The sequence below is a fragment of the Ricinus communis genome, chromosome 2, assembly GCF_019578655.1.
Source record: "Ricinus communis isolate WT05 ecotype wild-type chromosome 2, ASM1957865v1, whole genome shotgun sequence".
In the NCBI taxonomy this organism is placed as follows: domain Eukaryota; kingdom Viridiplantae; phylum Streptophyta; class Magnoliopsida; order Malpighiales; family Euphorbiaceae; genus Ricinus; species Ricinus communis.
In genome coordinates, this window is record NC_063257.1 from 12,498,896 (window position 1) to 12,643,074 (window position 144,179).

A 144,179-nucleotide genomic window follows, 5' to 3' on the forward strand; every position below is an offset into this window, starting at 1 on the left:
CTAGTAATCTGCATAGTAACGCATATTCATGAATAAAATAAAAGAAGAAAAACTTGCCAAATAACAGGTGATAAAGAAGTTTAGTTATATGTACAATCAACAGAAGCTTCACATTATTGAAAAAACCCAATGTACAAAACATAAAAACAGTAGGAAATATAGAAATAGATGGCCAAAACCTATTCATAAATTATATTCAGTTCACTGAAAATGCTTCAGATACAATATAATGCAGTTTCTATATCAATGAAATGACACTGCAATTTAATAAACACTAACTAGCTATATCAATTATAGCTTGTACTATTAAGTTTATCTAAATTTAATCACAAGCTAAGACATTGATTTCAATTTTAACATTACTGTGAGTTTTGCACCTGAAAGTTGGTGACATGGCATTTTCTGGCAAAACTTTTTTTTAGAAAACAAAAGATGACTCAACAAATTATATTGTCAACTCACCCGCCATCGACACACTGACCTAACTACCACGCTGAAACAACATTGTTTATTTCCTAGTTACAAATATAATCGGTTTCCATTGAACAGCATGATCAAAGTTGATAGTGTCAAGAGCATAAAGAGCACAAAAAATAGCTTAAACGACTCAAGAACCAGTAAATCAACCAGCCCAACAATGAGAAACCATAAGCGCCTTTGAATTAGAAGCTCTCGAATTAGAAACAGATTAAGGGCAACAAAAACCAGAAAGTACAAGATATGAAAGACTACTTTATTATCAGATACTAAAAAATATCAAAAAGAAAAACTGGTAGAAAAAAAAAAATCAAAGAACATGTACAATACTGTAGAAAAGAAACAGAACGATGAAAAACAAGAAAATACGTATTATATGATCGAGAATTACTTTATCCTAACCTTAAATACGCACTGAGATGAAGAATAACGAACAAATGTGAAGCTTTGCGAACAGATGTGAAGATGAAGACCAGCAAACAATGAAGAACAGATGAAGAACAATATTTGAATTTAGTTAGCAGCAGCAGTTTCAATTTTCAAATTGATTCGTGATTTTGTGTTTTAGGGTTTTTTTCTTTTTGGTGGGATTTGGCAATTTAATTTGCTCGAGTCATTTCTTTTTTCTGTCGGAAAACCTCACGTCACAGACTCCCTCCCGCTTACAAAGCTCGCTGCTAAAGATTAAAATTGAAATCAACCAAAGATTAAATTGGAATTGGAAACCGTATACTTAAATCTGGTTACAAATTTAATTTCACTATTAGTCATTCATTGTTAGTAATTTAGAACGGCTTTGATTATAAAATTAAATTAATAAATATAATTTAATAAAATATTTAATATTTAATATTAATTTATAAAATTTTAAAAAATAATAGCAAACTAATTATTTTAAAATTTTTTAAAATTTTAAGATTTTATTAATATAATAATATAAATTCTATTTTAAATTTATTTAGTAATTAATATTAATATTATATAAATTAATATATCAATATAATTGATTGATAGATTTATATTATGTATATATAATTACGATATTTTAGTAGTTTATTGATATGATTTATATACATAATATGAAGAATATATATTTTTTACCTTATTTTAGTTTTTTTGTCTAATTTTAGGAAATATAAGCCAAAGAGGAAAATTCGAACAAAAAATGCATAAATATACTTTAAATGGATTGCAACAGTAAAAAATTCAGAAATAAGACACGTATGCTACTAATAGCGCAAGCCTAGCTAAATTTATCAAGACCCATGAAGAAAAAATTAATTAGTTATGATGTAATTAATAGTTAGTTATCTTTTAAGTTGTTTATTTTGTTTAGGACAGTAAAGAGATAACTATAGTAGTTATATGCTGAGAAAATGACCCTAAAAAAGAGAATTTCTATAAAAAGTAAATATTAATTAAACAAGAAGGCGACTACTATTCTCTCTGCAAGAATTCCTATCATCTTCTACATATAGTTTGTCTTTTTGCATTGTTCTTTAAAGAATTAAAGAAGGTTTTTAAAAACGTGGAGAGTAAGGATTAATTTTCTTCATTCTTTGAAGGGCCTTTGGATTTTAAGGAAGTTTTAATTTTTTGTTCTTTGTATTTTATAATGACCATTGGATTATATATGTCAGTCTAAGTTCCATAAGTATTTAGTTTGGCTTTTTATTTATGTATGAACCATATATATTATGAGTTTAATGGATGATTTTTTTATCTTCGTATATGTATTAGTTTCATCTATTATTATTTATTGACTATCATATCAATTTAATAGTAATATTTGTTATGAAACTCTTTAGGTTAAAAGTATTAGAGATATAATCTTTACTTTAACCTATGTTGGTATAAGAAATTAAAGTTGTATCATTAGCTTGAGTGACTTAGGGAAAAGCACATTACCATCTTATTCATTAGATTTGGACTTAAGGGAAATAAGAGTTTTACTAAGTATAAGCTATACTAAATATTATTTTGTAGTATAGTTTACATTAATCATTCTAGTTGCATATTTATTTTATAGTTATTTAATTTCTTTATAAACCTTTAAATCTTTCTTAAAATATTGGTTTACAATGTTTAGATTTACTTTTAGTATTTTATATGATAGTTGGTTTTTATAATATGTGCTCTAGAATTCATTGTGAGATCGACCTCATGGTAAACTTGTCCGTACTATCATTCGGTTCGTACACCTATGAATTCACATCATTGATATTACTATATTTTGTAGAATTAAAAATTTATTATATAATTAAAAAAAGTTAATTTACTATTACATATAATATTAAAATATAATTTAAAATATTATTTTGTAGAAAATTATTATTTAATTACAAAATTATTAGTTAATATAATATTAAAATATAATTAATATACTATTTTTTAAAATAAAATTAGTATTTATCCGATTAGAAAATTATTTATTAGTTAATATAATATCAAAACATGATTAGAATTAGCATTTAATTATAAATGTAACTTATGAATCAATAAATTAAATTTATTCGTCTCAAACATTTAACTTTCATATGATATTTTTTAACTTTAGAAGTATGATTTTACTTTCTAAATATCATTTTCAGTTAAATATAAAATAAAAGAAGTTCAATCTTCTTAAACCTTTATACTAAATTAGATTTCTCTCTTATCAAATTGTAAACCTAAATCCTACTTGATAAAGCAACTTTTCTTTACCAAAGTAAAGATTTGTTTGTTAGAATTACAAGAACAAAATCGAATCTTGTTGCTTATGAGTCAACATCGTTTATGTATTTAATATATATAAAATTAGGTAATGGTTTAGATTTTAATGCAACTAAACGTTAAAGAAATATATTTTTTTATGCAAGTGGACCTTTCAATGGCTTATTTTTGCAGTTTTTTTTTATAATATTTGAATTGTTTATTTCTTTTTTTCTTTTTTTAAAAGAAAAAAACTCTTTGGTAATTTCTACTGGTCAATTTTTATTTTATTTTATTTTATTAAATATATAATATGTGCATTGAGATATTTTTTGGTAGAGTGTTCTTTCTTGATAATGGTAGTCGGTAGTTGATGTACGTGGGTGGAATAAGACGACAATAGAAATTGATTTTCATAAAATCATAAAAGGTACTATCAGAAGTTTTAGGATTTTGCAATTTGGAATATCTACTCTAAGCTTGCCATATAATGACATTCTTTGAAGCATTTTTAACAAATTAAAATACCATAGTTTATAATATATTTTACATTAATAGCAACAATAAAATACTAAAAGTTACTTCTGAGTTTATTCATATGATAACAATTACATCCATTCTTGATTCATATGTTAACAATTACATCCATTGTTAGCACATAAAGTAACATTCTATCACCAATTTAAGAAAAGATAAAGATTAATGGCTAAGGCAAATGCTCTCTCTATATAAGTTTACCCATGCCTAGAATATAAGTTAGCCCTACAAACCAAAAACGCCTACATATAGTCACTATCAATGATATCATCCCCATTAAACCATCATTTTCCAGCAAGTATCCAAAGTCATTTATTCCTCCTCCATCTCATATGTGCCTTATAAATCCTCCTTAACAAGCCAAGAATTATATGTCTTGTCTTGTAGCACACAGGAGGATTGATCCACCTAAAAGAATTTGGCATCATCTTCCTTTCACATCACATGAACCTCCTCTTTGAATTTTTGCTTGTCTAGTAAGTTCTCACAACACATCACCTATCATAGAAGCATAAATCACCAATAGTTTCCATTCTTTTGATGATTGAGAGAAAAATTAGTTGTGTTTTATGAGAAGAGAGAGATATGTTTATTATTTTCAACTCATGTAGCCTTTAAATTGTGAAAATAAGATGAATAAAAGATTTTCTTTTTTATCTTTTTACTCCTTTTCAATCTAGCCGGATAAGATTCGATAGTCTCATTTTTCATATTAGCTACTAAACCGTAAACCATAAACCCTATTATTAATTTGCTAAAAACACTTCATTGTCAAATATTTATAGGTTCAACTTCGTAATCATAATAAGATAAAGTTTAGGGTAAAATTTTAAAAAAAATTATCATATCATTTGATGCTCTTACAATTAAAGGATATAGTATTTTTATATCAAAGGAGTAATATAGTTTTAATTTTTTAGTATTTTTTAGATATATATCATGTTTTTTCTCTCTTTTTTTATAGGCAAAATACATAGTTTCACCTCTAACTTCAAGAATTTAATTTTTGATACCTCTCAACTATTATTGATTCTATGGCACATTTCAACTTCTATTTTTTGATCATTTCAACTTCTGATGTTAACCTTTTTCATCTCTATAAATTTATTTTATATTTTTATTTACTTATATTGTGAAAAGTTACATAAAAGTGAAAGAAATATACAAATACATGTCGAAAGATAAAAATATCAAAAATAAAAGTTGAGAGGTGTCATAGGTTGAAAAAATAGTTAAACAACATTAGAGGTTAAATTGATAAAGTTTAAGAGAGATATTATGTATTGACCCTTTTATATTTTAAATATTATAAAAAATATCATGTTTTCTTATAAAATAAGTATTTTAAGATAATTTAGTATCTGACTAAAAATTTTATAATTATAAAAAATTATTACAACATATATTTTTTAATTTTAATCAAAATTAAAGGATTATTTTTAAATAAAATTTTAATATATTTATGAATTCCATAATGCATTATTAAATGTCATATTATTTATAAAATCATGATTTAGTGATAGTTTAAATTAAATAAATATAAAACTATATAAAAAAGGATAAAAAAACATAATATGTACCTAAAAATGCTAAAATAATAAAACATATGGTACTCATTTAATATAAAAGATATATCTGTTCCTTAAGAGTAAATGCATTAAACCACATGATAGTTCTTTAAATTTTACCCTAAAATTTATACACTTGATTATTAATTCTTAAAAAGTTCAAATATCATGGATATAATTATGCAACAAAGACAAATATTTTTAATCAAGGTTATGAATGGGTGTTTCATATTTCTTATTATATATTTTGGTACTAATACATTTCGACAAAAGTGAAAACGAGTCAAGTCGATTTTAAATATGTTATTAATCAAGCCGGTTCAATGAAATTATACTGTCGATTAGGATTTGTTTGAAGCAATTAAGTTAATATATTAATTTTGTTCAAAAAAATCTTATATATTAATTTTAAAGTTGAAAAATTGAGACTAGTAGATTGTTTATGTGTTAAAAAAATTTAAATCTTATTACTTTGATTTTATTAAATTATAATTTGTAAATCTTGATCACAATATATAAATTAATATCGATTATCTTATTAATGTATTATTTAAGTTTTTCAATTATTAAATTTTGATTAATTAATTAATTAAAAAATTCAATAAAAAGATTACGTTCAATATTTATTGGAATTTATATTTTTTAGTTTAAAAACTAAATAAAATAAGAATATATTATAAAAAGTATTTTGTTTAGGCATATTTTATTGTTATATTTTTATTGTATATCAATATTTATTACATATTTATAGAATACAATTTAGTATTGATTAAACTAGTTGAACTTTAAATCCCTAACCTTATGCTTTCATCAGTTACATGTCTGTTATGTAATAAATAAAAAGTAGTACTTTTTGGATCAATTTGATCCAGATTAAATGCAATTAAAATCCACTAACAAATGTTCAATTACAAGTATAACTAGCCTGATATCCGTCCTTTTTTTCGGAAGTCATTTTATATAAATAAAATGTCTATTTAAATTAAAATTAATATAAATATTTATAATATTATTAAAAATAAATTACTTAGATATAAATTTATATAAAAATATAAAATTGAACTTTTTTAATATATAAAACGGACCTGCTTTGCTGACAGGGAGGATATTAAATAGATAGTTGCGCTTGCCTTCACTTTTATCGAATAAGTAAATGATTATAAATTATTTTACAAATTGAAAATTTCATTATTAGAGAATTATAAACTTTGTAATACAATTTTATAAATAATATTTTTTTAAACTTCCTTACTTGTACTTTAATTATATTTGAAGATTAAAGTAGAATATATAAATAAAAAATAGTCATTAATAAATTGATTACAGTAATAAAATAGTCTAGTGCTTGTCTTTGGGCGAAAGTCATTTTGTACGAATAAAATACAGCTAAAATACATAAATAGATCCCTAAATTTGTTTTGTTTTTGTAATGGATCCCACCATCTTAACTTTAATTCAATTGGACTTATCAATTTTACGGGTTATTTGTTTTAAACCCACCAATCACAGACGTTATGCACGTATATTTTACGTCATCCAAAAATATATAAATCCTTTAATCACAGACATTAAGGACATGTGTTCAATGCTCTCTAGAAATACGTAAGTCCGAATAAAATAATAATATATTTAAAATATAAAATAAATAAATAAAATAAAAAGTAAAACAATTCTCAAATAAAACTTGTCATTTTTTGATATCTGTTAAATATTTTATTACTATGGTTATTGGCGTGGGCATGGCCTCTAAGAATAAAAAGAAGAACTTGATGACAGAAAAGTTGAAGGATTCCAACGGTTTATTTTAGTTATTTGAAAAATATATTTTTTATTTTATTTAATAAATTAATAAAATAATTTTAATGTATAATAAAAAATATATTAGCATATTGGAATGCACTTTTCACAAGAGCTTAATCTAAAGCGCTTAACTTCCGTCTCTGAAGAATTTAAATATAACAACTCATGAAATTCATATGCGCAATTAAATCAAAGTTGAATTTAGGGGCTAATTACGAAAATAAGACAAGTTGAACAGTTTATTTATGTATTTTGCTTATTATAAGTAACATCGTTGCAAGCATATTAATTCTTTTATTACTACCATCAATGGAGGGGTTAAAAATAATAACCCATAAAGTTGAGAAGTCCAATTGAATCAAAATTGAGTTCGAAGGGCCAATTGCAAAAATGGAACAAATTCAAGGATTTATTTATATATTTAGCCATAAAGTATTCGTGTAAATTAGATATTAACATAGATACAGTGGTTTATTAATTATAAGTTTTAGATACATATATAAATTTTTACATTAAAATATGAAATTAGGGTTTTTTTATGAAATCGAACAAAAGATATATAAAAATTAAATTAAAAAATATATTAAAAATCTTAGTAGAATACTTTAAAATAATTAAATAAATAAGAAACAAATTATACAAATTTCTACAAATATTAGATTAAATTTATAATTCTAAAAAGTAGATTAAATTTTTTAAAATAATTCTTATGATGATAGAGTGAGAAAAATAATTTAAAGCAATTAAATAGTTAATTAAAAAATTATAACACTTTTAAAACTAATTAATATATATATTTCTAGAATAGTTAATGCACTTCTTTAATACACATACAATTATTATCTTTTAGTAGTCTTTGTTCTCATATAAAGTTTTAAACTCACTACAATTTAAATAAATACCTTAAAAATCATAAAAAAAAAAAACTCTTATGAGAAGAGAGAAAACAACTTATAACTTTTCTTTCATATATATATATATCTTATAAAAAAAAAAAGCTTCATGAGTAAAAAAGAAGGGAACGTTGGAATAAATTTGGCTCTAAAACTTTTTTTCCTATTTCATTCAACATTATACTAAATGTGATTTTTTTAAAATTTCACAACCATTTTGAGTGAAATATAAATGTTTGGAAATAAAAAAATAAAATAAAAGTAGAGTTTAAGAATATTGTCGTATGATTATGCAACTTATATAAGATGGGAATCCAAAATTCTTCCACCCATTATTCACATTGCTATGAGTTTAATAAATTAAAGAAATTAGAGTTTCACAAGCATGTACATCTTAGTGCACTACTTGATGCATGGCTACAAAATGTTTTTTTTTTAATTAAATTGAATATTCTTACTTTGATCAATGAAAATAATAAATTAAATCTTAAATTGATCAATTCAACTATCCTTTTGCAAATCTCTTCAAATCAAGCCAAATATTCTTGGATTTGATAAATTAATTTATCATTTTGCAATTTTCTTTTCAAATCAAATTGAAAAATGAATTATCAAATTAACTCTTATTTTGATCAATTGAACTATCTCTTTTCATTTTATTTTTTAAATCAAACAAAATATTTTTATGTTTGATCAATTATCATTTTTCAAAGTAAATCAATATTCCTAATTTTGATTAAATAAAATATCAAATTAACTCTTACTTTGATCAATTAAGCTATTCTTATCATGGAAATATGAAATTTAGAGATACGTAAAGCCCAATAATGAGAAATTTTAATTGGCTAAAGAAAGGAAGAAAAAGAATGTTTTAATCCCTAAAATTTAGAACAATTGCTCAAAAAATGAAGAAGAAGTCAAAGAACCTCTTTTCCAAAGGTTAAGCTCGCGCGAGTGTATATTGACTATGCACGAGTCCACCTAGACTCCGCATGGCTAGAAACCAGTTGTGGGGGCATGGGTCGCTGCTCCTAGCCTCGAAGGCACCCAACTTGAGCTCACACGAGGACAAAGAGAGACACGCCCTAACCTTATACGTCTTCAGCTTGAGCAAAAGTCATCTCTTGATGACGTGTCGACTATTCATTAGAGGGTTTTGAACAGGAAAACTCCTCCCAAAACCTCACTTTTCAAGACACAAGAGTCTTCCTATAAATATTGCATTCTCTCCACCAAGTCAGGGGTTGGTGATTTTATTATTGCGTGAGAGGCAGAATTATGAGAGTAATTTATTAAGAAAAGTCCAAAAAAGGTCACCCCTCCGTACGCAAGGCCAGGGAGCCCTAAGCTTGAGGTGATATCATTTTTTTCTTAAAACAACACTATTTGGCAAGTTCTAAGCTCTAGACGTCTGAGCTTGCGCGAGGTCACCCTCTGCCATCGTGGGTCTAGAAGCCACATGAATCCAAACAATGAGTTTTAAATAAGGACGATATTATTTCATCTACTGCCTCTAATTAAAGGACTAATCTTGCACGAGTGGACCTTATATTCGCACATGTTCGATCTCGCTTCCCCATAATAGAAGGTTAGGTGTCCCAAACAACGCCGTCTACCTCCTGTGTCCTGAGGGAATTGTCCTCGCGCAAGTGGACCCTATACCCGTGCGAGATCACTCTTGTAATGAGATCATAAAATATTTTCTTTAACTTTGGTTAATTTTATATGTTTTATCTAATTGTATCTTATTTAAATTATAATTTTTATTTTTTCTTACATGTTGTTTTTTTTTAAATCACATTATCTATTTTAGTTATATATTTCTTTTGGATTATGTTAAATAGTAACCTTTGTGTTGACCTAAGGTGCAACGGGTCTCTATTTTTATTATAACAACCAAATTAATCATCACTAATACCATGACTGAGTGTCTATGTGACAGAGCATCAAAGGAACCAAGCTTATCCTAAACATTCTTTAGCTTTGAAGCAAGTCTTGTAAAAGGACTCCAAAAGCGTGAGGGCCTTCCAAAGCGTGATGGCGCTTTTTATATGACTAGAAGTTTACAAGACATTGAAAAGTCCACCTGACAGTCAATCAATGGCCTTATGACACTTGGCAGTGAAAATGTCAAAGCTCCAAGAAGCACGAGGGCGCTTCAGAAGCGCGAGGGTGTGTATCTTTAAGCCTTGAGACAAATATTGGCAGAAGATAACGCGAGCGCGCTATTGTGATGCGGGGACGATATTCGTAATTACTGCGATGTCAGTAACTGTTGAGACATCAACCACCCTATTAGTGCCACGTGGCTGGAGCAGTTGGAACCCCGACGTCTCTTTTCAGAAAGCGCGAACACACTTGGAAAGCGCGGGGGTGCTTTTTATGACTTTATGCAATTTTTACCAAGTCATCAAATCTTACAATTAAAGAGTTTTGACTTCATTATAATGTCTCCAAGGGGTTGGTATGTATATAAATATCCCTCTTAAAGTCTCTATAACTAATTGTGTGAATTAGATATACCATAACTCTTGAAAATTTATTTCTCAACTTTCTACACTCAATTTCTTTATTTGTAAAGTGTATTAAGTTGAAATTCTTTGTTCAACTAAAACTTAAAAGGGTTGTTGTATGAGCCTAGGTATTAAAAACATAAGGAATTAGTTGTTGAGTAACTATTAATACTCAAGGGTTAAAGGACTTGGTGAGAAATTGATACACTAAGGGAAAAGATTTAGTGTGACCCTTGAAAACACCAAGTTGTTGGGTGAACTTGTAAAATCCAAAGGTTGTAATCTTAGTGATTTTAGTGAAACACTCAAGTGTGATCTTAAGGAGCGGACGTACGGATGTTTGTTCCCGGACCACTGTAAATCCTTTATATCATCTTCTCTGACCATTACTCTCCTTATCTTTATCTTAATCTCTTGTACTTTTACCTAAAATCTTTAATTTCCGCAATTTGAGGTCACCAATTGAACCTTCTTATTAGTTCCAAGAGACAACACTTTGTAATGTATTAAGTATTTTTAGAGGCATCTCTTTAAAAGATTGAGCATGCTCCCCTAGGAAGAATTATTTTTGGCATATATTAATTTGTATTAAGGTCCTTAAGACCATTATTTATTTATGCCCTCGTTTTTATTCTCCTCACCTCCTTCTATGCATATTTACTTTATGCTTAAGAATTCACCTCACATGTAATAAAAGGGTAAAATTGGTCTTAGTAATTATAATGGTCACCCTACATGCCTATACATAAAAAGAAATTTAAAAGCTTACTAAAATAAGCACCCGCACTTCATTATGTGCTCACCCCAAATACTAGTGCTACAATGAACTTGACACTTAGAATAGGATTAATAAAATTGCAAAATGTTGTGAACACTTGGGCAATGATAAGATAAAACACAAGGCACTAAAGTGTCTCCCGGCTAGGACTAGTGAAGGCACCAATGTGCTCTAAGAAATAGCTAAGGTACTCAAGTGCCCCAATCTAGGTTACTCTTTTATTGGCTCACCTCACATGCTAATAAGATAAAAAAAGATTGATGAATAAAATAAATATACGGTAAAAAACGGCTAAGACAATATTATTAGGCTAGGCAAAAACTCATCCATTCTAATGGAGGCTAGGCGACACAGCTTAGGTGGATAAGAGTGCTTTCAAAAACCTTCCCTATTCATACCTTAATTTTCAAACCTAAAATCTTTAATTATAGGCAGGGAGAAACTTAGGATCTCCGTGAGGGATACAAAGTCGTCATCCTCAGTCTGAAACATGTCCCGATCTCATTGGGTAGCGACTCCTTTTTCGGATGGTCTTAATGCATTTTGTAATCCCTTAGGACCCTTAATCGAACGGCTCATTTCGTGATGGGTCTAGTACGAAGAACGATACCTAGACACAATGATAAGATCATTCATCACTTTGAGCAGGCCTTGAAAAGCCGCACTTACAACTATCCTTTTGCAATTTTTTTCAATCAAACTGAATATTCATATTTTGTTCAATTGAACAATCAAATTAGCTTTGAATTCAATGTATTGAACTATCCTTTTGTAATGTTTTTCAAACCAAACTGAATTTTTCTACTTTTGATCAATTAGACTATACTTTTACAATTTTATTTGTTTCGATCAAACTGAATATTCTTATTTTGTTCAATTGAACTATCAAATCAACTCTTATTTTGATCAAATGAGCTATCCTTTTGAGTTTTTCTTTCTCTAATCAAATTGAATATTCTAACTTTGATGAATTTAACTATTTTTAATTCTTATTTTCATTAATTGTACTATCTAATTATATGATACTTCATAATTTATATATGATTGATAATGGTGTCCCACATTATATTTAAATTAATAAATATAATACAAAATTAAAAGTTATATATAATATTGTGATAATCATTAAGAATCAAGTATATATTGATTATATAAAGTGAAATTAAATTGCAATTGAACTACTACTATATTTTAAGCTTTAATTTTTTATACATTTATATATCAATTAACCATTTGTTAAAGATGTTATATGGTAACTTAAAAGTCAATTTTGTATCATTATCTAATGAATATGGTTGTGGCATAAAGATATGTGTAATCCAATAAATATTGTATTCTCATTTAGAATTGACATAGGATCATGTCAATATCTAGTGAAAAATAAAGTTCAAGTTATTCTCTCTCAGATTTCCAAAGTACTTATTAAAATTGTTCAACTCAACAATCTAAAAATTATAATTTCAAAATCCAAGTTTCAATGAAGAAAAGATAGTCCAAATTTATTTGAATGAAGAAAGTCAAAGTTGTTTTAATAAAAAGATGTTGAAATTCATATTTTTAATCAAGGATATAAAAAAAATGTATAATTAAAACTAGAAAAATAAATAAAGTATCCATACATATCATTTATATCCTTACTGATCCGGATCAAATTGATCCATAGAGCGTTATCCGTAAATAAATTAATTTATATAAATACAATAACTACTAAACAATATTACATGTTACTAGACAATAAATTTTGTCTATAGTTAACATGGTAAATTGGATTTATATAAAATGGACAATGCTAAATGACTCAATTAGATCTGGATCAATAGAGAGTTTGCAGTCTTTTTAAGTCATTATATAAGAGCAATATATTATTTTTATTTTTTCTAATATATCCTTTGCTAGAAATATAAATTATATAATCCAAATTTCTTATATAAAACTTAAATTTTAATATCTTTCTTCATTAATTTGAAGACTTCTTAATTATGGATGCTAATTTATATTTTCAAGATTAAGTAGTGGTGTAAATTGTTCATGAAACTATCTTATAATCAAAGCTGTGAATTATTTATATTTATAAATGCATATAACATTTGTACCTACTATTACTTTAGTTTAGCTATTCTTGCTTGTACCTTAAAACAATATATAGCCTCAATGTAATTAGTTGAAGTTAATTAATGCAATCAGCTTAACTCTTCTACTATCTCTTTATTTTTCCTCTCTATATATCTGCTCTCTGTTTTTAGATCTATCTTCTTAATCCTTTGTTTGCACATGGTATAAGAGCTTGGGCAATGGAGATTTGATATAGTCTTTTTACTCTAATTGCATTATAAAATCCTTACTCTTATTGTTATCATACTGTTCTAATTTCTTGCTTCTGTGAGAATGGTGGAGATAGATGTTAATCATGAAGAATGTACTTCTCAATCAGTTTCTAGGATTTTAAAAACTTCTGTATTTGATTCAAATGATCCTTACACTCTAAAATCATCAGATCATCCAAGCTTGATGCTTGTGAGGGCTCTTATTAATGGCACAAATTATTTCTCATGGAGTCGTTCTATGTGCATAGCACTTGGTGCGAAAATGAAGTTATGGTTTATCAATGGAAAGTTACTTCCACCTGATGAGGAATCTAAAGGTTATGAAGCTTGGCTTAAGTATGATCTTATGGTTACATCTTGGATTGTGAATGCCATTTTGAAAGATTTCGTAAATGTATTTCTTTATACTACTACTGCAAAGGACTTGTGGGATGAAATTAATAAAAATTTTAGAGAGAGCAATGGACCACTACTCTATCAAATTCAAAGGGAAATTACCTCGATTTCATAAGGTAATTCTACTATTGCATTTTACTAAGTTGAAAAAATTTTAGGATAAGCTGAACTACTTTCCTACATTACTTGTTTGTAATTGTAGAGCTATGAAGATTTGTACTTGTAACTTAGCTAAGATTATTAGTGACATGACTAATTAGACATGATTTATGCAACTTCTCATGGGACTTGATGGTTCAAATGAATCAGTGAAGAACTAGATTTTGTTATTAGAACCATTACTTACTGTGAGTAAGGCTTATTCTTTGGTCCTAAGAATTGAAAAACATAAAGAAGTAATGAATGGTTATAGTATTGTCAGTGATGGAGTTGTTATGATAGTCAAATCGGGATATTTTACAAGAAGAGGTCAAAATAACACTATTTTTAAGATTGATTTGGTAACATAATTTTTAACAAGGATAGGAAGTCTGGAAAGCCAACTAATAGGTATTATGATTACTATAATAGAGATAACATACCAGAGATGAGTGTTTGAGGTTACATAGTTATCCTGATTGGCTTGATCAGGCTAAGAAGAAAAAATACTGGTAGAATGACAACTCAAGTTACTAGGCAAAGTCAACAATCTGACACACTGCTTGATGATGATGGTTTTAAAAATTATAATACTCATGGCTGGAATACAAAATTGGCTGCAATGGCTAATTCTCTATAGGATCTGATGAAAAATGTCAAGAGCAAAGGCTCTATTCAGCATGGAGGGATCTCTAACATGGCAACCACATCTCAGTTTCTTAGTACTACTTCTTTTGTAGGTAAAATTTCTTGTTTCTCTTTTTATTGTGCTAGTTTACATGAACATGGTTGGATTATAGACACAAGTGTGACTGACCACATGACCCGTGACTTACCTTACTAGTCCAACTTACCAAACTACCTAACCTAATATCCATTTATCTTCCTGATGGCATACTAAACATGTAACTTATACTGGTACTGTAAAGTTGTATTCTAAGTTGTTATTGAAAATGTTCTTTATTTGCCCTCTTTTCAATACAATTTGCTGTCAGTTCATAAACTTGCTAATTCTAAAAGAATAACACTTAAATTCTTTGCTACTCAATGCTTTTTCTAGGACCAGTTGAATGAAGAAGTAATTGCAGTGGCAAGAGCAACCAATAGTCTTTATCTTTTAAATTCATATAGCTTTCAATGTGTTCTTGACTCTAGTTCTTCTAATATTCATTCTTGTGTATCAATTAACAATGTTATGTCCTTTGTAATATCATTTACATGCAATAAAGATAATCGGTTTTCTATTTCTAATAGTTGTTCACTTTCTCATGAACATTTGCATTCATTGTGGCATGTAAGGTTAGGTCACATTTTACAATCCAAATTAACTCATATATTTATGTTTCATACAAAAACTTCTTCTTTCTTACCTTGTTCCTTCTGTCCTTTGGTTAAACAAACTTGAAACCCATTTACTAGAAGTCATATTCAGTCCACTAAATCCTTCCAACTTATTCATGCAGATTTATAGGGTCCTATAGGATAATTTTCATCACTAGGCATAAATGTTTTTTTACACTTGTTGATGACTATACCCGAACTACTTGGAAATATTTGTTAAAGTCTAAAGAGCAAACACATTTTTTCATAAAAAAATTCCTTGCCTTCATCAAAAATCAATTTGATTGTACTGTTCAAAGCTTCGAAACCGATAATGGTGTTGAATTTTTTAACCAAACTTATGCTTAGCTTTTTAGCTCTCTTAGCATCATACATCAAAAATTTTGTCTATATACTTCACAATAAAATGGAGTGGTTGAAAGAAAACACAAACATTTACATGAGGTTGTAAGAGCTCTTAAAATTCATTCTCATTTACCCTCAGCCTTTTGGAGTGAGTGTATATGCACAACCACTTACCTCATAAATAGACTTCCAATGCCCATACTTTCTTAGAAAACTCCTTATGAAGTTCTCTTTCACAAAGAACCTGATTATAAACACTTAAAGGTGATGAGTTGTCTCTGTTATGCCACTAGTTCATTACCAAATCAAGATAAATTTGCTTTTAGAGTAATTCCTTTTGTTTTTCTAGGCTACCCTTCACATCAAAAAGCTTATAGATTATACGACCTAGAAACTCATTAATTTTTTGTTAGCAGGGATGTCATTTTTCATGAAACTATTTTTCCCTTCTCAACAACTTCACCGGCTCTAAATCTTTTATTTTACCTACTACCATTAATGATAATTCTTCTATTTCTCATCCTGTTTATGAGTTTGTTTCTCCTTGTCATTCTAAACCTCCATCATTATCTTATAATTGTCTTCTTTCACATAGTCCCTTTACTGCTTTTTCACCTTGCATCTTCTTAATCTCCATCTCTCCCTACTATTTTTCCAATTGTTCTACTTAGAAGAACAACTAGAACACACATTATACCAGCATTTATGAATGACTTTGTTTGCTTTGCACCCGTTCATACAGCTACTTTTATTCTTACTGCACCTATGCCTCTTTTTGTCCAACCTTACCCTTTGTTAGCTTCATCTATTGCTGACTTTGTTTTTTCACCTTCATATACCCATTTTATTGTTACTATGTCTAAGGTTCATGAACCTAGTTCTTATAAACATACATGATCCCCATTGGATTGAGGCAATGAATCAAGAAATTTTGGCTTTGGAAAGGAACAATACTTAGATTCTAACTACTTTACCCCCAAGTAAAAAGGCCATAGTCTCTAAGTGGGTGTATAAGGTCAAGTTTAAATCTACTAGTGAGGTTAATAGGTTTAAAGCTCGCCCAGTTGCTAAGGTTACACTCAAGTGAAAGGAGAAGATTACGCTCATAGATTTTCGCCTATAGCTAAAATTGTAATTGTCAAAGTTTTTCTTGGTGTTGCTACTGTTAAGAAAGGGCATATTCATCAACTCGACATTAATAATGCTTTTCTCCATGGCTTTATTGATGAAGAGGTATATATGAGTCCTGTTGATGGTCATTCTATTGCTCCAAGACAAGTTTGTAAACTGTAGAAGTCTCTCTATAGGTTGAAGTAGGCTTTTTGCCAATGGAATAAAGAGTTTGCTATATATTTATTAGATATTGGCTTTGTTACTTCTGCCCATGATCATTGTTTGCTCATAAAGGCTACAGGTGATGAGTTTTTTGCCTTATTAGTCTATATGGATGATAACATGATTACTGGTTCTAATGAAGCTTTCATTGTTAAGGTTAAGTAATTGTTGGATTCTAAATTCACAATTAATGATCATGGTCACATAAAATATTCTCTAGGGTTGGAAGTCGCTAGGTCCTCTACTGGTACTTTGCATCATCAATAGAAATATCTTTCAGATATTCTTCGTGATGCAAGTTTGACAGGTTGCAAACCGACCTTGTTTCCTTTGCCTAAAGGACTCAAACTTAATGATTCTGATGGAGAGCTTCTTGATGATCCTAATGTGTATTAGAGATTACTTGGTAGATTGCTTTATTTGACTATTACTAGGCCTAATATGTGTTATGTAGTTCAGTCTCTTAGTCAGTTCATGTCTTGGCCTAGAACTCATCATTGGTAAGCATCTTTACATGTGTTGAGATATCTCAAAGGCACACCTGTAAAAGGGTTATTTTTCTCTCTCTATATGTTGTGATGCTGATTAGGGTACTTGGATATCAATTGTCACATTGTAAGAAACAAACTCAAGCAGGGCTTCATTTCCACCACCTTCATGCCTTCAAAGCAGCAATTGGCAGATGTATTTACAAAGCCTCTTGGTTCTATTCATCATTATTTTTTTTATCTAAGTTGGCCTTGTTTGATGTTAAATAAACCCTAACTTTGGGAAGTGTGGGCGCTGTGGAATCATTTATATTTATAAATGCATATAACAGTTGTACCTACTATTACTTTATTTTAGCTATTCTTGCTTGCACCTTAGAATAATATATAGTCTCAATGTAATTAGTTGAAGTTAATTAATGCAATTAGTTTAACTCTGCTATTATCTTTTTATTTTTTCTCTCTGCATATATGCCCTCTGTTTCTAGATCTATCTTCTTGATTCTTTGTTTGCACAATATCCAAACAACTAAGCACAAAGTAAGCCAAATAATAAACAATTTATCTTTTTTATTATTTTATTTTTAACATTTTTTTAAATTGTATGTTTAAGAATTGTAATGAGTAAATTTAATTTTATTCTTCATCATATTTCATGCTTCATATTAATATATAAGTTAAACTAATTGATTGATATAAACTTTTTTAAATAAAATTATATTTTACAAATTTTGTTGATTTATTGGAATGCAAGGGAAACCTTCGAGTCTTACATCAGGACTTTCATATTAATATATAAGTTAAACTAATTGATTGACATGAAGTTTTCTCCAAATGAAATTATATTTTACCCATTTGGTTGATTATTGTGAGAGAATTCTTCGAGTCTTGCATAAGGACTTACAAGTTTTTTAATCTTTTGGTATATTTGATTAATTAGATGCAAAAGAGTGCACCTTTTACACCATCTTTTATGTTTTCAAAAAAAATAAAGTTAATCAATTTGGATTGGAATTGGCAACAAAATAAGTCTTGATATAGACGACGTGATAAATAAGTTAATAACTTATAAGATTTAATTAAATAGTTGAAAATAAGTGTAATTAAGTTCTACTTAGTCTAAATTTATCAATTAATCGCAAAATAACTCCAAATTAGTGTGAACCATGTTGTAGCATTATGGAAATAAGTTCAATTTTAATCAAAATTTAATTAGTTAAAAAGTAATCAAAATTTACTTAGTCTAAGTTTATCAATTAACCGTATAAAAAGAGCTTTATTATAATAGTAATACTACACAATTTATCTTATTTATTATAATTTTTGTCCAATTGATATAGCATATGATACTTTTACATAGTTATATATATTAGCAAGAGTATATATATATATATATATATGAAATCTAAATTGTTTTTGACATACATGTTTATATCTTGGTATATATAATTTTTATTTTGACATGTGTACTTTTTATTTATTTATAATTTTTTAATTTATTAATTAATAAATTATATTTTAATTGATTATTTAATTTAAATTTTAAAAATAATATTTTAATATTATAGTAACTAATAAATCAATTTTATAATTATATAATAATTCTAATTATAACTTAAAAAAATATTAACTATACTTTAATATTATATTAACTAATAATTAATTTTCTAATTAGATCATAAGTTTAATTTTAAAAGATTACTATTTTAAAGTACATTATTATATTATATCCACTAATAAATTATTTTTTAGTTATATAGTAATTTTTATTTAGAAAGTAGTAATATCAATTGCATATAAATATTCTAAAATTAATTAATAAATATTTTAAAATTATTCATATTTATTATGTCAATAAAATTTTAAACAATTAAAAATATTTGAAATAAATAATTTGATATTATTTTTGAACTATTGTAAATAAACATTATATAAAAAATTTTGTTAAATTTTATTTATAAATTTAATTACGTATGAATAATATTTACTAATATGTAACACTTTTTTTGTTATAAATACAGAAGAGTAAAAAGCCCAGCCCATACGACATGTGTCAAGTTCATGACGCCGGAGCACTACTTACTGCACCAAGATCACGTGAGCGGTCGGTTAAAGTAAAGCCAATAAGGAGAGTGGGCGGTGTTTGGATTTAGAATCTGAGCTTCCTCAGTTACTCTGCTAATTATAATTAATTAATTAATCAAACTTAATTAATTAACAGACAGAGACAGAGAGAGCGTACTATGTGATGTTTATCCAAAACTCAAAAAGAGTAGACAACAGTGGATAAATAGTAAGTATACCAAGTAACACAGCACACAGCTAAAAGAAACCCAAAACCCATTATCATTATCATCATCATCATCATCATCATCATCATCATCATCATCATCACACCCTTCACTATCACTTTGTGTCTCTCAATTTCAACAACTAGCTCTAGGGTTCCTTCCTTCTTTCCTTGTTGTTCACTTGCTCTGCTTCTTCTTCTTCTTCTTGTAGGTCAGCTTTTTGTCTGTTGCTTCTCCAAATCAGGTATCTTTTCTTAGCTTGATTACTGCTTCTTTTACTTTTATGTTGATCATCAAGATATATGATGTCAGTTTTCAGAGTTTGTTGATCCATTTCTAGTGATAGGGACTAGATGATGATCAAGATTTAGTCTTTTTTTTTGCTTTTGTTTTGGCTCTGTTCTCTTCTTCTTGCTTGCTTTATTTTATCTTTTTGCTGCTTTTGCTTTTATAAGTTCTTTAGATCTTTACCTTTCTTTTCTTTTCTTTTCTTTTTCTTTAACTTTTCTTTTTCTCTTTTTATTGTGTTCTTTTTCTATTCTGGGTCCCGATTTATGTTCTTAATTGCTTAGTCTATCTAAATTTTGAAATTTTCAGAGACGGTTTGACTTGGGTATTGTCCTTTTTTCTTGTTCCAAATAGTATAACTGATTGATTTTTAGGATTTAATATTGTTTGTATTTATGTGGGTGTACACCAAGATTCATATTTTTTTGGGTCAGGATTCACATCCTTGGATGTGAAGCTGTTCTATAATTAATATACTTTTGTGGGTTGTGTTTGAGCTGTCCTTTTACAGCAGGGAACGATGAACAGGGCAGTTAATGCATTTTTGTCCCGTGGAAATTTGATCAAGAATGCGGTTTTGCAACATGCCCGTGTTGTTGCCAATCCAGGATTGAGGCCTATTGTTTTCTCACGTTTTGAATCTGTTTCGTCGGCTCGAATGGAAGAGCAAAGCTTTGAGAGCACCACGATTGCGGACGTCTTGAAAGGAAAAGGGAAAAGTGCTGATGGATCTTGGCTTTGGTGTACTACTGAAGACACTGTTTATGATGCTGTTAAGTCGGTATGAATCTTTGCTTTAACAATAGGTTTTCTTCCTATTTGTTGCTGCTTCCATTGATTGGAATGATTAGTTTGTCACAATCCACTCCATCTTTATAGCATTTGGCCTTATCAAAGTCATTTGCTTTTAGATGACCCATCACAATGTTGGAGCCTTGGTGGTTGTGAAACCTGGTGAGCAGAAGTCAATTGCAGGAATTATCACAGAGAGAGGTAATTGGACTGTGCCTTACTTGCATTAACAACCTTATGGATAAAGTTTTTGTGCATATAAGAGATCTAATTGGATTTAGATATTATAACATCTATATCTTACTTGCCATTTTCTTCTTGGAAGTTGGAGTTAAATTTTTATGCCATGAATTTAGTGTTAATCATTAATTTCTTGTAATTGGGCAAGAATAGTGCTACTATATTCTAGATTTCAATTATAGTTTGATGCTATGACTGCACTAGATTTGCAATCTAGGATTGGCTGTAGATTTATGTGAAGAAGTTTTGTTACTGGTACAATTTTCATGGATAGTGTTTTTTAATGCTGCATCGGAATGTTCCATTATTAGCACTTCATTATTTTTCACTTCCTTTTGTTTTCTTCTCTTTTTGCTTTTGTGCAAATCTGCCCACTTTAAATTTCCTTTGCTTAAAGAAAAGCGGATTTTATTTTTTCTATTTCCTCATTTTCCAACTAGTTTATCTTGTGTTAATATTCTATTTAGGAAGTCAACCATAAATGAAATAGTTCCTTGGGATGGCTCCAAGAAAGGCTTAAAAGGTCAACTTGCCCTCTGCACTTGTGGTTGATGGGCAATTAGCCCCAATTATTTTTTGGGCCAAATTAATCCATAACTTTTACTTACATAATGGAGGGAATTTGGTGGCCAAAAGGTATGTTTGGGGTTAATTACCAATCACCCCATGTTCACGGGGAATTGACATTTTAATCCCCCTAAAAACCACAAAATGGACATTGGGCGATGGGTTTTATTAAAAAAAGAGTCAGGAGCCGGTGCGATGCACGGAATAATTTATTATTGAAAATTATTATTTTTTTAAAATTAAGCCAAATAATTAAGATATAAATTATAAAACCAGTGCAAAATAAAAGGAAATAATAACCACTTTAGTAAGATATCACAAATAATACAAAATTAATAACTTTGAAATTTTATTTATGGTGATAAGAATATATTTGTGTTGTGTACTGTGGCCATAGGTAAAGAATGAGAGATGAAAAAAAATTAGGTATTTATACACATGCGAGAAACAATGCAAAATATCCGCAAAACTATAACTTCTATCTACAAAGTTTAAAAGATTATGCGTATATATAGTCATGCGAGAAAGTATTCAAAAAGTTAGCTAAACTTAGAATATAACTGCAAAATAAGTGAAAAGGTTGAAACAGGGAAAAAGAAAAGAAATTCAATTGAGAACATCAAAAGTTAGCAATTAAGATAAAAAGTAATCAAAGATGCAAAGAGTTGCAACTTACATAATAGTACTAAAGACTACATGCCAATGCTACTTGGCAAATTTTATTCCTTTAGATGCCATATATCAAGAATTGGCACATGGAAAAACTAAATTCCTTAGGTGTTATATTATTTATATAGATGATTCCAAATTTCTGCAACTGTTTTTTGATGTCAGCTGAATAACAAATCATGTCCGCCTACTAGAGGCACTACTTTTGGAAGAACTCCAATTATTCCATCTTTGAGTCGGTAACCTCTTCCATCTATGATACTTTCAGGATGGTAGTTTTTATACTTTGGCATCCAATTTTGTTCTTTCTCTTAGAAGCAGAATGGCTGGGCCCAGAGGTTGCCTTAGAAGATGCCTGAAAAGAATTTTGGGAAAAGAAAAAGTAGAAAGGCCAGTTGCCTTGATGTTATACTTCTCTCTGTTGCATAAGCAGAGAACTTATTTATTCAAGTCCTAGAATGGGAGTATGGATATAACTGGAATATGTTCCTTTTAAATAATTAAGTTTCTATAAGAATAAGAGAAGATTGCTTGGTCTTGTGCCATTTATTAATTTTTTTAATGCCTTTCTTTGCTGGGTGACGTTATTATACTGTCAACAATATATTTCAAGCTATTATAGTTTTGGTTGTTTATAAATTCTAGATTACTTGAGGAAGATCATAGTACAGGGAAGATCATCCAAGTCAACTAAGGTTGGGGATATTATGACTGAAGAGGTACCTGTATATGGCTCTGTGTTGACTTTATAAGAACATAATTAAGTTTGACTTCTATCTTCATATTAAATATGCAAATTGATCTATACATGTATATGCACATATTGCAGAATAAGCTTATCACAGTCACTCCTGATACTAAGGTTCTGCGAGCAATGCAACTGATGACAGGTATCATATGCCATCTATCTTGATATATTGATTCACTTGCTGGTTCATTGATTCTTGTTATAAGGTGGTCTAACCAGGATTTATATTATGGTTGGCAGATAACCGCATCAGGCACATTCCAGTCATCAATGATAAGGACATGGTTGGTATGTTGTCCATTGGAGATGTTGTACGTGCTGTGGTGGCTGAGCACCGGGAGGAGTTGGAACGCCTGAATGCTTACATACAAGGAGGTTATTAGATGATGACGATGACGACAATGAACAAGAGGAATTGCTGCTGGTGCTCCTTTTAGAAGACCATTAAGCCAAGAGCCTGTAAATGTAGTGTGTTGTATTTGCCTCCTGTTTTGTGGTTCTTACCTGCTTCCCGCATCAGAATCTCTGATGTCTAATAACAGCATCTGGACTAACAGCTTAAGAATAAGCACAATCATGTTGTTTGAGACTCTTTGTCTATACACCTTAGACAAATGCGGTCAATGCTGCCTCATCCATGGCTGCGAACTTATAAATTTCCAATGCCCTTTAGAAACATTTAGTTTTGAAGATCTTTCATGGCCTCCTTATGCCAATCTAAGGATAGCAAAGTGCATTTTCATGTTCATTATGGCATGTCTTTTGATGGTTTATATTCTTAGGTACTGCGTTTGAAAGGTTTAAAAAAAGTCTCCTGTTTCCTTCCTGGGAAGTAGCCATAAGGGGTCTGTTTTCATTCAATTTGCTTTTTCTTTGTTCTTTCTTCTTTTCTTCACCGGTCTAATTGCCAAATGAATTCTGCATTTTGGATTTGTTTTTAAATTTAGTAGGTCGTTTTAATTTTTCAAATTTTAACAATGTGTTTTGGCATTAGTTTTTATTTGTCTCTAATGAAATTATTAATTACTAATTAAAATTTATTAATGTGACTGCGATTTTAATATTAATAATAGTAATAATAATAATAATAAATAAATAAATAAATAAAAATAGATTGAGTTAGTATTAGTTGTTGACTCATCTTATAATAAAAGACTTGTATTATTTAAGTAAATAATAGATGGTTTAATAATAAGCACTTTTTAATATTTTACACATTTTATTAAGGTTTAGAAAAAAAATTCAATAATATAACTTTATATTCATTTTTTGCTCTTATTTTTTTTATTGCTCGTTGCATTGGTTGAAAGTATTTTTTTTAAAATTTTTAGATTTTCAAAGAGAAATAATAATAACAAATTTAAAACTTTTAGAGACGATTTAGCAACTTCAATATTGATTTAATTACTTTTTTAGTTAAAATCGTAGTGACATCAATAGATTTTAAATTTTGTTAAAAATGAAAATGAAAATTAATGTTAAATATCTAATATTAAAAATATAAAATTGAAATTAACGCTAAAAATATATTACTAGTATTAAAAAATAAAATTATATACTAAATTTAAAGATAAATATACTACAAGATTTATCAGCAATTAAATCTTTTATCTGCTAAAAATATATTACTAGTATTAAAAAATAAAAATTACTCTAGTAGTGTCTAAAAAGAACTCAGATTTTCGGGGAGCTGGGAAGGAAAGTCTTTCGAGTTGGAAATGACGCGCAAGAAAAGATAAGCCTAGGTTAGTTAAGGCGATGTGCCGCTTTTTTTAACTTTGGCGACTATATCTCATAATCTTTCTAAAGTGGACGACAAGCGTGTATTGGTAGAGGACCTTCCTGATTGAGATAAATCTCATTCTTTAAACAAAGGAGGGTTCTTGTTGACTCTGGCGGAGGCTACATTGCAGCTTGGCCATCAACTATGAGTCTTTTATATTGGAATGCTAGGAAGCTTGGAACCTTCGAGCATTCAATAATTTGATGCGTTTAGTTCGCTAAAAAGATCATGATATTTTATTTTTTTGCGAAACAAAGTTAAATAATATTGATTATTCCCGTTCCAAATTTTCTTTAGGTTTTTTGATGTTCTCAGTGATAGAGTGGTGTGGGTGCTAAAGGTGGTTTATTATTGCTTTGGAAAAATCCATTTGCTATCCCTATTAAATCTTACTCGATGGATCATATTGATTATCTCATTGATCACAGTGGTAAACTTTGGCATTTTGTAAGAATCTATGGACATAGTGTGCCAGCTTCTAAGGTCTCAAACTTGGTCGTTGATTAGGCAATTATATTCTATGTTTGAGTTTGCAGATCTTCCTTGGTGATTAAGCGGTGATTTTAATGAGGTTTTACTGGATAGTGAAAAGATTTGTAATGACCCGGAACCAAATTACATGAAATATTATCCGCTTTGGCCCCCCACTGACCTCACAATTTTGTCCCTTTGACGGATTCGAGAATTTTCCAAAAGGTCCCCCATCCTGGAATTTCTCGGAACCAAGAGCACGTTTAACTTTGGAGTTCCTACAACTCCACGGCCAAACAACCAAAAAGCGCCTCATGTGATTAGTTTCAACTCTCTACATATATATTATCAACCATTCCCCGCCCCATTTCAATGTGCAATTCGATTCATTCATGTACCCCCATACCTCAAAGTGCTGACATCCTAGAAGCCTGCCAGAAGCCGCTCCTTGTCTAGGCATCCTATCTTTTCTTTGCCTCGACAATCACTTCCCGCCCTCATTGGACCGCTCTCTAGGCCAGGTTGTCACATGCCCACCAGCTTCTGCCTGGTTCGTCCTCGAACCATACATCTACTAGAGGGGTCCTGCTCTTATACCATTTATAACGACCTGAAACCACATCACATGAGATATTGTCCGCTTTGGCCCCTACTGGCCTCATGGTTTTATCCCTTTGGCGGGTTCGAGAACTTCCCAGGAGGTCTCCCATCCTGGAATTTCTCTGAACTAAACACGTTTAATTTTGGAGTTCCTACAACTCCACGGCTAAACAGCCAAAAGGCGTCTTATATAATTAGTTCCAACTCTTTACATATATGTTATCAACCATTCCCCACCCCATTTCGATGTGCAATTCTATTCATTCATGTACCCTCGTACCTTAGAGTGTTGTCATCCTAGAAGCCTGCCAAAAGCTGCTCCTTGTCCAGGCATTCTATCTTTTATTTGCCTCGGCGATCACTTCCCACCCTCGTCGGACCGCTCTCTAGGCCAGGCTCTGATACCATTTGTAACGACTCAGAACCACATCACATGAGATATTGGCTGCTTAGCCCTCACTAGCCTCACGGTTTTGTCCCTTTGGCGGGTTCAAGAACTTCCCAAGAGGTCCCCCATCTTGGAATTTCTCTGAACCAAGCATGTTTAACTTTAGGGTTCCTACAATTCCACAGCCAAACAACTAAAAGGCATCTCAGGTGATTAGTCTCAACTCTTTACATATATGTTATCAACCATTCCCCACCCCATTTCGATGTGCAATTCGATTCATTCATGTACTCTCGTACCTTAGAGTGCTGTCATCCTGGAAGCTTGTCAGAAGCCGCTCCTTATCCAGGCATCCTATCTTTTCTTTGCCTCGACAATCACTTTCCGCCCTCGTCGAAACGCTCTCTAGGCCAGGCTATCACATGCCCACCAACTACCACCTGGTTCGTCCTCGAACCACACATCTACTAGAGGAGTCCTGCTCTGATACCATTTGCAACAATCCGAAACCAAATCACATGAGATATTGTTCGCTTTGGCCCCCACTAGCCTCACGATTTTGTCCCTTTGGCGGGTTCGAGAACTTCCCAAGAGGTCCTCCGTCCTGGAATTTCTCTGAACCAAGCACGTTTAACTTTGGAGTTCTTACAACTCCACGGCTAAACAACCAATAGGCGCCTCATGTGATTAGTTCAAACTCTTTACATATATGTTATCAACCATTCTCCGCCCCATTTCGACGTGCAATTCGATTCATTCATGTACCCCCTTACCTCAGAGTGTTGCTATCCTAGAAGCCTGCCAGAAGCCGCTTCTTATCCAGGCATCCTATCTTTTCTTTGCCTCGGCGATCACTTCCCGCCCTCGTCAGACCGCTCTCTAGGCCAGGCTGTCACAAGTGGTGGCAGACCTCGTGCTTTATCTTAGAAGACAGGGTTCGACAAAGTTATGGATAGCTGTGGGTTGATTAGTTTAGATGCTAAGGGACATCGTTGTACCTGGATGAATAAGCATGCTTCTGGTGATCTAATCCTATGTCGGTTGGACCGGTTCATTGCTTCTGCTTAATGGTTGGAGTGTTTCCCTATGGCTTCTACCTCAAATTTATCTTTTCATGGATCTAATCATCGGGTTATTGAAATGCTCTTACATGCCTCAGTGCCAAATCCTATTCATTCGGTTAATGGATAGAAAAAAAATCCTACTTCTATTTTGAATGATTTTGGGTGCAAGACGCTGAATGCCAAAATGTGATTGAGGAAGGTTGGATGTCTGCCTTGCACTGGCGATATGGATCGATTTCTCCAAAATTGACAAATGCACTTCTTTGTTGTCTAGTTGGAGTTGGGTCAAGTATAAGAAATTGCCATATGAAATCTCTACATTACAAGTTGATATTGAGAGCTTAAAAAATAATGGTTGTAGTGTCGGTGATCTTGAATGGTGCAAACACTTGGAAGCTCAATTAGAGAAAATGCTAGCCAGTGAGGAGATTTGCTGGAAACAACGAAGTCTTGTGGCTTAGATGTCTCATGGAGATAACAATTTGTTGTTCCATTAGGTGGCTTCTCACCGAACAAAAAATAATTTTATTCGAGGCTTTTTTAATGTTGATGGCATTTAGTGTTCTCAAAGAGGGGAAATTGGTGCCAATTATGCTAGAATATTTTTCAGACATCTTCGAGTCGGTATGTGCTTTGCAGGATTCTATTGAGGTTACTAATGCTATAAACAACTATCTTACTGCTCGTTTTTCTCTTAAAGAAGTGTAGAAAGGCGTTGTTTGATATGCGCCCTAATAAGGCACCTGGGTCTGATGGGATGCTAACCCTTTTTCTCCAGAAGTATTGGCAGACTTAGTGTGAACGTTACTAAGGACGATTTGGATGTTTTCAATGGTGGTAAGGAGCTAGGTGATTAGAATACTACTTTAGTGTCTCTTATCCCTAAGCTCAAGGACCCTAGTTCTATGCGGGATTACAAACTAAAAAGTTTGTGTAATGTCCGTTATAAAATTATTTCCAGAGTCATTACTAATCATTTCAGGGGTGTTTTGAATCAGGTGATCGATGAAGCCTATAACGACTCGGAACCAGATCACATGAGATATTTTTCACTTTGGCCCTCATGCTTTTGTCCTTTTGGCGGGTTCGAAAACTTCCCAAGAGGTCCCCCATCCTAAAATTTCTTTGAACCAAGCACGTTTAACTTTGGAGTTCCTACAACTCTACGATCAAACAACCAAAAGACACCTCATGTGATTAGTTCCAACTCTTTATATATATGTTATCAACCATTCCCGACCCTATTTCGATGTGCAATTCGATTCATTCATGTACCCCCATACCTCAGAGTGTTGCCATCCTAAAAGTCTGCCATAAGCCGCTTCTTGTCTAGGCATTCTATCTATTCCTTGCCCCGGCGTTCATTTCCCGCCCTCGTCGGACCACTCTCTAGGTCAGGCTGTCACATGCCCATCAGCATCCGCCTGGTTCGTCCTCGAACCACAAATCTACTAGAGGGGTCGTGCTCTGATACCATTTATAAAAACTCGGAACCAGATCATATGAGATATTGTCCGCTTTGGCCCCTCACTAGGCTCACAGTTTTGTCCATTTGGCGGGTTCGAGAACTTCCCAAGAGGTCCCCCATCTTGAAATTTCTCTGAACTAAGCACGTTTAACTTTGGAGTTCCTACAACTCCACAGCCAAACAACTAAAAAGGGCATCATGTGATTAGTTCCAATTCTTTACATATATGTTACAACCATTCCCCACCCTATTTCGATGTGCAATTCGATTCATTCATGTACCCCCGTACCTCAGAGTGCTGTCATCCTAGAAGCCTGCCAGAAGCCGCTCCTTGTGCAGGCATCCTATCTTTTCTTTGCCCCGGTGTTCATTTCCCGCCCTCGTCGGACCGCTCTCTAGGTCAGGCTGTCACAAAGCCCAAAGTGCTTTTGTTCCTGGTCGTCAAATAATAGACAGTGTTATCTTGGGTTTTGAGAACATTCAATGGCTTTAAAATCATAGGCAAGAGAAACATGACTTTTTATCTCTGATGCTGAATATGAGTAAAGCTTATGATAAAGTAGAATGGAATTTTCCATACCAAGTGATGCAAAAAATGGATTTTAATGATACCTGGATTAATATAATTTATAGATGCATTTCCTCTATTATATATTCTTTCCAAGTCAATGAAATTGCAGAAGGTAACTTGATCCCTTCTAGAGGGCTTTGTCAAGGTGATCCTTTATCACCATACTTATTTATGCTTTGTGGTTTAAGGACTTTCCTATCTTATTCATTCAGCAGTGAATTCCGGCCAATTACATGGTATTCGGGTAGCTAGGAATGCCCTTGTTATATCTTATTTATTTTTTGTTGATGACAGTTTAATATTTTGCAGAGCTTTTGTTTGGGAGTGTTCTTGCTTATAGAATGTTCTCTCCACTTATGAGGCTACTTCAAGTCAAGTTGTGAATTATGATAAATCTACTCTATCTTTTAGCCCGAGTATGAATGTTATGGTAATTGAGGCCATTCGCTCGCTTTTTGGAATTTAGTAGTGAGTGGTCATAGAGTCTATTTGGGCTTACCTACTTTCTCTCTTAGAAATAAAAGGGTTCAATTTGGGTATTTAGAGTTAAGGCCATGAAGCATATTCTAAGCTCGAATTTCAAATTATTATCTATGGGAGAGAAGGATTGTTTGATTAATTCAGTTATCCAATCTATTTCATCATATGCCATGTCTTATTTTAAGATACCTTCTTCTGTACTTAGAGAGATTGAAAAATCATGTGCAAATTTTTAATGGGGTATGGAGGATGTGCATAATAAATTGCAGTTGAAATCCTAGGAGGAGTTATGTAAACCGAAATATTTAGAGGGTACAAGCTTTAGAAATTTGAGGATTTTCAACCAATCTATGGTGGGGAAGCAATCTTGGTGCGTCCTGTCTAATACAGATTCTTTAGTGTCTCGGTTTCTCAAAGCCTGGTATTACCCTAATAGCTAATTTATATGTGCTTCCTTGGGATCTAATGCTTATTTTTGGAGAAGTATTTTATGGGGAAGGGCTCTTGTAGCTAGAGGAATTTGGTGGAGGGTTGGCAATTGGGAGTGATGTATATGTTTATGGTGATAATTGGATTGATAGACCTTTTACTTTTAAAGTTTTGCCTCCTCCTTTATTTTTACACTCTCAAGTTTCTTGTTTACTGCTGGCTAATGGCGATTGGAATGAGACATTAATTAGGAGTCAAAGTGGAAGATATTCTCAGTATGCCTTGACCTTGTTTAAGCAAGTTGACATAATTTTTTATCCTTTTGATTGTAAAGGTGATTATACGGTTAAAAGTGGTTATCACACTGGTCTTTCTTACTCTTTTACAAGTGCTTCCTCTCATTCCTCGGTAATGCCTAGATGGTGGAAATTTCTCTAGAGCATTACTCTTCCTCTAAAGGTAAAAATTTTCATGTAGAGATTATGTCGAGATCTTATCCCATGTGGTATTACTCTATTTCAGCATCATGTTCTTTGTGAAACTAAGTGTCTAAGATGTGGTTTTGGTTTTGAGACTTCTTTACATGTTATGTTTTATTGCCTCGACTCTAGTAAAATTTGGAAGCATAAAATTTTCTTCAATCTCATTCGTGAATTCAAATCTGATTCAATTTTAGAGCTCTATCTGGCCATTAAATTAAAGGTAGAGAAAGATGAGTTCACAATTTTCTATCTTTGTTGTTGGATGGCACGGTTTAGTAGGAATCAACGTGTGCATGGGGTGTTAGCTTCATTCTTAAAGTAGTGTTTGCTAAGTCTGTCTCATGGCATGAAGAGTTTACTTAGGCTCTTGACTGTATAACTGTCTCGGAAGCGGAGGTACCAAGGCTCTAGATGGTCTCACCAGCTTAGGATATTGAAAACTCAATGTTGATGGTGCGTATAAGACAAGATGGAGTTGTACAAGTATTAGTATCGTTTTGCGTGACTGTAAGGGACGGTGTGAGGCTGCTTTGGCATCCAATACTCAGTCTTGCTCTTCTCCAATAATTGTTGAGCTGTGTGCAGTTCGAGGAGGTTTATCTTTTGCAGTGGAGTGTGGTATTTCTAGAGTAGTTGTTGAGTCAGATTTTATGGAAGCAATTAACTTGAGATGAGGTTATGCTTTTTCTTCTGGTCTTGGTGGTTTTATTGAGGTTATTTGGTTTCTTGCTACCTTTTGTAGGGTTACTTCTTTTATTCCATTCCTAGAAAGGCTAATAAGGTTTTTGACTGTCTAGCAAAGTCAGGGTTATCAAATGGTTTTTTTTTTCAGGTGTGGATGAAGGATGAGGTCCCTGGTTGGCTTCATCACCTCTTATTTTCCAATTTGGTTTAATGTTGTTGCTTGGAATGAGCTCCATTTGTATCTAAGGTGCACTCTTTTTTTTTTTTCTTATGGAGTTTTTTTCCAATTGGGTTTTACTCTTTAAGGTTTTTAATGAGGCCCCTATTTTCTTAAGCAATAATACAACTTTCTTTCAAAAAAAGAAAACTAAATTAGGCAATGGATATTATGAGAAATCATAGTATTGAAATCAAACTCCACCATTTCAGCCTCAACCAATGTCATAATATGAAACAACTTAGTTGATGGATACTCTAGAGAAATTAGGTGTTGATATTCGGTCGTTATCTCTCCAGCTTATTCAAAACCGTACCCAAATTGGATTGATAAGCTCTTCTAACTCCCAAGGAATTACAAAATTTAAAAATTTACATTATTCTCTAGTAGGGAAGACATCGAATCTAGTATGGAGGATGTAGCAAAATTCTTTGTTTAATCTAGAAAAAGTAGAACTTATGTTTTCTTTAAGGCTAAGACTATTAAGAAGTTTATTAACCAAAGTTTCTTTTACCTGGTATACACATCTGTCACCTAATTCTATCATCAGTTAGAAGAAAATAGAGGAGAAATTGCACGAAGAATTTTTACATAGCACCTTGAGATGTTACCTTAGCCGATTTGGCAGGAATCGCCCTAGTAAACCGATCGAAAAATACATTGGAAATTTCAGAAAGTTGAGAACTAGATGAAAAATATATATTTCTAAAACAAACTCTATTCCTTTAGTTGTGAAATAATTTCAATTTGCTTTAATATTATGTTTGGTTGAAATCCATAAAAGAGTTCATTTCATTGGAGAAAAAGACATGAAAGAGAAAATAAAATAGAAATGATAAAGTTGAAAGATATATTCTAGTGCTATATAATGTATTGACTTACAATGTGAAATTCATTTGGAAACTCTATAATGTATTGACTTATAATGTGGAATTCATTTGGAAACTCTATCTTTTTTTTTAGAATTTAGTTTATAACTATAACCAATTCCACACAAGTTTAATTATATAGAATAGTAAATTAATATTCACTCCATTAAAGTATACAAATTCTAAATTCATAAATAAATTGTAAGATTTTATGAATTTTAACGAAAGACTAGTGTAAAATAACTTTCAAAAGACACAATAATAAATATAGTAACTGGATATGAAGGATTGTTGAAAGAGAAAGAGCATAAGAGCATACCATCAAGGGAGACATATTTACAAAGATAAAGCATATGTCTAAATAATGTTGTGCTTTTACCTTTTTCAATCTCCACTAAAACAACACTGTTTGGAGATGTGGTCAGTCTCTTGCTCTTAGTTATATAGTAATAATAATGCATAGAAATTAAACAAATTTATCATTATATTGTTGAAAACAATTATAAAGTTCATTCAGAGATGGAAGCTAGACAATAATTTTTGTAATACTCTTTTTTTTTTTAAATGAAATTTAACTAAAAACATTTAAATTATTTGTGAAATTATAAGAATAATTTTATATTTCTAATACATACCTACTTATAAAATGGTTGTAATATCATACTAAAAGAATAAATTCACTTAATAATTTATGATATTAATAAATTTTAAAAATATTTTTATCAACTATAAATTAAAAGACCAAAATCCTTCTCAGAACGAGGAACTTGCTGGTAGTTAGAGTATTGTAAAGCAACAAAATAAATACAGAATAATACAATAAAACTTATCTCTCTAATTAAATATATATATATTAGAGAGATAAGCTTTATTGTATTATTCTATATTTATTTTGTATATATATATTATTTGTAATCAATAAGTTAGATGAATAACAATTAAAATTATATATTATTTTATTCACAAAAGATTCTCAATTAAGCTAAGTTTGTTTGGGAGGCTAACTCATAATGCTTAATATAATTTAACAAGATAAATAGTATCACAATTAAAATTGAAATTTTAAAAAAGAATAATGAATACTAACAAATACATTATTGCAATGTTTGCATAAGGAATTTTATAACCACCAGCAGTATCAACGTATCCTCACATCCAACAAATATCCCAACTACTAGCCCTAAGCTACCAACAATACAATATATTTTTTTATTCATAAGAGGCCCAATGGACTGTAAGCTACACAATAAGAAATAGTTATTCATTTACACTCACCATAAAGACGAAATTTAACCTAGTAAAGAGGTGGGGATTTAAACTCAAGACCTCCACCTCCAAAAAGCAATCGCTCTTGCTAATTGAGCTAGGCTTCCAATGTTATACAACATTAAACCCAAAAGCATAAAAAAGATATCCGAGCAATTTTAGATGTATTAATCTTTTAATGACGTTATTATTTAATTATAAATATATAGTATTTTAAAATATCATTACATCGGTGGAATGATTTTAGACTAACAATAAATATTATAATAGATTAATTAGAATATCAAATTGAGTTGATAAATTTGAGATAAGATTCAATATTCTTTACTTGAGTAAATATTTAGTATAATCTCAATTAAAACACAAACTCAAAACCCTTAAGTTACTTTTTTTCCCTTCAAAATTATGGTATGTGGGATTATGAAAAATGAGAAATATAATAAATTCTTACTAGGTTAGAGTCTCTTATAAAATTCTTTTTATGTATTATATAGATTTACTGTAATAAAATTCTTTTATCATCGTCTTAATACTAAAAGTGTTTATAATACTAAATCTTAAATAAGTAATATTTGTGCAAAATAGAGGTGAGTAAAAGAACTAGTTTTATTTAAATAATAAAAAAAAAAAGAAGAGAAAGAGTCATTCTCCTTATATAAGTTGAAATTAGTTTCAATTCAAAATAGAGTGTCAAACTTATGATAAATAATTATAATATATCTATATAATTTTTAATATCCTCATCACTTTAATGAAATTCCAAGTAAGCCTTTATATATCTTTTACATTTATACTACCATAGTATGTATAAATATGATTTTTTTCTTGAGAAAATGAATAAATATGTTGTTTCATATTTTATTTGCGGGATCAATTTTCACTTTCTATTTTTGGAAGTATTTTTGTTGGTTGGAAGAAAATGGAATCTATCTTTTCAACAATATTAATTGCAATTTTACACTTACAATTTTAGCGAGAAGGAAAGTGCATACCTCAATTTGATTAAAATTTTAAATTCGAGTTATTTTCTTTTGATTTTTGTCACTAAAAAAAATCGAGGTGTCTATTTAGAATAATTTATAACGTGCATGCATGCTTATATTTATTTTGCTATTAATATCATATGAACATGTATTTATATTCAAAGATTTAATATGAACTTATAGATAATACTCTTGTTGAAAACTTTACATGAATATTTTTTTTTATTGTTTTATTATTTATTTCGCATTTTAGTTGCCATTTTCTCTTCTTCTGCCCGAATAAAATAATTTTTTTTTCTATTCTTTCTCCTTATTAACTAATTTTTATTGATAATTTCCTATTCCTTCCACATCATGTTGTACATATTTTTCTTATGGCTTTATTCCCTGGAATTGATTCCTGTAAAAGTATATTTATATTCATGCCATTTTATCTTCCCCTTTCTTTGAGAAGGCATATATATGCATATGATAACAATTTGATCTCCATGAGCCAAGACTTGCTTCAAATATACATTTTAATTTTGCACTAATAGTCTCTTACCGCGGGCCATGGACTATATAATATTAGGAATAGCAACTTGTAAAATATTTATTAAATATGAAATATCTGAATTTAAACCCGTTTAATATATGAGTATGTAAATTTATTTCAATTTATTTAAAAATTTGATTTTATTGTTCATTTTAATTTCAAATCCAATTATTATTCTGCATATTACTTAAACCTATCCAAGTCCAATATTATTTTAAATTTATAAATATATTTTATGATTATTAACTAAAGTAATGAGCATTATACTCGCTAACAATTTACTTATATAAACAAAAATTTAGATAACAAGATATCTAACTTAACAAACTCAAATACTGTATAAATATTATTGAAGTTAAAAATAACAATTAAATTAATAAAATAATTTATCACAATGGAATAAAAATGCTAATTAAACAAATAGAAAAATTAATAAAATATAGATCAATCATATACAAATTAAAAATACAAATAAAAAATGTAATACTAAATAAGTATCTACTATTTGCGAATATAAAATTTGAATTTTATTTGAATCTGTTATGAGTATCAAAAATTAAATCCGAATTTATTATAAATCCAATTATTAGGAGTGAACATTTGGTGGTTCGGTTCAAAAATTGAATCGAACCAACTCTACTGGATAAACTGAATCATTTTTGAAAATGAGACAAATTTAAATATAAATTGAATCGAACCGAATTTAGAAATATATTGAACCGACTCATTATGTAGATATAAACTGCACCAAACCAAATAGGAGAAGAATCACAATAACCAAACTAAATAAACTAAACCGAGTTTAAAATCACTTTAAAAAATTAAATTTTATAATAAAAATAATAATAGTAAAAAGTAAAAAAAAAAATTGAATATTTCGATTAATTCTGATTTTCTTCTATAAAATCGAACCTAATCGATATATTTTGATTTGTAAAAGACCTAATAAATAAATTAAATTTATAAAAAAAGAATTAACCGAACCGAAGACGGTTGTCAGACTTTTGCTCGCCCTTCAAATGTTACAAGTAATAATATTAATAACATTCAAACATTTGAAACATCACATTCCAATAATTGTTTTTACAACATTTTTGTTTGGCCTTGAAAATAGGGATAAGGTACAAATTGGACCCTCAACTATAGACTAAGGACTACATACGGACCTCATTGTCTTTTTTGTTCCCATGAGGAACTTCTTCTTTTAAAAATGAAACATGCAAGCCCTTATATCTAACACCGTTAGTTTTACCGTCAAGTCAATAGATTGTTAGCATGCGTGGCATGTGGGCTATTTTTCTTAATAAAATATTTTTATATTATTTAAATAATCAAAATATATAAAAATTATATAAAAAGTAAATCCAGCCTAATTTAATTTGTCTCTCTATTCTCCCATTCTTTATTTTCTACATATCAATTTTTTCATCAATTTTTATATATTTTTACATATCATAATCACTTATTCTTTTCTCAACAATTCTATAAAAATATCTTTTTTCTAATTTTTTTTGAAGATTTTGCCATTGTTGTAAAAAATATATAGAAATTTTAAATTTAGATATTTTTATGATTTATATGGGAAAAAGAAGTAATTTTTCTTTCACACTTTCACTAAAATATCGATTGAGTAATTTGTCAAACCTAATAAACACTTTAAGTGGTTTTGTAAATGGTAGTTGAAGCTGTAAATATAATAGAAATAAGTAAATTTTTATTGGGTAGTATAATTGCTGTCCAATTATTTTTTTTTATAAATAAAAATAAAAGTAGGTCCCACTCGTCCAAATCAATGTCAATATTAGAAAAGAAAAAGTATTCCTAATCACCCACGTCAGCCAAACTAACATCCGTTTGTGGTGGATGTGATGGAAGGGTTTAAATGTATTGTTCTTGAAAAATAAAGTTACTATTGGGAACAAAAAGAATATCAAGGGCTCAGTTGGTCCACTAGTTATAGTTCAGGGGTCTGGCTAGGCCTTTTCCCTTGAGAATATGTCTTGATCATTATAAATAAACTTTCTATGACAATAATATGAAACACAATACAATTACCCTTTTTCTTTTCTACAGAAAAACATTAAATTTGAAAGAAGACACCTTCTTCATGGAATCAGATGCTAAAGTATAGGACATATTTTGAAACATTTCTCTCTCTCAAATCAGAAAATAAATGTTCGTTTTTGACCTAAAAATATAAGAAATTATAATAAATTCTTCTTCTTCTTCTTTTTTTTTTTTTTCTTTTCTTTTCTTTTTCTCCTAATGATTTTATAATATGCTGCCATATTTAAGTCCACAAGAGGGAAAGCTGGTGCCAAAGCATCCAAATCTGTATCAGGTGTCAAATTTAGTATCATTTCCATTTGCGGAAGACTCATAATATCCGATTTGATGATCACGACAGGTTGCTTCCTTTTTTTGTTTGTTTTTATATCTCCAGTCTGACGTGTTTTGTGGGGTCGTGGTGAAAGACTGACGAGGTCTCCTTTGTATCCTATTTGGATTTGTACCCACATGTTATGGCGTACTTGTATGGGGATTGAATGAAGTAATGAATCCCCAGAGTTGTTGGTCAGGTTGTCACTCTTTCTTCTTGAATAACAGATACAACTTTTAAAGAAAAGAATACCCATCTACCTATCTTTTCAAATTCATAAATTCTCTAATTAATTCTGTTTTTCAATACCCTTTTAAAGACTGTAACCTCCAACCCTCTCCTCCTTTAATATTACCCCTCTTTGTTTCTGTTTAGTTTTGGGATTTGGTGTTTTAAGTTTTAACTGTATTTCTCATAATATTAAGCTGAGAAGAAAAGGGGTTTAGTTTCTGCTGCTTTCCTAACTGTAAGTATCCTTTTACCTGCTCTATTACTCCTTTGCTTTCTTTCCTTTTCTGGGTTTTGCATGCTTTGCTTTTGTGTCTACCCATATAGAGGAATTTGCACATTATGATGTTGTTCTTTTGGTAGTTTGTTATTTATCTAGTGCACAAAATTAATCTCTTTTTGTAGATATATGGGGGAGAACTACAATATATGTTATTTGTCTGACTGGAGTGCTTGATCAGGAATTTTTATCTATTTAATCATGATCTTTTATTCAATGGGCAATGAATGTCTCTGCTTAGGCTCTCCAGCTTTTCCTTTTAAATTATTGATGCTCATTTGCTCATTTGCTAATGACCCATCTAATATATCTGATTGAATTAATTTTTACTTTCATTGTTTTTATTCCGCACTTCTTTTTTTCTTGTTTTGCTGTTTCATTTTGCGTGTGGGTCTGACATATATCATACTATATATATTTTGCTTGAACATAATGATTCTGCCTTTGGAAATTCAATATGCATTTTGTGGCTATAGCTTTATCATGTGCCAAGAAAATTTCATGGTGGCTTGTTACTCATTTGATCAATAGTTAGTCATCATTTTGGGGAATCAAGCTCAATGCTTTTAAAATAACATCGACTGAATGGTGTAATTTTATGTAGTTAGTATACCAGCAAAGCAATATGGCGGGTTTACCTTTTCCTCCTAGTTTTGTGTCCATCATGGACACTGTCAACCCTATGTGGCTAGCATCTATCTTTTCTGGTATCATCATGTGCATAATTGTAAGTATATGCCTTTTAACTTCTGTTAGTTCCTGTTTGCAATTGTATATGCTTGGGTATTATTTTTCTTGTATGTCATGGCCTCATACTTCCAGTATTCTCTCCTAAAACTCTGTTTGACATGATTGGAAGGAATGAGGAACAGTGAGTGCCTTTTAACAACATTAGCATGTTTATCAAGTATAGCACGTCTAAATTAGCTTCTGATTTAGTTCAGTTTTATACATGAAGGTATACAAATTAACAGGTGTTCTGAGCCTTTTGTGCTTCAATGGATATGGCAAACTCACCAAAGCACAAAAAATTGAATGGAACAACCGGTAGAAAATTTTTGCTTGCTGGTTCCTTTGTTTACAAAGCTTATGTAAGATTGTGTTCTTGTACTCTATAAGCATAAAAATTGATTGCTTTAATCATACAGGGGATTCTCCACATTTCATGCAATTGTTGTAGCATCAGCTTCTTTCTACCTCTTGATGTTATCAGGCCTTTTTGATGAGGATTCCCATGATGAATTGATCATCAATAGAAGCTCAGACATATCAAACTCTGTATTGGGGGTAAGCTGCTTAGGAAAAAGTTAATATTGGATTTTATTCTCAATTGCATCTCTTTGGCTAATTCATTTGGCATGTTTTATGTTTTGCCATATTAAATGTAAGGCTTTTCAAGGTCTGCTGTCATGCCTTATACTTAAAAGTACCAGTATTTTAATGGTATGCGTAAATTTTGGTTTTCCACACAAATTAAGTTGATTAAATACTCTTTTCCATGCGGCATTTGTGGTTCTGCCTATGCCTATGCATATAAAGGTTAGACATGCACGTCTACATAAATAGACACATGCTATAAGCAAACAAGAATTAACATTGTTACATTATTTTAGAAGAAGAAAGTCATTTTTCATGTACTCCTTGATATGGTAGGTTGTTTTTCTCTACATGGTCTCCTTAATTAGAACTTAAGTCAAAGAAAACAGAGTTACTGACAAGCTAATTTTAATTAGTACAATGCAAGTCTAAATAGATAAATACTTGTTCTTATTAGGACTTCAGAGGGGCAGTGGAGGCATATACCTTGATTAAAGCATTGTGCTGCTTCCTTTTTTTTATTCCTCAAACTCAAGTTTTGGTTTTGCCATTTTTCTTCTAGCTGATTCAACTGCTCTACTGTCAGTTAAACTTAAAAGTTTGTCATACTGTTTCACTTAGGAACAATTCATAAGTTCCTCCTCATTTTGGTGGTATGTTACATTCCACATAAGTTATTCAGTTATTGAATTTTAAGCGAAAGATCTTCTTGCTGGTCCTGCATGGTTACAGGTTAAGAGGAAGATAATTTGGTTTGCAGGACACATGAAAAAACTTCAGTTTCAGCAAGAACAGATTTATCAACCTGGATATAATATTATTCCCCTTATTTTTTCTGTTTTTATGTTCTCATCCAACTAACAAGAGTGATTAGCTCATTATGTTTATTGGGAAATGAGTAGATTTACATATGCTCCAATATTTTTTCTCAGCACCTTACAGGACAGACATCTTTCTAAATTGTTTCATATTCTTTGTTTTGTCCCTTTGTGCAGGTTTCCATTGGCTATTTTCTGGCTGACCTGGCAATGATTCTTTGGTATTTTCCAGCTTTGGGTGGTTTGGAGTACGTAAGTAAAACATCACATGCTTGATGTGATATATTTTAATGTTCTGAGACTTCAGACTATCTACTTTTTTCTAATAATTAGAGCTTTTGAAATTTTGCTTTCCTTCAACTGCCATTTGCGAAATTGTTTTAAGTTTAAGAGCATATATGGAATTAATATTGGTTCTTTGGAAAGGTTTTTGAGAATGCTCATGCCGTGGAGTCGAGTTGACTTCAATGGTTTTTGTTTTGTGCTTATACAAGCTTTATTTGCACTGTTTAGGTCCTTCATCATGGGCTATCTGTGTACTCGATCATTCTAGCCCTTCTAAGTGGTCAAGCACAGATTTATATACTGATGATTCTTTTCTCTGAGAGCACAACTCCTTTCGTCAATTTAAGATGGTAAGGTTACCATTTAAAAGTTTCTCCAGCTCCATCATAATTTTTGGCTGTCCAAATTTATCAAGCTATATGCAAATTTAGGTACTTGGATGTTGCTGGTCAGAAGAGCTCGAAATTGTACGTCAGCAATGGAGTCCTCTTGTTCCTCGGGTGGTTGGTACTGTCTAATATATCCAAATTCTTGTATATTTGAGTTGACTTGTACTATTTACATAAAAATAGGCTTTTATTTGCAGTAGGCATGTTCTGCTTGATTATACATCCAGGCAGAGTTGCTTAGCTAGCCATTCTAGCTGCAGCATGCTGGAGTGTCAATATTAATGATGACCTTTCATTTACATGATGATTTGAGAATTGTAATTTCCAAAGCGCATGCATAAGTGCAAAATGCCTTGAAAAACTCTCCCTTCACAGCCAGATCTTTAATGTCTGAAGAAGGAAGAACAATGCTGTTATGTGTCAGTGTGTGGTGGGAGATTATGAGGAGACCTTCTGATGATTTAATCCTTAAATAGGCATTTTCAAAAATCTGGTGCTTTCTGCTGTTGGTGAGAGATGGTTAAACAATCTTGTGACAACTTGGATTTATTTCTGTTAATGCACCTCTGGCTGAGCCAGTGCTATTTCCGTACAATAGCCAAGCCCTATTATACAAATATTTATTTTCACCGAAAAGGTATTGAATCTGAAAATATAATATATTTAAATAAATGATAACTTCCATATTTTGCTCAACAACTTTAGCTATAAATAACTTCTAGGAACTCAATGTTTGTGTTGGCCATGTGATTGGAAGCTAACCAAGAAAACTTCCCAAATTTGGAATGCTTGTTGATCTCTGCCCTATTGCTGGAAGCTTGCTATGTAACAATGTCATGCATCATCCTTTGTTTTATCTTTAGTTACAACTTAATAATTGTTTATTATGCTTCTTGCTTATGCTATTAAATGTTTTAGGTTGCGAGGATTATTTTGTTCATCTGCTTCTTCACTCACATGTTCATCCACTTTGATCAGGTAAATGGTACATTTATGTTGACTCTTTAAAGTTGAGCAGCAGAAATGACGAATGCTTATGTGCTAGTGTTTTTCCCATAAAGGCTTTAACAATGTTTGGGAGTTCCAAACCTTGTTGGTCTGCTTTCATGTTCAGAACATGAAACATTATTGGCCTGCTTTTCAAACTGTTCATTACTGTATCAGTTGCTTTCAGATGATACTCTGAACAATTCCAATCTGTATAGGCATGCGGTGCAAAGTGTACAATCATTCTAAAAAACTGCTTATTTAATTTTGGACTCAATTGTAATTTGTTCCATTTCTGTTTCTTTAACACATAAAGAAACCATGATAAGACAGACCGCCTTCAGGATATTCAGCAGCATAGTTTCATCATAAAAACACAAATGCCATGAAAGAATTGATTCTATAAACTGATGCTCATTTGTCCTAGACATGTACATGCATACACATCTTTTCTTTCACTAATTCTCTCTCTCTTTGTTTTAGGTGAAGAAAGTCTTTCCCTTGGGCTTCTACAGCTTGCTTTCGGTGCCACCCGTGTTGGGAGTAATGAATGTGGTTTGGTTTTGGAAGATAGCAAGAGGCCTGATTAAAACTCTTTCTAGAGCTAAAAACCACAGTCAGTGATCTCACCATTTTTAGTGGGAAACCAGTTATTAAAATTATTTGTGTGACTTGTTTAGTAGATAATCAGTTATATTAATAAATTATTTATTTTAAAGTAATATAGTCAACAACTGTGATTTTATAAGGGTACTATATCTCTAGGGTACATTAGAAGGACTCTTATTAGTATTATTATTGGTAAAAAAGTATTGAAGGATGTGTAGATTATACCACATCAGGAATATAAGAGAATATAAAAAAGTTTATATTATAAAAGAGACAAACCCATTGATTTAAGTCATGTTAATGTTTAGGTCCAAATTAAAATTTGATTTATTAATGATCCATTTATATTTTTCTGATTCTTGGACCAATGGATTTCTACATGGTATCAGAGTATAAGAATGGACTTATTTCGATATCCGTTTAATTTGTGGATTCTATAGTATTAATAAAAACTATGAATTTATATTGGCCTTTAAGCTAGCCTAGTTCATATAATGTTGTCAAGTACAAGTTGCAGTCGAAGGATTAATGCTTATATATGTGGCATTATAGACCAATTCATAACATGTGTAATGCTTTTTCATTTTTCATTTAATGAAAAAGTTGTCTTAATTTTTGTGTTTTTACTAAATGAAAAAGCGTTGTCGTCCTAATTTATATTATTTTAAAATGTCCATTAGTACTGTTTTGCATGCATGTCCATTAATATTCTTTTTCATGATCATTAATACTTTATTTAATGTTCATTAGTATTTTATCGACGTTTATCACATCTAATTCTTTATTCTTATAGATTCTAGTATAATTAAATCTAGATTTTGCTTGCTAAGATATGTCTTCATTGGGCTTTTTTTTTATATTTTATTATAATCAAAACTCCATATTCATTAATATATGGAACTCTATGAAAACTTGACAACTAATTTGGATATCAAGTTTTGAATAATATTTATTTTCTTTCAATTGAGTCCTTAAATAACAAAATCTTTTTATTGTCGTGATTTTTCATCTGTTCTATATATTTTTTTATTCTTTCTTACACCAAAATTCATTCTTAATGCATATTAAATCATAAGTTTTATTAATATATTTCACTTACAATTACAATAAATCATTAGCAAAAACACAATTTTAAGAATCAATTGTTAAGAAAAATAAAAGTAATAAACATTATAACTACAAATGACATTTCACGTACACGTAATGAACATTAAAAATAAAAGTAATGAATATTATAATGATATTGCATGAATATTAAACATGCATGTAATGGACATTACAACTACAAATGATGAACATTATAACGACGTTATATGAACATTAAACGTACATATAACGAATATTATAACTGCATTGTGATGAATATTATAACGACATTATATAAAAATTAAATGTACATGTAAATAAACATTACAACTACAAGTGATGAATATAAAATCATAGTGAAATATGCTAACTAATAATGAACAAAATAATATATGTACAAATGAAGAAGATTTGTAATTTAGTTTATATAAGTAAAACAAATAAATAATTAAAAATATATAGTTTGTCTACTTTAAATAAATAAAACAAGCATACACCTTAATCTAATTTAAATATAAATAAAATATAAAAATCAAATATACACCCTTAATTTATCTTATTTTAAGAGAAATCATCTTATATTTATTAGATTTTTTATTTTTTTATATTTACTAACTTTTTAATTATCTAATAATTTCAAGAAATAAGAGAATTAATTAATTTAGTCTAACCGGGTTAATTTTAAATAATTTAAGCTAATCTAGAAAGTTTTTCAACTTATTTTAATAATTGTCCAATTAACTAAATAAAACTACAAATAAGAAAGAAAAGAATTATGAGAATAAAAATAAAATAAAAATTAAAAACAATATATGTATAATTTTAAAAATATAATAAAAGATTATTATGGATTCAAAATAAATCATATTGAATTGAATCCGAATGAAGAATTTGAAAAAAATAATCAAAGATATTGAAAGAATAAAAGTTTAAAAAAATAGAAAGTAAAACGAATTGAAAATTAAAAAGATTTTGAATATGTATTAAAAGCTGAAAATCTCAGCTCCTAATTACTGTTATGGAGATGCCAAAAACAATAAAGATAGAACATGACATTTAAATTTGTATTAAAAGCTTCGTAAGTGGGAGATGTTAAAATATTCTTTTTTTTAGTTAAACAATATTTTTTGGACCTGTGGGACATGTTAAAGTATCTTTTTTCTTAGTTAAACAATACTTTTTTGAATCTGACACTAGTTCGGAGTCCATAATATAAATTATTAAAATATATATATAAATTATTCCATATCAGTTATATAAAACAATATAAAAGAATTTATAGTATAATAAAACAAATTCATTAATTTGATTTATATTATATCAATTAAGTTTAAATTAAAATTAATTTGTTAATAACTCATTTATCATCTTCTTATTTCTAATTTTTAAGCACATGAATTTCTACAAAGAGTAGATAGCGGACATGGGTAGTGTATAATAACCAAAACTAATTTACTAGAGTGCTTGGCCGAATTGGGTTGAAACTTGCACTCTTGAAAATGAAGTTATCTTTGATATTTATTGTTATAAATGTTCTAAGAAGGTATTATTTGAAACTTTAAATGTAACAAGTATAAATATGTAAAACATTTTAGTAAAATACATTATGTTATAAGAGTATTCTAATAATAATCTCAATAAGTCTCTATATTAAATTATAGATAATTAATTCTTTATTTTAACTTATTTTAAAATGTATATGCATTCCGACAATACTTCATATTATATTCTCTAGTTAATTTTTTATTAATAAATAAAAAGAAAGAGAATGAGTAAGAAAAGAGAATGCGACTCTTAAAGAAAAAAATAAAAACCAATAAAATGTTCTTAAAAGTCATTTTTTTCTCTTTAATTTTATTTTTTAAAAAAGAACGTAGCTCTTAAATTATTTCAAAAAGGAGATGAATTAGAAAATTTCTCAAAAAATTTAATTTTTGATATATTTTCTGTAATAGAAAATAAGCATGATTTAACCATAAAAGTCGGAAAGCAACTAAATAAATGCTCTACTAGTAATAATAACTATATTTAAAAAAAAAAATATTTAATAAAGTATTACACCATAAGTCAGGTTAGTCTATAGTGGCTTCAAAATATTTCCTATGGAAGTCTGTTGAAAACAACTTCGCTGTGTTCCTGAGGAATGCTTGTTTAACTCCCTTTTAATGGCGACAGTCATGGAATCTAAAGATTTCAAATAAGTTAAAAAAATTTATCTGGAATATTCTAGCTAATGCACTGCCCGTTGGACGACTCCTCCATAGACGACTCAAAATCTTGAGTCCTTGCATATTCGGTGATCAAATGGAATCTATTGAGCATCATTTCTTTTTATGTCCATTTTCAAAGAGAGTCTGAGGATTATCTTTGTTCAGGCTTATGTCATCCTCTTTTTTAGGGATGATTTTTTTATCAGATTTGAAGTAAAGTAATGTAATCGCCGACCTCCATCCTAATGATCATCGCAATCATTTGATCCTTTCCTTAGTGTTCTTGCTATGGTGTCTTTAGACAGTTAGGAAAGATAGAATTTTCAACAGTAAATCTCGGACGGAGTCGGAGATTGTAGCACAAGCATCTAGAGGCACTACGGAGTTTGAAAAGGCTATTCCAGAGTTGCCATTCATTTACGTTCCCCGGACAACGAGAAGACTTGCGGTACCTTCCTTGGTTCTTCATTTTTAAATCAAAATTAATTTTGATGCAGCCATAAACTCTTCTTCTTCCTCTAGAGGAACTGGTTTCTTAATTAGAGATCATCAAGAATCAAATCTTTCACTCCCATTCGAATATGTACTTTGGTCAGCTTTGCCCTCTAACCTTGGAAAGCTTGGCTCTTAGAGACGCGATGCATTGGGCAATTCATAATCTTTGGCCCAAAGTTATCTTTGGGCAATTCTTCATTTGACTAACTTAGTATTTAGTTAAATTAATAAATTATTAAAATTAAAATATAGATTTATATAGTATCTTACACTCATAGTACATTAAAATGATTCAAAAATATCATATGTAAGAATCAATTTAATATACTATAAGTGTATAGTACCTTATAAACTTATAATAATTGGTATTATTTTAATTCTAATAGTTTATTAATATAATTGGATACTAAATTAATTAATTATATATAGTACTTAGTTATTTACTAATAAAAGATATCTTTCTCAAGGGGAGCAGATTAAGGATAATGATATTTTACTATTTAGACTTAATTTGAAAATCGTGTCTATTTTTCAAATAAGCTTGACTAATCATTTTTTAACGTGTGTTCTTAATTTATCCAAAAATGACAAATATTATTGTGAAAATGTGTGCCAAAGTAAATTTAATAATCAACAAAACAAGCATTAAGATTCTGGGATAATTACATTTTTGTATGTGAACTTGTGAGAAAATAATAATCTATTGTCTTAACTCTTATTTCTTACAATTAAAAACATGTTAAATTATAATAAACTAGTGTGTTTAGCATGTCATTAGCAGGTAATTATAAAATGTTTGCATACGTGGATCAAACAATGAGAGTTGTAAAACATGTCAGAATCTGAGGATTAAGTTAAATTAAAAGTTAAAGTAATCAAATCACTAAAATTTAGGTGTTTAAATATATATTTCGCTTAAAATAAGTATAAATTTTTTTTTTTTTCTTTCTCATTAATTCACTTACTTTTTCTTTCAATCTCTCTCATCTCTCGTATATGTCCCTTTATCTATCTATCTACTTCTATAGAATGGAAAAGACAATAGAGGAAATTGTAGTTGTTATTACATATGGATTAATCTTGAGATATATGAAAGGAAAAGATTAATAATTTTTAAAAGTTAAAGCATAGATAATCTTTTGAGCAATTTCAACTTTTTTGATCTCAAGTCTCACTTTGTTACTAGTAATATTTTTTTCTTTTAAAAAAATACCATTTTCTTATCTTATTACATTTCCTTTTTCATTTGAAAGTTGAATAAATTCGTTTAAATTTTTTGAAATAAATGCACATTGTAGGTTTTGCATTATATTTATTAGAAAATAGCGGTCTTAATGAGTTATTTTTTGAGGTTTTATTTTGACTAGACTTTACATAAGTGAATTATGAGAAGAATTAATATTTTTTTCCAAGAGAATTTTAAAATGATAGATTTTCATACTCAAAATGATTCATGGAGAAAATAGAAATTGGTATCCAAAATATGTTCATAGATGTAGAAAATCAAAAGCAAAATAGTTTATTTTATATTAATCATTTAAGTGGTTTATATACGAGAGTGATAAGCTAGCTTATTTGAAGGCTCTTTCTTGTACAATTGCGCGAGAGGCAAATCCCAAGGACTTGGAATAAGAATTAGATTTTATTTCATTCAAGATATATAGGAGAGTTTCTTTCCTTCTTTCTTTTATTTTTCTTTATGTTGTTTACTTCTAATAGGAGCTTTCTTTCTCTTCTTTTTGTTGTTTACTTCTAATATGATAATGTTCAAGCTTCCTTTTCGTGTTGTTTACTTCTAATGTGAGTTTTCTTTCTCTTTTTTTGTGTTATTTATTTCTAGTGTGATAATCATAAGCTTTCTTCAATTCAACATTCATAGTTATTTTGGTATCCGTCAATTATGTTGATCCATTATATTTTAGAAATATATGCTACTGTCAACAAATGATGGATAACAAGTTTCGTATTTCTTATTGCTTTAGATTCCTAAGTTTCCTATAGTGACATATTAATTTATTTATATCGGTTTCATCGTCAAGTTCTATCGTCACAACTAACGATAAAAAAGTAAAATTATTTCAAAGACGGAAATTCTTAAATTTCAAATGACAATTTCAATTTCTGTTTATGTTTTATATATTTTGTCCTAAAAATACTTTAGTATCATACTCCTCAAAATCTTTAGAAACTAATGATTTAGTCTCACATTTGTGCACATATTATTTAGATAGAGGTGCTAAAGTGTACTGAAAGTAAAAAAAGAATACAGAAATATTTTTCATTCAGATTTCAAAGAAAGAGGGATGAAAATGTAATTAGGGTCAAATGAGAGGTGAAAAAAAAACACTTTGGCCCAAAGTACATGATAATTGGAGGATGTTAACTTCGTTCGTGTTCTATGGAATGATAAATATGGACCTGCAATTGGTTAAGAACTGAGAAGGTTCCAAGAAATTAGGAAGGGCTAAGACATGAATGCAAACCTTGGAAAACGGGTCCCAAGAGCCGACCAGCGACAACAGCCTTGGACAGGATAATTTTGAGGAGTCAACAGTTGGGTACACGCATCTGCTTTGTCCTTTGAGGTTATTATTGGGACACCTGTTCTACTGTTTAAGCGCCATTAACTAACGCTTAACTACCAGCACCGAGTGGGTCTCCGTCGAGTCTCGGCTTCTCTTCCCCCCACTTGTCATTCAACGCGTTCTGAATCATTAAAGGAAGCAACACACGGAATGAAAGATCTATTTGTGTTCATGGAGATGGATAAATTTGTGATTTTTTTTATTAATTTGGGTCTTTTTTAAATATAATATTTCAAAATGTGGAGGAGATTTCGGTTATCTGGAGTGGTTTTCAAGTACTCCGTATCATCGGCGGTGGCGAGAGCCACAGCCACCCCTCTGCCGTCGACTGCGGCTCATATTAGATGCAGGTCAATTGTACCCTCTTTCTATTTTTGTTCTTCTTCTGGTACTATTGACTCTTCTAAGAAAGCCGAGGAAGATAAAAGAGGAGGCGTCGGAGTCGGAGGAGGTAGTGAAAATATGACGTGTGCGGAGGTGAAAAGGTTGATGAGGTTAGTGAATGTAGAGTCGCTAAAGATGAAGTTAGGGATTGAAGGGAAAGAGATCATAACATATTCAGATTTGATTAAAGCTTGTGAGAGTATGGGTGTGGCCAGATCTCAAGATGAAGCTGCTGCTTTTGCTCGTGTTCTTGATGAGGCTGGTGTTGTTCTTCTCTTTCGTGACAAAGTCTACCTCCATCCTGATAAGGTTAATTTTCTATTACTCAAATCTTTGTCTTTATAACTTTATTTCTATTCTTCTTCATATATGTACCAATGGATGTTGTTTCTTTCATTACGTTAAGTGCTTAAGCTTCAGGGTGGGGACTTTAATCTTGATAAATTCCCATCAATCAACGACAGACAAGCTTTACCCTTTTCTTTCTTTTCTTTTTTCTTTTTTTGGTTGTCTTTCGTTCTCAATTTGATTTTGTTGCTATTGTAGTATTTTTTTTTCTCTGTTTTGCTTTAGTGAGCTTATCACGGGATTTATGTCCACTCTCATGTTGTTTTTACTCTTTCTCTATCCCATATTTAGAGTTTAATAAATGAAATTTATTGTAACAATAGCTTAAGACAGTAAGAAAGTTGATTTCTTTACAGAAATTGCTCGTTTATTTACATTACTGCTTAAAGGGTACTATTTGCATGACTATTTTCTTGATTTGGAAAATCTATCGTCTTCAATATCATCTTTTTTTAAGAAGTTTTCTTCATTGACTTTAGATCTTTGTTTGTGTTATCTTCACACAAATGTAACTTTCGAGTTTACCTCTTTTACTCCGAGTGTTTCAGAACTCCCCCCAACTGTATTCTTCTTGGGGAATATACTTTTCCTTTATAGGTTTTATCATTTCAAAAAATGCTCTTTCACCCACTTGCCTACTGAATCAATGAACAGCATGGGATCAACCATGGTTTGACCTTAGGGCTATATTGTCTTGGTTTTGGATAGATTCACGAAATGATTCATGGAATTGACAGACCAACTTGGCTATCCAGGCAAGTTGGTCTCTGCTTCTCATTCTAACACACAAAGATTGAAATAAAACTTCTTCTGAAATTATTTTTCCTTTTAAGTAATTTCTCCTTTTCTTTTGTTCTGGAATTGACAAATATCATAAAGCATACCATCACCTTTCTAGTTTTGCTCAAACTGATATTACTAGCTTGAGAAACAAAATGTTGTCTTTTTTTCTCTTTCTGTTTTCTAGTTATTGAGATATAAGACTTCTTTTGAGGAGCTAGGGGATTTATTATAAGCTGTATGTTGTTGAACTTTATCTTAGCTGTGCTTCGAGCTGGAGGCAAAGGCTGTACATTGTTAAGTTTGTTGACGCTTTCTCAGGAAAGCTGCTTTTAGTGGATGAATGTCATATATAGTAGTAAGAAGTCTAGCAATATGAAGCTATGCATGACTTTGTTCGTTCTTCTTTGTTCTTGTTTTTTAATATTATTATTCTTTTAGATCACGTCTTTCGTACTTGTTGTCATGTTACTGCCCCTTCTACTCTGATGGTGTCTTTTTTTTTTTTTGTGTTTTTCATCATTCAATGGTGAGCACATTTAGTGGCTTTGGATGCCAGGGTCAGACAAGTGTGCTTGCTATTTCTAGGACGCCACTTCCTTCCCTAACTTCTTTTGTAATTATAAATGCTGCAAACCATCAGAGTTTGGCATTCTATATTTTGGATAAGAAAGCTTTTGTTAATGTGTGGTTGTCATGCCTATCAAATCTGTCACCTTGTAAGTAGGGAAAAAAAAAATCAATTATCTCCATCGAATGGTAGTTTATGGGTGCTCCTAATCAGTAGTGGCATATAGAAGAGTCTACTGAAATGTCAATTGTGCTACTATTAGGCGAATAAATCCCTCTTAAAAAGGTTTATGTTCTAGACTCTCCTTGGTTTCTGTGTTCAGTTTCCAGCTTTCCTCCAATATTTACACATAAACATAGTTATATATGTTCGTATAAATAAAAGAGTCTGCATTTTGTAGCAACATTCTATACTTCTAAAAATTTTCTGGTGAGAGAATGTATATGCCTTTCTTTTTCTGAGATAACTTTTTTTGGTGAGACACCTTATTAGTGCGCCACTTGACTAACTTTTGGAGGAGAAGTGCAGCTCATTGGGATGGGAATTTCTGAGCATAACTTCCACTTGTTGGCTCTGTCAAAACTGATTTATGCTCTTTGACCAGCTGTCTTATAATATTTTGGATTTCTACTGTTGCATGGATGAGACAATATTGCTTGTAAGGTGCAGTCTTCTAAGAATTCTGGATTTGTATCTTTTTTTTATTGTACTTCTTTTCTCTTTGGATTTGAATTTCAAGAGGTGGACGAGTGCTACATGACTTGGCTTTTGGGCGATCTTTTGGTGATGTATGAGCTCCTTTAGTAATTACATGTTCTCTTTTTTGCTCTGTAGAATGTTCGTCACTGTTGATAATTAGCTTGTTGGCTACAAATGTAATGCATACTTTTGCAATTTTTTGATAGTCATTTGGAATCTGGACATGTTTTATACTCTCTTCTATGCATGTCAGCATCTGCATTGAATTGGTTTCTCATGAAGTCTGATGAGACCTCAAAAATGAAATCTCAGAGCTGCATTTGTCTGCAGGCTGTTGATGGGTACTAAATGATTCAGGGGTTATTTTGGTATGACTAGTTATTATGAACTCCTTTTGCTATTCCTCATGAAAGTTGCAGCAAGGCATGTGCCTTAACAAGGATATTAATCTCTCACCTGATATGCTCTTCAACTCTAGCATATGCTCTTTAACTCCATCATGTAACACTAATCGAAGTAATTAAGACTGTATTTTCGGAATACTGCATCCCTTCTTCAGATGGTCAAACCATGTGATTAGTGTTCTATTGGCAATTAAGAGCTATAAGTATGCTTAGTTTGACATATTCGCTTTTCTTGCCTCAGCATTTCATTATGATTGATATCATAAGCTTTAGATGCATAATCACTAATGGATTTAGTTGAGGTATCAATAGATTGGCCCATCGGACAAGCTTTTTTTGGATATTATACTCTGTCAAGAAGTTAAATTGCAACTTAGTACTGATATCTGCAGATCAAGAATGATTAAATTTGAGTGTTGTAATATGTTGCTTAGTAGTTCCTTTGCTCCAACTATATTACAGCAGGAGGCATAAACCCTAGGGTTTGTTCATGCTTTTTAGTAGGTCCATGCAGTAGATGTGATCTTAGAAATAAGAACCAAAGGTTTTGATACTTAGCTTTCTGGTGTTTTCTTCTTTTATTATTTATTCATCATTTTCTTCTGTATATTTTCCTAGATTATTGCACCCATTGATTATTAGATTGGTCTTGCTTCTTATAACTTCATTGTATTCAGGTGGTAGAGCTGGTTAAAAGAGCAATGCCCCTGGCTCTGATGCCTGAAGATGACCCTGTAAGAGAAGAGCTAAAGTGCCTGCAAGAGAGGAAAGAAGAAATTGACATACAAGCACATAAGCAGGTCCGACGCATCCTCTGGTGTGGGCTTGGGTTGTCTCTGATGCAGGTCGGACTATTCTTTCGACTAACATTTTGGGAATTTTCATGGGATGTAATGGAACCTATTGCATTTTTTGCGACCACAACCGGCATAATAGTAGGCTATGCCTACTTCTTGATCACTTCAAGAGATCCAACGTATCAAGACTTTATGAAGAGGCTATTTCTCTCCAGGCAGAGGAAATTATTGAAGAAGTATAAGTTTGATGTTGAGAGATTCAAGGAATTGCAGAAGAAAGTGAAGACACCATTGGATGCCACTGCAACTATTAGAAATCGAGTCGGGATGGAATTGGAACTTGATGATGCCGCCCATAAAGACTGACTTTTTCCATTTTGCTATCAGTTTTGCTCTGATTCTTCACATCTTTTATCAGAACCTTATAAGGTAAACTTATCAGTCCCTCCTGTTTTTAGTGTAGGTTGGGAAAATATTTACACTCCTTACTGGCAGATAGAACGTACCTTTCAATTTTCTGATACTTGCCTTCTTGTAGCTTCTCGGTCCCAAGAGATTAATGCCACAAGATAAAGTACCCCCAAAAGTTTTTGACTTGTCAGATACTGAAATTTCTTTCAGGAGATAATGTACAAGTGCTCAATTACCATTTATGAAAATGTCCAATTTCTAGAAATTGTGGCTTGTAAACAGGCAAGTTGTTCAAAAACCTGAACTTTTAGGCCAATAGCCTTTCTGTCATGCTTGGTTATCAGCTCAAAAAGGTTGTAATTGAAAGGTTTGATGCCATCCAATTGCCATGGAAATTTGTTTGCTTAGCCAATTGTGAAAGAAAAAGGTAACAGTTCTGTGAAAATATAAAAGAAGAAAAGTAAGTTAGATTTTCTTTTCTATGTCTTGATCTTCGCATGACAGAAAGGAAATGAACGAAATTTACAACATATAAAGCTATTACTCCTATACAAAAGAATTTTTGATTTTTAAATATTGTTTAGGTTTAATATAAAGGGTTGTTTAGTTAATAATAAAGTTGGATGAGAGTTCTTTAGAGAATAAATTCTCAAACCAATTATAAATGGTCAAATAAATGAAATAATTACTTATCATTTATATTTATATTATTTTATATATTTATAACAAATGAAATATTGTTACTTTTTAACAATAATTAAACATTGTTATTAGTGTTAATGATACATTGAACCAAATAATATATAAAAAATCATTTTCATTTCCTTTCTCAGTTCTCTCCATTCCCATTTAGCGAAACCATCTCGCTTAGAGATTTTTGTTGTTGAAGTTCCTTTAGCGGAACTATCCCACTTAGAGATTTTTTATTGAATGTTCCTCCGGTGCTATTGGCTACATCTCTCTGTCTTCATCCTCTAGTTTACATATGGGTACCATTCAGTTCATCATTTTGACCTGTAGTGTTTCTGTTTGTTTGTCCTCCCACTGCGTTAACCGATCTTCAAATTGCGTCAACCGCGAATTGACTTCTCTGTTAAGTACATCTTGATACTGTTGTTTGAGGATTAGTATTTGGGGAAACATGGGTTCCGCTTGAAAAAACAGTAGCTGTGTTGTTCAAATCTGGGAATGGTATCAGTCCCAAATTCCTCGACAGTGGGTGTTGTGTAGCTTATGGGAGTTCTGTATGGGTACGGATAAAAATGCTGATACGGACCATTCATGTATGGTTGAAAAGCTGTTTGTTGAAATGCTGATATCATTCATAGCAACTGATATGGTTTCAGAGGCACTTACTTAAAGTTACAGAAAAAGCATTGGAAAAAGTATTTTAAATATTTACACTAGTTGTCCCTTTACTTAGAGTGGAATCTATCTTCTTAGCAGATACCTGAACCCACTCTGATGAAAAAAGCTTTATTACCAACTTGCTTGCCACCACCTTTTTCATTAAAGGAACTAGAATCTGAGTAACATGTAGGCACTTTTGACCTTCCATACCTTATGAACCTATTTAGTAAAGCAATACCCACAATTTTGTATGCCCAAATCCATAAAGAAAACTTCCCGTCTCTTAGAAATCCACTCATATACAATGTATCTCTCTCATCATCTTTCTAAGCTACTAAAATAGGAGAACTATTCACATCCAATTCAACTAGGATCCTAGCACAATTCAATCTGGCCTATAATTAATGCATTAGTATGTACAAAGAGGGGTTTCACAAATACCATCGGCCATGTTCGTACTAATTTATTACCACTTCCTTTTGGTTTTTTTATTTTTCTTTATCTTTTATGCTGCTTTTTTAAAAATTTGACTTTTTTTAGAAAATAAGAATATTTCATTCATTAAAAAATAAAAAGTAAATTTAGATCAATAACAGAAATAAAGAACACTAGAATGAAAAATTATAAAAAGAAAAATCTCACTTGAATATTTAAAACTTGTGGTGTGAATAAAGTTTTCTGTATTTGTTTATATGCTCCATTCCAGTGACTATTTTAAATCACAAATCGACTTTTTAATTTTTAAATCAATTCGACTGCAAGAACATCAAATAAATAAATTTTTATTATCAATTTTATAGCTCTATGAAATTCCATAAATATGTCGTAAATAAAGATTCTGTAAAGGGTATAATCAAAATCTCCACAAATGATTTAAATTTACATTAAAAAAATCAAAAATTCTATAAAAAGAGATATAGCGAAATCTTAATAATAATAAAAAATAAACAAATGATTTTTTATTTATTTATTGATCATATAAAATAATATAAATAAAAAATAAAAAACACCAAAGTTGATTTAAAAGATAATCATCAATAGCTCAAGGAAAGGGTTTTGTATGAAAAATAATAAAAGGAAAAGAGAGCATAAAACAGAAAGGCAGTTGAGGTTTTCATAAGAGAATATTATAAATTTGACTTTAAAAAATAATAGAGTAAAGTAAGCCTTTTTTTAAAATTAAAAAAAAAAAGATTTTAAAAAGTAGAAATAAAAAAATAAAAAAAAATGAAAAATCTATTAAAAGCAAGGTGCCCACATTCATGACAAACTAACCCTAACTAAGTGAGGCGGGCAAGTGGAATCAGATTCTTGTTAATTCTGTCAAATCATAATGAAAATCAAAATTTATTATTAGGGTTTATTTTTTAATCAAAAGTGGGTGGACCACTCTTCATTTCCCTAATTTAACCCTCACTAACCCTAAGCCAATGGCATTTGGGAACTCAAATTTGATTGGGAATCTCAGCCTCAATCTCTTGCTAAGGAGCATTAAAAGTTTTCAATTATTATTTCTTTTTTTTTTATGTTTGTTATTCATTTATTATATATCATCCACAAAAAGTTTCAGAAGTGGATTAAGATTTGTATTGCTTTTTATATTTAATTAGAGTAATTATTATTTATGTTGTACATAGTATAAATAAAGAATTAAACAACCTGTAAATTGGCAGGATGAATTTTATTTTTAGAATTAAATAAAATTGAATACTGTATTTGATTAAAATTTATAAAATTTATTTGTAAATCTAAAATTTATATATTTTGAATAAAGTAAAAATTAATTTAAAATTTTACTTAATCAAATCTATATAAAATTGATTATAATTAAACTAAATTTTAACAAAATAAATAAAATTTTCAAATGAATTTTACATTTTCATACCATCAAAAAAATTTCATTTAACTTTATCATTTTTATTTTATTTTCTATCTCATGTCTTTTTTTCAAATAAAAATAAATATTTTAATAAATTTCAACCAAGTATAGCATTAAAGCTTCTAATTTTCAAATGGTTAAAGCAGTAATAAAAGGCTAAACAATGTCATGGCTACTTGTTATCTCTCTAAGTAACACAGGCAGGAAACCAGCTTGGAGCTATGAACATACCTTTTCTTTTTCCAAAGGCAAAGATATTGTCAATTACTACACAGAATTTAAATCCTCTGAACTATTAATGAAAACATAAATATCTTTTTGTACAAAATTACTTTTCTTAATCTAATGCAATTGCTTACTACAAAAGCCTATACAGATTGTTCTTTTTAAATATCATGAAGTCAGCTTCAAGACTACTCAGCAGATCAATCACAGAATCCTCTCTAGACCCTTTGAAGTGCTTCAGAATATCAGACAGTGAAACCTGCACCACCTCCACATCAGCAAATGCAACACAAAACGGAAATGAAATAAGAGACTAACATATTCACAGCTAAAGAAGCAGTACTCTTATCTGTTAATGCACTCACCCCTTCATCATAGTTCTTAAGCAAGTCTAATATGGATGTTTCTGTTGCCTCCAATGCAGTAGAACTTCCATCTGTTATTATGGTTTTTTGGCGTTTTTCTGGGGAGCAAAGATCTTCATCATGTATAGGATCAGGCTTTAGTTCTTTTCTCTCTGTGACAGTAGTGAGAGAGGCTATTTCTACACTATTAGCAGGAACCTTGTTCTGAACTGGATCATCCTTTGACGGACTCAGGTGGCTAGGTTGCATCCCTTCCAGAGACATCCCACTGGTTTGCATTGCCAGAAAAGTCTTGATGTGTGCATAACTTACCTGAAATTATCAACACGACATGATTCAGTTTAACTTTGAAGTGATCCAGAACTCACCGATCACTGTCGACAGTGGATGCAATGACAAATTTGATTGACATTGTCAACCATTTATCCCTTGCCCAAGAAGGAAAAATAAAAAGATTGAAGCGAAATTGAGAAAGAATTAATTCGTCAAACTTACATCTTCTGGTAATTCATTTTTTATGGGCTTTAACTTCTCACGAGAACCAACTTTTATTATGGCCCCTTGAATATCTGAGAAAATTTCCCCTGTTAGTCCAATCTCACTACAGAATCTTATCCAATCAAACTCAAGTCCTTCTTGGGCAGCATCCAGAAGATATTCACAAACAGTTTCTACTTTTATAGGAGCTTGTCTACTAGGGAGATTCTGCAAATAAAAATTTGTAAGGATTACAGCATGACTGAAATGCAGATACAATTTTTTTCTATAAACATTTTGAAGACATACTGCTATTTTATGAATTGATAGACCATCCTCATGCCACATTTTCCAAGCTTCAAACTTAGCTGGTGACAATGTTTTCTGGAGGTTGGGTGTCGGACACACTTTCCTGGTATTAACAGTGATTTGTAGACTTGCTTCTCCATCCAAAGAAAGGTTTAGCTCTTGCGTCAGATGCCTAATTGATTGAAGAATACGATCTCCATGCTTTGCAACGAGATGCTGCAACAATGTTAAAATTTCATATTTAGACTTAATAAATACAAGGTTTATTCTCAGAGAAAGACCAAACTTTCTTTATGCTTCTTTCTTTTAAACTATTGAGTTTTAGTTCTCTCAAAATCTTACTTGAAAAGGGAGAAACAAAAAAGTGCACCAGGCCATTATAAATGCAGTGCAATCTATTCAGATGTTTTACGAAGGCATTTCTCAGCAATGGCCAATTTTCTACTTGGAAGAACCAGTAGTCAATATATACTACACGCAAGCACATAAAATTAGATGCACGTACAACTGATATGACCAACTAGTGGCATCCTGCTACAACAGTGGCCCTTGAAACAACTCATTTATCCTTCTAAATAGGCTACATATATTCGAATACCAAATATTCTAAAAGACAACTTCCACTTTTCTTCCAATGATTTACAACCAGGTGATCATCTAATCTACAATAAGGCATGAGATTATTCAAAGCTGAATTGATATTCACAAATGAAGGTACATTCAAGACAAAAGTAGATAGTGGAAAACTTATATTTTCTCCTTCTACAGATAGCAGGGAAAAATCTGCAAATAGTGAGATCAATTGTCCAAATATGAGGAGTACAAAAAAAAAGTAATCAAATTTATGCATCTAGATATCTTCTGGTAAATGAATTAGTGATAAAAGAATTTTATCGAGGCTAGAGAACAGAGAGATGAAAAGTAACTGGGTAATAATTATTGTCACAACGTTTACTTACCTGGTTGACACCCTCGATGTTTGCTAACCTAGCTTTGGTAGATGGTCGCGTCAATGCAATTCGTTTAATTGTTTGATCACCACAAATAGCATACCTGCAAAAATAAATCAACGTCAACTATGCAGCTGGTAGGAAATTGTAGCCTTGATAACAAATAGAACCTACGGAGCAGTTCCAATGCTTCTTGCAAGCTTGATTCTCTCCTCCAAAAGCTTTTGATAGAGCTGTACCTCTGCCTGAAGTAAGAAAAGATTAATAATTGCACAAATTAAACCTAAATATAACTAATCAGAACATGATGACGGGAAATATAAAAGGATGTGAAACAAAATATAACCTAATTTAATGCATAAATTTCAGGCTGAATTATTGAAGTTGTAGTGCATGAAAGCTGCTAAATAGTTCTACTGCAAGCAGTTGCAGGAGGTCAAACAATAAACAAATAAAGCAAGGTAAAAGAGTGCCCCCAGTTACCCACTTCAAGTGATCCTTCTAATATGCAAAGGTCTAAACCTAGGGCACCTTGTACAGTCCAGATATAAGATACATAAAGTAGAGCAGGCTGACGAGGTTGTCATTGTTCAAAACAACAAAACACTTGGAGTTAGCTCACATGTGGAACTGTAATAAGAAGTTGAAGAAAACAAAACCTTCAGAACTTCCCCACTTGAATTAATAGCTCTAGACTTAACAACTTGCTACTAGTATAGTTATGTTACGACCTGAGTAATTGTAATTATATTTCCTCCTTTTCTTTTGTCATTGAGCAATTGGTGATCTGCTCAAATATGATGTGCTCAAATGTGACTGTAATTTGAATTGGATGAAAACTTGTGTGCTCTAATGTGACTGAATTTGGACAAACTAAAAGGGAGATGAGTAGAGAAAGACAGTGACAACAAGTATAGAGAGAGAGAGAGATTGTGGGTTAGTGATTTGCTAGGGCGTTATGGTCCTTCAAATATAATTAGTAAGTTCCTTCCTTAATTGTTGAAAGATCTCGTAAATAATTGTGATTATGTATCATATTTGTTATATCTCTATATTTAGAGGTTTATGAGCTGTATTAGTAATCTTAGGAATCAATATTTATTTTCTTCTATATTAGGGTAGTTAGTTGAATAGTATATTTCTCCTTAATTAGGGAAATTAGCTGCCTTTTTCGTTCCTAGTTAAGCTCTTTAAATAGCTTTACATTAATATAGAAAATTCATTCAGCCTTCTTATATTTTTGTTCACTGTTTTCATGGTATCAGAGCCAAAAATCCTAGGTTTGGATCTTTTTTCTTTTTATCTCGAAAATGTCGAAAATCACGTTTGGGACAAGCCAACCTCTTCAGTCATCTCAATCCGAACCTTAGAGAAATACATCTGAAAACCATCCCATTCAGATTACTACAATCCGACTAAATGGTGATAATTTCTTCGATGGTCACAATCTGTTCGCATGTATCTCCGAGGAAGAGGAAAGATTGGCTATATCACAAGTGATACTAGGCAGCCTAACGTGAATGACAAAACTTATACCATTTGGGATGCTGAAAACTCAATGGTAATGACAGGTTGGTCAATTCCATGACTGAAGAGATAAGTGCAAACTACCTATGTTACTCTACAGCCAACTCGGGATGGAGTTTGCAAGATCCAAGGAGGGAATTTTTGTCATCCAACGCAAGTATGTGCTTGATTTACTCAAAGAAACAGGAATGACAAGTTGTAAGGCAGCAGATACGCCAATCGAACCTAATGTAAAATTGAAAACAGCAGCAGCTAATGAGGTAATGGACAAAGAATGTTATCAAAGATTGGTAGGGCGACTAATTTATTTGGCTCACACTCGACCTGACATACTTTTGCAGTAAGTGTTGTGAGTCAATTCATGCATTCACCTAGACCTACTCATTTTGAAGCCGTATTCAGAATTTTGAGATACCTCAAAAAACCTCCTGGAAAAGGACTTTTGTTCAAAAAGGAAAACATCTTCTGATAGAGGCCTACACAGATGCAGATTGGGCAGGAGATGTAAATGATAGAAGATCCACCTCAGATTATTGCACCTTTGTAAGCGGAAATCTGGTTACTTGGAAAAGTAAAAAACAAAGTGTGGTGGCAAGGAGTAGTGCTAAAGCAGAATTCCGCTCTGTGGAACATGGATTCTGTGAAGTGTTATGGATAAAAAGACTCCTAGAAAAAGTGAAGATTCCTATACCAGCACCTATTAAAGTTTACTGTGACAACAAAGCTGCAATCTCTATAACTCATAATCCAGTTCTACATGACAGAACCAAACATGTAGAAGTTGACAAACATTTCATCAAGGAGAAGATAGATAGTGGTGTGATATGTATGTCCTACATACCCACTGCTAGCCAAACAACAAATATACTAACAAAAGGTCTTCCAAAGGTGCAACATGAGAATCTAGTTAGCAAGCTTGCCATGAGTGACATCTTCATGCCAGCTTGAGGGGGAGTGTTGAAAGATCTTGTAAATAATTGTGATTATGTATCATATTTGTTATACTCTATATTTAGAGGTTTATGAGCTGTATTAGTAATCTTAGGAATCAATATTTATTTTCTTCTATATTAGGGTAGTTAGTTGAATAGTATATTTCTCCTTAATTAGGGAGATTAGCTGTCTTTTTTGTTCCTAGTTAAGCTCTTTAAATAGTTGTACATCAATATAGAAAATTCATTCAGCCTTCTTATATTTTTGTTCACTGTTTTCACTAATAAATTAGCAGTGGATAAACACAAATATCCAAGACCAGATGAAAATAAGGAAAATAGAAAGACTACCAACCTCTAAAAAACTTTCAGATTGTAAAGTCGCCAAACTATTAAAATTTTCAACTCCACCTGTTGTGCATTGATATTCCTCATCATCAACCATTTGATCAGTCAATGGCAAAACTAAAGGTGGTTGATAATCAGGCCTAGCAGAGCTTAGATATTTCTCTCCTTTGGTATGGACACTGATGCACAACAGAAAATTATTTATATAAGTTCCATTATGCAGATAAATAGAATATGATTTTCCCTAACTGATCACTTATGACACATCAGAAATTGGAACCTAGTCTTGGATCCTCATTTAGTAGCTTAAACTTTTAAATAGCATGGTTCTTGGTATGGTATCAGAACTTCTTTGGCATACTGCTACTTTCAGATCATGAGCTATTTTTGCAAAACATTTCAGCATAAGTGGTGACTTTGCATAGACAACACTATCAGGCCCAGTGAACTTTAGCCTTGGGCTGATATAGAACTTAAAACCTATTTTGTCCCTACCCAATAGCTCAAGCTTTTACATCAGTGGTTCTTCAAAAAACAACATATGTGAGCAAGAAAATAAAATAAAAGGAAATACGTAAATCTTCTATTACAGAACCTACCTTACAAATTTATATACATCTTTAATCGTCTCCATCAGATAACCTGCACTAAGCACAAGATCTAGGAATCATGGTTAAGCTTAATTTTATAATTTGAAAAGATAAATATACAGCATGGCCAATATCAATGTTTAAACAAACATTACCAAGATAAAATTAATTTCTAGGGAAGAAAAGAGCAAACCAATATATTACCATAATGATCAACTAAAACAACCACAGGATGATAACAAGAAAAGGATATAACATTAATCTCAATCTCTTACATTGCTTATGTTGTTCTTTGTTTTAATTAGGTATCTTGCATCAATCTATCATCTATAACCACAGTATCCAATACACCGATATATCAACTATGACAAGAATCTCCAATTGCGTTCTAAAAATGGAATAGATCGGATAAGAGGATTTACTAATTGTTAATTTGCATCCTCTTATGTCATGAACTGTTATCACAGACTATTTGATAATCTGTAGCCCACCTTACTTTTATATTGCATTTGCTAAGTATGGCATCTCAAGTTCTGACTGTCAGTCTAGCAATCACCTCTACATCGTTCAGAAATCTTAAATTGATATTTAGAGCTGCAGTTTAAATACTCATTGCAACCTAACTAATAAAAGAAGGTTCAACTATGATTAGCTTAAATTGTTGAGGAAAAAGAGATTTAAGATACGCCTAACAAAACGTGATACCTTGATATAATACTACAGGCAGGTATGCAATATATAAAACTATATGGTTGACATGCAACCAATAACTCATAACACAAGCAAACACAGATGACAAGCATTCAATTCTGAAAGACCAACAGAATTTTCAAGTCTATCACTTCAAAGTACCATGACAGATCAATTGGTTAGCCAGTGCTTTCCACCAATTTGATGAATAACCCTTCCCAAGTCCATGAAGTGGAAGCTTGTCAAAATGCATATCAAGAATCCGTTTTGCCTGTTAGCAGTGGAAGACCACATCAGTAACCATACATGTGAGAGAAAAGCAGAAAACCAAAAATGAATGAACACTCGAAACACAATTTGATAACTTCACAAAATTTGAAGTTCTAAGCATTTTTTAGAAAGTCAACAACTTTCTCCATCACTGATTATATGAGTTGTTCCCATGTCACCGAGATAGCAACTTCAATCTTCTCTATTGCTGCCCACTATCACAGAAAAGCACAGTAAACAGATTCTATATAGTCACAGTAAGATGCTTGTTTCTACAATTTTCCCCTAACCATGTGGCATTTAAGTGAAAGTGGAGAATGAAAAATCATCGTGAATCATATAATGTGCAATTTTAAGTAATTTGAAAATAAAAAGGAAAAGTAATGAAAAAACAAAAATTGCATGCACTTAGCATCCAACTGCCTTACTCCAATAATGGATAATCACCATTCACCAAAAAGTACCAACTATTTTCTACAGATAATAACTTACTCGAGACCCACGAAGAACGTCTATTGGCAAATTGAGGCCCCAGTTACCCCTACATGATTTGATGCAAGCTAACAAGAGGAATGCTTCCTTAGACAGGTCGCGCTCCCTTTTTGAAACAGTGCAGTTATCACAATTTCCTGAAAATAGAATGGGAATCAACCAAACAACAAACGACAGTCAAATTATAAAGTAGAAAATTGCAACAAAAAGTATAAAATAACTAACAAATTTAATCAAAATTATGGATTTAAATAAAAGCCAAACCACATTTGTCGGCTAAAAATCTTTCCCCAAAGTACTCGAGCAAGAACTTTCTTCGGCAAGTTGTCATTGTGCAATACTTCTTTGCAGCCATCAATGACTCCATAATAGCTTTCCTCTGATTTTCCTGGTGAAAGAGTGTGAAATTACTCCACAAGAAAATGAAAGGAAGAAACAAAAAAAAAATGAAAAATAAAAAGAGGTATAGCATAGAAATTTCAAATGCTTGGATGGCAGACAAATTAATATCAATCATCGGCGCCATTTCAATAAGCCAAAAAAGAGAGAAAAAAGATCAAAAAGTTTTAAAAGAAGCAAGTTTACATACTCCACAATAAAAGTCGCCTTTTGCGAAATCGCTCCCTGTATAATAGAGCCAGCAGACAGAAGGTATACCGTCTCTTCCACATCGTCCACTTTCCTGATAATAGGACTCTAGACTCTTTGGGCAACCATAATGTATCACTTGCCTTATGTTAGGTTTATCAATGCCCATGCCAAAAGCAATAGTGGCAACCATGACATGCAGTTCATCTCTTATAAATGATCTGAACAACATTAAAAAGAAGGGTCAGCTAAGATACTAAATACTACTTGAAAAGCTAACAATGGAAAGGATAAGGCAGAGAAAGTGTAACACTCAATTCTCTACAATAAACTAATCATATGAAGAACAACTACAGAAGTGAGTTTTAGAGGGGAATACTTGTGGGACTCCTCACGAGCTTTGTTGCCCATCTGGCCATGGTATATTCCAGCCCTAATTCCTGCCTGCTGAAGCAACTGGAACACCTGACAAGAAATTTTATTACAACAAAAGGTTGTACCAGAGTTAGTCAAACATTCACTACGAAGCGAGTGAAGAAGAAAACATGCAAAAGAGACCAAGAGTATGAATGGGAAGTGAAGTCATCAGACAGATAAATCACACTTTATGCGATACAGAGGCCATATTTTACATTGACACAGAGGCATCTATACATAAAGTATGATCAAAATCTTCTTTAACTTGCATGTGCTCGGAAAATAAAGACGGCCATAGCTTAAAGTTCCAAGATAATACCCACTTCTTGTTCCTCTTTCTAATCAACAAGAAAATTTAGAACTTTAAATTCTATTGTAGTTGTTAATTATATGCAAAACCTTCATCTCCTCTCACATTTAGAAATGCCTATATTCTAATTTGCAGTTTCTCCAAAATCGAATCAGATCCATATTCCTTCTTAAAAGAGCTGCCTCATGAAAGATTAGGCTCAGTTAGGCAAGGTAGTCTATGGAGTTTGCTGAAAATTCTTTTGGCACAAATCATGAGAGAATAGTAACATTTTTACGAATCTCACTCTCGCATTCTTATTGTTGCCAAAAAACCTTTGCTTATAGTGCATGTCATAAAGAAAAGAATCTGTAACTTCTAATAAGCTAAATACAATTGCTCGCAGTTCTCTAATACATTCCTATATAAGATGTTCTATATGAACATCAGCCTAAAGTTCCAGGCTTTTTTGACCTTTACAGCAAAAATGTTAATCAAATTCTACTTCGGACCAAATTCTTCAAAAGATGTATAGAACTTCAGTATTCTATGAAAGTTTTATATCCATCTGAAATCTACAATTCTAAAGAAGTACCTGATTCCATGTACAGCTACCCTATCAAAAATTGTCTAATCCCGTCCTCTCCAAATGATCCAAAGAACCACATCTACGAGCAATACTGAAAAATTTCTTTCCAGCTGTGATGTGTCACGTGCCAATCATTTGATAACTTCAAAATGGAGGATTAAACCCTATTAATTGAACCCAAACCAACCAGGGTTATAAAATGTCATTCTATTTGCAACAAATAAGAGAATGTAGCTAGTATCCTCCCTAATTTTTCACATAATGGACTTATTGGCTAGACGAAATCACTCTTCTTCAAACTGTTCATAGTCGATTCAGAACAACAAAAACACATTAACGAAAAAAGAAAACCTTCAATGTTTGAGGGGGCTATCTCCTCATCCATTGAGACTTATAAATAACTGTTCAATATCTATCCCCATGTTTCTAAGGCTAATATAATCTCTTAGCCCCATGTTCATGTCAGCATGATAGAGAAGTTGAATCAAAGATTAATGACAGCCCCTCCCTCTTACAAATTCCTAACCTCATTCCAATGAAAGGTCTCATTGGGAAGGGAAGGCCCTCAACAATACAATCTTATTTGAAGCCAAGATTCACAGGGAAGAGATTCATTAAAATATTAAAAATAGTGTCACTCTACAGAGTATTGAGGGACACTGGCCTTTTAAATAAAGTGGTTGCAAACTTCCAGATATGTTTCTAGCAAACAAGCATACTTCACTACACGGAAAACAGTTTTATTTAATAAAAAGCAAAAAAGAAAGAGAAAAAAATAAGAAAAAATACCTGTTCAACATCTTTTACTGTCGTACAATAAATAATCGTTGAGTCACCATTTCCTACAAATTTCGAAATCTCTTGAACAAGCTCATCCATAAATTGCGAACCACGGTTAAAATGCTTGACTCCGTAGAAGAGATTTTTGCGATCAAATGAGCCAACGGAAATGTAAGGATCATTCATTTTGAGGGAATTGATGATGTCGAATCTAACCCTGAATTTGTGTATAAAAATTGAAAACACTGAAGCCATTATTGATCAATATATCTCATAACAATTTTTCATTGTTCCAAAGTCAGAAAACAGCATCATTAAATGAGGGAAAAGTTATTTGCATTGCATGGAAGTTGTACCCATGCCATGGGACTTGCCATTTTACCAGTATAGGGTGCGTGCCTCATGACATTGATATAATCATACATAGTGGAGAAAAGACAGTCAAAATAGAGATGAAGTGATGTTATAGAAAAAAGAAAAGAAATAATACTTATACTGTGTGGCATTTGAGACAAAGATGACATAATAGACAATTACTTGCATAGAATTCTGCTTAAACATATAAGCAAAAGAAAAAGAGAGATATTGCTAGTCCCGAAGATGTGATATAAAAACATTTTACTAAATGTGCTAAATGAATAAGGTAAGTACTTTGCAGTAGCAGTTGCAGTTAAGCCCACAAATGGAACATCCAAAAGAATATTACGCAACTTGTACAACTGCTTGTATTCTACCCTGAAAAACCAAAAAAAAAAAATTACAAAAATATAAATATATAAAATAAAATTGGAGTTCTCTAAGACAATGAGCACTAATGGTAAAAAAACAGAAGGCAAAGAAATTAAATGCTATGGTTGGACAAAAGCAAGATATAGATAGCACTATGAACCTAAGTCCCATTGAACTAAAAGGTAAATATAGATGGTTCACAACTAATGGAAACTTCAAAGAATTATACAGGAAAGAACATTCATCCAACCAAAGATTACTGAAATAAAGCTTGTCAGTCAATTAAGCTTAAAATTAACAATTCTTAAAAGAGAAAGCAATTTCAAAAGGAACTATATAGTACAGGAAGCAACATAAGACCCATCCACACAACTCTAACTGAGAAAATGAGAGTAAATAACCAATCCAGTGCCAAGAAATTGAGAACTTTTCTCATTCCAACCATAACCACAAATTTTCACTTCCCTTTGTAAGTTTCTTGAATTTCAACAGAGATAAATTTCATGTTTGTACTGGTGAAAACATCAATTAGAATTGTGATATCTGATTGAGCAGTAAGGATGTTAGCTTGATCTTAGCATTCATCCATCTAATACCACATAAAGTGGAAGACATGATCTCAAGTACAAAAGGTTATTATCTGCAGCATATTCAAACTCCTTTCCCTTAGTTTTTGCTCGCAGTCAAGCCCTTTACAAAATATGGAAATGGAAAGGGAAAAAAATAAGAAAATATAATGGGGAAGTAACAATACTAGTACTTTCCTCCAAGACTAGTGGTGGTTGGTTGACTAACTCAAAATCACATGTTCCACCTCAGAAAGGATAGATAGATTTGGAGACTGAAGTTACCTTGGAAGATGAGATACTTCGTATGGCTGGCCTTTTGAGAACCATACAGATAAATGACTTATGGTGTAAAAGAAAAATGTCATCCTAGCTCATAAAAGTCTAACTAGTGTAGGCATGCAAAGAGAGGAAAGTTGTGCATCTTTTACACGATTTCCCAAGTGCTAGAGTAGTTTTGTGCGGGTATCTATGTGGGAACAAAGCAAAGCTCTTTTATCTTCCATTTCAAGATGTGGTTGAACAGCAGTGCAATAACATGTTGAACAATCTAGGAAGACTCATATAAAGGAGGTTAATAAAGGTTGACCAATTAGTCAGTTACAGCCGGCCAATAAATATAGGCCCCAAGCAATGTAATCATTACTGTGAACAAGTGTTCCTAGACAGAGCACATTACTCTCTAAAGGTACACCAAATGATGTTACCTATAGATGATGGGTTGAAGATTAATGAAGGGAGCTTATTAGTAATCCAGGTAACCCAGGTTTTGAAGGCTTGGTGTACAATTATATAATTGAGTTTATTTTATTTCTCCAACTTCAAGGGATACCAGGTTTTGAAGGCTTGGTGTACAATTATGTAATTGAGCTTTAGATGGCTATTTTTTTTCTTCAACTTCAAGGGAGAACTACCAGCATACTGGCAAAGCTCAACGCCATTAAAGAGGTACAAGACTTGCAAGGAAACTAAGACATCAGAAAGTTATTCCTGAATACAATTCTTAGGAGGCTCGATAATAGTGCAATTGTAGCAGGTCTGAGATGCATATAAACCTCACTAGAGATAGTTTAACAGTTGCATGCAGGCAGCTCAAACTAGAGCATGTGCTGCACGAGGAGAACTCGCATGCACAATACATTCCCCCTATGGATTAGGCAATCTTCCAAAAAGATATTATAGGATCAACATATTTTGGGCAGCTGATTTTACATTCATTTAGCTACTACATCTCATATTAGGAGATAGTTTTGTTTTTCTTTATCCATTGTTCAGTTTTCTCTAAACACATAGACGCATCCAAACATAATGATCCAGCACAAGTTTTGAAGGTTAGAGACCTCCACAATGATTAATGAAAATAGGACTATAACAACAATTGTAAGGAAATATAAAAGGATAAAGCATTTAATGACCTGAAATCATGGCCCCATTCTGATATGCAATGTGCTTCATCTACAGCGAGCAAACAGACTCCCACCTTTAGCAAACTTGACCAGAAGCTACAAAAATTGACACGAGAAAAAAACAGAATCTAATCTGAATCTTAAGATGAATAGAAAAGGGGGGAAACAACTGTTTTGCAATCTATGTCCATTGGAAACAAGTGGAAGAAAATGAATTTGTGATTATTTTCCACATATAAGAAGCACACTATAATAATAAAGGTCTTGAAGTAGTTTTCATGCTTTCAGGAAAGGACATTAAATAAGTTATCATAAGAAATGCAAGGAAAGCACTTAAGAAAATGATGTGCGCGACACTTTACTTCGTTAAAGCTATATTTTGCACCAACAAATGGATGTTTATGCAGAGAAAATGGAAGGATAAAAGAAAAACTCACCACCCCATAATACCAAAAATAAGTATATTTTATTAATTTATGTGACGCTAATAAATGTGTGAAGCACAAAAATTGCATGCTTGATGTTTGCTTCAATACATATTTCAACAGGCCATTACACCATTGAAAAGCTATAAATATAATAATACCTGACAGGAAGGGAGCATGCCTTTTCAGGAGTAACAAATAGTAAATTAAAATGACCATTTTGAGCTGAATTATGGACAGAGTGATCAGTCTGGCCAGTACCAAGATATTCAGCTCTAATCCCTCTTTGTTTCAAAGCCATCACCTAGAAATAATTTCACTAACATTAGTTCCAACCAAAAGAATTGTATGAACAAAATGAATTCTAGCAAACTAAACACACACAAACACGTACACACACAGTATACATATACAGTACCTGGTCCTGCATTAAGGATATAAGAGGGCTAATGACTACTGCAGTCTTTCCAGCAACCAAAGGAGGAACCTGGTAGCTGTTAAAAAACGAGAAATGATAATAAATAAATAAATATAAACATTAAAGAAACAAAAGCAAAATAATTTTTGAAAAGGGACAAAGTGGGGGTTTTCTTTACCACAAAGATTTTCCACTGCCAGTAGCCATGACTACTAAACAATCCTTTCTCTCTAAAATTTTCTCAATCACCTCCTTCTGGTATGGCCTGAACCCAGAAAACCCAAAGTATTTCTGTAACCAAAAAAAAAAAAAAAAAAAACTTTATTAGTATCATTAGGGAATTATAAATGAATTAAATATTTTATAAATAATCATAAAGGTATAATTTTTATTCAGACCTTGAGTGCTGACTCCATATCTTCTTCTTCACTGAGAGACTCTGCTCTTTGGGCATGAGAATCGGAAAACCCCCAGACCAAAACTGCCTTTTCTCTCGTTTCTCTTCATTTTCCCGCTCTTTTCTTCGCGTTGGATCAAAGCCTATGGATCCTTTTGCGTAAAGCCCAAATATAGACGATTATTGAACTACAGTGAATACAGTAAAACCTTTCAATAATACTGTGTAGAGGAATATATGGAGATAAGAATTTATTTAGTTACAAATAAGAATAAATTTTATATTTTTCTATATAGTAACATATGTATATATAATTTTAAAAAATTATATATTATACTATATTTTATCTTATTACAATATTGTTTTGTCTCATCAATCTTATTTGTATAATATAACAAGATACATATTTTATCTTCATTTTACCAAAATTATTAAATATTAAGTCTAGAAAGAAATTTTAATATTCAAATCTCCATTGAGTTATAGCTTCTTCATAGTTATAAATTTTATTTAGTTTTAATTGTATAAGATTTTATTGGATTGAGAAAATCTTATAAATACGGAAAATGGTGCACTTTTTATTATTCCAAAACTTATTTTGAAAAGTATCTGGAATTTTTAAAATAATAAGAAAAATACCTAAAATTTTGAAAGAAAACGTAAAACCTAAAAAGTAAAGGATAAATTAACAAAACTTCATTATATCAAATAAAAAATAAATAAATTGATAAAATTTTACTTCCATGGAGAATTAAATTTAGAAAAACCATAAGAAAATGTTACTTTCGAATTCTAAAATAAAACTATAAATCTCACAAAATTACTTTATTTTTTTCAAATTTTTATTTGTTTTAGTCGATTTCTAATCAACATTGATGAAATCGATATATTTACAAGAATTTCAAAGATAATTAATCAATCCGAGTTGATTTCAAAAAATCAAATATGAAAAGAAAAGGTAAAAGCAAATCCATAAATAATATTGATATGTTATATAATAAAAAATCAAAAGTAAACCAAAAATCAATATATTGGAAAGACATATCTAACATAACAAAAAAAAGTGTTGATTTGTTGCAAAAATAAATTTAAAAAAAAAAACATAACTAAAGGTAAACTATGACATAACAAAAAATAGACCAAAAAATAAATATATTAAAATAAATATATTGATTTGTTGTAAAAAAGCCAAAAGAACCAAACAAAAAACAACATATTGAAAAGTGAACCATAGTATGACAGAAAGTAAACAAAAAAAATGCTAATTTGTTGTAAAAATAAATTAAAAATATTAAATTATTGTAAAAATAAATCAAAAAATAACATACTTGAATGTAAATTATAGCATAACAAAAAATAAACCAAAATCTGTATATTTTGAAACAAAAAAATAAAAACCAAACAGAAAATGCATGTTGCATGTAATATGACATATAACACATCAAATTATTACACCATCTAATGCAAATGATACAATAAAAAGACATTTGTCATGCATGCAAAAGTAAAAAATTCTTTATCTTTTTTTATTGTCTTCCACCATTGTCTATTTCTTTTGTTTCTCCTCATTCTTTTATTATTATTATTATTATTTTTTTGCTTTTCTTCTTCAATTTATATCTATCTCATTTTCTTCTTCAAAAAATAAAGATTCATTCTTCATTTTAGCTTGAAAGATGACTCATTCCACCATTTTCTTTTTCACTTAAAGAAATGTCACACATAGCATGTATGTAAAGAAAAATATTCTTTCTTCTTTATAATCACTAACGACTCAAATTTTTCTTCTCTCTTCTTCAATACATTTCAAGATTATTCAATTCTATGTTTTACCTTCTTCAATTGACGTTTGATTTCTATTAAATATTTTTTTAGCTATTTAATTATAAAGATATTTGTTATAACTATTGTTAATTTTTTTTAAATTATATTCAAGAAATATTTACTACCAAAATGAGACTATTTGAATTTAATAACGATCATTTAAATGGATTTTATAGAGAAAAGAAATGTAATCTTTTTATTAATTTTCTTGAATAATTTTTTTAAAAAATTTAATAATTAATTATCAATTTTCTTGTTATTAAATTCACATTCACATTTTTATTTTTGGAGTTTTCTTTGAAAAAATTAGAACATATTAGAGCAGCAACCTATAAAAAGGAACTAAAATAAAAACATCATAAAAAAGAAGGCCGTATAAAAGAAGAAACAAAAAAAAGCGCTACCGTAAAAAAGAAAAAAGTTTGGAAAAAGCCATATCCTGTAAAAAAATTTCAAGAATATTATACTTCAAATTTTGAATTATTTTCTATTTATTCAAAAATTATAAATTTTTTAAAATAGTCATATCGAGGTCTTTATATTATACTATATTAACATTTTATGCCTGAATCGATATTTCATAAGTCGGAGAACTATTCCATAGACTTTATGCATGAATGAGAATGAAATTATTATATTTTATATGTTGTTTGATTAAATACGAAAGAAAATCAAATTTAGTTATCTTTGACATCAATAATAATACTTAATTATCATTAAAAAATAATTAATTTACTAATTAATATATGCAACATTATAAAAAAAATATTTATATGAATAATAAGTTATTATTTCACTTATTTAAATATTTCTAATTAATTTGACTTGATTTCGGCGAGAATGAACTTCTATTTTATATGAAAAAAAAAAAAAGGAGAATGGATGATTTTCCGTTGATGGGGGTAATCCCATTATGATTCCATTTATAATTTATTTGACTTGACTTCTGTGAGAATTAACTTTCATTTCTTAAGAAAAATGGATAATAAGTGATTTCCATTGATGGGTAATCTCATTCTGATTTTCAGAGTCATTTTTAATGAACCAAACACCAACAACAGAATCACTTATTCCCATTTCTATTACCATTCCATTTTGGGAATTTCTATTTCCATTCTATGTTTTTACAAACCAAACGACCCCTTAGTGAAAACAAGGGAAGGAATGGAGGAGGAGAAGGGGAAATAAAACATCTAACTATTTATTTAGGAAGAATTGAGAGAAATAGAAGGTAATCAAATGAAAATTTTTTGGCCTAGATCATAATTCAATTGACTACAAGATTTATACATGTGCTAGGCTTTAGTTATAAAAGTGTAATACATCATGCCACAAGTATATATTTAGATAGATAGTGTCTTACACATCATTTATAAACACATTTAATAAAAATAAATTACATTTATTAGTAAAAATCAATGTAACTTATTCTTATTGATGTGTTTATGAATCCCTTCAAAGGAAGAATTCCTCTCAATATAGTTTATTGTTGAGTGTTTATATGCTCAAGAGTCCTGAATAGTTATTCCATCTTACAAGAAATTACAGGCTTTTACTTTTATCTTTTCCCTTCTTTTCTTTTTCTATTGAAAGAAAGAGTGAGTCTAACAGAATTTTTTCAAGACTTTTTGGCCACTCTTATGAACAAATTTTTAGTTGCTTGCAACAAGGCCCTGTTGTCCATGGCTATGTTGACACCATCATCACAAATTCTACCCAAATAAATATGTATTTGTTCATCTTTATTTTTGACATAAACATTGGAGGAAAAAAAAGGGAAGGAGTTTTAAGTAATTCATTTTCTTCAAAAATGTTTGGAAGATAAATAAACATTTTTTTTTTCACATTAAAACTCAATTCTTGAATCTTGATGAATCTACAAAAGAAGTGATCTATATTCAGCTGCCTCTTTAGCCATCTCCTCTATACTTCTGTCCTTCCTTTCCTTGTCTAAATCCAGCTTCTGTTTTAAATCCTTCTCCTTTTCATCAATCTAAAAAACAGACACAAAATATTTCATTTTCCTTTTTTTCAATTCACTGCTGAAGCATATAAACTGATTTACAAGAAACGAAAGAGAAGTTTCAGACTTACAGCATCATAGATCTCATCATTGTTCTCAAAGTCGCCACTTTTCCTTGGGAGGATGTGGATATGAACATGAGGCACTGTCTGTCCTGCTTGGGGTCCATCCTAATACATTGACATGCCTCAAGCTATTATTTCCATAGATACAAAGTCTCCATTATTTTACCAAGCAGTTGCATGGTATCTCATGATAAAAGGTACAGCCTGTGTTTCAAACTGAACATGCGTTACCTGTGGTTGCAATCCTAAAAATCTATTGAAATCACTTGGCTAAGTGGAAATAACCATTCTTAGTTTTACTACCGGTTGCTACCTAATTTAGTGAGGAATACAAACCAGCTACTTTTCCACTTTATGGAGTAAGTAGCTATTTCAAAACCAGAATGTGCACTTGCAAACACAAAGAAATAGACAAAACACTTTAAAAATAATTCTTCTATAGAGGAACTCTATTAATACAACAATTAGAGAATGATGAAACGTGAATTTAGGCACTGCAATTGAGGTTTCTCCTTCTTCTGAGTCGTTGCATTTGATCTAAACCATGGTTTTTAACAGAGCTTTGTACTTTAATTGAGATTTGAATTTCATGAATTAAAAAAAATTGATTCATTTTTCATTGTAAGATCGGAGGCAGGTGTTGAAGAAAATTTACAAATTTTAATGATCAGAGTAGTATCATAATAAGTAGAGGACAAAAGCCAGGGAGCTTTCTACAGTCCTACCCTTGTGCTTGTAATTATGTTCCAAGGTGACAAAATAAACGAGTCATTTGCCAACAAAAAATTGGAGTGTTAAATAGATAGATTTCCTTTGAATTTATATTCAACATTGGATACAGAGATAAATAAATGGCTAAAAGAAGTTTTACATGCAATGCAAGTGTATGTCATTCTGAAGAAAAGAAATAAGCAGAAAAGATAGAGAAAATACAGGACAGAATAAATCGATTTTACTTGCATGCCAAATAAAAAAGAATACTATTACTCAAGTGGAACACTAGTACTGGTGACAGTCATAGCAAATTGAGAACAAAACAAAGATCAATTTGATGAATACTGAACCACACAAAATAAATAAATAAATAAATAACTTACTTGGACTGTTAAAGTGAGTGATGTTGCTTGGTGGTGGCTCTCAAGCCGACTGCCAACTTTCTGTGCCACAAGCCATAAATCACTTATCTCATCAGCAGTGAGATCAACAAATCGCTTCACTTCACGCCTTGGGCATACTAGCACATGTATAAAGTCAAGCCAACCAAATTGAATGCCATGGAACTAAACACTTAACTAGTACTAACTTTATATTTTCCAACAAATTGCATCAAATCAGGTACTGAAAGAACTAAAAATGCAAATTCAAAGTGAATGTTCTCAGATAAAAATTACAATAAATGAGATCATTGGTACTGCTATCTTGCCTGTGTCCTTAAAAAATGCTAAAATGAATGCGCAAATATCTATGTGTGCTTCAAATCTTCTGCCCAAATAACTGGTCAGTGGTGCAGAGTCCTATTTGCACACTAGATCATGTGCTTAAGAATTGTCAATAGCTGTACTTCCGTTCACACACACATGTAAGATTGTGGAACAATTTTTTACGTCAACTCGTTTTCTGAGTATCTGAGTACATTCCCATGGAGCAGGTCCAGTCGAACCCTGAGTGAAATACAACCACAAAGAAGCTAGATATGAACATGAAGATTAAAGTAATCTGCAGAAAGAGTGGAGTTGATCACTCTCTTTTCATGATACCAAATGATAATTTCTAAGCCCTGCATAAATATGGTGATGTAGTGCATTTTACATGCACCCTCTCTATGGTTTTCCAATTTTCCTATTAATCACGCATTTTGAACTTGTACAACAGGGGTACAATAGTTTCCATGTCTCCAATAAGTGCAACAATAATGACAGACTGATGCACTAATGCTTTATTTCTAAAGCAAAATTGAAGTCGGAATCTAGATTAACCCAATGTAATTTAGTGCGTGAACCAAAAAAGAAAGATGCATGTGTTTTATATTCCCAACATGTCAACATAATTTTTGACTGTGAAAGGATATGACCTGCAAAGGAAAAGAGAAATAAAATATATAGTTAGAAGAAACTGTGTAACCTTTAAAAAAATTATAGAAACACCAAATCTGCTTAAACCCCAATCATCCTTACCCACACAAGGGTAGCATAAAGAAGAGAAGAGCATAAGCAATAGCGTGACCTATCTGGTTGTTGATCAGCTCCATTTTCACTGATGTTATTTTTAGTTGATTGTGAATCTATAATTGTTTCCTCAGTCCCCCTCACCCAGTTAAAAATTATTATTTCTCTTTCCACTCAATAGCATTACCATCCTACTAAATATGACTTCTTTTACCCAAATGAGGCAGAACTTTTTCTTTCTCATTCTTTTTTGAATTCTTATCATTGACCTTAAAAGAAAAGGAAAGGAAACAAAGAGGGAAGGAGGGAGAGAGATTTCATGAAACTCTAAAAGTAAAATCCAGAGCAGAGATGTTGTATTGACAAAAGGAAAATGAAAGGTTATCAATAATTTACTCATGGGTAATGTAAAAGACAATAATTATTGTAAAAAAGTGGACTAGCATGTACTCTAGCAGTTTAATTACATTCAACTTTTTGAGAAATTGTAGGCCACAAATGAGAGTTTCATTTAACATATAAGCAACAAAATCAAATGATGAAACTGGAAAAAGAACAGTGTAAAACTACCAGATCCTACTAGGCCCAATTTAACCAATATTTTACCATTTAAACCACCTTAAATCCTGACCTGAAATGGTTTCCAGGAAGTAGCAGCAGTATCAAAAATTAACTTTTGTTTATTATATGTATGAGATTCTTAAGCGCTCCCTAGAATGTCTATAAATCTAGTCCAATATTTCTTTTGAACCAGTGGTAAGACAAGGAAAAGGAAAATTTAGCAACCATTCCCAACACTTATGTGATCATTGGTCTGTGATACTGTACAAAATCCTTCTTCTCTTCTGTTCCAGTTCTATTAAAGGGTTTATGTAATTTCTTATTTACATCAAAAGAAAAAAAAATGATTTCTTATTATCAAGGAGTTATTAGAATTTCACAATTAAGTTTAAGGAAAAAAGACACCTAGCTTCAAAGATTTCTAGTAAGATTTTGCTTTCTTTGGGGATTATATCAAGCAACCTTCACATTAGGGTGTAATGCCAATTACACCTCATGTTTAAGACCCAATATACTTTTAGGTATAAAGCTTAGAGTTTTATCTTGCAACTTTGCAAGTGATTCATAGAAGTCTGGGAGTTGATTTCACTCTATCCAGCCATAATATTCTCCTAAATCCTAATTTATTATTTCCCAATCAAACAGCACCGAAAATGACCATAAGTTCCCCAACAATCCGTACGAATAGTAACTGGGTTTGCATAACTGATGCTACAACCGTGTATCACCTAGTGAAAAGCTACCTAGAATTTGTACTTATAACAACTGGGTATGCTTAACTTTGCACGCCTAGGTGTTAATACTTCATCACGTAAAGGTTTGAACTTTCAAGCAAAAGGAAATGAGAATCTAAAAGGAAGTAAGTGAGCGAGTACCAGGAACAACAGGACGGAGGTTAACCAAGGCATAGGAAAGGTGCGTGGAGTAGAACACTTCCTCTGGGTCTATTTTGTAAGGACCGAACATATAGCTCTCTGTCGACATCTATATTATAAACAACAACAACAAACATCATTTACACATGTAATTGTATTGATCAAAACGGGATTGGTCAATTGAACAACTGTAAGAAGAAGAAGAAGAAGAAGAAGAAGGAGAAGAAAAAGAAGAGAGAGATGCTTTGCGATTACCTTGGTGTTGATGCTGGCGGCGGAGAAGGACCGGAAGCGTGCGGAGGAATAAGGAGAGAAGGAGCTGATTATGGTTCTGTAAGCTCGAGTCAGAGCGACAGAAGGGAATAAGTGCAACACTTTTCCCATTTTTTAAAAACGCTGCTTGATGCTCACCTAACTTTACTGCATTGGCCAATGAGCCCTTAGCCCAGTGACCAAAGGTGAGGCCACCCGTTACTAACAGTTAGTTGGATCACAGATCCGGGTACCACTTTTTCAGAGTTTATTTGGAAAATTTACAGTAATAAAGCAACCGTATATAGAATTTTATAAAATTACATTCAAAATTAAAAAATTTATTTTTATACAATCCATGAACAAAAGTCCAATTTGGTCCTTGATTTTATTGCTTAAGATCAATTTAACTATTTTTTAAATTTATAAACATTTTAGCTCAAATTTTTAAATATTTAACTTAAATTAACTCTATTTTTTTATAAAAATAAGAGAATAAGTTACACACTCTCTTATTAATTTTTATATTAAATTAAATTATTTTAATTAAAAAATATATTAATATTTAAATAAAACTGAATAAAAGATAAATATACTACTTTTTAATATTTTTACTGTTTTTTTAATGATAACGGTAAATGAGACAATTACGGTGGTGGTGGTGCCAAGAACAGTGGAGGTAAGAGCAGTTTCAGCTAGAATAATGGTAATAATAACTACTTATTTCTTAATTATATTAATTATACTAAAATTATAAAATAGTTCTCAAATATTATTATACATTTTTTAATTACTCTCGTTTTCTCATTTTTTTTCCAATATAGGATTAATTTGAGCCAAATATATAAAGTAATGGGCTAAGAAGTTCATAAATTTGAAAAATGACTAAATTGAGCCTAGGTAACAAGGTTAGTGGCTAAATTGAACTTTATTCCATAAAAAAGTCAGCTAAAAAAATAAATCCACAAAAAATTGCAGCAACTCATTCAAACAAAATCACCGCTCAAGAAATCAACTAGAATTTTCGATAACAATCTGATAAATGAGAGAACAAACACTTTCTTCAACATACATTTATGAAATTTGAATATAAAATAGATAACTCAATATCATCTATCTATTTTTTTTTTCTTGCTACTTTGTAAAAAATGCATTAAAATCCTTCGAAACAAATATAATATATAATTTTCTTAACTAGTTAAATATAAAATAAGATGATTAAATATATTAAACTTAAGTTCTCAAATCTAAAAATAAGTAAATAATCAAAATTTTTCTGTTGAAAACTTAGAAAATTGTATATAACGAGTACACAAAGGTTTATGAGTATATCTTTTTGAAATTTTACAAAATAGATTCAAACTTTATATATATATATATATATATATATATATATATATATATATATATATATATAAAAAGTATTTGTATTGACTATTATATTAATATAAACAATAAAAATAAAGAATAAATTAATAATAAATTATAAAATAATATTAAAATAAATATAAAACAAATTTTAAAAGTTATAATAAAGAGTATATAATGAGTATATAATAAGTATATATTATGAAAAAATAGTATACAGTAAAAAATATAACATGAGTATATAGAGACAGATAATAAGTATATATTATAAAATTATAAAAAATTAATATTTAAATAATTTCTGATTTATATATATGTTGTATAAATTTGCACATTGAGAATTACTAAGTAAATGCAGTTATAACAATATGTATATATATTTACAATAAGTATATAAAATATATATAAAATTAAATAGTAAAAATGTATATAATGAGTATATAACTAGTACATTTGAAATATATATTATATTGCGACTATTACTGATTATAAATTTTTTTATATTTTTTTCTCATATGCAGACATATAACAATATTATCTATTTTTCTTTACCACAACGGACATTAAGAAGAAAATATCAATTATATAAATTTAGATATAAATGACATTCTATTACCAAAGAACAACAACTTTATAAACTTCATGTAAATAATATCATAACAAATCAAAATCAAAATGTAATAAACTAAATTAAAAATTTGATATCGACTAAAACAAAATTATCCATCATTAGAAACTGTTCTTTGAATTTCAAATTAGGAGAAGATGATGATCGTGCCACATTCTTGTTTTGCCCTTCCTTTCCTACTACAACTGTATATTGTATTACAATAAATATTTTGTATTCCCTCTTATACATTGTACATATAAAACTCAATTATACATACAAAGCCTAATTTCATACAATTAATTTTTTATTGCCCCGCTATATTACTGTTCAAGTAGCGGGCGCGACAAGTATTACCCTCTAATTTATTTTAAAAGTTCTTAGATAATTTTTTTCTATTACAAGAATATAATAAAAAAAATTTGTAAGAGATTCTTTAATTCATATATTTTTTTTTTAAATAACTTAAAGGTCACATTCTTTTTTCTTAATTTAATGAGAGAAATTATAGTCATATTTCTAAAATGATTTAAGAGTTATGTTCTTTTAAGTGGCTTTTAAATATATTATATTATTTTTTTTCTTACTTTTTTTTTTAAAAGTTCTCTATTCTTACTCTTTTTTTTTTGTATTTTATTAATAGAAGACTAACTATATAATAAAATAGAGAATATTGTTGAAATACATAAATATTTCAAGACAAATTAAAATAGAGAATTTAATATTTATAATTTAATATAAAAATATATAAGAAGTATTGTTAGAAATGCTCTTACTGGAAAGTAAAAAAATACTTTTTACTTGTGTAAATAACGGCCTAAAAGTAGTATTCATGCCATACCATCATGCTTATTATCTATTGGTAGAAGCTAGAAGCTTTGCCAGAAGCAAGCAAGATGAGGTCGCTCTGCTCTTCATAGACAAGACTCGTTTCGTGTTCGCCTCTCTCTCTAAACCCAAGCTAAAAATCATCACCTTAGTGATAATAGAATAATTAATCATACTCTAGTGTGTGTAATAGCCTGAAATATCCCAAGGCTTAAGCTTAAAATCAACCTAAAAATTAAAGTTCAAATATTAACTTAAAATCAATTGAGCTTTGTCTTTTAAACTCGAACTCGATTCAATGGATACTCATAATAATTGAGTTTACCTTAGGGATATGTTGATGGTTTATATTTAAGCTCTCAAAAATCTAACAAACAAGCTTAAAAAATTTCATTGGGATCAAACATTTTTGAAATGTTGCTAAAAATAATAGTTCAAGGACCTATTAGAACATAAGAAAAAACTTAAGAGATCAATATGAAAAAATTAAAAAGTTCGTATACTTCAAAATAGGGTTTCTAAAGAAAAAAGATAAGTTTACAAAAATAGACTTATATTTTATTCTTTGACAATTGATTACTCTATCTTACAATCTCTTCAGAAATTACTACTAAATATATACGCGGCCATTCATTAGCTCCCACATGATATGGTTTCTTACTTTTACTGGCATATTTTATGATTTATTTTTTTATAATACTTACATAGCCTGTGTTTTATTTTATTTTCTATTTATATAACTTAATTGACTTATAACATTACATGAGGTTAATTATAAATATTTCTGAAGTAATATTAGATGATTACAAACATCAAGAATTCATAAATATAGTTAAAATTTATTTTAAAAGATTTATTTCTAAGTTAATTATAAAATATAAAAATACATGTTCTAATCATTTACTTTTAAGCTTGAAATAATTAATTAACTATCAGATTATTTGAATATAATTATTGTATTATAATTTTATTTAAAAATGAAATAATTGATTCGATATTAAAGTATTAAAAAATAAACAAATAAGGAGTAATTACTATTTATTTATGTATTTTTTCATGTTATACCAATTACCTTTTAACATTTAAAAGTTATATCTTTTTAACTTTTTATTTTATAATAAAAACTTATTTCGTCAGAATTTTTGTTAAACAATTATTAACTAGATTTGTTTTTATACTATTTACCCATAATTTTTTATGTAATCTATAAAGTGCCGCTTATAGCTTATTTAAAATAGTAGAATCCCATTGTCTAATTTCTTTGCAAAAAATAACTTTAGTATATATACAAAAATAATTAACTAGTGTTCTTTAATTACTCTAATTTTTAGTATAGTTAAATTCTAATAAAATTTAAATATCTTAAAAATATTTATATTTATCAAAATATTAAAAAATTATAGAATTTAACTTTATATTATTAAGATAAAATAGATATTATTCTTATTATTAATTTTGTTATACTAACTTTGATAAGAAATTTGAGAATCAAATTATATTTTTGTTATTAATTTAGTTCTTTACTTACAATGACTTTCAAAATGTAAAGAGATTTTAATGAAGTAAATAAAATATAAAAGTCAATTTGTATATTATAGTAAAAATCAGGAAGAAAAATAGTATAAAATCAAACTTATTTAATGATTGTTAATAGAAATTCCGATGAAAAGAGTTTTTATCATAAAATTATAAAATAAAAAATAAAAAAATAATTTAAATGTTAAACAAAAAATAGTATAATATAGAAAAATTCAGAGGATATAAATAATTACTCAACAAATAAAGGATGATAGTTGGTAATATAGTTCTGTTTAACATAAGGAGTGGGTCCTACTAGTGCCACATCAGCAAAAAAGTTAGGAGCCACTTCCTGTTTTGGCTTTGTTAGTTCAAAAGGGTCTTGTGAGGCCGAACTTTCTATTAAATAGGAACAAAAAAAAAGATATAGAAGTCCATTTGCGGGCATTGGCCTATAGTTGAGGATTAATTTGGACATTGTTCTATAGTTGAGGGTCCAATTTGTGAACTTGGCGAAATAATAATCAGATTGAAGATAAAACTAGATAAGGTACCTTCTTCTTCTATTCCTTGATCTGTCTTGAGATTGTTTCAGCTGCATATACCAAACACCAACAGCAAAAATAATTGTACTGTCAAATAACAAGAGGAGGGAGAGAAGGAGAGAAGAAAAAAAAATGTTAAGTCTTGCAGTTGGGTCATCAATTGCCATGGCTAAGGTCTCTACACATTGTAGCTATAACAAAACCTTGGTTCAGCTACCAAGCACGCATTTTGGGTTAAAGGAATCACAACCACCATCTCATCTTTCTTTCCCAACCAGACCCATTGCCTCTTTTAAGACTGCTGTTGCCGCTATTGACTCCAATGATCTCAGTTCCTCCTCCCCTAATCCTCCTGACAAGGTTTTTCTTTGCAACTTTTACTTCTTTATTTGTTATGTGTTATCTTTCTGATCCTATATTGTTCAAGAAATTCAATAATCAACTATGGATTGCTTCATAATTTAGTATACACACTACAGTAAAATTATCACTTTACCAATGGTTAATGGTATTGTTCACTAATAGATAGATAATTCCCTGACTAAGAGGATCATATGTGACTAATTGGTAGCTATATGGAAATTTTCTCATCCCCAATTCCACAACTGATAGTAAAACCCCCAATCTGGGATCCTACTGTTACAACTTACAAAACATTACCACTTCAAGTAATATGCAATACCTTTCTGAGAATTGATAAATGTATGTTATGTATTCCTTTTTATTTCTGAGCTGCAGCAGTCCAATTTTGCTTGCTTGTTTTATAATGCAGGAACAACCCAACAAATACTTTTTTGTTGTTGCAAATGCAAAATTCATGCTGGATGAAGAGGAGCACTTTCAGGAGCAATTGTTTGAGCGCCTTCGATACTATGGAGAGCGTAACAAGGAGCAGGATTTTTGGCTTGTTATTGAGCCTAAATTCTTGGATAAATTCCCTAATATTACCAGGAGGTTGAAGAGACCCGCGGTTGCTCTAGTCTCAACTAATGGTCCATGGATCACGTAAGGACACTACTAACACATTTCTTGTTTGCTTTTCTGCTTCTACATTTTTGACAATTGATGTTTATATTCAGCTAAAAGTTGTAATCTTTGAAAGGCTTAAAGTCCCATAATCATATCCCTTCTTAGTGAAGATGTGGAAATGAATGCTATGGCTACCTGGATGATAACCGCCTCGTGAAATTTTGCAAAACTCCAGGATAGGGATGGAAGTGGTTTTTAACATAATGTATGCTTTGGTTTCGTGTCTGATGATAAGAATTGGTCATGAGCTCTTATAGCTTTCCAGTATGCCTAACCAGAATTTCCACACATTTTTTGTTACCTAAGCCTGCGAGAAAAATTGTGCAGTTGGAAAATAATGGACATATTTATGACTTTGTATTTAGACTGAATTGTCTATATCGTGGTGGTTGCACTATCCGAGAAGAGAAACCAACATAAGTTAATGTCATACTCAACTCATGATGCTTGTTAAACAACTATGGGATATTGTTAATTTGTCCGGTAAACAGACGTATTCTATCTTTTTTATCAGAGTTTGGGCAAGCCCACCTTGCAGTTTATAGTTTTATGCCTGGATAACAGCCTCTTGTATTACTATCAATTTAGATGCTAACTTTCACTAGACAGCAATAGGCACCTCAGTGTTTGTTTATTTGGAGAGACACGAGCTTGTCCCTGTTTGTCACTCTAGAGAGAAAAATAAAAAAATTTGTTTCATTTCCACTTTTTATCAAAATGGTATTTCATTGGCTGTTTTCTAATTTACGATTGCAGGGCTCAAATCTGCAATCCTAACCAATATATTGAAGAAAATGAAAGCTGACTAGCAATAAAAAATTGTCTACTGAAAGTCATCTCCCAAAAATACATGCTCACATGCACAAACATATATATCAACATAAATTCATGCATATGTTATATCTTTGTGCCTCATATTTGTTGCTTTTTCATCGCATGGCATGGCAGGTTCATGAAATTAAGATTGGACCGGGTTTTATCTGATAGCTATGAAGCTGACACCATTGAAGAAGCATTAGCTTCGAACCCTGTTACTCTAGCGTTTGAGAAGCCAGCAAATTGGGTAGCACCTTATCCAAAGTATGAGTTTGGGTGGTGGGAACCCTTCTTACCTGCTGCATCTAAAGAATCAAAAGTATAGAGTACTTTCCCCTTTTCTTTTGTACTCGTTTTTGACTCCCTTCTCTCTGTTTTTTTTTTTTTTTTTTTTTTTCTTATTTTCAATCTTTTTTAACTAGTGAGGTAATTTTCCAATGTACTAGTAACTGGCAGTTTAAGCTGCTTTGATCAGCATACGACTATGTGAATTAGATGATTGGCTTTGTTGGTTCATCGGTTATATTGCTTGTAATCTAAATATTCTTGAATTCTGAAGAGATTGCAATGTGCCAATGTCTAAACAGGTACCATTTCTGCTCTGCAGTCTAATCTGATAGAAACTAGTGCGAGCAATCTTAGGCTTATATGTGAAGCATTACTTTTCACCCAGTAAATTAGCTTCAAGATTTTCATGAATTCCAGTTTCAGATATGGGAAACTTTACATTAGGCACAGTTTTGAGCTCTAAAATCGTGAATCTGATTCTGGGAAGAACAAAGAATGCATATTTATGCATTTACTCGCTCTCCAATATGCATAACATCTGCTTCCTGCTTACAAAGATGATAAGTGGTACTAGTCTTTTCAAATTCCTTCCATGAACAACTTACAAATGGTAAAAAAGTAAGAAAGAACTAAATTATCTTGCAGTTCTTATTGCTGCTTGTGATCCTTCTGAGAAATAATTACTGGTATCTTCTGGATAACCTTCTCATCCAACACTGCATACTGCTTCTTTATTTCAATCCATGCCTTCTCAGCATATGTATCGACATCGTCTTCATTCTTCTCATACAGCATCGGCATTGTCAGGAGCATCACAAACACTGCACAGACTACATTTTGTTATTTCAATCCATGGCTTCTCAGCATATGCTACAAGTGGAAAATAACAAATATACATGTATTGGGAGAAGTTGAATTCCAAGCCCGAGTACCTGATCCGAGTATTACCCTTGTCTAAACTTAGTATTTTGGCAGGATGAGTGAATCTCCGAAGCAATAAAACATGGATAATCTGTGGAGTCATATTTTATAGATTTTGCTACAGAAAATGGCATTCAATAATTCAAATGCAGGATCTGATGTGAGCTAAACTCGTGGAGATGGTGCAAATCAGAAACTATACATAGGTAGAGAAACTGAAAGGCCTAACCAATCCTTTGGATTGTGCATAAATAATAAAATTAGAGAAAAAAGAAAAACTGACCCAAGTAAAAGAGGGTCAAAAAGCTGAACCAACTGCCAACAACAGAGATAACCCACAACACAGCAATCACCTGAAAATGAAATGAAACTCAAAATCCCATGTCAAACTTGGAAAGAACTTCGCAAATTCTTGGATAAAATTTTTTAAAAGATGTGGTCATACCGATAGAAACTTCTTCAAATCCTTCCCTAAAGCTACATCCCGAAAGTTTAAGAATGCCCTGTTAATTTCACCTCTCAGCCAAAGAAGAATAGCCACAAGCAGATCTTCTGGCACGGTAATCCTGGGAAATTCTGGAGGTGACCTGCAACATAAACAAGAAAGCTGAAAAGCTTGACAAGCTATATTCTCTTCCAAGAAATGGAAAAAAAAAAAAAAACCTATTAGTACTTACATATTGAGGAAGGTGGCTAAATTGGACCACAGGAAGAGAGTTGCAAAAGAAAGAATGAGAGAGTGACAGAGAAAAGTAAGCAAAGTGTAACCAGCACACTCAAAGAGAAGCCACAGGACTGTGGCCACAGCAAATACACAACCTGAGGCTTGCTTGTTCCGCCACAGTATAATGTCAGCAGCTGAGAAACATAGCAAAAACAATCGGTCATCACAAAAACTATATATGTAACAAAAAAAAAAAAAAAAAAAAAAAAACAGAAAAGAACCCTGGAAAAGATTGTACGTTTTCCACCGCCAAGGACCAAATGGAGAGGCTTCTGACGGCCAAATAGACGGTTCTTTTGAGCAGATTGCACGGCAACATAGTTATCAATCTCAGAATCGGAGGATGAGGAGGAGGAGGAGGAGGAGGAGTGTTTATGATCATGTTCAGTATCACGAGCCTTAATTTCATTGACCAACTCAGGATTAAAAGCATCCGCTGGTTCCTCTACCATCTTTCCTTTGTTGCTGCCAAGTTATCTAATAACCAAAAAAAAAATGGCAGAGGAGGGTATATGATTTCTTGCTTTGTCTCTGTTGGGATCTTTCGGTTTCTGTTTTTGCATGTGAAACTGAAACATTCAAACAGCCAAAAAACTAGAAGAAAGCCTTATATTATGATCCCACCATATTCGCAAAGACTTGGAATACTTTTACCTATTCTATTCTTGGCTGATTTGCAATTCCTCAGCTTCTTTTGCCATATCAGCATATGATCCTGTAAGAGAAAAAACTCATCACCCCATTAAATTAATTAACTTTTAAAAATAAAACTAACTTGTAAAAATAAAAAAAATATTATAATTCCTTAGATGATTCTTTCCATACTGTGATGGATCAAGTTCATATATAACAGGGTCCTCAGTGACCACATTTATAACAATCTTCATCATGTTATCTGATCAAGGTTTACAAACTTGTAATGTTCCACTTTTTTTTTTTTCTTAACCATTTTCATGGCCTGACAGGTTGATATAAGATAAAAGTATCATTACATTACTATTCAGGTAATAACTCATTATACCTGTTACTATTAATATGTTGCATTACTAATTCAGGGAGGGTAGAAATCACCATGAGTACCTCAGCTGAATATATTAATAAACAACGTATTAAGAAATATTGAAATATAAAGAGTAAAATATTTTATTTAAGTTAAATAAAGTTTTTATATTTTATTTTTTATCTTATTTTTATTTCTATAAATAGTAATGGATTTTTTTTAATTTTTATCAATTGAAAAATAAGAATTATAAATATCAATTAAATTAAATGTATAGAAACTTGTAATACGTAGAATAGAGAGTGTAAAGAGCCAAATTGAATATTTATTTTATGTTTAATAAATAAAGAGTGTATTGGAGTGTCATTTTATGATATGACTCTTTAAAATAAAGAGTTTGACATATATAAAAAGTATATTGAAGTGTCATTTTATGTTGACATATATAAAAAATGCATTAAAATGACTTTGGTATATATAAAAAATGCATTAAAATGACTTTGGTATATATAAAAAATACATTAAAAATAATTTAATAATAAATATATTATAACACTTATTTCACAAAATAATTTTTTTTAATCTACAAATACAACTTTTTAATCATATCTTTCATATAGTTATATCCTTTCAAATAGTCATATTTATTCAAAATATCTTTTAAATATTTTAACTCCTAGTTATATATAGATTAAAATTGGCATTTGTATTTATTGCAGAAAAAATAAATTTATTTCTCTTTGTAAATTATATAATAAATACAAATACTATTTTAAATTGATTTCTTGCACAAAAGACAGTAGGGGCTTGAAGAAAATTCTATTTTTCAAATTCTGATTCCAACAAAAAGTCAAAAAAAATTTATAAAGTTTATTTAGGAGGAAAGATAAATTATCATTTCCTTGTAAGCATATGATGCAACATATTTAAAATTGGGCTTTCAAAAGAAGTTGACAAGTGGCATTTTGTTATTGCTAAAGTTCCTTCTTCATTATTTGTATGTAACTAGTTTAATAGCTGTGCTGAAGTTAATTATATTAATGAATTAATATTATATTTATATTTTATAGCTAATTTAATTATATCTTATATAATAATTATATTATTCAATTTATCTAAATTATTATAATTTTTAATATAAATTAAATAATTAATAGAGCATAAGTATTATATATTCTCTATTAATATTAATTTGTATATAAGATATAAATATAATAACTACCATAGCATATAAATCTTGTGACAAGTTGGAATTAGAACTAATAGTTTCAGTTCTAGCTAAGGAGAAACCAATTTTGACCGGCTTCTAATTTTGAGTCGGTTCCAGTCTGTTTTGACCATTTCAGTTTCATTTATCCAACTTATAAATTTTTAATCTGGATATTAAAAACTAATATAAATAATATGAGAATTTATAAAAATATAAAAAGAAATAAAAAGATTTATACTTAAACTGTAATTTTATAGCAGTATATATATATATATATATAAATAAATAAAATGATTATTTATTATTAATTAAATTTTAATAATATAAATTAAATTAAATTAAATATTGAAGCATAAATAGAAAAAGGAGGAAATTAATGCGATTTAAGAAAAACTTAAATGACTTCAATACCTTCTTATTAAAATAATTTTTTTTTTATTTTCTTCTTTAAAGTTGTATTTAGGTAGAAATCATAAAATATTATAAAATTATATTATATATTTAGACTTTTTATAGTTAACAAATAAAAATAAGTAATTGAAAATAAAAAATAAAAGATATAAATAAATACAAATCTTAGATTAAAATGAGTAAAACAATTGTCACGACCCCATCTGTAGGCCGGTGACCAGCATTAGGAAATGAGTAGGCGTAAAGCTACCGAATCCCGTAGTAAGCCTGACACTCACTGACTTAAATAAATCTCATTTAATATTATTGATGCCATAATTTATCTTAACCGTTAAATTTTACATAATTAATTCGGTCTGCCAGAAGAATTAGGCGAGACCCGAAACTACAGAAAATTACAACTGATATATATCTACTATTTCTATTGCGGAGAATCTAAGACTTTACAAGTTAAGATACCAAATCAATTACATCACCCGATGATGAATGAGTCAGGTTACTAGATAAGAGTCGCAGGAAGACTAACAGTCACAGATATGAAAAACAGTAAAAATAGAGACTGTCAGTCTCGAGAGTGAGTTAAAATCATATATCCAAAACTAATTGCAAACACTTTAATAATACATTTATTTAATTTGAAATAAACATTAGGTCATGCTTAAATAAAATAGTTCTCACACACTACTCGACGGAGTACTTCAGTAGAACCCTAATCCCAACACTAACATCTCGATAAATCTCAACACTGACATGTCAACTAATCTCAACTCTAACATCTCGACTAATCTCATTCCAACAGAACTGGCGCTCAGAGAGCAAAGCTCGACCAAGGTCCTTAACTCTAGTCCGGTCACTTAATATTCACTATAAGCCTTAGCCTTTCGGCTCTTTTATTCCAATAAGACTGGCGCCCAGAGAGCGAAGCTCGACCAGAGACCTTACGTCCAGTCTGGTCACTTAGGTTTCCAAATAAGCCGGCACCCAGAGAGCAATGCTCAACCAGGTACCTTTAATCCGGCAACTACACTCTACTAAGCCCAGAGAGCGATGCTCGACCAAGGCAAGTTCTAAACTTTCTTTTTTAAATTTACCCATTTACCCTTTTTCCATCATTCTTGAATCTATACCGATACACTCATCAAACTATTATGTTCTACTGCCGTCCCATCCTGAGTCATCAGACAATAATAAATTCAGTGATGAAGAATATATATATATATATATATATATATATATAGTAATCAAGGAACACGATACATATGAATAATAATTAAATGAATAATTTAAACTTACAATCATTTAATCACAATAACTATTTAAAATTTGCATATGACATGTGCATAGCAGATATATGACTTTAACTCACAGCTTTGACGATCTCCTAGCTCTGCTCTGATGCCTCGGATGGAGCGAGCCGAACAGATGGATTATCGAGCCGCTTGATCGCTCGGTTGACTCGCCTTCAGCCGTCGGAGTCCGATCGACGATCCGAACACACCATCGAACTCGAAACGACGCGCTGATGACGATCTCCGATTCTGATTTTCTGACCCGATCCTAATCATCTGAAGAGATTTGCGGATGATCTCGGCCGTCGATTTGCAAATGGATTCCGATCGCCACGAAACCAGTGCCATTGCGAAACTTGAGCTGAGAAGATGCCGGATACGTCCTCCGATCATCCATAGCTCGTCGGAGCTCACCGAAAAAGCTAGAAAATGCCGGCTGCCCCTACTTTCTCTCTCCACCGGATCTTCTATCTCTGGCCACCATTGGCTGCCGCTAAAAGAAAGCTCGCCAGGAGTCGATCGCCACCCGGAAATGCGGAATGGCACCGACAACCGCCTCCCCTTCCCAGCGCTTTCCGCCACTCCTCACCTTTGTAGTTGCCGCCATGCCGCTCATGGCCTTGATGGCGCTTGCCGCATCGCGCGCCTCCTGAATCCGACACCACCGATGGACGACCTCTCCCCCTTCTTCCCGATCTCTCTCTTTCTTTTCTTTTGTTTCTTCTCTATATCAACAAAGGGTCCCTGAACTTTTCTTCTTACCTTTTGGTCCCTCAACTTTTTTAATTACAACAATCTCACCCTACAAAATTTTTAATTAACCCCTAGACTTTTCTTTAACCTTTCAATTAAGCCCCTAACTAATTAATTTGAGCCAAATTAGAATTATTGAAAATATATAATTACATATACACCCTTGCTTTTAAATGTAAAATTATCAAAAAACCCTTGCCGACATATTTAATTACAAAAATACCAAATATACAAATTTTCATTAAAACCCCATATTAATAAAATTATACTTTTAATCCTTATTCCAAAATAAATTTTCAATTTAATCCTAACACACAATTAATTTAATTAATCAACTTGCTAAATATTCTCCAATTAAAATTTAATACCATTAGCTAATTAAAATATCATTTTCTCCAATAATTCTTTTATAAAATATCCTTTACAATTTCTTTTATAACTCTCAAATATAGAATTTAACTAAATATATTCATTTGAGGGAAAATTTTGAATAACCAAAAATATAATTTATTTTACAAATAATTTACTTAATTAATTTCTTAAAAATCAAACTAATTGGATATAGAAAATAACTCATTTATTTGTCTAGCATTAAAATTTAAAATTACATTTAAATCGTTCCAATTAAACCAAATAAAAATAAAATAAAATTAATTTAAATAAAAACTCATTTTATTATCATTATTAAAGAAAAATTTCGGGTATTACAGCAATAAAAAGAACTATAAATAAAAAAAAGTCCATTAATGAATTTAATAAGTAAATACATAAAAATAAAAATAACAAAGAAATATATCAAATAGATAATCAAGTTTAAATCAAGATTTTATAATATAGCAAGAAATATCAGAAAATAAGATAAAATTGATTAATTAGTTAAAATAATAACAAAAGAAGTACATACAAAAATTAAACTTAAAAGTTGTTATTATTAAAATTATAGATTAACGGAAAAAATAATTATTTTTTATTAATTAATATTTATAAAAAAGGATAAATATTATTCTTTAGGAGTCATATGTGGCAACCTGTGGTCAAATCATTCTCTTTCTTTCAACTTTAATATATATACTAGTTGTTTATTTATATATTACACGACCGTTATTATTGTACAAGTATAAAATTAAGTTTATAAATATATTTTAATACAATTTTAATACTTAATGTTTATTTATCATATTTTAAAAATAACAGTAAATTAGATATTCTTAATTTTTTTTAACTTTTTTAATATTTTAAAATTTTATTAGTGTACTAATATAAAATTATTCTAAAATATTTATTAATTAATTCTAATTTTATATAAATTAATATTGTCAATGTAATTGATACTATTATTTTTTAGAATTAGAAATTATTATATAATCAAAAATTAATTTATTAGTAAATATAATATTTAAAATATTATTTTCTAGAATTAGAATCATTATCTAATTAGAAAACTAATTTCTTGGATAATATAATATTGAAATATAACTAATATGCTATTTTTAAGATAATCATTATCTAATTAGAAAATTAATTTATCATTAATAATGCTGTTTTTTAGGATTAGAATCAGTGTTTAATTAGGATGTAACTTATTAATCAGTAAATTAATAAAAAAAGACTACAAAATTATGCATGAACTTAAATTCCATATGTAAAAAATAAGTATATATCAAAACAAAAATCCTATATGTCAAAAAAAGAAACAAATGTCAAAAAAATTTAAGTTGTAGAAATTTATATATATATATATATATATATATATATATATATATATTAAATTAGTTGGTTTTTATTTTGTAGAACTAAAAGTTGTTAAAACTCTTGAATTTCATTCATGTATATATTTAATTATTTATATGAAATTCCAGTATCTCATGTTTTATTTATACTTTTTAATTATAAAACTATAATTAATATTCATTAAAAACTTTAAATATATTAATATAATCTATGAGATAACTAAGCAAATTTTATAAAATTACTAAATTATATTGTGTGTTACACTCTAATAATATATCGGGCGGGTGAACGATTAGTTTGATTATTGCAGCCAATATTAATGAGGATCAAATGGGAACTTAGGTCTTTGTTAAAGCATCTTCAGAGTAATATAAGATCTGCTTGCTTCCCCTGCTTTTTGCATAGAAGGAATGTCATGAAAAACAAATGGAAGTATCATTCATTGTAGAAGGCATATACAAGAAGTTCAAATGAAAATAGCAACTAGCATCAAATCCTGAAAGACTACAAGACTTGTCTGGTATAGCAAGAAGCTACTTCTACCAGGTCACTGTACTAATAGAAATGAAAAATATCTAGCCTCTTCTCCAATATTTATCTCTACTTAATTTCGTTTTTGTAGCAAACACATCTCAAGATTCATAATTTACAACTTCTTAACTAAGAGATTGACACCATATTCTGGCTCTATCACCAATTTGATAGCAGGGGAATGGATGTAGGTGGGAGAGAGGGAGAAACAGAAGTTGGTAACAATAAGAGCTATGAGTATCTTGAGCTCAACCATGGCCAAGTTTTGTCCAAGACAGACACGAGGGCCAACACCAAATGGCATGTACATGAAAGGGTACTTGCAAGCTCCTGCTATCCCATTTGCAAATCTGTCAGGATTGAACTTGTACGAATCTGGTCCCCATATTTCAGGGTCTGTATGCAATGGCAACACCATAGTCCAAACATTCACTCCTTTTGGGACATTAATTTTGCCAAATCTCATGTCCTTGAAGGCTTCCCTTGACACCACAGCCACTGGCGGATACAGTCGCAATGATTCATGAATCACCATGTTAAGCTGCAGGACAAATAGAAATATTGGCATTTATCAATAGTTTCTTTCTTTATCTTGAGTTTCTTGAACATTTGTCCTTTGAAGCATAAAAAAATTCCAGTATATAAGTTGGAGACTCGTCCTCAAAAAGAAAATGAACAAATTATATATCTTTTCTTCTGTACCATTTTCATCTTGCGAACCATATCTGCATCTGGCATACGACCTCCACAAGTTTCAAGAACCTCTGCACGAACACGATCCTGCCATTCTTGATTCGCAGCTAACAACATGAGGGACCATGTGGCAGAAACAGCAGTGGTTTCGTACCCAGCCAAGTATATGTTCTTGCAGTTATCAACTATGAATCTGTTGATTGCTTCTTGGCTCAGGTTGCTGTTTTTGGCACCCTCAAGAACCATTTGCAACAAGTCCCTCTCATGTGTAGCTTCTTGTCTCTCCTTCACCACCTCTAGAATCAAATTGCGAATTTCTTTCTCTAATGCCCATGCTTCTTTGTTACTTTTAGTTGGAAGATACCTGTAACAAATTACCCTTTCTGAATTAGTATATTCATGTCAAGATTATAAGTATAGTATGGTGATGAAGTTGCAGGAAAAGGCTGGCTGACCTCATGCCAGGAACAGTTGCTAGACTTTTCCTGGACATAGCCTCCTGGAGAGATCTTAGCAACAGAAAGATCCTTTCAGCTTTGGAATAATTACTTCCAAAACAGGCTCTTGAGATAACATCTCCAGAGAAGCTTCTCATTGCGTCATCGATCTTGATGTCAGATATTCCACCATCTGAGTCAATTCTTATCTTCCATGAATTTACTAAGGTATTGGTAGACTCAGTTATCAGGTTCACCATTCCCTGGAAAAAGTCAAGTTCAGTACTAAAATTGTTTACCATGAAAACAACCGAGACTAACAATTGTGGCCCCCTAGAACATGTAGAAGATCAGGAATTCAATTGCTGACAATCTCTGTCCATTTTAAAGTTACCAAAAGACAATATTCCAGAATCACATGATTGACTACAGACTTGATCTTACCTTAACCTTTTCCATGTACAATTCAGGAGCAAGGATCTTTCTCTGATGGGCCCAAACCGTTCCATTTGAAGTCAGAATGCCCTGACCAAGCAAAGGACCTCTCTCCTTATGCTGGTAAGAAGGTTTCCCAAAGTCTAAGGATGTACATGTTGTAATCTCTTTCACCATGTCAGGTTGATTCACACTTAGAATTTGTATATTTCCCAATGAAAACACAAACACTTCACCTGCAAGTTACCACATCATTCAATAGGAAATGACTCTAAATCATTCCTCTTTTTGGGAATTGGCAAAATACTGAGTTCAGGCATTTAATAAACTAATCAAACCCCAGTTCATCAAAATGAAAAGCAACCACAAAAATTCTTTAAAAAAAAAAAAAAAAAAATAGCAGAAAAGGTGATAACAGATAAAAATACCATATTGCTTTCTCCATTGCTCAAAAAAAGGAAAAATATCAGCAGCACAATTATGGGTAACAGGAGGCTGGCTGGTAGGAGTAACATTTCCAACTTTAGAGGATTGAGACTTCTTGATCTCTCTTATATTTCCAAGAACCAAGGTTGGAGGAGGTCCATTGATGCCCTGCTTCTTCAAAATGGAACGAAGCCTTTCTGGTTTCAACACCAACACATTGTATACACGCAGCAATATTCCAAAAAAGCCTACAACAGCAAAAGAAACTAGTATCCTGATAAGTTCCATGGCTAAACAGGCTCTTATCCTTCTCTGTACATAAGAAAGATTTGAGATGAGACAGACGCAAATGTAATTTCCTAAACCTAGTGGTTATTGTTGTTGTGAACCTTGACACTAGGATCCTTATATTGAAAATCAGTGACGCCTAAATAGGGACAAGGACAACAACCCTTTCATCTAGAAACACACACTTCAGGATATTCAGCTTTTAAGGAAATATGATATGCCGAGTCCTTGACCATTTAACTTGCGCACAACTTTATTATGTGGCGCCGAGCAATTCTGAACGAGGACTCTTAATTATTTTGATTATAAAAAATTATTTAGGATGAGTTAATAAAATAATTTTATTTGAGTTTCTAATAGTTTTAAATATTTATCAACTTTTAAGGAATAAAATAAATTAAAATATATATTTTAAAATTCTATTAATATAATAAATATAAAAATTATGTTAAAATATTTATTAATTAATATTTCTTTCATTTTATTATAATTGTCACTTTTAAATTAAAAAAATTAAATTTTTATCACTTTTATATATTCAATGCATATTACTGTTTTTATTCTATTTTATTTTTATATTAAAATAAATGTGATAAATTTTAAAATATCAATATAAGAGTAAATTGGTCTAATTTAACTATTTTTTCATAATTGGTTTTATTAAATATTTTTTTAATCTGAATAAATTATTAAAAATTAACGGTTATAATAAAATAAAAAAATATTAAAAAATTAATTATTAATTAACAATAATATTAAAAATATACTTAAATCACTAATTTTTAATATTATTATTCCTACCACCCTATTCTGGCATCCTCATCTCTTCCGAAATTATATATTATCACTGTATCTTAAAAAAATTAAAAAAACGTTGTTCAAATCTAATATTTTTATTCATTAATAATTAATATTAATAGATTTATTTATTTATCGTTACGATAACTGACTAATGAATACTGCCACGCATTTACATAGCAAGTGGTTATTAGGCTCCAATTGAATAAAGAGTTTATAAACAATGTCTTAACTTTACTTTATAGATCAAATAATCCAAAATCAGAATGACTTAATTAAATATTGAATGAGTTACACTTATTCTTCTGAGTATTTTTGTTTAAGCAACAGAAGAATGATAGAAATTATAAATTTTTAACTATTATATATGTATTTAATTTATTCAATCATTGCATAATACACCAAAAATAGCCTGGGAAAGTCTATACAGAAGTAGACATTAGAATTAAATTTTGCATATTAGCTTAGTATTAAAGATAAATCATGAAAACTTCACATGAGGTTGGATTTCTTTTAAGATGACTGATGTTTTTTTTATTGTAAATTTAGGATTTTCAAAAAGGTGGAATTCTTCTTTGTTGGGGTCTAAAGTGGATTGCTAACGTTGGAGTTTTATGAGTAATAAAAAGGATTGTTTTATGTTAAAGTCATTTGTCAATTTAGAATAACAAAAATTGACAGCCTGACCCAGAGAAGCGGTTTAATGAGGGGGGAAATGGACCAGGGCAAAAATAGGATGCTTGGATAATAAACAACTTCTGGCAGGCTTCTAGGATAGCAGCATTCTAAGGTATGGGGGTACATGAATGAAACACATCGAAATGGGACGGAGAATGATTGATAACATATATGTAAAGAGTTTGATGTGAACTAATCGCATGAAATGTCTTTTGGTTGTTTGACTGTAGAGTTATAGGCATTCTAAAGTTAAACGTGCTTGGTTTGGAAATTTTTTAGGATAGATGACCTTTTGGAAAGTTCTCGAACCCGCCAAAGGAACAAAACCATGAGGCCAATGAGGGCCAAAGCGGACAATATCTCATATAATTTGGTTTCGGGCTGTTATAAATAGTTCAAGAGCAGGACCCCTCTAGTAGATGTGTGGTTCGAGGACGAACCAGATGGGAGCTGGTGGGTATGTGCTAGCGTGGCCTAGAGAAGCGGTCCGATGAGAGCGGGAAATGGACGTTGGGGAAAAAATAGGATACTTGGACAAAGAGCGTCTTCTGTAGGCTTCTAGAATGGCAGTACTCTAAGGTACAGGGTACATGAATTAATCGAATTGCACATCGAAATGAGGCATGAATAATTGATAATATATATGTAAAGAGTTGAAACTAATTATATGAGGCATTTTTTTGGTTGTTTGGCTGTGGAGTTATAAAAATTCCAAAGTTAAACATGCTTGTTTGAAAAAATCTCAGGATGGGTGACTTCTTGAAAATTTTTCGAACCCGTCAAAGGGACAAATTCGTGAGGCTAATGGAGGCCAAAGCGAACAATATCCCATTTGATATGGTTCCAGACCATTATGAGAGACAATGATGTAATTAGGAATATTAGTTAGCTCGGGCTAGATAACTCGGAGTTGAAATTATATTGTTTAATTATAAATTTTTTGATTTATTTTCGAGCTAGAGTAAATCCATAAACTCAGAGATAAATATTTTTTTTTTTCTCCTAAACTAGCATGAGCTTTATAGTCCATCCAACCTCAAAGTAGTTCCGCCCTTAGAGACTATAAATAGTAGCTTATGACTAGGAGCAACAAAATAATATTTAGGTGGCTTTGGTTGGTTGATACCCTTTTGATGTTGATGGCTATGTTAAATTCTAGGGAAAAACGCATAATTGGCCTCGGAACTTTATAGTTTTTTTATCTACATCCCTCGACTTCAAAACATTGGAATTAATTGGACCCTTCCAAGTGGCGCTTTCGTGTTGCTGTCCCCTTAGCTAAAGATTCGTTTGCCCGTGCAAATGCATAACGACATTAACCTTAAATAAGGATTTTCAATTTACTTTGTTAGTAAAAGAATAATCAAATCAAAGAAAAGATATAAGAAAAGGAGAAAAGAAGAAGATTCATTATCATGAAATTGGAGTCTCTATCTTAATCTTAAAAACTTCAATCACTACGAAAGAAATCCAAACATACAACTCAAATCAATTTAATAAGGCAAAAAGAAATATCAATTTGGAATCACTCAAGCAAAGATGACATATTCAACTTAATAGTAATAAACAATCATTATTATACCTGTTATAGCTCCAAAAATAACATGAAGCTTATGTATTTTGTTTAATAAACTATTTTCGATTAGCTAATTTTCTTAGAATCACACATAATTTTTAGGTTTTCTATTAGTAGATAAGGAATTCTTTTGAAAAGAGATAGATTTAGTTTTCAGAGATTTAGAAATATGTGGTGGTGACGGTTTGGAGAATGATGTTATTGATGTAGGTTTTAGGGTTTTCTTAACTTAAACGTTGTATTTAAATTTATTAGTTAAAAGGCATGTTTTAAAAAAAGAGGTAATTCTTATTATATTTTGTTATTTTAAGACATAAAATTATTAGTTTATTCGTTATAATAAATGCAACAATTTTTGAAGCAAATGGAAAAGACGCAACAAATGGAGATTTAGTTAGGGCGACAATAATACTAAAATGCAGATTCAAGGGAGGGCCTAATTTTTACCTTTCGAAGTTGAGGGGCTTAGATATAAAAAGATAACAAAGTTTAACAAAATAAAGTTTTTTCATTAAATATGATGTGTTTTCAATTATACCTTTTATTGAATTGTTGTTATGTAGATTTAATTTAACATTAGTAAATTTTATACATATAAATAAGGCTTTAGAATAAAAAATTAATTTAAATTTTACGAATTAAAAATATTTAGTAACTAAAATAATAGTAACAGTCATGTAACTTTTGGATACGCAACTAATATGAATTAATAGAACTTAATTTTATTGGTAATTTGGTATTAAGGCTTTTAGAGTTTCACATTGTTTTCTGTTAAAGAAATAGGAAGGAAACTTGTTGCTTAAAAGAATGACGGAAAGCAAGTAAGTGGAAGGATTAACAAATTAAAAAGAAAACAATGAAAATTATGGTTTCCTAACTTTGTTGGATGAACTTGAAAAATATGTAAAAGAGATGAAAAGATATATATTAAAAAAGGTTATAATATTATTATTTTACTTCGGGTATGTTTCCTTGAATAAAATGAAAATATATGAGGGTGTATTTGCAATTTTAATAATTTTCCTCTCACTTACACAATTATTTTACAATTTTTTCAATTAGCATAGAATAGCAAATAGGGGTAAATTATATTAATAGTTATTAAATTTTGTATTCTATAATAAAAATTTACCAAGTTTTTGATATTATTTAATAGTTACTAAACTCTAATTTTAATAATATTGGTGAATTTTTATATAAGTGTGAGGATAAATTAAATAGGCGGTCATCTAATTTCATACTTTGTAATAAAAAAGTACTAAAATTTTAATTTTAAAAGATATATATACGATACTTTTTTTTATAACAAATCAGAGATACAATACATTTTTATTACAAAGTCTAAAGTTTGGTGACTATCCATTTAATATTACCCTCTAACTGTACTAAAAAAATTTCATCGATGTTATTAAAATTAAAATTTAGCAATTATTTAGTTACAAATTAAAAAATTTAGTATTTTTTTATTATAAAATGCAAAGTATAATGACCGCATATGTGATTTATCCAGCAAATAGAGGAGGGATGAAAATATTTAAATATTTTTTTAAATAATATTTATTTCTCTAAACTAATTACTATTTACTCTTGACTTTGGTCTAATTTATTAATTCTCTTGTATTTATTTTATATTAAAACCCTCATCGTTTTTATAGAACTATTATTATTTTCTTTCGTCTAAAGTCAATACTGTCAAATGATCAAATTATTAAAAAAAAAAACTTTTTTTTTAAATATTAAACTCGTTTATAATAATTTTTTTTATTGAATTAGAGTAAAATCTCACTTTTTATATAACTAGAAACTTAATTCTAGTGCCTAATAAAATAATAATAAAAATAATATTTTTAACTATAAATATTTATTTTAATTTAATAATTTAAAATCAAATTATATAATAATTTAATCAATATTGTTGTAAATATAAGTAAAATTAAAATGTTTGAATCTGTATTATGCTAACAATTAGAGCTAAGTAAAACATATTAATACATTAATTGTTAAACACTAAAATTAATTTATTAAAGTAAAGCATATAAATACATTATATTCTTAAACACTAAAATTAATTTATTAAAAATAACTATATTTTGCCCTACTAAAATTAATCATTCATTCTAAATAAGTAAAAGAAAACTATAAACTAATTTGATACTTAAGATCAAATTATAATCTTTTATTCATTTAATCTTTTAATTATATCCACTTTTGATAGAAAATAGTAACAATTAGTTTTATAAAATACAATAGATTTGTAATGTAATAAAAACATCACAATGTAATTATCATAAAAATCTACCAAAAAAAGAGGTAGAGAGTCCTTCACCTAACCCCAATTGAGAAAATTTTATTTGAAGTTTATTGCTCTTGGTTTATTTATTTTTTACTTACTTATTTTTGACTTTGCAGTTACATCTCATCATAACTCAATCTTGCTACTATAAAATTGAATGCCATAATTAGCAAAGATTAGAGGTGAATGTTGGCCAACCAGTCTGATAATTTGGAGAGTAGCTGGTTGTGGCCAGTGGCAGTGTTTTGGTTAGTTAGTAGGTACTCAATAAAATTGAAGCAAATATAGTTGAAATTTTGCATTTTCCTAAGGTGCAACATCACCAAAACCACCAACAAAAAAGACAATTAACTTCCAAATATTTTAATTACACTTTTATTGCTGTTTTATTGTCATTATGGTTATTTATTTGCATTAAGATTGCAAACTATATTGTTCTTAATTTTCCTGGCCAAAGGGCAAAAGAATTAAAAAATTATCGCCTTGATTAACAACTTAGTTTCTTAATTTCTTGCAAGAAAAGGAAACAAAACTTAGTTTTTATTTTGGCACAATTGAGTACTTGAATTCTCAAAAAAATTTGAAAAATTAGACCCAATTCCAACTGTATGAAAATCTACAATTAGAAATCAATTTAAGTTAATTGTGAACAAGTTACTACAATGACTACCAAAATTATGTCTAATTTGTAATGCAAAAATCAGTCCTATAATATGAGCATCAATCTGTCTTGTAATATTTGTTGCTTTTTGCGCTTTCATTGCTTTTGACAATTGCCTCTTATACTTGTATTGTTAACATTTTGTCCCTGCACTTTTATGTTTATATACATTTTACCCCTTAATAATGCGTATAGCCAATTGAGCTTTTGTCAATTCTACTTGCACATTAGTTGTACACATGTATAAATAAAAAACATCAGCACCATATATGTATATGGTGACATTGTCATTTTCCTCCTTTTACTGTTTTTACCTTCTTCTTCCCTTTCCATCCTGGCTAGTATATTATGTGATTAGGGTTTTTGAGATATTGCTTGGTTAATTACTCTGAGAGCTTGTCTTACTTACCCATAGTTTGGCTTTAAAGAAAAATAGAAGTAGAAGGAATTCATGTCAGCATATGTGGTTTGCCTGCTTTTCTAGAGACATGTGACAATGAAAACAACACAAGGAGGATGCTATATATTTGTTGTTGAATGTGAAATTAGACCAAAATTATATATATAATTTTAACAAATATGTAAATGGGTGTTTTGTTAATGGTTAGGTTGTTTTGTTTTACAAATTTTTTACTTGTTTTGTATTTTTTCCAAAAACTACAATTTTTATTTATGATTTGATCTAGAATGAACTAAGCATCAACTACCATATGTTAATCCATTGAAAAAAGAAGTAAAAGAGCTAAAAGAAGAGTGTAGTCAAACTTTGACATAAGTTGGTGAAGCTCTAGCTAGTTGTTCGTGCAAAAGCCAACAAAATGAAATAAATGGAGGCTTGCCTAGTAGATTATAATGAAGTGAAGGAAAGAAGAGTTTGGCCTCTTGTACATGAAAATTGATACATAAAAGAGCAGCTTACAGTAGCCGGTTGTCGGGATTTGTTGTCTTAGGCATTGTTGGTTATGTTTTATGTAGCCATTAGTGTTTATTTGTATAGTGGGTATTTGTTAAGCATGGATTTTTTGAACTTTTGCTTTTTAATATTATTGCCTAATGTACCTTTGCTATTTAATGAATTTATTTTCTCTTTACATATTTTCTTTTTGCATTTTCTATAATTTGTCTAAAAAATATTTTAACCCCATACATATAAAACTATACACATCTTGAACCATAAAGTTAATGACAGTATTATTGGAAAGACAATAAATACATAAAACATCAACTGAAAAGTCACTTATATAGTAACTCGTTAGTTTAATACAAGAACATTCTAGCAAAATAACTAACTAATTTTTAGTATAGTTATTGTATTACTAACCATAAAAAGTCAATTAACTAAATACAAAATAATAACTGACTATATAAAGATAGATGCTATTTAGCAAAACAATAAACATAATTATTTTTTTTAATGATGTTCATGGCTTCCAAATTGGACTATTTGAGCTGGCCATTGTTTTGGCCCTTTCTGATTATAGATCATTTAATGAAACTGTAGATCCTTCATTCAACTGAAGATCTTTAACTCGAAATGTTGCATCAAGATAATTCTTCTGTTGAACAATGTCGTTTACATTTGAACTTTTTTTGACTTGTCACTCGTACTTTGAGCCTTAGAATTGCCCCTTCGAAAACCACCATATAAAGACATTGGTTTCTTGTTCCATGTCTGCTAATAAAAAAAAAGGCATGATTATAATCAGATGTCATAAACTAGTATTTAGCAAAACCACACTTTATTATTTCCCTATAAATGTTGAAGTTCTAGGCATCATATTTATATAACAGTCTTCACCCTAAAATGTTATTTTGACCTTTGATGCTTTATCCTTACCTTCTGCTTGTATGGAACTTTGGTTGTCAACATTGTTAGCCTAAGTCCTTTCATGACTTTGGAAACCCTTAATTTTTATCTTGACAATCAAATTGAGGTGTATTAATTTCATATTTTGAGTGTCTATTATATAGTGTTAAAGTGGCTTAAGCATTAGGCACAAGGTCTTAAATAAGATCAAATAGCTTTGCTGAAACTGCAAAAGCACCCGGGCGCTTTCAAAGTGCGGGAGCGCTTTTCTCAAATTCATCTAGAAGCCTCCCAGTCAAACGCCGACATTTAGCAGTCAAATAGTCTTCTCCTCTTGAAGTGCGAGGGCGCTTTTAGAGCGCAAGGATGCCTCCCATTGAAAATAAAGACAAAGTATGGCAGTGAGTAACGTGAGCTCAAGCGTGGTCGTGCTTTTAGGCGCGCTTTAAGAAACCGCAAGGGCGCTTTTCCAGCGCGGGGGTGGCACTCACATTAAATGCTAAGTCAGTGATCATTATGCCATCAGCCGATAAAACATTGATACGTGTCAAGAGCCGTTAGAGCTCTACTAGGTATATTCAGAAAGCGCGAGGGCGCTTTCAAAGCACGGGGGCTTCTCTAGCAGAAAGTTACTTTTGTCAAATCATCTTTACTTTGTATTTAATGAAGTGTGGGCTATTTATAACGTCTCTAAGAGGTTGGTATGTGTATAAATACCCATATTAAAGACTTAAATAATGGTTGTTCAATTTTTTAAATGCCCAAACTATTGCAAAGGGATTTCTCATATTTTTACATTAAATTCTATTTAAGTGTGAGCCATAAAATACTTGTAAAGGTTAGAGTATTACCGTTAAACACTTGGATAAGGGTTTGAGAGTTAGCCTAGGAAGAAAAGCTCTTGTAGAGTTTGGTGTAAGCCTAAACACTAAGTTTGGGGGTGAGCTTGGGAAAACACTTAGAGAAAAGATTGAGTGTGAGCTTGGAAACACTTGAGTTTGATCTTGCACTTTCAAAAGGATAATTGATAGTGATAAACCCAATTTTAGGTTGGGAAGTGGATGTAGGATTGGTTAATACCCAACTACTATAAATCTTTATGTCTATTCTTTTCCTCTTCTCTTCTCTTATTTGCATATATTTTCAATTTTCTATTAATCTTCCATACACCAATTCAACCCCTCTTTCCTAGTGCATCAAGGGACAATAAATGGTATTAGAGCTGTATATTCTTCATCAAGTTTAAGTACAAGAGTTAAAGATCAAGATGATAAATGAAAGAGTTCAACATCTTAGACTGTTTTTCAATGGGTTCGATTATGCCAATTGGAAATACAAAATAAAAAATATTTGGATAATGATGTGGCGGATGTTTGGGATTGTGTTAGGAATGAGTGGAAGCCTCTAATAAAGCAAGAAGATGGTGTAGAGATCCTTTTTGATAAAGATGAATGGGTTGAGACTCATAGAGGAGCCAATGAAAAAAATAAAAGGGCAATGATCATTCTCTTGAGCTCTCTATTAAGAGAAGAATGTGAAAGAGTTCAACATCTTTCCAACGCCTTTAAAATTTGGAAGATCTTAGAGAATTATCATGAATGGACCAAGCAAGTAAGGTCCAAGAAAATTCAATTACTCATAACTGAATATGAGCTTTTTAAAATGAAGCCTAATGAGAGTGTTACCAATATGAAAACCAGCTTCTAACCATCATAAAAAACTTGAGAAGATTGAGGAAGCACTATGAGCGAATTGACATCAACAATAACATTCTTAAGGCACTCCCGCTTAAGGACTATAGCTCAACGGTTGCAAGTATTGAAGAGGCCAATTAGGACTTAGGTAAATCTCAACGGATGAACTTATTAGTAAGCTTCTCACCCATGAGATGACTCTCAAGAAGGAGGAAGAGCAAGAAAAGGAAAGAGAAGGCAATAAGAAGTCCTTTTCCTTCAAGAGCTTAACTAAGCATCGTCAAGAAAGTGAGAGCTCAAGTGCATCCGAGTCAAGTGATGATGTTAATGAGGAACTTGTTATGTTTTCTAGAAGGGCTAAAGAAATTATCAAGAACAAGAAGAGAGATAAAAGACCATTTAAGAAACCTCATTCAAGCTCAAATGGAGATATAATTTGCTATAGCTATAGTAAGCAAGGCCATGTCAAAGCCGATTGCTACAAAAGCAAAAACAAGAAGAAGGAGAAAAGAAAAGTATATAAGGCAACTTGGGATGATAACTCTTCAAGTGAAGAAGATGAAAAAGAAGTTGGCAACCTTTGCTTTATGGCTATGGAGGATGACTCTAATGAGATGTTTTTCATCTCATACTTGTGATAGTGATTGTGATGATGATATGCATGAGATGATTGATATTGAACTCTTAAAAGCCATAATTTCGAAATGTGAAAGTATCATCCTAAAATGAAGTTTTATAAAGAAAAGAGTTTAAAATTTGAAAACAGTTTTAAAGAATTAGAAAAATAAGTTTCAAGTCTTACTTCTTCGGATTTGGAGCTAAAAGACTCTTTAAATGAAGTCTCTTTAAAAATCTCCTCACTTAATGAGTTGCATAAAGAAAATAATGATTGAAAAAATGAAGTAGAGGAGTTAAGAAATTCTATTTCTAAGTTTCACAAGGGAAAGGAAGCCTTGGATACACTTATTGTATCCCAAAGACCTCTTCTTGTTAAATATAGTCTAGACTTCAATGGAGATTCATTATCATCATGTCTATCTATTATCTTTTTTATTAAAGCCTCTATACCTCAAACATCAAATATGGAGGTTGTACCAAAAGAGGTTAAAGCACACACTGAGCCTCCTCTCCCTAAGGAAAAAGGCAAGGCACCACAAGGTCCAAGAGGTAAGTCTCAAAGGACTAATCATACTTTCATGTATAACAAGAGTGCTAACAAGCACACACAACCACATAAAATATATTTTTGTATGCATGATATAGGTAACAATATGGTGAAACTCAAATTCCAAGCAAGAAGACCATTAAATAAAAGGAACCTTAAATCCAATGTTCAATGTTATTATTGCATAAAATTTGGGTATATAAATATGTTTTGTTATATTAGGAAGGCTCATCTAAAATTAGAGGACCCTTCCAAGACTAACCCCTATGGACCTAAGTTTGTGTGGGTACCAAAAAAGAACATCTCTTAATCTTTTTGTAAGGTAACTTCCAATCCACTTCAAGGGAAGAAAGCTAGTATTTGGATAGTGAGTGCTAAAAACAAGTGATTATCAATTCGACTTCTCTCACCCACTCAATGGAAGTGGATAAGAAGGAAGATGATGAATATAAGCACAATTGGTATTTTTTTCTTTATTTTTGTTGCTTATATTCAACAAGTGGTAGAAGTAAAATTTTTTTACATATAATATTATTAGTTTTCTCCCTGATCCTTTCTCTCCTTTACCATTTCTATCTATTCTCTCCAACAAGTGGTATATTCCTTTTTGATCTTGACAAAAGGGAAGAGAATATGAACTTGTGCAAAAATTAATCAACTCTAACATTAAAAGGGAAAGATCAACTTTAAAATAATATTTTTTTTTTATTTTACTTATTCATGAGTTAAAGGGAAGTATATACACTATTATGTACTTGATGTATAATTTGTTTATTTTTGCTCAATTTAATTATCAAAATAAAAAAGGAGGAGATGTTAGCCTAAGTCCTTTCATGACTTTGGAAACCCTTGATTTTGATCTTGACAATCAAATTGAGGAGTACTAACTTCATATTTTAAGTGTCTATTAAATAGTGTTAAAGTGGCGTAAGCATTAGGCACAAATTCTTAAATAAGATCAAATAGCTTTGCTGAAACTGCAAAAGTGCGGCTCAAAGTCACCTAGAAGCCTCCCAGTCAAACATTAACATATGATAGTCAAAGAGTTTTCTCCTTATGAAGTGCGAGGCGCTTTTGGAGCACGAGGGCACCTCCTATTGAAAAGAAAGACAAAGTATGGCAGTGACTGGCTCGATTTCGAGCGTAATCGCACTCCTAGGTACGCTTTAAGGAACCGCAAGGGCGCTTCTCCAGCGCGGGGGCATCACTCACATTAAATGTTAAGTTAGTGATTGTTATGCCGTCAGCTGATAAAAAGTCGCCACATGTCAAGAGCCGTTAGAGCTTTACTAACTATATTCAGAAAGTATGGGTACGCTTTCAAAGCGTGAGGGTGCTTCTCTAGCAGAAAGTTACCTTTGTCAAATCATATTTACTTTGCATTTAATGAAGTGTGGCTATTTGTAACGTCTCTAAGAGGTCGGTACGTATATAAATACTCATCTTAAAGACTTAGATAATAGTTGTTCAATTTTTCTAAGTGCCCAAACTATTGCAAACTGATTTCTCATCTTTCTACATTAAATTCTCTTTATGTAGGTTTAAGTATGAACTATAAAATACTTATAAAGGTTTGAGTATTAGCCTCAACACTTAGGTAAAGGTTTGAGAGTTAACCTAGGAAGAAAAGCTCTTGTAAGGTTTGGTATGAGCCTAAACACTAAGTTTGGGAGTGAGCTTGGGATCCTAGAAAAAAGTTTGAGTGTGAGCTTGAAAACACTTGGGTTTGATCTTACACCCACAAAAAGATCATAAATAGTGAGAAACCCAATTGTAAGTTGAGAAGTGAATGTAGAGTTGGTTAATACCCGAACCACTATAAATCTTTGTATTCTTTTTCTTTTTCCTTATCTTCTTTGCATAAATTTTTAATTTCTCATTAACCTTCCACACACCAATTCAACCCCCTCTTATTGGTGCATCAATGGACAACAAACACTTTTTTGAATAATTTGAAGAAAACAATGTCTCACATAATACTTTATAATATTGAAGAATCTAGGGCTAACACTAGACTCTAAAAAAATCTATTAGTACATAGTGTACTCTATACTTTTGTCCGTTTGACATCAAATTTTGAAATTGATGTTATTTTTCTTCTCTTGTTATTTCTCGACTGTAAAATTTTTTCTAAAATATCAGCATCGATAGTCCTTGAATTTTCCACAATACTTTTCTACTTGCTTTGAGATAAATTAGCTTTCTGCTTCTTAGTATTTTTTCTAACTTTAACCTTGCATATTCTATAATCATAAAGGAAAAATACTTATTTATCTTTTGTTTCGTTTAAAAAGTTTCTAATATTGGGACCTGCTTCTTTGCATGCTTCACATGTCATAATCCTCCATGACCTTGATTTTTTTTTAATTTTCGTTTGGATTTTTATCCTTCCTTTTATTTTTCTTGGGTGTTCCTGGCATCTTCTTAAATGCAAGAGGCAAAACCCCATCCGTTCATGTATCCACCTAGTGATGCTTCCTTGGAACACACTGTATGCTATAATTATATGCCTTCAGGTGTGTTTGCCTTAAATACCAATGAGACATAAAGTTCTCAAGATGATTACTCTTGAAAGAAAAGAATGGTACATACTGCATGTTTGCAGGGGATGCCTGTCAGATATCACTTTCTATAACTGCAACTTCTCTTCTCAATGTTTACAGCGTTTTTTCATCCTTATTATTGATACTAATAATCTTAATTCCAATATTCTGTTTCCATTGTATTAACCAATTGAGTGACTTCTCCTTATTTTTCTCCAATTTCCTTATAGACCTAGGAGATTGGTCACAAATTCAAGTACTGATTGATCCTTTCTTGTTCCACAATCTATTCATGACTTGAACTCTAATATTTTTAAGCATTGACATAAGGAGAATGTAGAAAACTTAACCAATTTTGACCTTTTTACATAAGAAATTTTGTGAATTTTTTACCACACTTAGTATTATGAGAATTACGTCATTAGCGATTTATATTCAAATTCATTAACATTATCAATTTAATAATTGTAACTCATATGTTTGGTGTCAAATACTTATGATTTTACCATTATTTGATTCCTTATTAATTTAACTTTCATGAGAAAAAATAAAAAAAGAAAAAATAGTCTTTAAATTTAGTCAATTTCAATAAATTTTGGATGATATAACAAAATTAGAAAATTTTAGTCTTTGCCATTTATTCCATAAAACTAAATTTATATCGTTTAAACTCCATTTAAAATTTAACTAAACTATTAATAATAGTAATAAATTTAGATATAAATTATAATCTACTCAGGCCAATCGATTCGAAACAAATTCATCCCTTTTATCACTTTTTTGTGGGTGTCATTGTCCTCTTTCTTTTTTCATAACCCTCAATCATTTCCGGCATTTCTTTTAATTTTAAATCTCAATGAAGCCATCTCATCCTTCCTTTCTTTGTCTACATTTATTTTTATTCTAATTTACTTTTTCTTTTCTTCTAATGGTTGCCTTTCGACCAATAAAATGAGGAAATGTGTTCCTCTTTCCTTACCAGTTCTACATTGATCCAAGTAAATATGGAACCTCCACATATTTTAGACTGAAAATAGTCATTTGAGATGCAAGAGTTTGGTGCAGAGTAGACTTGTGGAATTCCAAGGATTTCTCTAGACCATATCATTTTCATATTTTTTTAACCAAGAATCTGTTATGCTTTATTTTATTTTATTTCTTTTGGTTAAAAATAATGTAGCAAAAAATATGCATGAGTTAATTAGATGCAGAATTATTATTTATTATTATTATTATTATTATTATTATTAGCTTGAATAAATTTAAATTTAAGAATTTACAGATCTAAAGATAATTCTATCACCAGGTGAGCTAGATAAGTTATTATTTATACTATTGCTTTTCAGAGAGAGAAATGAATGATTTTGTAGTGTTGGAGCATGACCAGACAAAGGGTTTTATAGATAAAAAATGGTGGAATTTGGTTGCCCATTTCTAGAAATCATTATATTCCTATGACCCTAAAGTCTTCTTTTAGGTAATATTGACCTTTTTAATTCAGAGTTTTCATCTAAATAGATGTATCCTTGCAGAAATTAAAAACCTAACTCAGTTAAGACTCTGCTGAGAAGTATCCTATAAATGAGTGCATGTGTTCATACAATCTAGTTTAATTTTTCTTTCTTTTATCATTTGATACTTAAATGAAGGAAAGGCTCCAATTGGAAGTGATATAGTTATAATTATGGTAAGAAAATAGAATAAAATAAAATGGGTATAGGTTTATACTTATTTTTACTTTGTTCATAGAGATATATCAAAAACTTTACATTAATTAAATGAGATTAATTCATGATTCATCATTATCATGACTGTCTTACCATTAATAAATTTAATAACTTTGATTAAAAACAAGATAACTTTTTAGTGGAGGCATGTAGTGATAATATCTTGACAATCCACTCAATTCCATTATTATCACCATCTAGTGGAGGCATGTAGTGGTAATATCTTTCTTGTCCACTAATTCAACCATTATTTTTGTTATGGCAAAATATATATTTGTGGTCCAAAATTTTAATTATTTAGTCGTTTAATATTTTAAATTTTGATTTAATTTAATAGATATCTGAATTTATATTTTTGTGATATTTTAATATTTTTTAACATGTTGTCTTTATTTAATATGTCTACATGTATAGTACAAAAGTATTTAAATATTACTAAAAAAAATTAAATACATATTAGATTAAATTGGAAATTAACGGTGCCTAAATATTAAATAAAATAAAATTTAGATAATAATTAAATTAAATCTAAAGTTAAATATAAAATTGACTAATCAATATAAATTCAGACAGATAAAATATATGTGGCCTTTTATCATCCACTAATAATATGTATAGCCTAGACAAACAGGGCAAAAAGAAAGAATAAATCTCTGATTTTTTTTGTCAAAAAACAGTTAAATTTAAGTTTTAAAGTAATTTACATTTTTGAAATTTGAAAGAAAAGGAATAATTGTACTCTTAAAGTTGATTTGTATATATCATTGCTTGCTACTTTTTTAATTAATAATGATAGTATTATCTTTTTTTATTAAAGCGAAAGAGAAATTATTATTTTATATTTTATACATCCTTAACCGAAACTAATATTTTCTTATATATAAAAAAAAATGAGAAAGAAAGCGTTAAGGTAATTTCTTTCAATGCTTAAAATTAATAGAAATTTATAATTTTTTATGATAAAATAGATAAAATTGGCTTTAAGGATGTAAATATTCTATTTTTCAACTATAGAAATATAATAATTATTTTGAAAGTTTAAAAATTTAATTACACTTTAAGTGAAAATTCAGGAACTTATTTTTACTTTTTCCCACAAATAATAACAAATTAAAAAATAATACACATTGTTGTTTTTATACTTTCTTATAAAAATAAATTATAAAATAATAATATAAATGGTCTCTGTTGTTTTTATCATAAAATTTTAATTTTTTTCAATTAATAGTATATTTTTCATACAAAATAAAATTAAAGTACATTAAAAATAATATTAAAACAAAAATCTCACTTGGGTAGTGATTTTTACTATTTTTTCTTAACCAAGATTTCTTCTTATATTTAGTCACATTGATAGAGCATTGAATTTTATAATAACTGATGAGCATACTTTTTTGTGGGTTATTTTACTCTATACTATAAATTAATCTTTAATTCTTTGAATTATATCTAAAAAATATCATGTGATTTAACTGGGCCTTAAATTCTATTTTATAAAAGAAGGTTCACAGGGATGATAAAATTATGTTTATTAATTAAATAGTTATTACATATATGGCAATGACATCCATGGTTATCAATGTGTATTGTGCCCTTGTCACATATTGGATCATGGACATGATTCAGCAACCCCTTTGAAGACTCCCATGTGGACCCTATTGGTCTCTTCTTAACTTTATATTTGGTCTTCTCCAAAAGGAAAAGAAAAAAAAAAAGAAAAAAAAGAAAAGAAAAAGAACTTTATATTTGGGCATGCCCTTCATCTTTAAGACCTGAATCCTCAAAAGTACACACACTTTGATAAAAGATAAGGTCTACTCTAGTCTACAGGTGTAAAGGCTCGGAATTCAACCAAAAATAATAATAATAATAATAATAAATTGTCAAACTTAATTTTTCGAGTTTAATTTAAATTTTTTAAATATTTTAATTTAAATATTTAAATATTTAATTTAAATTATTTTTATTTTTTTATAAAAATAAAAAAATGAGTTACATACTTTCTAAAAAAATAATAGATAGAATGAAAAATAAAAAATATTAATTTTTTATATTAAATTATTTAAATTAAAAAATATATATATTAATATTTAAATAAAATATAATAAAAAATAAATATTGATATAATATTTTTACTATTTTTTTAATAATGACAATAAAAGAGACAGTTATAGTAATAGTAGTGCCGAGGGCGGTGGAAGTAAGTACAATTATAGGGAGAATAACGATGGCAATAGTTATTTATTTCTTAATTACATTTATTGTACTAAAATTATAAAATAGTCTTTAAATATTATTATAATTTTTTAATTATTTTTTATTTTTAAGAGTGAGTCATTATTTTTTTTTCAAAATAGAGTTAATTTGAACTAAATATATAAAAATTTAGACTAAAATATTCATAAATTAAAAAAAAAATTAAACCCGCGTGACAAGATTAATGAACAAATCATACTTTATACTAAAAAACTAATATTCTACCAAAATAATTATAGATAAAAAATTAAATATCTCTCGTACTTGTTGAAAAGACTAAATTTATCTTTCCTAATAATTATATTAATAATTTTTATTTAAAGTAGCTAAAATTAAAAATAAAAAAAAATTATATATCAAAAGTCAAAGTTCTATAAACCAACAAAAAAATAAAAAGTACAGAGAATGGTGGTGAAATCAAAAGTCAGGGTTCTCTCTCAAATCCTCCATGTCATCGTCAAAATTGATATCCATCCCCTAGGTCCGAAAAATTGATAACTAAAGCATCAAGATGTTAATCCTACGTTGCTAGGCCTTAACCTGACATTGTCGATCGTCCACCTACCCCTACAAGCTCTCATAGTAAACCCCAAAAAGTGGTATTTGTTTTTAAAACGAGAAGACAATCTCGTAAGAGTGGTATATTTGTCAATATTAGAAAACAATCCCATAAGAGGGGTATATTTGTCAATATTAGAACACAACCCTTTAAGAGGGGTATATCTTTCATAAAGAGAAAACAACCCAAAAAAAGTGGTATATTTCTCAATATGAGAGAACAACCTCGTAAGAGGGGTATGTTTGTCAATATGAGAAAACAACCCCGTAAGAGGGGTATATCTTTCAACATGAGAAAACAATCCCGTAAGAGGGGTATAACTGTCAATATGAGAGAAAAACCCCGTGAGAGGGGTATATTTGTAAATATTAGAAACTAACACCGTAAGAGGAATATATATTTCAACATGAGAAAAGAACCCCAGAAAATTAGTATATTGTTTAATATGAGAAAACTACCCCATAAAAGGGGTATATTTGTCAATATTAGAAAACAACCCCGTAAGAGGGGTACATTTATCAATATTAGAAAATAATCCAGTAAGAGGGGTATATCTTTCAACATAGGAAAACAACCCTAAAAAAGGGGTATATTTGTCAATATTAGAAAACAACCCCGTAAGAGGGGTATATCTTTCAACACGAGAAAACAACCCCAAAAAAGTGGTACATTTGTCAATATGAGAAAACAACCCCGTAAGAGGGGTATATTTATCAATATTAGAAAATAACCCCGTATGAGGGGTATATATTTCAACCCCAAAAATGTGTAATATTTGTCAATATGAGAAAACAACCCCGTAAGAGGGGTATATTTGTCAATATTAGAAAACAACACGTAAAAGGGGTATTTTTCAACATGAGAAAACAATCCCAAAAAGTGATATTTTTTTAAGATGAGAAGACAACCCCGTATGAGGGGTATATTTGTCAATATTAGAAAACAACCCCGCAAGAGGGATATATCTTTCAACAAGGTATAATAACCCAAAAAAAGTGGTATATTTGTAAATATTAGAAAACAACCCCGTAAGAGGGGTATATTTGTCAATATTAGAAAACAACCCCGTAAGAGGGGTATATCTTTCAACATAAGAAAACAACCCTAAAAAAGTGGTATATTTGTCAATATGAGAAAACAATCCCGTAAGAATAGTATATCTGTCAATATTAGAAAACAACCCCGTAAGATGGCTATATTTGTCAATATTACAAAACAACCCCATAAGAGGGGTATGCCTTTTAACATGAGAAAACAAACACAAAAAAGTGGTACATTTGTCAATATGAGAAAACAACCCCATAAGAGGGGTATATTTATCAATATTAGAAAACAACTCGTAAGAGGGGGATATCTTTCAACCCAAAAAATGTATAATATTTGTCAATATGAGAAAACAACTCCGTAAGAGGGGTATATTTGTCAATATTAGAAAACAACAACGTAAGAGGGGTATATCTTTCAACATGAGAAAATAATCCCAAAAAGTGGTATTTTTTTTAAGATGAGAAGACAACCCCGTATGAGGGGTATATTTGTTAATATAAGAAAACAACATCGGAAGAGGGATATATCTTTCAACATGGGATAATAACCAAAAAAAAGTGGTATATTTGTTAATATCAGAAAACAACCCCGTAAGAGGGGTATATTTGTCAATATTAGAAAACAACCCCGTAAGAGGGGTATATCTTTTAACATGAGAAAATAACCCAAAAAAATTGATATATTTGTCAATATGAGAAAACAACCCCGTAAGAGCAGTATATCTGTCAATATTAGAAAACAATCCCGTAAGAGCAGTATATTTGTCAATATTAGTAAACAACCCCGTAAGAGGCTATATTTGTCAATATTACAGAACAACGTCGTAAGAGGGGTATATAGCAACATGAGAAAACAACCCTAAAAAAGTGGTATATTTATCAATATAAGAAAACAACCCCGTAAGAGCAGTATATCTGTCAATATTAGAGAACAACCCCGTAAGAGGGCTATATCTTTCAACATGAGAAAAGAACAAAAAAAGTGGTATATTTATCGATATGAAAAAAAGACTCCGTCAGAGGGGTATATTTATCAATATTAGAGAACAATCTCGTAAGAGGGATATATCTTTTAACATGAGAAAACAACCCCAAAAAAGTGATATATTTGTCAATATGAGAAAATAACCCCGTAATAGGGGTATATTTGTCAATATAAGAAAACAATCCCGTAAGAGGGGTATATCTTTTAACATTAGAAAACAACCCCAAAAAGTGGTATTTTCTTTAAGACAAGAAGACAACCCCGTAAGAGTGGTATATTTGTCAATATTAAAAAACAACCCCGTAAGAGGGGTATATTTGTCAATATTAGAACACAATCCCGTAAGAGAGGTATATCTTTCATAATGAGAAAACAAACCGAAAAAAGTGGTATATTTCTCAATATGAGAGAACAACCCCATAAGAGGGGTATATTTGTCAATATGAGAAGACAATCCCGTAAGAGGGGTAAATTTGTCAGTATTAAAAAATAACCCCGTAAGATGGGTATATCTTTCAACATGAGAACACAACCCTAAAAAAGTGGTTTAATTGTCAATATGAGAAAAACAATCTCGTAAGATGGGTATATTTGTAAATATTAGAAAACAACCCCCGTCAGAGGAATATACCACATGAGAAAACAACCCCAGAAAAGTGGTATATTATTTATTATGAGAAAATAATCCTGTAAAAGGGGTATATTTGTCAATATTAGAAACCAACCCCGTAAGAGGTGTACATTTGTCAATATTAGAAAACAACCCTATAAGAGGTGTATATCTTTCAACATAGAAAAACAACACCAAAAAATTGGTAGATTGTCAATATGAGAAAACAACCCCGTAAGAGGGGTATATTTGTCAATATCAGAAAACAACCCCGTAAGGGGGGTGTATCTTTCAACATGAGAAAACAACTCCAAAAAAGTGATACATTTGTCAATATGAGAAAAAAATCACGTAAGAGGGGTATATTTATCAATATTAGAAAACAACCTCATAAGAGGGGTATATCTGTCAACATGAGAAAACAACCCCAAAAAAGTGGTAAATTTATCAATATGAGAAAACAACCCCATAAGAGGATTATATTTACCAATATTAGAAAACAACCCCATAAGAAGGGTATATCTTTCAACTTGAGAAAACAACCCCAAAAAAGTGGTATATTTGTCAATATGAGAAAACAACCCCGTAAAAGGGGTATATTTGTCAATATTAGAAAACAACAACTTAAGAAGGCAATATCTTTCAACATGAGAAAACAATTCAAAAAAGTGGTATTCTTTTTAAGACGAGAAGACAACTCCGTAAGAGGGGTATATTTGTCAATATTAGAAAACAACCCCGTAAGAGTGGTATATCTGTCAACATGGGAAAATAACCCCAAAAAAGTGGTATATTTGTCAATATGATAAAAAAACCCCGTAAGAGGGGTATATGGTTAAATATTAGAATACACCCTATAAGAGGGGTATATCTTTCAACATGAGAAAACAATCCTAAAAAATTGGTATATTTTTCAATATGAGAAAACAACCCCGTAAGAGGGGTATTGTAATACACGAAATTTTTATATATTTAATAATGAGTTTCTATTTAAGTTAATTTTAGCTTTATTTTTATTTGGTTTAATTTGAAAAGATTTAATACAAATTTTAATATTAGTCAATTGAATGAATTACTTTTTCTATACCCAATTAGTTGAAATTTTAAGAATTAATTAAGTAAATTATTTGAAGGGTAGAATATATTTTTGGTTATTCTAATTTTTTCCCAATGTATATGTATATGTTTAAATAAAATTATATATATTGGAAAATTTTGGAAGAAATTGTAAAGGATGTTTTTATAAAAGAATTTTAGGGAAATTGGTATTTTAATTAACTAGTGGTATTAAAATTTAAGTTGAAAAATAATTAGTAAATTGGTTATTTAATTTAATTATGTGTTAGGACTAAATTAGAAACTTATTTTGGAATAAGGATTAGAAGTATAATTTTATTTTTATGGGGTTTTAATGGAAATTTGTGAGTTTGGTACTTTGTAAATAAATATGTCGGTCAGGAGTATTTATGTAATTGTGTATTTTCAATAATTCTAATTTGGCCCAAATTAATTAGTTGAGGGCTTAATTGAAAGGATAAAGAAAAGTTTAGGGGTTAAATTGAAATTTTACTAGATGGAATTGTAAGTAATTAAGTAGGGGACCAAATTGTAATAAGAAAAAGTTTGGGGGCTTAATGTCGATATTGAAAGAAAGAAAGAAGGATCAGGGAGAAAGAAGCGGGGAGAGAGAGGGAGACGTCGGGAAGAGGAAGGAAGAAGCGGCAGCGTCGTCCATCAAGGCCGGCGGCGGTGGCGTTAGCAGCGAGGAAAAAAAAGAAAAGAGGGGCAGCGGTTTTCGAAGGCCATTCCGGCCGTTTCCGGCGGCCTTTCCGACCGATCTTGGTGGCGATCGGCTCCCCTCGAAAAGAGCTTCATTTTGTCAGTGGCGGCATCGGTTTTGGTGGCCAGAGGAGAGAGTTCCGGCGAAGTGGAGGCAGCCGCATTTTCTAGATTTCCCGGCGAGCTCCGGCGGAGTTATGGACGATTAGAGGACATATCTCGACTCTCCTCAGCTCAAGCTTCGCAATGGCACCGGTTTCATGGCGATCGAGCTTCGTTTGCAAATCGACGGCCGAGATCGTTCGCAAATCTCTCCAAACGATTGGGTGTCAGATCGGAAAATCGGAAGCGGGGATCGTCATCAGCGCGTCGTTTCGAGTCCGTTGGTGAGTTCGGATCGTCGATCGGACACCGGCGGCTAGAGGCGAGTCGACCGAGCGATCAAGCGTCTCGGTAATTTTTCTTTGGCCCGTAATTTTGAAATTCTTGGTTTAATTGTGTGTCTAATGGTTTATATTGAGTATTTGATGATATTTATGAGTAAAAAAATAATTGTCTGTCAGTTGTCTGCCTCGTGTTTTGTGCTGTGTAGTGGAGTCGGGAAAATAGTGAAGTTTGGGAATTCGACTCCCGTTGTTTAAATTGTTGGATATTTGAAGTGTTTTTCTGGCAGGTCTTGGACCCATTTTTACGAGGGATAAATATCCGTGTTGTAGGGGAGGTTCTGCCAGATTTTCGGTAGCATTCTCCTGAATCAGGATTCTTAGACAGTCAGTCCTTGGAGTCTAGACCTAGGATTAATGATCGATTGTTTCAGCCTTTTCATAAATTGTTTTCCGTGACTAGATAATTCATTTGTTGAGCTCGCTCCAACCGAGGCACTGGAGCAGAGCTAGGAGGTCGCCCAATTCTGTGAGTTAAAGTCACATAATCTCTACACTATTGCCAGACCTAAATTTGATATGCTATCTTGAAATTCATATTTAATATGACTATTAGTATCACAATATAAATAATTTCATTTAATTGTTATTTGCTGAGATAAATTTCAATATTGTTACTAGTAATATTATATCACTATTTTGATAGTTAATGTTATATTCACACAATTGTTATTATTATTTTTCCACATATCGCACGTTGTTTCCTCGAAATTCTGATTCTTTATTTCGATATGTGTTTAATAATTTTTCTAGACCATGATTATTATTATATTTGTTGAATGTGATTTGGGATGAGGCTTTAGTAGAACATGCCACCTGGTGGGTTGCGTCAGGACCGCGTCATTAATGATCAAAGACAGTAATAAGGTTATTATGGATTTGTTTGCCTGATCGAGCATTGCTCTCCGGGGTACGAGTTCGATTGATTGCGGAGTTAAGGTCCACGATTGAGCAACGCTCTGGCTTAGTTGGAATTCAAGTGTTCAGGCCGGAGTTAAGGTCCTTGATCGGGCAACGCTCTCTAGGCGCCGGCTTAGTTGGAATTCAAGTGTTCAGGCTGGAGGTAAGGACACTGATCGAGCTTGCTCTCTGGGCGCCAGACCTGTTGGATTAAGAGAGCTGAAAGGCTACTAGAATTTGGGGTTAGGGTTCTACTGAGCCACTCGTCCCGTAAAAGTAAAAATATATTTTTATTTATTTATTTATTATGGTATTGGTTATAATGTGATTTGTATTTACGTGCATGGTTTGATATACTGATTCGAATAATCTATATTTTCTGAGAAGCATACAATAGTCCCCAGATTATTTCATTTTAACTCACTCTCGAGACTGACAGTCTCCATTTACTGTTTTTCAGATTCGTGACTGTTAGTCTTCCCGCAACTCTTATCTAGTAACTCGACTCCTTCATCATCGGGTAGTGTATTTGATTTGGTACGTTAATAAGAAAAATCTTAAATTCTCCGCAGTAGTAATAGTAGATGTATCAGTTGTAAATTTTCTGAATTTCGGGTCTCGCCTAGTTCTTCTGGTAGACCGATTCAATTGTGTAAAATTTAATGTTACTGTAAATTATGGCGTTAATAATAGTAAAAGTTGATATGATATTTGTTTGAGTGGTGAGTGTCAGGCTTACTACGGGATTCGGTGGCCTTACGCCTACCCATTCCCTAGTGCTGGTCACGAGCCCACGGATGCGGTCGTGACAGGTATATCTGTCAATATTAGAAAACAACCTCGTAAAAGGGCTATATCTTTTAACATGAGAAAGCAACCTAAAAAAATGGATATATTTATCGATATGAGAAAAATACCCCGTAAGAGGGGTATATTTGCCAATATTAGAGAATAACCCCGTAAGAGGGATATATCTTTCAACATGAGAATACAACCCCAAAAAAGCGGTACATTTGTCAATTTGAGAAAAAAACCCCGTAAGAGAGTATATCTGTCAATATTAGAAAACAACTCCGTAAGAGGGATATATTTGTCTATATTAGAAAACAACCCCGTAAGTGGGGTATATCTTTCAACATGAGAAAATAACCCCATAAAAGTGGTATATTTGTCAATATAAGAAAACAACCCCGTAAGAGGGGTATATTTATCAATATTAGAAAATAACTCCGTAAGAGGGGTATATTTGTCAATATTAGAAAATAAAATCTTTCAATATTAGAATACAACCCCATAAAAGGGGTATATCTTTCAACATGAGAAAATAACCCTAAAAAGTGGTATATTTGTCAATATGAGAAAATAACCCCGTAAGAGGGGTATATCAGTCAATATTAGAAAACAACCCCATAAAAGGGCTATATCTTTCAACATGAGAAAACACCAAAATAGTAGTATATTTGTCAATATGAGAAAACAACCCCGTAAGAGGGGTATATTTGTCAATATTAGAAGATAATAACGTAATAGGGCTATATCTTTCAACATGAGAAAACAACCCGAAAAAAGTGGTATATTTATCGATATGAGAAAAGTACCTCGTAAGAGGGGTATATTTGTCAATATTAGAGAACAACCCCGTAAGAGGGATATATCTTTCAACATGAGAAAACAACCCTAAAAAAGTGGTATATTTATCGATATGAGAAAAATACATCGTAAGGGAGATATATTTGTCAATATTAAAAAAGTGGTACATTTGTCAATTTGAGAAAAAAATCCCGTAAGAGGGTATATATGTCAATATTAGAAAACAACCCCGTAAGAGGGGTATATTTATCTATATTAGAAAACAACCCCGTAAGTGGGGTATATCTTTCAACATGAGAAAACAACCCCATAAAAGTGGTGTATTTATCGATATGAGAAAAATACCTCGTAAGAGGGGTATATTTGTCAATATTAGAGAACAACCCCGTAAGAGGGATATATCTTTCAACATGAGAAAACAACCCCAAAAAAATGGTATATTTATCGATATGAGAAAATACCTCGTAAGAGGGGTATATTTGTCAATATTATAGAACAATCCCGTAAGAGGGATATATCTTCCAACATGAGAAAACAACCCCATAAAAGTGGTACATTTGTCAATTTAAGAAAAAAACCCCGTAAGAGGGTATATATGTCAATATTAGAAAAGAACCCCGTAAGGGGGCTACATTTGTTAATATTACAAAATAATCCCGCAACAGGGGTATATCTTTCAACATGAGAAAACAACCTCAGAAAAGTGGTATATTTGTCAATATGAGAAAACAACCCCGTAAGAGGGGTATATTTGTAAATATTAGAAAACAACCACGTAAAAGGAGTATATCTTTCAACATGAGAAAACAACCCCAAAGAAGTGGTATATTTATCAACATGAGAAAACAACCACGTAAGAGGGGTATATTTGTCAATATGAGAAAACAACCCCGTAAGAGTGGTATATTTGTCAATATTAGAAAACAACTCCGTAAGAGGGGTATATCTTTCATCATATGAAAACAACCCTATAAGAGGGGTATATCTTTCAACATAAGAAAACAACCCCAACAAAGTGGTATATTTGTCAATATGAGAAAACAACCCCGTAAAAGGGGTATAGTTGTCAATATTAGAAAATAACCTCGTAAGAGGGGTATATTTGTCAATATTAGAAAATAACCCCGTAAGAGGGGTATATCTTTCAACATGAGAAAATAACCCAAAAAAAGTGGTACATTTGTCAATATGAGAAAACAACCCTGTAAGAGGAGTATATTTATCAATATTAGAAAACAACGTCGTAAGAGGGGTATATCTTTCAACATGAGAAAAGAACCAAAAAAAAAGTAGTATATTTGTCAATATGAGAAAACAACCCCGTAAGAGGGGTATACTTATCAATATTAGAAATATCACGGCCCCATTTATGGGCCCGTGATCGGCACTAGGGAATGGGTAGGCGTAAGGCCACCGAATCCCGTAATAAGCCTAACACTCACTGACTTAAACAAATCTCATCTCAATTAATACTATTGATTCCACAATTTCATAACCATTAAATTTACAATTAATTCGGTCTGCGAGAAGAATTAGGCTAGACCTGAAACTACAAAGCATTACAACTGATACATCTACTATTACTACTGCGGAGAATCTAAGATTTTTCTTATTAACGTACCAAATCAAATACACTACCCGATGATGAAGGAGTCGGGTTACTAGATAAGAGTTGCGGGAAGACTAACAGTCACAGATCTGAAAACCAGTAAAAATGAGACTGTGAGTTTCGAGAGTGAGTTAAAATCAAATAATCTAGAGACTATTGCAGTCTTCACAGAAAATATTAGTTATTCGAATCAATATATCAAACTTTGAACATAAACACAAATCATAATATCATCATACCATAATAGAAAAATAAATAAATAAATAAAAATATATTTTTACTTTTACGGGACGAGTGGCTCAGTATAACCCTAACCCAAAATTCTAATAGCCTTTTGGCTCTCTTAGTCCAATAGGTCTGGCGCCCAGAGAGCAAGCTCGATCAGGGTCCATACCTCCAGCCTGAACACTTGAATTTCAAATAAGTCGGCGCCCAGAGAGCGTTGCTCGACCAGGGACCTTAACTCCGGCAATCAACTGAACTCAGCCCAGAGAGCAATGCTTAATCAGGGCAAACAAATCCATAATAATCTTATGTCCATGATCATTACCGGTGTGCACGCGGTCCTGATGTAACCCACCAGGTGGCATGTTCTACGAAAGCCACATTTCTCAAAACGCAATCATCACATTTAATAAATATCATTGTCTAATGAAATCATTCAACACATATCGAAATAAAGATTAAAAATTTAGGGTAAGGCAGCATGCAATTCGTGTCGAAAAATAATAATATATGTATTATTATAACGTTACTAATAATAATATTTATATTATTTTCAATAATTAATAATCAAGTGAAATTATTTATATTGCGATATAAGCATAAATTTCTAAAATAGCATATTAAATTCAGGCTTAGCAATAGTGCAACGATTAAGTGACTTTAACTCACAGATTTGGCGACCTCCTAGCTCTGCTCCGGTGCCTCGGTTGGAGCGAAACGAACAGACAAATCATTTAATCGCGGAAAATAATTTATCAAAACGCGTAAATAATTAACCATTAATCCTAGGCCTAGATTCCTAGGACTGACTGTCTAAAAATCTCGACTCGGGAGAATTCTACCGAAAATTCGGCAGAACCTCCCCTATAACACGGACATTTACCCCCTCCCCCCCGGTAAAACGAGTCCAGGACCTGCCAGAAAACACTTCAAATATCCAACAATTCAAAACAACGGGAGTCGAGTCCCCAAACATCACTATTTTCCCGACTCCGCTACACCGCACAAAACACGAGGCAACCGACAGATAATTATTTTTGACTCACAAATATTATCAAATACTCAAAATAAAACAATATGCATAAATTAAATCAAAGAATTCTTAAATCAGCAGGCCAGAGAAAATTACCGAAATGCTCAATCGCTCGGTCGACTCGCCTCCGACCGCCGGAGTTCGATCGACGATCTGAACACACCATCAGACTCGAAACGATGCACTCATAACGATCTCCACTTTCGATTGTTCGATCCGATCCCCGATCGTCCGGAGAGATTTGCGGACGATCTCGGCCGTCGATTCTCAAAAAGAGTTTGATCGCTACGAAACTAGTGCCATTGCGAAGCTTGAGCTGAGGAGAGTCGGGATACATCCTCCAATCGCCATCCTCCGCCGGAGCTCGCCGAAAAAGCTGAAAAATGCGACTTCCATCACTTCGCCGAAACTCCCTCCTCCGGCCACCAAAATCGACGCCGCCACCGCCAAAAGGAAGCTCTCTCCGAGGGGAGCCGATCGCCACCAAGATCGACCGGAAGGCCGCCCGAAGCTCGAATGGCCTTGGGCTGCCTCTCTCGTGATTCTCGCCGCGCTACTAGTCTTGGTTGCCGCTTCTGCCGTAAATGCCCGGTCGTCCGTAGAAGGACACCGCCCAACACTCTCTCTCTCTCTTTCCGGCGCCCCCCTTGCTCTCTCCCCGACGCCTCTCCTTTCCTTTTCTTTCTTCTCCATATCAACATTAGGCCCCTGAACTTTCCTTTCTTACAATTTGGCCCCTCAACTTTCTTAATTACTTACAATTTCATCCTGCAGAATTTTCAATTAACCCTTAAACTTTTCTTTAGCCTTTCAATTAAGCCTATAACTAATTAATTTGGGCCATATTAGAATTATTGAAAATATATAATTACATATATACCCCTGACCGACATATTTATTTATAAAAATACCAAACTTATAAATTTCCATTAAAACCCCATAATAATAATATTATACTTTTAATCCTTATTTCAAAATAAATTTTCAATTTAGTCCTAACACACAGTTAAATTAAATAGCCAATTTGCTAAATATTTTCCAACTTAAAATTAAATACCACTAGCTAATTAAAATACCAATTTTTCTAAAATTCTTTTATAAAAACACCATTTACAAATTCTTTCATAATTCTCCAATATAATATATTAAAAGATATAATTTATTCCTCAAATAATTTACTTAATTAATTTCTTAAAGATCCAACTAATTGGGTATAGAAAAATAACTCATTTAATTGTCTAATATTAAAATTTCCATTAAATCATTTCAAATTAAACCAAATAAAAATAAAATAAAACTAATTTAAATAAAAACTCATTTATTAAAAGATATTCATTTAGACGATTATACCATATTCGTCTAGATTGTTCCAATCCATACAAGAATTTTTATAGTTTAATTGAATACATTTCTAGCAGTTTTGAGCTTCAGGAACTTTCATATAAATGTCATTATCAAGTGATCCATATAAATAAACTGTAATGATATCCATAAGATGCATATAAAATTATTCTAAACTTGTCAGGCTAATTAAAAATCTAAATGTAATTGTATCCACTACTAGGAACTAAGTTTCTTCATAATCAATGTCAAGTTTTTACGAGAATCCTTGTGCTACAAGTCGTGCTTTATATCTCACAATCTCATTTTTCTTATTACGTTTACGCATAAGAACCCATTTATAGCCTACTGACTTAATATCATCAGGTGTTGAAACAATGGGCCCAAATATTTGGCATTTTTCTAATGAGTTTAATTCTGCCTAGATTGCATCTTTCCATTTAGGTAAATTATTTTTTTATCTACATTCAATGATGGACTTAGGTTCAATGTCATTACTTTTTTTTGCAATATCAATTACTACTGCATATGCAAATGTATTGCCGACAACAATTTCATTTCGGTTCCATCTCTTACCTGAAGTGACATAGTTGATTGATATCTCATTGTTTTCATCATCTTCAAGCACTTGAACCTCTTATGGAGTTATTTGTTTTTTTTATATCTTTTCTTATAGACTCTTTAGGAACATTAATTTTGGGACTGTCACTTGGTTATTTTATTTCCTTTTCTTTCTTGGACTTTTATCCTTTGAACCAGGTGGCCTACCATGCTTCTGGCATGTCATGAACTCATTTGCTATAATATTAACTTGTTGTCCTACTAGGACATCAATTTTAGGTAAAGCATTTTTAGTTGGTATAAGAGATTTAATAACTCTTTTGGATCACAAAATACATCTGGCAATTGATTTGCTTTACTTTGTAAATGAATGATCCTTTGAACTTATAGTTCACATTATTTTGAATAAGGATCAAGATGATTTAATGATGGCTCATTCTAAACAATTTGTTTCTCTAATTGCTTGTTTTCTCTTCTCTCCCCCCCCCCCCCCCCCCAAACTTAGGAAATAAAGCCTCATTAAAATGACAATTATTAAATCTCACAGTAAAGACATTCTCTGTTAATGGTTTAAGATATTTTATTATAGATATTCAATATATATTCTCAATCTCCTCTAAGGTCCCATTTTTTTGCGATGTGGGGTCAATTAAAACATAAACAACATATATCCAAAAATTCTCAAATGGGAAATATTTGGCTCATGGCCAGAAACCAACTGTAATGGTAAAAATTTAAGATAACTAATTGGCCTGATGTGAATAATAGTTGCTGCATATAAAATTGCATGTCCCCAAGCAATTATTGGAAGATTTGTTTTCATAACCAGTGGTCTAACTATTAATTGAAGTCATTTAATAAATGATTCTGGTAGACTATTTCAAGTATAAACATGAGCTACTAGATGTTCAACAAGTATTCCAATTGATACGCAATAGCCATTAAAGGCCTTAGATGTAAATTCATAGGCATTATCAAGACGAATTGTCTTAATAGTATATTCTGGAAATTGTGCTCTTAATCGAATTATTTGAGTAAGTAATATGACAAATGTTAGATTTCAAGTTGATAATAAACATATATATGACCATCTTGTTGATGCATCTATTAAAACTATAAAATATTTAAATAGCCAATATGGTGGATAAATTGGTCCACAAATATCACCTTGTATACGTTCTATAATCTAGGTGATTAATTTTGAATTTTGCTCGGTGAATGCCTAATAATCAGCTTTCCTTGAGAGCAAGTTGAACATGAGAATTCATTAGATTGAAGAATCTTTTGGTTCTTCAATGGATGGCCATAAAAGATTTCAATAATTTTTACATCATTGTTGATCTAGGATGACCTAATCGATCATATGCCAAATAAGAAAAATATTTGGGTTAGTAAACTTCTGATTTACTACCACATTTTTTCAATAGTACACATATATGTGTAATATAAGCGAGAAGAGAAAGCAAGTAATTTCTCCAATACATATTTCTTTCCCATTGTGAGGGTTGTAATATAGAGATATTCTATATTTTCACATTTGTAGCTTTAATATGATATCTATTTCGGCGAATATCTTTAAAGTTTAATAAATTTCTATAAGATTTTTGAGAGGATAATACATTTTTAATAAAGAAATATGTACCTCCAGGTAGTAATATATTTGCTCTTGCGAAGCCTTCAATTATTCTTTTACTACCAGATATTTTATCGACATAAGTTTCTCTAGTGTTAAATGAAAAAATATTTTTTTTATCTTTTAATATAGTGTGCGTGGTAGCACTGTCTGCAAAACATAAATTTGCATTATTTGTTCTTAATTCTATTAATGATTGAGTAGGATCCGTAATATCTTGAGCTATTGAATTTTGTTTAAGCAATCATGCTGATAACATGTTGTGAAATAAAGAATAAGAAGAAGAATAAAGAATATTGTAAAATAAAGATTAAGAACAAAGTAAATAAAGAGAGAATGGATAGTTATTTTTCTATATTATTCCATTAATTGTAACACCTATTTATAGGTGTAAAAGATTATAGAGATTAAATTCTATTTACATAAGGAAATCTATCTATAGATATAATGATAGGCAACTAATATAACCCAAATGCTTTATTATTATCATAACAAAAAATAAGATAAAATTCTATGTTTCAGTAGCATCATTTTAATTTTTCTCCTGACATTTCGTAAAAGAATATGACCATTAAAATATTACAGTCCCATTTGGCATCATGGTGATTTTTTATTTTTTTTATTTTTAAAAATCATTTTAGAAAGTAAATTTTATAAATATGGTCCATAAAAGATTTTAAAAAGAAATATTATTAAATAAAAAGTTTCTACATCTATATTTGAACCCCAATAGCAATTCTAGTACAACTTACATTTATTAGTTGATAACTGTGTTTTATATCTTTACCGTCTTTATGTTTAAGTTGTTGTTGGTTAAATTTTTTTATAAAATCTATTATTTTATCAACGAACGACAATATCACATCATATCTCTATTTTAATGCTTTAAGGTACTTATATCCAAGTTTCTTTAGAGAAAAAGAAAGAAAGAAGAAAAATAATTTGGATAAAGGGTAAAATGCCCCCTAAAATTATATTAAAGAGTTAATACACTCAATTTTATTTTTTTAATCATTAAATAATAATCGTTAAATATATTAAACGGTTAAATATCTCCTAATTTTGTCTAACACATAACTTACCTCTTATATTTTGTATATTATGCTAGAGCTGTTTTTCTTTTTAATAAAACTAGCAATTACCCCTTTCATCTAAAGTCAGAGTAATTAAAAAGACTAAATTATAAAAAAATATTTAATTTAATTACTGAATTAATTATCAAATATAAAGCTCATTTAATTTTTTTTCTCAAATTAAGATAAATTTTTATTTTACCAAAAATTAATAGTGTCTAGTCAAAGTAAATAACTAGTATTTTTTTTTAAAATTGGACCGCTGCTGCAAAGGCTCAAAATAAAGACATATGGATTACTAATTTTGTATGCCTAACTAAAAAGTTACAAGGTCTACAAGGAAAAATTTATTAGTTATTATGTAATTAATGATAATTATTTTTAAGTTGTTTATTTTATTTAGAATCGTTAAAAGGATAACTATAGAAGTATTATGCTTGGAGAAAGACTCTACAAAATGAATCTCTACAAGTAGTGGAGACCAATTAAATAAGAGAAGTTCAGTCTGGACCTATCTATCATTCTCCTCTCTGCAAATTCTCTACAATTTATTTTCTACAAATATTTTAGTTAGTTTTGCATAAATCTTCTAAAGATCGAAGGAGCTTTTCAGGACGTGAACAGTGAAGAACAATCATTTTCATACCTTGAAGAACTTATGGATTTTGAGGAAGCTTTAATTTTCTGCTTTATTCTTTTTATGTCTTTCTGTTTAATTACAATGACCGTTGGATTAAATATATCAGGATAATTTTCATAGTGTTTAGTTTGTCTTTTTACTTATATATGAATCTTATTTATTTATAAGTTTGATGAATAATTTCTTTACCTTCATAACTTTATTAGTTTCATCTATTATTGTTAATTGACTATCATATCAATTTAATAATAATATTATTTGTTATGAAAATCTTTAAGTTAAAAGTATCAGAAACACCATATTTATTTATATTGGTATAAGAAACCTAAGTTGCATCATTAGATTGAGTGACTTAGGAAAAATACATCACTATCTCATTCATTAAATTTGGACTTAAGAAAAAATAAGAGGATTACTAAGTATAGGCTAGACTAAATACTATTTTATCATATAGTTTACATTAATCATTCCTTTTGCATATTTACTTTCTAATTTATTCAACTTTTGTTATAAACCTCAAACTATTCTCAAAATATTAGCTTAGAGTAATTAGATTTATTTTTAGTATTTTTCTATGATAGTTGATCTTTATAGAATATGCTCTATAGTTACTTGTGAGATCGACCTCATGGTATATTTGTCTGTATTATCATTTGATTCGTACACTTATGAGTACTAAGTTTGAGATATCAATGGCAATGGTGTCGATTGGTGATAATGGATTATATGATTATATTGGAATCTTAAAGAATTAAGTTGTTTTTCATAGGTTGCATTGGCGTGTGATAGTGGTGGTAGCAACTTGCAGCATGAAAGGTGACCCCTCTTACGGGGTTGTTTTCTAATATTGACAAATACACCCCCTCTTACGGGGTTATTTTCTCATATTAACAAATATACCCCTTTTTGGGGTTGTTTTCTCATGTTGAAAGATATACCCGTCTTACGGAGTTGTTTTCTAATATTGACAGATATACCCCTCTAACGGGGTTGTTTTCTCATACTGATAAATATACTATTTTTTTGGGTTGTTTTCTCATGTTGAAAAATATACCCCTCTTACGGCGTTGTTTTTTAATATTGATAAATATACCCCACTTACTGGGTTGTTTTCTCATATTGATAAATATACCACTTTTTTGGGGTTGTTTTCTCAAGTTGAAAGATATACCCCACTTACGGGTTGTTTTCTAATATTGACAAATACACCCCCTCTTACGGGGTTATTTTCTCATATTAACAAATATACCCCTTTTTGGGGTTGTTTTCTCATGTTGAAAGATATACCCGTCTTACGGGGTTGTTTTCTAATATTGACAGATATACCCCTCTAATGGGGTTGTTTTCTCATACTGATAAATATACTATTTTTTTTGGGTTGTTTTCTCATGTTGAAAAATATACCCCTCTTACGGCGTTGTTTTTTAATATTGATAAATATACCCCACTTACTGGGTTGTTTTCTCATATTGATAAATATACCACTTTTTTGGGGTTGTTTTCTCAAGTTGAAAGATATACCCCACTTACTGGGTTGTTTTCTCATATTGATAAATATACCACTTTTTTGGGGTTGTTTTCTCAAGTTGAAAGATATACCCCACTTACGGGTTGTTTTCTAATATTGACAAATATACCCCTCTTACGGGGTTGTTTTCTCATGTTTAAAGATATATCCCTCTTACGGGGTTGTTTTCTGATATAGACAAATATTTTCCTCTTACGGGGTTGTCTTCTAGTATTAAAAAATATTTCACTTTTTTTGAGTTGTTTTCTCATGTTAAATGATATAACCCTCTTACGGGGTTGTTTTCTAATATTGACAGATATACCCCTCTTACGGGGTTGTTTTCTCATATTGACAAATATACTACTTTTTTGGGGTTATATTCTCATGTTGAAAGATATACTCCTCTTACGGGGCTGTCTTCTAATATTGACAAATATACCCCTCTTACGGGGTTGTTTTCTCAAATTGAAAAATATACCACTTTTTTGGGGTTGTTTTCTCATATTGAAAGATAATGCCCCTCTTACGGATTTGATTTGTAATATTGACATATATATCCATCTTAGGGGTTGTTTCCTAATATAGACAAATATACTCCTCTTACGGGGTTGTTTCCCATATTGACCAATATACCACCTTTTTAGGGTTGTTTTCTCATGTTGAAAGATATACCCCTCTTACGGGATTATTTTCTAATATTAACAAATATACCCCTCTTACGGGGTTATTTTCTCATATTGACAAATATACCCATTTTTTGGGGTTGTTTTCTCATATTGAAAGATATACCCGTCTTACGGTGTTATTTTCTAATATTGACAGATATACCCCTCTAACAGGGTTGTTTTCTCATATTGACAAATATACTACTTTTTTGTGTTGTTTTCTCATGTTGAAAAATATACTCCTCTTACGGGGTTGTTTTCTAATATTGATAAATATACCCCTCTTACGGGGTTGTTTTCTCATATTGAAATATCACTTTTTGGGGTTGTTTTCTCATGTTGAAAGATATACTCATTTTACAGGCTTATTTTCTAATATTGACAAATATACGCCTCTTACTGGGTTGTATTCTCATATTGACAAATACACCACTTTTTTGGGGTTGTTTACTCATGTTGAAATATATACCCCTCTTATGGGTTTGTTTTCTAATATGGATAAATATACCCCTCTTATGGGGTTGTTTTCTCATATTAACAAATATACCACTTTTTTGGGATTGTATTCTCATGTTGAAAGATGTATACCCCTCTTATGGGCTTGTTTTCTAATATTGATAAATATACCCCTCTTACGGGGTTGTTTTCTCATATTGACAAATATTCTACTTTTTTGGGGTTGTTTTTTCATGATGCAAGATATACCCCTCTTATGGGGTTGTTTTCTAATATTGACAAATATATCCCTCTTATGGGTTTGTCTTCTCGTATTAAAAAATATACCACTTTTTTTGGGTTGTTTTCTCATGTTGAAAGATATGCCTCTCTCACGGGGTTGTTTTCTAATATTGACATATATACCCCTCTTACAGGGTTGTCTTCTCATATTAAAAAATATACCACTTTTTTGGGGTTGTTTTCTCATGTTGAAAGATATACCCCTCTTACGGGATTGTTTTATAATATTGACATATATACCCCTCTTATGGGGTTGTTTTCTCATATTAAACAATATACCACTTTCTTAGGATTGTTATCTCATGTTGAAAGATATATCCCTCTTACGGAATTGTTTTCTAATATTGACAAATATACACCTCTTATGGGGTTGTTTTATCATATTGACAAATATACCACTTTTTTGGGCTGTTTTCTCATGTTGAAAGATATGTCCCTTTTACGGGGTTGTTTTCTAATATTGAAAAATATACCCCTCTTATAGGGTTGTTTTCTCATATTGACAAATATACCACTTTTTTAGGGTTGTTTTCTCATGTTGAAATACATACCCCTCTTATGGGGTTGTTTTCTAATATTGATACATTTACCCCTCTTACGAGGTTTTTTTCTCATATTGACAAATATACCACTTCTTTGGGGTTATTTTCTCATGTTGAAAGTTATACCCCTCTTACAGTGTAGTTTTCTAATATTGACAAATATACCTCTCATACGGGATTTTTTTCTCATATTGACAAATATACTACTTTTTTGGTGTTATTTTCTCATGTTGAAAGATATACCCCTTTTACGGGGTCATTCTCTAATATTGATAAATATACCTCTCTTGTGGGGTTGTTTTCTCATGTTGACAAATATACCCCTCTTACGGGGTTGTTTTCTCATATTGACCAATATACCACTTTTTTAGGGTTGTTTTCTCATATTGACCAATATACCACTTTTTTAGGGTTGTTTTCTCATTATGAAAGATATACCCCACTTACGGGGTTGTTTTCTAATACTGACAAATATACCCCTCTTACAAGGTTGTTTTCTCAAATTGACAAATATACCACTTTTTTGGGGTTGTTTTCTCATTTTGAAAGATATACCACTCTTACGAGGTTGTTTTCTAATATTGACACATATACCCCTCCTACGGGGTTGTTTTCTCATACTGACAAATATATCACTTTTTTGGGGTTGTTTTCTCATGTTGAAAAATATTGACAAATATACCAATTTTTTGGGGTTATTTTCTCATGTTGAAAGATATACCCCTTTTTCGGGGTCTTTTTCTAATATTGATAAATATACCCCCTTACGGGGTTATTTTCTAATATTGACAAATATACCACTCTTTTGTGGTTGTTTTCTCATGTTGAAAGATATACCCCTCTTACGAGATTATTTTCTAATATTGACAAATATACCCCTTTTACGGGGTTGTTTTCTCATATTGACAAATATACCACTTTTTGGCGTTGTTTTTTCATTTTGAAAGATATACCCCTCTTACGGGGTTGTTTTTTGATATTGACAAATATACCCCTCTTACGGGGTTGTTTTCTGATATTGACAAATATACCACTTTTTTAGGGTTGTTTTCTTATATTGAAAAATATACCACTTTTTTGGGGTTGTTTTCTCATGTTGAAAGATATACCCCTCGTACGAGGTTATTTTATGATATTGACAAATATACTCCTTTTACGGGGTTGTTTTCTCATATTGATAAATATACCACTTTTTTGGGGTTATTTTCTCATGTTGAATGATATACCCCTCTTACGGGGCTGTTTTCTAATATTGACAAATATACCCATCTTACGGGGTTGTTTTCTAATATTGACAAATATACCCCTCTTACAAGGTTGTTTTCTCGTATTAAAAAATATACTATTTTTTTGGTGTTGTTTTCTCATGTTGAAAGATATATCCCTCTTACGGGATTGTTTTTTAATATTCATAAATATACCCCTATTACGGAGTGCTATATGAAGATAGTGCTGCTTGTAGTGCCCAACTCAAAGGAGGATCTATTAAAGGAGATAGAACCAAGCACATTTTCTCAAAAAAAAAAAAAATTACTCATGAGCTTCAAAAGCAAGGTGTTTTAGATATTCATCAAATTCAATCTATTGATAATTTGGTGGATTTGTTTACAAAAGGGCTCTCTACAATAATGTTTAAGTTTGTGAATAAAATTGGCATGCGCCGACTAAGAGATCTTTGTTAGAAGTTATATTTTCATGAGGGGAAGCTTTTGATGCACTATACTCTTTTTTTCTTAGCTTAGGTTTTGTCCCATTGGGTTTTCCTAGCAAGGTATTTAACAAGACAGGATTATGGTGCAAACTTCTACATGAATAATTTACTCTTTTTTCTTTACTAAGATTTTTTTCCACATGGTTTTTCTTAGTAGGATTTTAACGAGGCATATTCATTGTAATAAACATCCAAGGGGGAGCGTTATGATAATATTAAAATATTTGGGTTATATTAGATGTATATTATTATGTCTATAGCTAGATTCCTTATGTAAATGGAACTCAACATCTGTAACCCTTTACACCTATAAATATGTGTTATAATTAATGGAATGATACAGAAAAATTACTTTCCTTCTCTCTTTATTTACTTTCTTCTTAATCTTTATTTTACAGTACTCTTTATTCTTCTCCTTATTCTTTATTTCACAACATCTTTAAGGATTTTTCTTTTTAATTTTTTTAGAATTATTACATTTTTATTAGTTGTTTATTTACACGTTATATAATAATAATTATTGATATATTATTTTAATTATATAATAAAATTTATAGTTAAAATTTAATAAATTTCTATTATTTTATAATAACTTATGATATTTTTAGAAATAATAATAAATTAAATATTGTTAATTGTCTTTTCTAAAACAAGGTTTAATATTTAGGATAATTAGTTCAATAATACAAAAATTACTTTAAAATATTAATTATTTTATATTTAGTATTATATATATTGATATTATAAATACAGTTGATATTTACTATTTTTAGAATTAGAAATTGTTGTATATTTAAAAAGTTAATTTATTAGTTAATATAATTCTAAAAATATAATTTAAAATATTAAAATTCAAATTATTATCTAATTTAAATATTAATTTATTTGTTAATATTATATTAAGTAAAATATAATTAGAATACTATTTTTGGAATTATAATTATTATTTAATTAAAAATATAATTTATTAATTAATAAATTAATAAAAATTATAAAATTAAATATAAATATAAATTATATTTATAAAAAATAAATACATATATAAAAATAAAATTTATTAAAAAAATGATACATGCCAACATAATTTTATTTCTCAAAATTTTACATATATATATATATATATATATATATATATATATATATATAATGAGTAACACTTATATAATAGTGTTGAAATTTAAAATACATCTTAGTTGCTCGAGCATGAAATACTATAAAGATAATCTATCTACTCAGTAATTGAGTATAATACACTGAAAGTGGTTAAAAACCTTTTTTCTTAATTTTCAAGTAGACTTCTATTGTGAGCAAACCTACATTGTAAAAGTTGGGTTTTAGTTGCTTGGAGGTCCATATGTGAGATGGACTAGCTCTGGGTCTTAACTGAATGCACTAGCCTATGGGCTTGTCCCCTAATCGCAACTCCTAAAAGAAAGATAAAGAAATAAGAGATTCCTTTGCAAATATCCTAACAAAGTCAAAAATATCATTTTTACATTCAATAAATCATTCTTTTAAAAATATTATTAATTAAGCTTTTATTCCAAAAATACTATATAAAATATTTTAGTATGTTGGGAGTGACTTTTTGACTAAATGACATTCAAATAAAAAGAAATTTATAAAAAATTCTTTAATTCGTTTATATATTTTTAATTAAGATTCTTAACTAATTTTTTTATTATACTATTTCTAAAGGACTGATTTTTTCATTTGCATATAATGCACGTGACTTCTAATATTATATTAAGTATTTATATTAGTTATTAAAGTATTTATTAATTTAATATTATACTATCTATAAATTATATATATATATATATATATATATATATATATATATTTAGAAAGTATCTAGTAAAATTGAAGTGTTTCTATTGTTATGAAATAAGAAGCATTCGTATCTTAATACTAATATAAGTGAGATTTTACCACTTTTATAATGAATGCAAAAGATAATTATGTTGATAGAACATTTATAAAAATAATCAAAAAATTATAAATTATAAATTAAAATATTTTTACATTCAAATAATATACAAAATAGTATATATTATAAAAAAGTAGAATATATTTTGAAAAACATATTATGAATCATAAATAATAAATTACAACTTGACTTTTTATCATGTTGGATTTATTAAGAATATAATTTATTTTACATATATATGAATTATATTTTTAAAAATAGAAAAAATAAATTTTTTAATAAATATACATTAAAAAGTATATATTAGATATATGTTTAATACCTGTTAATCAAACTTTAAATTTGTTCAACATATTTTAATTTTTATACTCTTTTTTTCTAATAGTAATGAATATAATATCAATATTTAATTAATATTATAGAATATATTCAACTTATTTTAATATATGTTCTCTATATATAATATACTTACTACATTTATATATTTAAAACAACACAAACAAAAGTTACACTAAATGGTATATATTTTACATATTTGTATATATTTAGTGTACATTTAATATACAACTAGTATATGATTTAGTTTACATATATATCAATCATATTTTAATTTATTTTATACGTTAAATATATATTTATAAATATATAGTACATGTTACCATTTTGATATCTAGTTAGTATATATTTCACATATTTTTGTATCTAGTTAGTATATAGATAATATAAATCCAATTGACATACAACTCTTACACCGTTAAAAATTGAAATAGAAAATAAATTAAAAGGAACAAATCTTAAGATGTTGTGCATGCTAATTATACAAGGAAAAAATGGTGAACTATTTCTCAAAATGCAACTCTAGTTACATGATAATGATAATGATAATGATAGAAAATGAATGATAAAATGGTGTAAATTTTTTCAACTATAACACCTCTACTAAAAATAATAATAGTAAATATAAAAATTATTTGGAAGAACATAATAATAATAATAATAATCTATAATATATATAAAAGTACGTAAAAAGGGGAGAATTTTTTAACTGACTAAAATATTCTTATTAATCTTATTATAGGGTGGTGCAAGTGAATTTTAATAACTGAATTCATTTTGATTTAATATAAAATTAAATAACTAAAAAAATAAATATATGTTTATTTATAATATTAGTAATTTATAGTTAAATGAAATCTACAACTAATAAAAAGTTTGAATCTATTAACTTATTAAATAAATTGGCATGGCAATTTTTAATTTTTTGGTTAGTTAATTTTATATTAAATAAAAATGAATTCAATTATTAAAATTTACACGTACCACCCTATAATAAAAACTAGTATATTAAAAAAAGAACAAATCTTAAAAAATCAAATTATGTCTATATATCTGGATACAAAAAAGGATTTGAGACTGTAGATTACTCAATTGGAAATTTTAATTAAAATATATTTTTAACAAGCTTCCAATCAAGTTGACATAAGCCAAATCTTGATTAGTTATAGCTTGACTTATTTATTATCGAAACAAATCGAATTCAAATTTAGTTTATTATTTTTGTTCGTGGCTCAGGAGTTTAAACTATTGTAATCCAACTTGAACGAGTGTAATAAATCTAATATACATTAAACTATTTATCAATTCCTTAAAAAAATAAAATATTTTCTTAAAAATTATAAAGTATTGACTAAAATATATGAATTTATTATAGAAAATAAGTGTATAGATATTTTTAAAATAATAATAAATTCAAATATAAAAATATACATAAAACATTAAATTTTTATTATATTTTATGAGTTAGTTCACAAATTTATTAATCAATCAGTTTATAAATTTAATGAGCTGAATTTTATCTACTTTGAGTTTAGCTTCTTTATTAAATGAACCTTATTAAATAAATTCAAATGAACTTTTTTCGAGCCGAGCTCTAAATGTGATATTGGTTGATTTACAACCTTAATTTTTAATAGTAATATTTTCTTGAACATGAATGTAAGTCTTGGATTAGATTGAGGCAAACTAGTTCCAACCCATATTTGTTAAAAATACACCAACTTCTTCTAAAAGCCCTAAAATGCTCAAAATTTCTTCATATAAATACTTATTTAGTTTATGGACTCTATTTTGGGTTGCATGTCTTTCCCTTCTTGAAAAAAGTTGAGCTAAGGATATTCATCTTCTGGTCCTATTTGCTTCTTTAAACTTCTGATAGGAGTGCCTTTTCTTCTTGTAGAAGTTTTAGCTTCTAATTAGGTGTTAAAATTTAGTAAATGATTAGAGTATTGTTGAGTGTTTTAAGTGTTATGAGGGTTAGAGAGTGAAATTCGAGAGAAAAGAGGTGCTTTAGCAGCTAAGGTTTAGAATGAAATGAGTAGGGCTTATTCTGGTGAGCTTTATAGGTGAATTTAGAAACTTGCACCTTGACTCATGTCATTTTTGTGACATTCCCTTAAACTTAACTTGCTCTAATGAAGATAGAGTGAATGGGTTTCCAATTTAGCAATCAATACTTGTATGTCTATTATTACCATACAATTCAAATACCAAAAAGCTAGATGTGTTGACATCATTGCAATTCATTGGGCTCATTTTCTTGGTGATATTAGCAATTTATGTTCGAATAGTGGTCAAAGCATCAATATCAAACTTCTTTTTGCCTCTTTCAGGTATCCTGGGTCCTTCATTAGTTTATCTATAACTGTTAAAGGTCATCTCCTCAATCAAATCATATCCTTTAGTCACCGTCTTTTTTAACATATTTCCTTCGACTATTATATTTTAACTGTCTCTAGTTGATGAAATTAACTCATTATAGAAGTTGCTTATAACCACTATCCTAGAAAACCCATAGTGAGGGCAATATTGCAACAGATCTCTTAAATATCTATACATAATTTGAACCGATCACAAGGGCACTAGTTTATAATATGATTGAACACTTTGAGGAACATGATTAAGATATATGTTTAATTTTTCTTTTTTGCATTATTGGTGTATCATTTGTGTTTCTTTTCTTTCTCTTTTATTGATTAATTAATGATAAGAATCAAGATTGAATGTAGATTTTACTATGGAAAGATTTAATAAATAAGAAGATCTTAATTTATTAAAGATAAATGATCTTAACCAATTAAGGAATGGATTTTTGATTTCTACCTATAGCCTTAAATTAGGTGTTTCTTACCAAAAAGTGTATAAATAAAATGAAAATGACATCTTCTAGCTTAATTAAAGTGTCGAGAATAAGGCTTAGGTATGTAGCTGTATTAAAGCTCTTGAGGTAGTACTTATCATCCGCAAGAGTTCTACCTAATACGCTCTAGATTAATTTGACTAACTCTGATACTAGATTTAAAATTTATCTATTTTCTTTAATTGTCAAAAATAATGTAATTCAATAAAACTTAATTACTGATTTTACCATCTTATTAGTAAAATGACTAATTAGGTAGGTGAACTTAAAATAGCAAGAATTAGGGTTTTGCTTTTTATGATGGTGTGAAACCTAATTTTGGAGACTAATTTGAACTTTTTTATTTATTTCACAAACTTATTTTTTATATTTTAGTGCTAAATAATCCTATTGGAATATAATATTATATCTATATAATAATATCTTACATGTTTGAATATTGAAATCAATCTAAAACAAGTAACATGGTGTTGGTCTAATGGCACGCGTGTTATATCTGAAAGCGTTATTTAACCAAAGGTTATAAATTTAAATTTTTAAAAGAGTTTTACTATTTACAATATTTCATACAAATAAATAATGAAAATTTAGATATATATGAAAAGATTAGACATTTGGTTGTTTATTATATAACCCATATAAAAAAGTTGTGAATCACCATTTTTATTATTATGGTATCGATTAACTTATTTATCACATCTATACAAATTCTTCCTCTAAATTCTAATTACAGATAGATGTATGTACCTTAAATCTTAAGTGTCATGTCTTCATTTATAAAAATTTGATCCACGTAAGGAATCAAACCATTTTAAAATTCTACTCATCCCACTCATTTAATTCAAGAATATTATCCAATGAATATAAATCCTTACTTTTCTTTTCAAGCTATTATTAATATTCCTCTCAAACCAATTCTATTAATTCTCTTATGTATACTCATCATAATTATTATTAGAATTTAAAGTTATTACATATACTACTCATACTCTTACTAAATTTATTTATCATCTTAAAATATTTTAAAAACGTACAATGAAATAAAATAATAAACTAAATAAATAATGCATCAAGAAAAATTACTAATTGATTAATCTCTTATCAACTAAATTATAAGACTTTAAACCTTAAAATTAAGAAAAATTACATTAATAATATTTGTTAGTGAGGCTAGCACCATATTTATTTATTGATATTGGAAAATATAATTTGAAGTATTAAAATATAATAATTGGAGGTGGTTATTTTAATAAAAAGATTTTATAAGTTTTATTATTTTTTATATATTTTATATTTCAAATAATTATAAATTTTATGATCAACTTGCACTCATTTCAAGTTCTGCGTCTGCCCCTACTCTAAATGCATATCATGTCTTGCATATCGTTGCATATTTTTTATTCTGTTAATTTATAATTTTATTAATTATGTGGAGGTTATTTTATTTTTAATCTTTATTTCTAATATTTTTATAGGTTTTATTCTTTAATGTTTATATATGTATAATTTATAATTTTAATTTTAGATATGAGTTTATTTATATAGTTTTTATTTTTATTTTTTATATTATGTGTTTAATCTTTATATAGTTTTTGTATCTTGCTATATAAAATATGATAATAAACAACATTGTTTTAATCAATAATTGCTGATCTATACTCTATCTCGTAGACTAATCAATAATTACGGTCTAATTAAATCAATCAATAAATAAACTGATTAATATTATCATTAACAAAAATTATAAAATTTAAAGTTCAATTTTGTTACCTTTATCCTTAACCAGTGTATCACTGAAAAAAATAAAAATCTAAATAAGATTCCTCTCATATCAAATTTCTATGTGATTTTTAGTTTTAGATTTTTTTCAATTATCAAAATAAAATATATTAACAAAAGTATTTTGTTAGTTATATTATATTTCGAAATAAAAATTGATTTCTTGTAATTCATAAAAAATATATATATTTTTTTAATTTCTTTTTCAGTTTATTTCTTGCAATTTACATTTGAAAAATAGAAACAAAAATGATAGGAAGAAGGCCTAAGTTATTTCAATTATTTGTATAAGGAATAAGTTTCAGTTTAGCTCCTCAATCTTTTAGTAAGATTCAATTTAATCCTTCTTAACTTTTTAGATCAATTTAATTCGAAATCTATTTCTTGATTCAAATTACTCCATTTTAAAGAGTGTAACCCATCTTTATAAAATAAAGTGAGTTGCTAAAAATGGCCAAATTAATAATTTTGACTATTATTCAAAAATAAAATTTTAGTATTTATCTAAAATCAATTTTAGTTATTAAGTTAAATTAAAAAGTTTTTTAATTTTTCAATTATGTATTTAAATTTTTTGAAATTATAAAATAATTTTTTAAGAATTAGTAAATTATTATTTTTATTTCATGTAAGAAAAATAATTATTTTTTTAAATTCCTTAAGGAAGGGTGATGCTCACTTTTTCACGTAAGGATAATTTAAGTCAAAATAACAAAATTTCGGATTAAAAAGGCCAAAAGGTCAAAAAGGGTAAAATTGAACTGATCATAAAGTATAGGGGCCAATTTTAACCTTATTCCCTTGTATAAACTAATTGAGAACTGAAAGAAAAGTAAAAGGAGAAGAGGAGAAAGAAAGGAAGAAGAAGACATGGAAGCGGTAGCAGAAGGACTATGGGGATTAGCAGATAACGAGGAGAAAAAAGGAGAAATAGGAAAAGCAGTGAAGTGTCTTGAAGCAATCTGTCAGACCCAAGTCTCATTTCTACCAATAATCGAAGTCAAAACCCGTCTTCGCATTGCCACTCTTCTTCTCAAACACACTCATAATGTCACTGAAGCTAAATCCCATCTCGAACGATCTCAATTGCTTCTCAAATCCATTCCTTCCTGCTTCGAGTTGAAATGCCGTACTTACAGCTTGTTGAGTCAGTGTTATCATTTAGTGGGTGCAATTCCTCCTCAGAAACAGATTATTTCTAAGGCCCTTGAACTCACTAATTCCACTTTTCCTGAGTATGTACTTTAGTTTGTGGATTTGGTTAAAAGCTTATAGTTGCAAGAGAAAAGAAAAGAGAAAAAAGAAAACGGTACCTTGAAAGAAATGAAATTATGGATTTTGCGAAAATTCAGTTCAGCTTACTTATCTTTTGTCTATGTAAATTAGGGTATCAGTTGGATTATGGTCTTGCAACTTCAATTCACAGCTAGCTAATGCTTTAATTATTGAAGGGGATTATCACTCTGCTATCTCTGCTTTGGAATCTGGGTATTCATTGGCAACCCAAATTTGCTATCCTGAATTACAGGTTTGGTCTTTAGTTTTTTTTTTGTTTTTTTTGGCTACCCTTATGCTTGTGGGTCCGTTGTTATAACAAAAATGTTATGGCGTGTCTTCCTTGTCGCACAGATGTTTTTTGCAACTTCTGTTCTACATGTCCATCTTATGCAATGGTGTGATGATAATTTAGTTCAGACTGCTCTTCATAGATGTGATCACCTTTGGGATGCCTTGGGTCCTGAGAGAGTATGTTTCTTTTTCTTTTCCATTAATTTCTTTTATTGTAGTACTTGCTCTGCTGTAGTTAATCATGTCTTGAAATTAATTTCTGTTTACTCATTGTTGATTACTTTTTATTTGAAGAGAGAACAATGCTTAGGTTTAATGTTCTATAATGAGCTCCTTCACATTTTTTATCAACTTCGCATCTGTGATTACAAGAATGCTACTCAACATGTTGACAAGTTGGATGCAGCTATGAAGGCTGATTTACAGAAAATGCGTGAAATACAGCGTCTGAATAATGAACTTAATGCCCTAAATCAAAGTCTCTCCAGGTCTGACCTGCCCAACAGAGACAGGTCATTGCTGTCCTCGAAGTATGGCCAAATTCAACAGCAACTTACAAATATGACTAAATCCACATCATTTTCTGAACAATCTCTGGAATCTGCATATTTTGGAAATGCAAGAGGCCCATCACAAGATAAGCTAGTTCTGGCACCACCACCTATTGACGGGGAATGGTTGCCGAAAAGTGCTGTGTATGCTCTTGTTGATCTTATGATGGTCATATTTGCCCGTCCACGGGGACTTTTTAAAGAGTGCGCCAAGCGCATTCAATCTGGAATGCAAACTATTCAAGGTTGGTTTTTTGTATTAAGACAAAGTTCTATTTGATTTCTCATGCCTTCTATTCAGTTGTAGTCTGTGAATTGATTAAATTATATGCATCACCTCTTATCCCTAAATTGTATTTACACATTCCTGCTTAGGCATCCAAAGTAGATGTGCACATAACTATATTCAAATAGCAAACCTTCTTTTGTTATAGCGAACTACAGACTCCTAATAAGCATCAATTTGTATTGTTAGATTTCTTTAGGTTTTAGATTGTCTCGGTTTTTCTGGGACATGCGGTTTTTCTGGGACATCAGTTATCTCTATGCTTAGATTGTTAAATTGCAGTT

General features: G+C 30.4%; 10 protein-coding genes across 18 annotated transcripts in view; 5 read left to right on the forward strand and 5 right to left on the reverse strand.

The window, feature by feature from the left end:
* The window catches only part of LOC8286051 (CWF19-like protein 2), a 5,891-nt gene extending 4,693 nt beyond the window's left edge, over window positions 1-1,198 (reverse strand). The window contains exons 1-2 of one of the 2 annotated variants that reach the window (XM_025158643.2): window positions 869-1,198; window positions 1-8 (exon numbers count right to left, since the gene is read on the reverse strand). The exon at window positions 1-8 is cut by the window's left edge and continues 52 nt beyond it. The gene's annotated coding sequence lies outside the window, so the exon portion shown is untranslated. The remainder of the gene's footprint in view (window positions 9-868) is intronic. The other variant, XM_015723695.3, reaches the window with a different exon arrangement.
* An 18,757-nt stretch (window positions 1,199-19,955) lies between these two features.
* LOC8286049 (CBS domain-containing protein CBSX3, mitochondrial) lies at window positions 19,956-23,967 on the forward strand. 3 transcript variants are annotated; one of them, XM_002526343.4, is made up of 6 exons: window positions 19,956-20,159; window positions 20,715-20,984; window positions 21,115-21,196; window positions 23,117-23,190; window positions 23,301-23,361; window positions 23,460-23,967. In XM_002526343.4, exons 2-6 carry the CDS (start codon window positions 20,724-20,726, stop codon window positions 23,600-23,602), a joined length of 621 nt encoding a protein of 206 aa, XP_002526389.1. In that variant the 5' UTR covers window positions 19,956-20,159; window positions 20,715-20,723; the 3' UTR covers window positions 23,603-23,967. The 3 variants fall into 3 exon arrangements, with proteins under 3 accessions (XP_002526389.1, XP_015579189.1, XP_015579188.1); XM_015723703.3 differs by having other exon boundaries at window positions 19,964-20,159; window positions 20,701-20,984; XM_015723702.3 differs by having other exon boundaries at window positions 19,965-20,159; window positions 20,718-20,984.
* Window positions 23,968-37,586: 13,619 nt separating this feature from the next.
* Window positions 37,587-42,915, forward strand: LOC8286048 (TLC domain-containing protein 4-B). Of its 3 annotated transcripts, none has more exons than XM_025158650.2 (9): window positions 37,587-38,355; window positions 39,002-39,124; window positions 39,356-39,444; window positions 39,546-39,684; window positions 40,710-40,784; window positions 41,046-41,167; window positions 41,249-41,320; window positions 42,125-42,184; window positions 42,677-42,814. In XM_025158650.2, exons 2-9 carry the CDS (start codon window positions 39,023-39,025, stop codon window positions 42,678-42,680), a joined length of 663 nt encoding a protein of 220 aa, XP_025014418.2. In that variant the 5' UTR covers window positions 37,587-38,355; window positions 39,002-39,022; the 3' UTR covers window positions 42,681-42,814. The 3 variants fall into 3 exon arrangements, with proteins under 3 accessions (XP_025014418.2, XP_015579175.2, XP_002526388.2); XM_015723689.3 differs by having other exon boundaries at window positions 37,594-38,355; window positions 39,006-39,124; window positions 41,249-41,324; window positions 42,677-42,915; XM_002526342.4 differs by having other exon boundaries at window positions 37,596-38,355; window positions 41,249-41,324; window positions 42,677-42,915.
* A 5,996-nt stretch (window positions 42,916-48,911) lies between these two features.
* On the forward strand, window positions 48,912-53,979 carry LOC8286047 (calcium uniporter protein 6, mitochondrial). Of its 2 annotated transcripts, XR_003080141.2 has the most exons (3): window positions 48,912-49,871; window positions 53,042-53,590; window positions 53,700-53,979. XR_003080141.2 is itself a non-coding variant. In XM_002526341.4 (2 exons), exons 1-2 carry the CDS (start codon window positions 49,416-49,418, stop codon window positions 53,525-53,527), a joined length of 942 nt encoding a protein of 313 aa, XP_002526387.1. In that variant the 5' UTR covers window positions 48,912-49,415; the 3' UTR covers window positions 53,528-53,979. The 2 variants fall into 2 exon arrangements, 1 of the variants encoding a protein (XP_002526387.1); XM_002526341.4 differs by having other exon boundaries at window positions 53,042-53,979.
* Window positions 53,980-57,014: 3,035 nt separating this feature from the next.
* Window positions 57,015-70,751, reverse strand: LOC8286046 (probable ATP-dependent DNA helicase RecQ). The gene is made up of 20 exons (XM_048371363.1): window positions 70,582-70,751; window positions 70,362-70,474; window positions 70,184-70,259; window positions 69,927-70,069; window positions 69,350-69,436; window positions 67,291-67,374; window positions 66,649-66,856; window positions 64,944-65,029; window positions 64,566-64,785; window positions 64,241-64,364; window positions 63,977-64,113; window positions 63,377-63,485; window positions 62,534-62,576; window positions 61,942-62,113; window positions 59,302-59,372; window positions 59,137-59,230; window positions 58,178-58,393; window positions 57,887-58,096; window positions 57,392-57,703; window positions 57,015-57,285 (listed from the first exon to the last, which is right to left on the reverse strand). Exons 1-20 carry the CDS (start codon window positions 70,597-70,599, stop codon window positions 57,160-57,162), a joined length of 2,649 nt encoding a protein of 882 aa, XP_048227320.1. The 5' UTR covers window positions 70,600-70,751; the 3' UTR covers window positions 57,015-57,159.
* Window positions 70,752-74,176: 3,425 nt separating this feature from the next.
* On the reverse strand, window positions 74,177-78,557 carry LOC8286045 (bifunctional bis(5'-adenosyl)-triphosphatase/adenylylsulfatase FHIT). 2 transcript variants are annotated; one of them, XM_048371392.1, is made up of 5 exons: window positions 78,349-78,557; window positions 78,094-78,202; window positions 75,590-75,726; window positions 74,499-74,597; window positions 74,177-74,397 (listed from the first exon to the last, which is right to left on the reverse strand). In XM_048371392.1, the coding sequence occupies exons 1-5, from the start codon at window positions 78,475-78,477 to the stop codon at window positions 74,281-74,283; spliced, it is 591 nt and encodes a 196-aa protein (XP_048227349.1). In that variant the 5' UTR covers window positions 78,478-78,557; the 3' UTR covers window positions 74,177-74,280. The 2 variants fall into 2 exon arrangements, with proteins under 2 accessions (XP_048227349.1, XP_048227348.1); XM_048371391.1 differs by having other exon boundaries at window positions 75,590-75,736; window positions 78,092-78,202; window positions 78,349-78,555.
* Window positions 78,558-83,221: 4,664 nt separating this feature from the next.
* On the forward strand, window positions 83,222-85,659 carry LOC8286044. Its single transcript, XM_002526338.4, has 3 exons — window positions 83,222-83,571; window positions 83,984-84,216; window positions 85,189-85,659. The coding sequence occupies exons 1-3, from the start codon at window positions 83,344-83,346 to the stop codon at window positions 85,379-85,381; spliced, it is 654 nt and encodes a 217-aa protein (XP_002526384.1). The 5' UTR covers window positions 83,222-83,343; the 3' UTR covers window positions 85,382-85,659.
* Window positions 85,660-85,829: 170 nt separating this feature from the next.
* On the reverse strand, window positions 85,830-87,904 carry LOC8286043 (reticulon-like protein B5). 2 transcript variants are annotated; one of them, XM_048371464.1, is made up of 6 exons: window positions 87,228-87,904; window positions 86,943-87,123; window positions 86,711-86,852; window positions 86,549-86,618; window positions 86,277-86,332; window positions 86,026-86,165 (listed from the first exon to the last, which is right to left on the reverse strand). In XM_048371464.1, the coding sequence occupies exons 1-5, from the start codon at window positions 87,439-87,441 to the stop codon at window positions 86,289-86,291; spliced, it is 651 nt and encodes a 216-aa protein (XP_048227421.1). In that variant the 5' UTR covers window positions 87,442-87,904; the 3' UTR covers window positions 86,026-86,165; window positions 86,277-86,288. The 2 variants fall into 2 exon arrangements, with proteins under 2 accessions (XP_048227419.1, XP_048227421.1); XM_048371462.1 differs by lacking the exon at window positions 86,277-86,332 and having other exon boundaries at window positions 85,830-86,165; window positions 87,228-87,893.
* Window positions 87,905-93,796: 5,892 nt separating this feature from the next.
* LOC8263254 (cytochrome P450 714C2) lies at window positions 93,797-96,305 on the reverse strand. Its single transcript, XM_002526336.4, has 5 exons — window positions 95,908-96,305; window positions 95,489-95,715; window positions 95,063-95,307; window positions 94,617-94,971; window positions 93,797-94,455 (listed from the first exon to the last, which is right to left on the reverse strand). Exons 1-5 carry the CDS (start codon window positions 96,191-96,193, stop codon window positions 94,030-94,032), a joined length of 1,539 nt encoding a protein of 512 aa, XP_002526382.1. The 5' UTR covers window positions 96,194-96,305; the 3' UTR covers window positions 93,797-94,029.
* A 46,002-nt stretch (window positions 96,306-142,307) lies between these two features.
* The window catches only part of LOC8281301 (sister chromatid cohesion protein SCC4), a 5,765-nt gene continuing 3,893 nt past the window's right edge, over window positions 142,308-144,179 (forward strand). Inside the window, exons 1-4 of the mRNA XM_002532885.3 lie at window positions 142,308-142,724; window positions 142,876-143,017; window positions 143,119-143,235; window positions 143,353-143,854. Coding sequence (XP_002532931.2) covers window positions 142,360-142,724; window positions 142,876-143,017; window positions 143,119-143,235; window positions 143,353-143,854 — 1,126 coding nt within the window. The 5' untranslated portion in view covers window positions 142,308-142,359. The remainder of the gene's footprint in view (window positions 142,725-142,875; window positions 143,018-143,118; window positions 143,236-143,352; window positions 143,855-144,179) is intronic.

What these genes read in the sequence shown, in the direction of transcription:
- LOC8286047 (XM_002526341.4), top strand. Translation starts at nt 49,416, where the DNA reads ATGTGGAGGAGATTTCGGTTATCTGGAGTGGTTTTCAAGTACTCCGTA. An exon ending in TCTACCTCCATCCTGATAAG is followed by an intron (nt 49,872 to 53,041) that starts GTTAATTTTCTA and finishes CATTGTATTCAG; the next exon opens with GTGGTAGAGCTGGTTAAAAG.
- LOC8263254 (XM_002526336.4), bottom strand. Translation starts at nt 96,193, where the DNA reads ATGGAACTTATCAGGATACTAGTTTCTTTTGCTGTTGTAGGCTTTTTT. An exon ending in GCAATGGAGAAAGCAATATG is followed by an intron (nt 95,716 to 95,907) that starts GTATTTTTATCT and finishes GGTAACTTGCAG; the next exon opens with GTGAAGTGTTTGTGTTTTCA. An exon ending in TGTACATGGAAAAGGTTAAG is followed by an intron (nt 95,308 to 95,488) that starts GTAAGATCAAGT and finishes GACTTTTTCCAG; the next exon opens with GGAATGGTGAACCTGATAAC.
- LOC8286044 (XM_002526338.4), top strand. Translation starts at nt 83,344, where the DNA reads ATGTTAAGTCTTGCAGTTGGGTCATCAATTGCCATGGCTAAGGTCTCT. An exon ending in CCCCTAATCCTCCTGACAAG is followed by an intron (nt 83,572 to 83,983) that starts GTTTTTCTTTGC and finishes TTTATAATGCAG; the next exon opens with GAACAACCCAACAAATACTT. An exon ending in ACTAATGGTCCATGGATCAC is followed by an intron (nt 84,217 to 85,188) that starts GTAAGGACACTA and finishes ATGGCATGGCAG; the next exon opens with GTTCATGAAATTAAGATTGG.
- LOC8286048 (XM_015723689.3), top strand. Translation starts at nt 39,023, where the DNA reads ATGGCGGGTTTACCTTTTCCTCCTAGTTTTGTGTCCATCATGGACACT. An exon ending in AAAATTGAATGGAACAACCG is followed by an intron (nt 39,445 to 39,545) that starts GTAGAAAATTTT and finishes TTAATCATACAG; the next exon opens with GGGATTCTCCACATTTCATG. An exon ending in CTTTGGGTGGTTTGGAGTAC is followed by an intron (nt 40,785 to 41,045) that starts GTAAGTAAAACA and finishes TGCACTGTTTAG; the next exon opens with GTCCTTCATCATGGGCTATC.
- LOC8286043 (XM_048371462.1), bottom strand. Translation starts at nt 87,441, where the DNA reads ATGGTAGAGGAACCAGCGGATGCTTTTAATCCTGAGTTGGTCAATGAA. An exon ending in TTAGCCACCTTCCTCAATAT is followed by an intron (nt 86,853 to 86,942) that starts GTAAGTACTAAT and finishes TTTATGTTGCAG; the next exon opens with GTCACCTCCAGAATTTCCCA. An exon ending in ATTTGAAGAAGTTTCTATCG is followed by an intron (nt 86,619 to 86,710) that starts GTATGACCACAT and finishes TTTCATTTTCAG; the next exon opens with GTGATTGCTGTGTTGTGGGT.
- LOC8286046 (XM_048371363.1), bottom strand. An exon ending in GAATGGGGCCATGATTTCAG is followed by an intron (nt 67,375 to 69,349) that starts GTCATTAAATGC and finishes TTGGTTTTTCAG; the next exon opens with GGTAGAATACAAGCAGTTGT. An exon ending in AAAATGAATTACCAGAAGAT is followed by an intron (nt 57,704 to 57,886) that starts GTAAGTTTGACG and finishes TGATAATTTCAG; the next exon opens with GTAAGTTATGCACACATCAA.
- LOC8286049 (XM_002526343.4), top strand. Translation starts at nt 20,724, where the DNA reads ATGAACAGGGCAGTTAATGCATTTTTGTCCCGTGGAAATTTGATCAAG. An exon ending in AGGAATTATCACAGAGAGAG is followed by an intron (nt 21,197 to 23,116) that starts GTAATTGGACTG and finishes TATAAATTCTAG; the next exon opens with ATTACTTGAGGAAGATCATA. An exon ending in AGCAATGCAACTGATGACAG is followed by an intron (nt 23,362 to 23,459) that starts GTATCATATGCC and finishes TATGGTTGGCAG; the next exon opens with ATAACCGCATCAGGCACATT.
- LOC8286045 (XM_048371391.1), bottom strand. Translation starts at nt 78,477, where the DNA reads ATGGGAAAAGTGTTGCACTTATTCCCTTCTGTCGCTCTGACTCGAGCT. An exon ending in CCGCCAGCATCAACACCAAG is followed by an intron (nt 78,203 to 78,348) that starts GTAATCGCAAAG and finishes TTTATAATATAG; the next exon opens with ATGTCGACAGAGAGCTATAT. An exon ending in CACTCACTTTAACAGTCCAA is followed by an intron (nt 74,598 to 75,589) that starts GTAAGTTATTTA and finishes TCAATGTATTAG; the next exon opens with GATGGACCCCAAGCAGGACA.